The 134,777-nt window shown below is 58.9% G+C and overlaps 8 protein-coding genes and 1 non-coding gene across 29 annotated transcripts in view; 7 read left to right on the top strand and 2 right to left on the bottom strand.

Moving 5' to 3' along the window:
• LOC123807279 (Grid2 interacting protein) overlaps positions 1-13,135 on the bottom strand; it is a 27,479-nt gene extending 14,344 nt beyond the window's left edge. Inside the window, exons 1-3 of one of the 3 annotated variants that reach the window (XM_045820965.1) lie at positions 12,722-13,135; positions 8,071-8,225; positions 207-455 (exon numbers count right to left, since the gene is read on the bottom strand). In XM_045820965.1, the coding sequence (XP_045676921.1) occupies positions 207-455; positions 8,071-8,225; positions 12,722-13,135 (818 nt within the window). Of the gene's footprint in view, positions 1-206; positions 456-2,340; positions 2,462-6,966; positions 6,981-8,070; positions 8,226-12,721 lie in introns of those variants that run through there. The other 2 variants (XM_045820982.1, XM_045820975.1) reach the window with 2 other exon arrangements.
• Positions 13,136-27,312: 14,177 nt separating this feature from the next.
• On the top strand, positions 27,313-37,119 carry ZDHHC4 (zinc finger DHHC-type palmitoyltransferase 4). Of its 5 annotated transcripts, none has more exons than XM_045821226.1 (8): positions 27,313-27,373; positions 27,820-27,968; positions 28,592-28,715; positions 29,686-29,759; positions 30,253-30,431; positions 32,193-32,318; positions 33,649-33,893; positions 36,743-37,119. In XM_045821226.1, the coding sequence occupies exons 2-8, from the start codon at positions 27,907-27,909 to the stop codon at positions 37,040-37,042; spliced, it is 1,110 nt and encodes a 369-aa protein (XP_045677182.1). In that variant the 5' UTR covers positions 27,313-27,373; positions 27,820-27,906; the 3' UTR covers positions 37,043-37,119. The 5 variants fall into 5 exon arrangements, with proteins under 5 accessions (XP_045677182.1, XP_045677173.1, XP_045677190.1 ...); XM_045821217.1 differs by having other exon boundaries at positions 27,820-28,013; XM_045821234.1 differs by lacking the exon at positions 27,313-27,373 and having other exon boundaries at positions 27,852-27,987.
• A 1,305-nt stretch (positions 37,120-38,424) lies between these two features.
• On the top strand, positions 38,425-48,869 carry INTS15 (integrator complex subunit 15). 5 transcript variants are annotated; one of them, XM_045821196.1, is made up of 6 exons: positions 38,425-38,857; positions 39,431-39,595; positions 42,072-42,237; positions 43,972-44,496; positions 45,459-45,498; positions 48,065-48,869. In XM_045821196.1, exons 1-6 carry the CDS (start codon positions 38,696-38,698, stop codon positions 48,264-48,266), a joined length of 1,260 nt encoding a protein of 419 aa, XP_045677152.1. In that variant the 5' UTR covers positions 38,425-38,695; the 3' UTR covers positions 48,267-48,869. The 5 variants fall into 5 exon arrangements, with proteins under 5 accessions (XP_045677152.1, XP_045677138.1, XP_045677144.1 ...); XM_045821182.1 differs by having other exon boundaries at positions 39,374-39,595; XM_045821188.1 differs by having other exon boundaries at positions 38,425-38,887.
• A 9,014-nt stretch (positions 48,870-57,883) lies between these two features.
• Positions 57,884-63,039, top strand: ZNF853 (zinc finger protein 853). 2 transcript variants are annotated; one of them, XM_045821142.1, is made up of 3 exons: positions 57,884-58,462; positions 59,292-59,409; positions 60,774-63,039. In XM_045821142.1, the coding sequence occupies exons 1-3, from the start codon at positions 58,451-58,453 to the stop codon at positions 62,639-62,641; spliced, it is 1,998 nt and encodes a 665-aa protein (XP_045677098.1). In that variant the 5' UTR covers positions 57,884-58,450; the 3' UTR covers positions 62,642-63,039. The 2 variants fall into 2 exon arrangements, with proteins under 2 accessions (XP_045677098.1, XP_045677108.1); XM_045821152.1 differs by having other exon boundaries at positions 59,287-59,409.
• Positions 63,040-69,989: 6,950 nt separating this feature from the next.
• ZNF316 (zinc finger protein 316) lies at positions 69,990-83,218 on the top strand. Its single transcript, XM_045820993.1, has 6 exons — positions 69,990-70,118; positions 73,284-73,696; positions 73,937-74,058; positions 74,871-74,997; positions 75,462-75,575; positions 77,968-83,218. Exons 2-6 carry the CDS (start codon positions 73,312-73,314, stop codon positions 80,286-80,288), a joined length of 3,069 nt encoding a protein of 1,022 aa, XP_045676949.1. The 5' UTR covers positions 69,990-70,118; positions 73,284-73,311; the 3' UTR covers positions 80,289-83,218.
• Positions 83,219-94,554: 11,336 nt separating this feature from the next.
• On the bottom strand, positions 94,555-104,371 carry ZNF12 (zinc finger protein 12). Of its 5 annotated transcripts, none has more exons than XM_045821123.1 (6): positions 104,238-104,371; positions 103,279-103,409; positions 102,215-102,279; positions 99,357-99,483; positions 99,007-99,099; positions 94,555-98,261 (listed from the first exon to the last, which is right to left on the bottom strand). In XM_045821123.1, exons 3-6 carry the CDS (start codon positions 102,227-102,229, stop codon positions 96,415-96,417), a joined length of 2,082 nt encoding a protein of 693 aa, XP_045677079.1. In that variant the 5' UTR covers positions 102,230-102,279; positions 103,279-103,409; positions 104,238-104,371; the 3' UTR covers positions 94,555-96,414. The 5 variants fall into 5 exon arrangements, with proteins under 5 accessions (XP_045677079.1, XP_045677086.1, XP_045677053.1 ...); XM_045821130.1 differs by lacking the exon at positions 104,238-104,371 and adding an exon at positions 103,726-103,772; XM_045821097.1 differs by lacking the exon at positions 104,238-104,371 and adding an exon at positions 103,647-103,760.
• On the top strand, positions 103,821-117,201 carry RBAK (RB associated KRAB zinc finger). Of its 6 annotated transcripts, none has more exons than XM_045821076.1 (6): positions 103,821-103,928; positions 104,809-104,939; positions 105,916-105,975; positions 111,693-111,819; positions 112,074-112,169; positions 114,582-117,201. In XM_045821076.1, exons 3-6 carry the CDS (start codon positions 105,961-105,963, stop codon positions 116,495-116,497), a joined length of 2,154 nt encoding a protein of 717 aa, XP_045677032.1. In that variant the 5' UTR covers positions 103,821-103,928; positions 104,809-104,939; positions 105,916-105,960; the 3' UTR covers positions 116,498-117,201. The 6 variants fall into 6 exon arrangements, with proteins under 6 accessions (XP_045677032.1, XP_045677023.1, XP_045676997.1 ...); XM_045821067.1 differs by lacking the exon at positions 103,821-103,928 and adding an exon at positions 104,442-104,492; XM_045821041.1 differs by lacking the exon at positions 103,821-103,928 and adding an exon at positions 104,458-104,571.
• LOC123813274 lies at positions 107,796-107,984 on the top strand. Its single transcript, XR_006784711.1, has one exon. It is a non-coding gene; the product is annotated as a U2 spliceosomal RNA (small nuclear RNA).
• Positions 117,202-129,888: 12,687 nt separating the features above from the next.
• On the top strand, positions 129,889-130,857 carry LOC123807867 (olfactory receptor 10AC1-like). The gene has a single exon (XM_045821945.1). The coding sequence runs from the start codon at positions 129,889-129,891 to the stop codon at positions 130,855-130,857; it is 969 nt and encodes a 322-aa protein (XP_045677901.1).
• The last annotated feature ends 3,920 nt before the right edge of the window (positions 130,858-134,777 follow it).

The raw sequence follows: 134,777 nt of genomic DNA, 5'->3' as shown, positions 1-134,777 counted from the left end.
AGCATGCCCTGCCCTCGGGAGAAGGGGCTGGGAGACACAGGGGACTATGTTCCCCTTAACGTCCCCCACCCGTTCACCCACCCACGCCAGGTGTCCATGCCTCGCCTCCCCCCCCTCCCCCCCCCCCCCGCGCCCTCTGTCCAGTCTGCGTGGTGAGCTCATCCAGGAGCAGGAAGTGTCTGCAGCCCATGCGCCGGCCCCGGTACCTGCGCGCGCCCCCCGGGCCAGCGTGGCAGCCCAGCAGCGAGGGGGTCTTGCGCGGAGGTGGTTCGTCCGGGCGGCGCGGGGCGGCGCTGGCGCGCGTGGACACCAGGAGGCGCTGCGGCCGCTCCTCGCTGCGGCTCCGGCGCAGCCGCTGGGCGCTCTGCGCCCGCCGGGCGCGGCACAGCTTGCCCAGCAGACCCTGCGACACCACCTCGTCGAAGCGCGCCCGATGCTTCTTGGGGATGAAGATCCTGCCGGGGAGGCCAGCTGAGTAAGGGCGCGCCCTCAGACCGTGCCCCGGTCACCGCAAACCGCGGCCCAAAGGCACCTCCTGGCGGGTTCCACCCTCGGCTCTCCCGCCTCGACTCAGGGTGGCTGGGGACTCAGCAGCCCGCACCCTCGCCTCCCCCCGGGTGTCCGACCTTGCTCTCTGGCTCTGCGACCTGGGCCAGCCAGGCACTGGGCTTCAGAGCTGAGGGCACTGGGGCTCCTGCTCTCAGAGACGCCTTCAGGAAGTGGTGAGAAGCAGCGGGGAGGCTCTCATGGCCCCCCGTGTGGGGGCCCACACCCCGAATGTTTCCTTGGTGACCATGGGTCTCCTCTGCGACCTAGAAGCTCTCTGAGGGCTGGGTCTGTAGCTCAGCTTGGAGCCACGGCGACCAGCCAGGCTCGGCCCATGGGAGGGACTCAGTGACTGAATAAACAGGGGTCCACTGTGGTCCAGCCGCACACCTGAGTGATGGTAGCACTTAACACCCAGGGGGACTCCTCTGTCCACAGCAGAGGGCTCTGAGGGCCCATAGCTTTCCAGAGTCAACGCGGCTGGCCCTTGGCCCAGCCCTGGGGTCTCGGCACAGTGGCAAAGCTCTGTCACCAGCCCCTGGAGGTCTGGTTGTTAGCACCCCCACCCCCCGCCGGCTGCATTCCACGCTCCCTTCCCTGTTTTTTGGGTACCAGGGGCCAGTACCAAGGGAAGAGTGGGGAGGGGGTGGGGGGGATTGGTGGTCTTGCAGCCAACTGAAATGCAACCCCTCGGGGGGTGGCCCGTGGCCCCCACTCAGTTCCCTAGACCTCTGTGAGCAGGATTAATGAGGCCAGGTGGGCAGGACAGCTGCCTGCTGGCAGGGCAGGGGCGCATCAGGACCCCCCCACCAGCCCCGCCACACACCACGAGTGGGCTCTGCTCCTGGATGTCCCCGGAGACCAGGGGGACAACATGAGGGGCCGACTCAACGCTGCCAGGCGCATCCTTGCCTGAGCCGCTCATGCCTGCCACCCACAGCAACTCCCCGGAACCCGGAGCCTCGGCCCCGTGCCCCAGATGGCCACTCAAGGTCTCTGGAGCCTGACACCTCCATCTGCCCGCCCTGCACATTGCCCACACCCCCCTGCACCCACCACATGCCTCTCGCACAGACAAAGGAGAGATGACAGGGCGGAAACTGTCCACCTCACACTTCGGGCTCCGGCCCCAGACTCCAGAAGGCGTCAGCCTGGGGCCAGCCTGGGCAGGGGCCAGGCGACCATCCCAGCTCTGCCCTCCAGCAGCAGCTAGAAAAGACCCTGCTGCACCAGGACCAGGGAGAGTCACCGAGAGCACAGGTGGGGGGAGGCTGGGGGGCCGGTTCCCTGACTGGTGTCCGTGGGGCTGAGCTACACAAGGAGATGAGCTGCGTTCAGGGTCAGTTCTGCTCTCTCTGCCCCGGGCGCGGGGGGCTGGGGGCGGGGAGGGGGTCAAGTCTAATCCATCTCCAGGTTCCTTCCGGAGCCGCCCTAGGCTCCTCTCTCTCCATGACAGGCCCTGACTTTGATCTCTGCCCAGTTCCCTGGACCAGCCCAGGCGCAGGAAGGAACGAGGGCATTGCAATCCCAGCCGTTAGTCCCCTGCCCCCATCCCGACCCCAAGGGCGGCGCGCGGCTCCCGGGCGCCCAACGCGGGGAACTCGCTCCTTGTACCGTCCCCGTTTACGTCCGCCCTCCCCTGCCTGCGGACCCCAGCCAGGCACGGCGGGTGCCCACAAGGGCAGGAAAGCCCTTCAGTGTCTCAGCCCCACCCCCTCTCAGTCCGGCCGGAGTCGGGTCCGCGGAGCCCAGGGCGCACGGTTCCCGGGGGCCGGGGCGCAGTCGGGGAGCTACCGAAAGTGCCGGGAGAAGCCCTGGTCCTTCCCCATCTGGAGCGGGCGACAGCGGCGCGGCAGTTGCAGACGGCAGGGGGTAGCCTAGCCCGGGAGCTGAGCGAGGGCGCCGCGACTCCTCGAGCCTCTGCCGGGCCAGCGCTCACGGCCCCTCCCGGGCCAGCACGGCCCGCGGCCGGGCGCCCGCCCCTCCCCAGTAGCCCCGCCCCGCCCCGCCCCTCGGGGGGGGGGATCCTTCAGCTAGCTCGGAGGTATCTGGGGCGGCTGGAGGCTGTCAAGCTCCCTCTCCTCGGGCCCCTTCATTAGACCCTCCCGGGCGCGTCACCTCCGGTCTCCGGCCGGCCGGGCGCCCGGGTCCCTCGCATAGCGGCGAGTCCCCAGCACCCGCTGCAGGGAGAATGGACCCGACAGTTCGCAGGAAGTCCCGACCGTCTCTTGCAGAGCACGGGAAGGCTTTCTTGGGGGGGCGGCGGCCGCTGCGCTGGGCCTGGGGGGCTCCGCAGGAGTTGGGGTCAGCAAGAGGAAGCCCCCTCTACCTATCCAGGGCACGCTCCCACCGCGAAGAGGCTAGCGAGGGGGGCCCTGAATGCCACTATCAGCCGCAGAGACCGCACTCTGAGACCGCGGGGAGCCATGGGGGTGTCTAAGGATTTACGGGGAGGTGGAGTGACCCCAGAGGTTTTGCTACACCAGGGGAGGGGTGATGCAGGGTGTTGGGGGGGACACGTTTCTAGATTCTAAAGACAGAGGAAGGAGAGTGAGTGGGGCCCTGGTGAGTGAGTGGAAGCGAGCTGGGGCGGCTCCCGGGTGAGTGGGAGGGGCGAGTAGAGGCCCCCCTGAGCTGGGAGGGGAGAGGAGAGGGGGGGACAGTACGGGGAGGAGAGAGACCTCAGGAAAGGGTCTGGGTCGTTCCTCCGGCTCTGGGCCTGCCGCTCCCCAGCCCTTAGAGCAGGAGCAGCCCCTGGGGACCCCCCCCCCGCGGCATTGTCCTTTCTCACTGGTCCCAGTGAGTCGTGACTGCAGGCCAGGAAGGGCTCGGAGCTGCGGGGGAGCCGGCCGGGGGCCTCCGGGGGGACATCAGCACCGGGCTCTCTCCTCACCAGGAGGCGGTCACCACCCAGACAGGCTGGGACTTTGGAGGCAGGGGACCGCCGCCTCAGTCATTGTGGGGAACAACTCCCCCCACAAAAGGTCCTGCCCCCAGGCTCCTGCTGCCTGCCATGGCTGGGGGGGGGCGGCGGCAGGGGGGGAGGGATGACACTGCAGACCTGACCTTTGATCTCTGGCGCTCTGTCCAGGCCCTACTACGTAGCACACCTCATCCCCACATTCCTGACCCACAGTGACCCCTCAGACTGCATGTCTCCCCTGCAGCAGCAGCAGCAGGAGGAGGCCGGAGCCGTGTCCCCCCCTCCCCCAAGCCCGGTGCTCAGCCCTGCCAGGGCGGGACGTGTCTGAAAACCCTCTCCGTGAGCCCAGCTCCCTGACACCCACGGGGCGCCGGCGTCCCCTCCCGACGGAGCCGTTTCTGGGGGATCTGCTCCAGCTGCGGTGGCCCGGCATCCAGAACCAGGCCTGCGTGGGAGGGCTGTCTGAACCGTGCTGTGGGCCGAGCAGACGCTGGCACCCAGCAAACACTCCTGCTGGAAGCCAGACCCAGCCGGCCGGGCACATGCTGCCTCGGGCCAGGGAAGGCGCCGCAGGAGCCCAGCAGCGGGCACGTCGGGGCAGGGGACTCCATTGGGGCAGCACGGGGTGGCGGGGGGTCGGGCAACAGCGGACCTTCCCGGAAGCACCTACCCCAGCCAGAGTGCACCCCCAGGGACAGATGACTCGAGGGCCGTAGCTCTCAACCAGGGGTGATTTTGCTCCCCAGGGGACTTGTGGCACTGTCGGGAGACAGTTTTGGTTGTCACAAAATGACACCTGGAAGGGGACTACGCTGCTGGCGCTTGCGAGTGGAGGGCAGGGATGCTGCTAACCACGTACAGAATGGCCCCCCCGTGACAGAGAACTATTGGGCTCAGAGCGTCAGCAGTGCCCCGGCTGAGAGGCCACCGCAGGGAGGAGGAGACCGTCCCCAGGGAAGGCCACCCTGAGGGAGCATACAGGCATGCCCGCACCCCCGGCCACACGGCCCCCCAGAATTCTCCCAGAAGCTCTGTGTTGCCGCGTCCCCGGCACCTGCCAGAGCAGAGGAGGGAGAAGGCGGCGCAGCTGTTCCCTCGCACCTCACCCCCGGGGGCTCAGCCCGTCCCGTTTCTGCTCGGGCGGCAAACACTCAATGCCACGTGCCGGCAGTTTTCAGCCTTTTTCATCTCACGGTGCACACGCACCAAACACGGAAACTCCGTGGCACACCAGAAAACGATATTTTTGCCCATCTGGCAAAAAATAGGTATCAGTGTGATTAATTCACACTGGATGGTTATTGTTGTGTTGGCTGTTGTCATTTTTGTTTTATCGGACAGTCTGAAGGCAAAGGGGTCGGTGCCCCGGACTGACTAGCCAGGCGTTGCTTGCTTTAAAAATTCTTGCGGCGCGCCAATGGAAAATCGCTGCACTATGCATAAGACATACCGTAGAATTCTACACTTGAAACCTGCATGATTTTGTTAACCAATATCACCCCAATAAAATTAACAACATCTTTTCTGTTTGCAGGTGGCAGAGTTCGTTTATGTGACTTCCTACCACGAGCCCTGCCGGAGACAGGCAGGTATTACCAGCCCCTTTTCCAGACAAATCACAGAGGTCAGTGAACTGCTCAAGGTCACACAGCCAGGGAGCACCCTTGGGGTTCAAGCTAGGTCAGCCGGGATTCCAAACCCTCCACCACCTCCGCTGCCCCCCCCCCCCCAGCCTGCCCCTCCCTCTCTTTCCGTGTTTCTGGAAACACCAGCGGACCCCAAAGCAGGCTTAGCGCTCCTGCTCCCTCCTGACCACGTCACACTTTCCGCCGCCTGGCCTGTCCTAATTAGAACGCCATCACTTCATCAAACTGGGATCCCTGTGGGGGCAGACCCAAATTAGGATGCGAGCCACGGGAGTAGCGCTGTGGCACAGGAAGACCAGACCCTTTTCTGGCGTGGCCGGCACTGACCTGAACGTCCCCTCAGGGCGGCAGTGCCAGCCCGGAGAGCTTCCTGTCCTGAAGTTCAAGTGCCCTGTCTCTAGGTCACCACTAGCCATGTGAGGCTATTGAGCCCCTGAACTGTGGCTAGTGACTCTGGGAAGCTGACTTTAAAATGTTACCAAATATGCACTCAATTTAATTTTAAAGAGTGACATGTGGCTGGTGGCTCCTGAGCCTCACAGTCTCAGGGCTCCTTCTCCTTTGTCCCCAACTCTTCGGTTTTGACCCCTGGGACCAGCCAGCTCTTGGGGGGTCCAGCCTCTGGCCAGCACGAATGCCCACGCGTGTGCACACACATGCACACGGCTCCGGGACTACCTTTGGCTGCTCAGGCTCTCACTGGTGGGGGAGGAGGGTCCCCAGGGCCACACTGAAGCTCTTCACGGCCCCTCCATGGCCCTCCACTCAGGTAGGAGGACCCACAGCCGGGCACAGTCGGGCACCCTGCGTTGGGCACCCTTAGGCCTGTGCGGCACTGCCCTTACTTTGGTGCTCAGGGGTCCACCCCTGTGGCCAGGTGCCTGGCCCTGATGAACTGCCCCTTGGGGGCTGTCTTCCCACCTCCACAGGACATACTGCCAGACCCAGCGGTCACTGACTGAACCACAGACTGGCCCCAGCTGCCTCCTGCTGGGAGCCCGCCCTGATTGCCCCCCTCACCCCCCACCGCTCAGCCCTGGGCTGCCTCCGAGGGCACTCATCTCCCATCACCCCCCCCCCCCAGTCACAAGTAACGGTGACTCCCCCATGCCCCACTGAGCTCCCTTGGAAACGTGCTGCTGCGTGGGGATGGCTGCACCCCTGGGCCACCAGGGCCTGGGGATGGGATGGGGTGGGGGTGGGGGGCTGAAGCCACACTGCCAGGGCTGCCCAGCTGGGCACCGCCCCCTCCTCCAGCAGCCTCCCCAATTTTCCTGTCGCACTCGACACGCGCTGACAACACAGGCTGCTGTTTCATCCTCCCCGGCAGCGCCCCGGGGGTGCTGCGGGGGGCGGGCATCCCCACGTGGCCGGCCGGGGTTCCCCGTTTTTCCCAGGCTCTCAAATGCGAGCGCCCAAGGGGGCGCCTCCTTCACCCCGGCTTTTCCCGACGAGCTGCCGGTGGCTTGGGGGCGGGCAGCGGCTGGGAACGGCGGGCGTGAGGGCTGTCTGGGAGGCAGGCAGGCTGACCCGGCAGGCGGCAGGCGCGGCAGGGACCGGAGCTGGGGCAGCGCCCGAGGGAGAGGAGGGGAGCTGGGAGGGCCCCCGGCGGAGTCCGGCTGCTAGCGGTCTTGAGCCGCGGCGGCGGGGTGCCAACGTCCCAGGGGACAGCCCGACGCCCTCGCCCCTGGCCCAGCCCTGGTGGGGAGGGGCGGGATTCGGGGGCGGGGGCTGCCCACCCATCCGCTCCCCAGGGAGCCCTCAGCGCCGGCACCGCATCTCCACCGCACACTTGGCTCCAGGAATAACTTTTCCTGTCTCCTTTCCGGAATTCCCCAGCCCCTAACTCACCCCAGACAGCTCATGGTGGCCGCTTTCGGCGGCCTTCCGTGCTCCGCCGCCGCCGCCGCAGAGCCGAGAGGCTGCGCCCGCCCGGCCTTGGGGAGGGGGGGCGGCCAACCCGGTCCCTGACATTGGCCAGGCCCAGAGGGAGGGGCAGGCTGCGGGGTGAATGGCAGCGAGGGGAGGGGGCGGGCTGAGTCCGGGAAGGGGGAGGAGGAGGGCTGGGGAGCAGGGTGGGGAGAGAAAGCCCCACGGCATCGGGGCTGGGAACAGCCCTCAGGCCCGCGGGCCTGGTCACAGCTGGGCAGTGCAGGGCAGTGGCTTCTGGCAGGAAAGGCGGGGGCTGGGCTCACGGAGGGGACTCCGGGAGGGGGTCCGGGGACTCCCTGCTGCTTCCGGCCAGGACCCACCAGGAGATTTTTGTTTGTTTTTCTGAAGAATAAACTGAAAGGTTCCAAAGCTGAGCAGAAGACAGCAGGTGCCCAGCTGACCGTGTCCACATTCTCCTGCCTGCCACTCACTTGCTGTGTGACTTTGGGCCAGCCTCTTAACCTCTCTGAGCCGCAGTCTGCCTCGGTGAACTGGGAATAACAAGAGCACTGGGGGAGTCAGCCAGAGACAGTTCCTCTGGCGTCCTGGGGAGGACCCTGACAGGCTGCTGGCATTGCCCAAGGGCAAAGGGCGCCAATGGAGGAAGAGGGGTGGGAACCGCCTGGCGCAACCCTGGACTTCTCACTGCGCCCTGCTCTGTCTCCAGACAGAAGCAGGCCTGTCTTGGCGTCCTGTTGATTCCTGTGACCTGGGGTTTGGGACACAGCAGGGTGGGCTACGGCGTCAGATCAGGAGGTGGCCCCCTCGGTGCCCGTCCCAGGCCAGCCGTCGGCCGCCCTTTCCTTCTTAATCCAAGCGATGCCCCGACCCCCGGCAAAGCCAACAGGTGCCCTTCTCTGGGTCACCGCCCACCTTTGTTCTGGGGCTGCGGGGCTTGGGGGTCCAGTTCAGGAGCGGGCCACGCAGCGGCAGCAGTGCCTGGGATGGTGGGGGTTGGGGGGGACCGTGGGCACCCCTGAGTGCGACCCCCCCGCCTGCCCACCCCACCCCAGACAGAGGCACCTGAGGCTGTCCAGGAGCGGCCCCCGGGCCTCGCGGGGCAGGGCCAGGGACAGCGCCCGCACCAGCTCGTCCACCCGCTGCTCGGCCGCGAACTGCTTCAGGGCGGCGGACACCTGCTCCTTGGCCGCCAGCTGGTCCCCCAGGATGTCGTCCACCTGCAAGGGAGGGTCCTGTGAATGAGTGCCAGGGGCCCCTCGCCCCCCCTTCCTCCCTCAGTCTACCTCCGCAGGGCCACCGGCCTGCCCGAGGAGCCGCGTGCTGCCTGGGCCTGGCAGGGAGCTCTCTGCCCAAGTCACTCCACCGGGAGCCTCCACGCGGGCATGCCTGGGACCGACCTTGTTGCACAGAAGCAAACGGAGGCTGCTACAGGCACAGGAAACGGGCCCAAGGTCGTGGGGTCAAGACTCGGGCCCAGAGACAGCCCTTCTACCGAATGCCGTAAGGATCGAAGGAATCAATACGACAGCTCACACGCGTGCCAGGCGCTCGGTAATTGCCAGTTACTATTGTTACACCACTCTCCTCCCTTCCCCTACACTGTTTGCCTCGATGCCGCGGAGAACGTTCTGGCTCCGCCTACAAGCCCTGGGGTGCACGCCTATTGTGACTCCCTCGGTGCTGCCTCTGGACTTCTGTTTTCTTTGCCTCCGCGTACAAACCCGCTGATGCCCGTCTACTCAGAGGGATCTGTGCGGCCGGTGGAAACGGGCACGTAGACAGCCATTGGGGAGATATGTGTCGTTTCCTGGCTGTTCGGCCACAAAGGGAGGAAAACCCCAAATTAGGTGAAAGGCAAGACCCTGGCAGTTACGTTGTGGCTTTGGCCATTAGGATGCTCTTGTCCAGGGCTTCGGCTCCCGAAGGAATGGGGCAGAAATGTGGGGACAGCAGAGCTTGTTCAGGGCAGTGGCAGAGCCCATAGGACGCCCTGAGCAAACTCTTCCTGAAGGATGCTTTAGGGCCGCCGTGCTCTGAGTTGCCATCCTTTTCTTGGTGCTAAGCCTGGGTGTCCAGCGCTGATGCGGTGAACTGTCCCTCCCGCAATTGCTATCCTGCCTCAGCGGTCGGAGTCGACTTCCATTGCTCTGTAGCTGGGTTCACTGCATGCTCTGTAATTCTGGACAATGTTGGTTCCACAGTGAGCATTTCTTCATGTTTTAACATCTCGGAGGTGAGGATGTGTCTTACAGGGAACTGTCACTCCTGCACGCAGTTCCCATGTGAATTTGGTCGTAGGTGTTCCTATGGTTACAGCCACTGAGTTCTGTGCACCACTGGTAAGACATCTGTCCAAATGAGACTGAGCGTCCTCTTTCTGTAACCACTAAATTGAGCTACGAGACAGGGATGAGGATGGGTGTGTCGTGGGTTAATTGGCAGGGATTTTGCTTTCTCAGCAGAAAATGAAACAGCGGTGCATCTTGCAGTCAACGGTGTTTTAGATTTTGTGCGAGGTGGTACCACTTGGCCATGAGAAAGCTGCTGTCGGAGGTGCGAGGTTTCTTTTCGGGGCGATTAAAACGTTCTAAAATTGACGGTGGTGATAGCGGCCCAACTCATGACTTTACTAAAAACCACTGGCTCATACAGTTTTGGTGGGCCAGTTGTACGGTAAGTGAATTCTGTCTCCGTAAAGTGGTGTAATAGACGCGCCAAAGCGTGATAAACAGGCCAGTGAAAGAAGCAGGTTACCCAACGGAACACGCCGCCTTGCCTTTTCATGGTATGTGGTTGCACATGCGTTCGTGCAGTGGAAATATACACGGACACCCTGAGCGGACCCTGAAGCAGAGGCGGGAGGCTGGGAGGTGAGCGGGCACCTCTCTCTCAGGGGCGCGTGGGGGCAACTTCAGCCAGGACCAGGGCTGTCTGGCCCTCACTCTCCTTCCGTCCACCTCTGAGCTCGGATCAGACGCGGCGTCCTTCCCCTCCGCCCTCTGCCCTCCACTCGCAGGCGGATGAAGAGCCGAAACGCACTCTTCAGGGGCCTCCCTGACCACCGTGTCCGAGGGGCCGCCATCACTGTTCTTGTCTCCCCCTGTTTGTTTCTTCACTTTATTGGCCATGACCTGCAATAGCTTGTCTTGTGATGTGTCGGCTCCCTCCTCGTCTCTTTGCCCACACGAGTGTCGGCTGCACGAGCGCGGGCTCCCTGCCTGTCCTGTTCCTATCATGGTGCGAGATCGATAACCGCTAAAGGCACACACCTAAGCGTCTCTGCCGCCTCCTTCCCTTCGGCTCATATAAAGGTCCAGGTCTCTCCCAACCTATAAAGGACTGTTAATAAAGTCCTCCTCTCTGCACACCCTGGTCATCCTCGTACTCTTTTGGCCCAGTGCTGTCCCACCTGCTGCCCCTCCTGGTCAGCGTCCGCCCCACTGGCAGCTCCCCGACTGGGCTGTGGCCAAGGACCCCACCTGGCAACTCCCACATCGTGATTTCAGCCCAGAGCTTGCTCCTGGGTCTCGGGACTGCATATCCAGCTGCTTCCTACCTGGTGGCACACGGGGATTAAGAAATGCTTTTTTTTTTTTAATTACTTATTTATTTTTAGAGAGGGAAGGGAAGGAGATAGAGAGAGAGAGAGAGAGAAACATCAATGTGTGGTTGCTGGGGGTCATGGCCTGCAACCCAGGTATGTACCCTGACTGGGAATCGAACCTGCAACACTTTGGTTCGCAGCCCGAGCTTAATCCACTGAGCTACGCCAGCCAGGGCAGGAAGGCTTTCTAGAGGGGGCGACACCATGGAGGCAGGGGGTTCAAGGGCATCAGTCAGAGGCCATGTTCTGGCATGTCTGAGCCCTGGCACATGCACACCACAGGTCTGCGGAGGCTTCTGTCCCCTCCTCCAGTTATGGTGGTCCGAGACCCAGACCTGAGTTCTCACCCCTGCCCAGCCCCGAGCACAGAGCCTGGCACATGGAAGGCATCCGGTGGAAGTGCACGCCACCGAACCAAAGAGCTGTGAGGGGCCGGCCATTCTCACACGGCATTTCCTGCTGTCGCCCTGCCAACCTCAGTGTCCCTCAAGGTGAGCAGGGCAGGCTGCAGCCCCCCGAGGCCCCTCCCCGTGCACCCACCATGCTGGGAAACGGTGGTGGTTTTGAAATCAAAGTCAGCGGCAGCCTCGAGTCAAAGGAGAACGTGGCTGGCTGGAAAGAGGCTTTATGTAAGAAGGGGAAAAAAATAGTTCCTCCCTCCTGGGGCCTGTGCCACAGTGCGGTTTTGGTGTCAGCTATTATCCAGACACTCTCAACCTACATCTAAGCAGCAGACGCCATCACGGGACGCAGATGGGTTTTCTGTTTAATATCAGAGTCTTCAAGGAGGAAAAACTGGGGCAGGAATAGCGCCGGTGAGGATCCAGGAGCCAATCGTCGAAAACCAATGGGGGGGCGCCCCAGCAGTGGCCCTGGTCTTCCTGATTTGTTCTCAGCCTTTGGGGGTGCTCGGCGAGCCCGAACCAGAACCCACCCTTTCTGAGCCCCCTGGCTGGAAAGCGCACCGCAGCTGGCCCGGGCATCCAGCCGGGCTCCACCCTCTGCGGGTGGCCGCCCAGGCCCTGCTTTCTGGCATGTCTGCGTGAACGCCCTGCCCGTCTGGGGGCTCCGACCGTGCCCCTTTCTGAGTTTCCCGGGATTAGATGGAGTCCGGGACCGGCCTTCGGCGCCGCCGAAAGTCAACTGGGATCACAGCGGACATGACTAGTTGCTACCGTCTGAATGTTTGTGTCCCCGTCCCCAAATTCACCGATGGAAATCCTAACGCCCAATGGGATGGTATTAGGAAGCGGGGCCTTTGGGAAGTGGTTCGGTGCTGGGGGTGGGGCCTTCACGAGTGGGATCAGTGCCCTTCTGAAGACAGCCCGGGGAGCTCCCGAGCGCCTTCTGTCGCGGAAGGACACAGGCGGCAGTGTGCGACCCAGCAGACGGAACTCACTCCACCACTCTGGCGCCCTGGTCTCAGCCCGCCGTCTCCCAGAACGGTGAGAAACAGGTCCCTGGTGTTGGTGAGCCACCCGGTCCCTGGTATTTTGTTACAGCAGCCCACGGGGACTGACACGGGCAATAGAAACAATGATGAACTGCTACACACGTGGAGGGAAGTCGAAGACGTAATGTCGAGCACAGGAAGCCCAGCACGAAAGAGCATGCGTTGCACGACTCCGTTTATATGGCGTTCCCAGGCGCAAACCCATGTGTGATGATGCGAGCCAGAGGAGCGGCTGGCTCGTGATAGGGAGGGCGGAGAGACAAGGACAGAGGTGCGTGGGAACCTTCGGGGTGAAGACATCACTCTGTGGCTTGCATTCTGTTATCTGTGCATTCTCTTAGTCTATGTTTTTATCAGCATGGTGGTTGCAAGGGTGTGCTCACATAAAATGTATTGAGCTGTACGCATAAAACACTTTATTATATACCTGTATCAACTGTATACCTCAGTGAAAAAGGAAAGCAACGCCCACACATCGAAGTACAGCCCCTCGAAACGTGAGCGTCACTATGTTTTGTGGCAAATCTGTTCCTAGGAGAGTCCCCATCCCCACGTCGTGTGAGCCTCAAACTCCAGACTCACTCCAGGTCCTCGGAGAAGGGCCGGCGGAGCGCCGACGTGCCCCGCCCACACGAGCCAAGCCCCGCCCACCCTACCTTGCGGCTGAACTCCTGGGCCTTGCGCCTGCGTTCTCTGTGCACGGCGTCGGGGCGCTTGCGACCCCCCAGGCGCAGCAGCTCGCGGCCCAGCAGGAGGCCGCGGCCCGGGCGCGCAGGTCGCAGGGCTGTGGTCGGGGGCGCGGAGCCGGCTCCCGCGCCGGCGCCGTGGTCGGGGCCCGGGAGCACCCCGAGGCTGGGCGGCACGCGAGGGCAGTGCCGGGCCAGGCGCACCAGGCGCTCGCGGCTCAGGCCGCCCACGGCCAGCCCCTCCACCTCCAGGATCTGGTCTCCAGGCCGCAGTCCCCCAGCGTGCGCGCTGCTCCCTTCGGCCACTTCCAGGACGAAGCAGGGGCCGGAGCCGCCCAGGCGGAAGCCGAAGTCCTCGGGCCAGCCCTGGTTGGTGGTCGGCATGGCAGCGGTGGCCTTGCGTCTGGAGAGAGAGACAGCACAGGGGTGTCCTTGTGACCCTGTCCGCGGTGCTGCATGCGGCGGCTCAAAGGTCCGGGACCTCTCCTTTCGACCTCCAACTGCCTTGGGGTCTGAACTGCTGGGTCCAGCTGTGCCTGAAATGCACCAACTTCCGTGTGACAAAAGGACTTCCCAGTAACGAGTTCACACATTTCTACTGACTTTGGGAGTATTTGCCCTTTGAATTGTAAGACTCTCCATCGTTGGGGAAGCACAGTGTGGCTGAGTTGGGGTCTCTGGGCTTCTGGCTCTAGGACAGGCTCGGGGAGAGGAGGTGCCTCTGTCCTCCAAGAGAGGCCGACTGTGTGGACCATTGGGGTAGGCGGAGGCGCAGGCACAGCCTGGGGACCCGAGGATGACTGTCGTGGTTGGGACAGTGTCTGCGTGCGTGCGTGCGTTCCTTTGAGAGCAGGGATTCCTACAGGAGCCCACGGGAGGACCCTGACATCGCAGGCAGTTTGCGGTGGGCAGGCTTGTTTCCTGGGGGAGAGGGCCTAGTTCCCAGGACTTCCTGACGCTGGCTGTAAAGGGCCTCTGAGGGCTGGCTTTCGGAGGCCCTGCGCTCAGCCCTCCTCAGATGCCAGGGGACCCCTGTCCGGGGGAGCCATCCTCCCTTTGGTTCCATCTCCCAGGACGTCAGGGAAACACGGTGCAGGCTGCAGAGTTGGGGGCAGGGAGGAGACCCAGGGTCCCACAGTATCACGGACTAAAAGGAAATGCCCTTGAATGACATCCCGAGAACCGGGGTCACTGGGCCACCAGAGAGCACAGTGCGAGAGGTCCTCGCACTGGGTGGGGTGGAGGCAGTCACGCCCCACAGGCTCTGTCCTCCTCCGCCAGGCGGTGGTGCTGCCGTGGGGCCTCGTGGACATTTCCTCTGGTGCTTGGTGGCAGCGCCAGACCCCACGCACCACTGCACCCAGGAGGCACGGGGGCAACACCTGTCTTAGAGGAGCTCATACCACGAGAGAAGCGGTCAGCTCCTGCCCATTCCAGGAGGGGCTGGTTGGAAACTCTGAATTTGGGGCCAGGGCCAACACCCCGTCTCTGGGTGCACACCTGTTCTGGCCCACACACCTGCTGCAAGGCTGCGTGTCAGAGGCCAGAGCTGGCAACCCCTGGCACCTCCACCCCCGACCTGTGGTGCCGATGAGTGAAAGGGGCTCTGGCACTAAGACCCCCCCGCCCCGACTTTAACCATGTCAAGCCGTCCAGTGCTTCCCCAGCCCTGAAGGCTGGCCCACGCCCTCTCCCGCCCACCTAGAGCTCCTGATCTGGGCCACTCTCTTCCCCTCTCCCCTTCCCCTGGAAACAGGAATCCAAGCTCCTGACGGGGCTGATGGGCCATCTCAGCGCATAAGAGAGGGAGCTGTCTCGGGGCTCCCCACCCCGGAATATGGAGGGGAGTGCCACCACCCCCCACCAGGTTTGCTCACCTTCCTTCCTGGTGACCGCTGTGGCTGCAGTGGCAGAACGCCGTGCCTGCGGGACAGCCAGGGACACTTGCTTGTGCTGGCCCTCTGCTGCTCAGGGCCTTGGCTTCGGTTACTGATGCGCCTGAGGCGACAGCTGGAGTTTCTAAGGCAAAGTGATCCTCCGAGTAATCGGAGAAGGCCCCACTTACCAGGCAGACCAGCAGGGTGGCCGGACGGCTTGGCCAGGGCCCAGAGTGGCCAGCCAGCCCCTGGTGCGTGGTCCTGGGCGGGGAATGGAGACAGACTGGAGCAGAGCCCTGGGCCGGGGCCACCCTCGAGGTTGCAGTGTTCAGCAAGTGGATGGAGAGGATTCGGCTGGGTTGTTCTGGGGTGAGGGTTGTCACCAGGTCTAGGGATGGCAGAGGGGACTGATGAAATCCCATAGGGCATGGGGACTCGGCCACCACAGAGAGCACCACGACCGGAGCCCCACGGGCCAGGCTGCACTGGGGGGACACGGGGACGGCCAGACCAGAAAGAAAGATCTGGGTGGAGACATGAGGCGGACCTCAGTAATTTTGGAAATGGAGTCTGCAAAGCTAAAGGCAAAAGGAACCGCGCATGGTGCTGCACTCTAGTTGGTGAAGTTGTTTCCCACGGGGTACGGGTTGACCATTCTGAGGTCACACGGTACGTGCATGCTGGAATGGGGCAACGAAGCAAGGGGGTCACCGGAGCCATGTTCCTCTGTGTTGGAGTGCGAGGTTGCAGACAAGCCACGGTGGGGGCGGGGGAGCCGGCATGACCCACGTGGTGCTGGATTAGCTTGCGACAGCCGCAGAGGGGTACGTATGGAAATAGTTACAGATATACACACATACGCGGGGGAGCATCTGAGCGTGCGTTTGCTCGCTCTGTCGGCAGCGAGGGCCCGGAAGTAAGGACGCTGCAGCAGCGAACAGACAGCGCATGCGCCTGCACAGCCTGATTTCCACGTCCTTCCCCGGTGAAAGCTGGAGAAGCGGCTGACTCTAGGGCTTGAGCAGGAGCCTGGAGCCTCTGGTAGGGCCAGAGAGGAAGGAAGTGCTACACACACACACAGACAGACAGACACACACACACACACACACTGTCAAAGGGTGTGTGTCAAAGACACCTGAAAATGCTGCAACAACTAGATCAACAAAATACCATAGTATCAGATTATAACACAGTGTATAAAATAAATACCCACCAGTCCATACTGATATGAACAGACAATCTATTAAATGAATGAGGAAAAGAGACAAATCTCCTTGCAGAAGAATTCCAAATAATGTACATAGCTAGAGGAGGTGGAGCCTCACTCCCCGCCCTTACGTGTGGGTTGCACATGGTGACCTCCTTCCAAAGGGGACAGCACGAAGAGGGGGGTGAGTAACTTTACAGGGGACAAACCCGACAAACAGGACCTCTGTTGGGTAATCAAGGTCAACATCAACAGGGCTACACCAGGTTGGCGGCAGGCACCCTTGATTGGACGTGATGAGAATAGCACTTCGCTTCTGTTGTCTTCCTCCCAATAACCCAAGAACTGTCAAGGGCATCAAAAACAAGGACAGTCGGAGAAGCTGTCATAGGTTAAGGGAGCCTAAGCAGACCTAATGGCCAAATGCAGCGTGGGATCCTGCGTGGGGCCCTCGGACAGAGAAAGAACACTAGGTAACACACTGAGGAAACCCGAATTAGCCAATAATAATGGGTCGATGTTAGCTCCTTGGTGGTGACAAACGTACCCTAGTAATGTAAGATGTCAGCAGTAGGGGACACCGGGCGTGGGGCGAATGGGGGCTCTGCACCATCTCCATGACTTCTCTGCAAATCTAAAACTATTTCATAATGAAAGGTTTATTTTTAAATGCTCTTCTTAGGATGTGGGGGGTGGGGATCAGATAGACTAGAAGATATTCTTTTAAAAAAGATTTTATGTATTTATTTTTAGAGAGAGAGAGAAACATCAGTCAGGTCTCTCTCTCTCTCTCTCTCTCTCTCTCTCATGCAACCCAGGCATGTGCCCCGACTGGGAATCGAACAGGCAACCTCTTCAGTCTGCGAGATGACACCCAACCCACTGAGCCACACCAGTCCAGGCAAGATAGGTCACCATGAAGGAACTGGAAGTTTTCCAGGGTTTGCTTTATGCAGAGGTGTTCTCCGGGTTCCCGTGTGTGTGTGTGTGTGTGTGTGTGTGTGTGATAGATGTGTCCTTATGGGTCCTCCAGTCTCACATACGTTTTATGCTCTGCTAGGGAGCTTACAGTATATCCTCATGGTAAAAAAAATAACAGAGATAACCGTGGGTGAAGGAGAGTGTCCCGGAGCTTGGTGGGAGAGCGCCTGGCGTAAGGGAACCCGTCTCAGCGCACAGAGCCAAGCGCATAAGGGCTGGAGCAGTGCTGTCCCGCGGAGGAGGTTCCGGGGGTGGGTGGCTGCTGGGCCTGCCCTGTCGTCGTCTTGTGCCAACACACTGAAGCTGCCGCCCCGGATGGCAGATGTGAAGTTACCTGACACTTCGGGAGGGAGTGTGAACTGCTGTAACCGTTAGGGAATACCGGGGCCGTTTCTTAAAAAGCCAACAGGCACTTATCGCACGACCCCCCACGCCACACCTAGATATTTATTTGCCTGAGAGAAATGAGAAGACATCTGGGTCCACACAAAGACTCGGACCTGAGTGGGACAGCAGCACTATTACTGTAGCCCCAGACAGGAACAATCTACATACCCGTCTACTGGCGAATGGATAAACATCTGTTCAACGGACAACTGCTCAGTAATAAGAAGAAATGAACTATTGGTGCGTGCAACAGCATGGATGAAGCTCAGAAGCATTATGCTGAGTGAAGGAAGCCAGTAACAGGTGCTCCGTGATCCCATTTGTCTTCAGTGACATGCAGACACACCTGTAACGACAGAAAGCAGACCAGCCCTGGCTGGCGTAGCTCAGTGGATTGAGCGCGGGCTGCGAACCAAAGTGTCGCAGGTTCGATTCCCAGTCAGGGTACATGCCTGGGTTGCAGGTCATGACCCCCAGCAACAGCACATTGATGTTTCTCTCTCTCCCTTTTTCTCCCTCCCTTCCCTCTCTAAAATAAACAAACAAACAAATAAATAAATAAATAAATAAACATCTTTAAAAAAAAGAAAAGAAAGCAGACCAGCGCTCTCTGGGGCCGAGGCAGAGGGAAGGGGGGGGGGCACGCGAAAGCCTCCGGGGATGATGGGAGAGCTCTGTATTTTCAGTGTAGTGGTAATTTTACAACAGTGTGTGTGTCACAATTCATTGGCTTGCACACCTTAAGTGTATGCGGTTTGTTGTATATAAATTATTACCTCAATAGGGTAGATTTTTAAAAACATGTTATTTACTTATTTTTAGAGTGAGGGCAAAGGAGAGAGAAGGAAACATCAATGTGTGAATGCCTCTCACATACCCCCAACTGGGGACCCTTACCCACAACCCTGGCATGTGCCTCGACTGGGAATTGAACCCGTGACCCTTTGGTTCGCAGGCCGGCGCTCAATCCACTGAGCCACAGCAGCCAGGGCTATCCACTCATCTATTGAAGGACATTTTGGTTGCTTCCAGTTTTGGGGGGGGTGGTTATGAATAAATCTACCGTAAATGTCCCCATCTGGGTTTTTCTGTAGACGCAGTTTTCAGTCGGGTGGGTAGACATCTCGGAGCGCGATTGCCGTCCTGTGTGGGAACACGGCTCCAGCGCCGCCCAGCTGCCTCCGCAGGGTCCGATCGCGCTGCACACCCCGCCCCCCCCCAGCAACCGGTGAGAGCCGCTGTCGCTCCGTGTTCTTGCAGGCAGTTGGCGCGCTGAAGGTCATTGTGGGTTTTAGTCCTACTGGTATGTACTTGACGCTTTAATGTGCTTTTTTCCTAAGATTGAATGATGCTGAGCATCTTTTCGTTTGCTTAGCTGCCACTGGTGGGTCTTTGTTGAAGTATCTGTTCAGATACTTTGACCATTAAATATTTGGGGGAGGTCATCGTTGAGTTTTAATAGGGTTGTGTGTGTGTGTGTGTGTGTGTTTGTACTTCGGATACAAGTTCTTGATCTGACACATGATTTACAAATATTTTCTCCGAGGGGGTAACCTGTATTTTCACTTCCTAGCAGTGTTATTCACAAGGCAAAGGTTATTCATTTTAATAAGGATCCAGTTTATTAAATGTTGGGAGGAATTTGCTTGTGGGGTTGAATCTAGACACCCATCTCCAAAACCAAGATTGTGTAGATTTTTCTCCTCATTTTGTGCTCCCAGCAAGCTCCGGGAAACATCCAGCCCAACCGTGGTGCCTGGTCAAGAGTATGATGCGGCTGCACTGACCCTTCCACGAGAGGCTTTTTGCCTTTAAACAATTCACAGAAATAGCAATGTGCACACCATGAAATGGATCCAGCCTGTTACGGGATCTGTTGTTTCCCCCCAAGGTCATGTGTTGAATTCCTAACCCCCAGTACCTCAAAGTGGGATGTATTCTTTGAGATAAGGCCTCTGCAGAGGTGATGAAGCTAAAATGAGGTTGTGAGGGTGGGCCCGCATGCAGCGTGATTGGCATCCTCACAAAGAGAGGACATGGGACACAAGGAGACCCCAGGGACGTGTACCTGTAGGGGTTGGGCCACGTGAGGACACAGGGAGAAGGTGGCCGCCTGCAGGCCAAGGAGACAGAGAGAGGCTTCCGGAGAGACCGCCCTGCTGACACCCGGATCTCCAGCGTCCAGCCCCCAGGACTGTGAGAGAACACATTTACGTCGTGTAATACCAGTCTGTGCTACTTCGGTAGGGCAGCCCGGAACACGACGGCCCTGCCAAAGAGAAGTTGTGTCTGAGTGTGGCTGCGAGACTCTCCATGCAGGATGTGTGGAGCGCTGGGCGAGGGGCCCTGGCCAGGGGCAGCAGACGAGATCAGGCCGGAATTGATTGGGAAAACCCAGACACCAGCTTGACACGGGCCGGCATCCGCGTGGCGGAGCCAGGTCCCCGGCTGGGGGTGCGCAAGAGGCAGCCAGTCGCTGCATCTCTCACACATCGATGTTTCTCTCCCTCTCTTTCTCCGTCCCTTCCCCTCGCCCCAAAAGTAAATAAACAATATCTAAAAAAGATTGGCTGGTATTCTCTTCTCTCCCTGTCAAGTCTACTCGGACACACCCAGGCTCTTTTTCCAGTTCGGACTGGGAAGGGTCCAAAGTGGGGATCGCCATCCAGCATCCTGTCGTGAGCTCCGGCCCAAAGCCTCTGGGTGTGTCTGTCTTGTGCCCTGAAGGTCAAAGGCGGGGGTGTAGGTGACCACCTGCTGGGGGGATGGAGGGGCTGGCGCAGCTGATCATCCGTCCCCATGACCTGAGAGCTGCAGTTGGCCAATGACATAGGGCATTTTTCAGGGCAGGCTTGAGGATTGAGACGGGGCCTTCGCCAACACCGGTAGTGTATCAGTCAGGGTGACAAACGCTAGCTGCTGTAACAAATGACCTCCTCCAAGTTTCACTCCTCACCTGCGTCACGGTCTGGTGTGGGTGGGGTGGCTTCCCTGGGCTGGGGGAAGGGGTGCCTAGGCAGCTTTGTGCCGTCTGTAGCAGAGTTGTCCCGATGGCTTGCTGGTCCAGAGAAGCCATCAAAACCAGGTAGGCCGTCATTACCGAGCCAGGATGGGGGCTCCTCATGGCCCCAGGGATGTTGCATGGATTCCGTGGGACACTCGTTCCAGGCTACTCCCATTGGCTCCCCTGTTTGAGCCCCCTGGATAGACTACCAAACTCTCCCCCTCCTGCCTTCCACAGCGGCCGCGCTCTCCCCGGTTTCTCGGGTTAGGCTGACCATCCTCACGCGGCCTCCTTTGCCAGCTCCTCTTTTTCCGCGGGCCCCGTGGTGTTGCACAGCCTCTGCCCCTTCTCTCCTTACACCTTCTTGCTCCTCCTAAGGAACTGCATCTGTTCGGGGTGACCTTGCAGAATGTGCTACTCCAGCTTTGTGGCTAAAATTTCCTCCTCCTCCCTTTGAATATACATTTCCTTGAGCTTACACCAGGAGACGGCTGCCAGCAAGGAATCTTATTAATAGATTTGCCTTTCAGTCTGGGAAACGAAGGACAGCCACCGCAAGCTCCTGCCATGCCCCAGGCGTCCCACACTTTCAATGTGCACCTTCATTCATCCTGCGCTCACTCTCAATTTTGAGGGATATTTTTGACGTATTTCTCCAGATATTACAGCTTATTGCCTACCCAACATCCATGCTCCTTCCTAGTGTGACCCAGGTCTTCATCTGGAATCCACTTCTCCCCCGAGCAGCTTATGTGATTTTGGAGAAATTGATCTCCTTTGCAGCCTCAAGGGTTGGAAGGGCGGGGAGTCGGCTCATTTAACTCACCGGACGGCACATTCCATTTTCCCGGCCCCGTCATCGGTTGGTTCAGGGGTGACCCTATGACCCACGCCAGACACGGTGAGTCTCAGCACTTCTACTTGGAACGCCAGGATAAACCTCCCTGATCTCCCCTCATTCTAAGCGAATGTGGAAGCACAAAGCCTTAAGGGTGGCTGGCAGCCATGCAGCCATTCTGTCACCAGGAGGAAAAGCTGGTCTGGGGTTGGAGCTGATACTGGGGTGGCAGAGTGAGGGACAAAAAGAACACCTATGGGTGGTGATGCCACTGAGCCACTGATTCAGATCATTCCTGGAGCCGGCACTGTCTCTGGACATCCCAGTGGCAGAGGCCAAGAAACCTCTATTGTTATTTAATCCAGTTTGAGTTGGGCTTACTATTACTTGCGACATAGAGAACCCTGATACCCCAAGCCTCTCGTACCAGACACACTACCCACGTCATTCCTCTGTATCGGTCACACTGGTTCACTTTGAGGATCGCATGTGTGATATTAGTGGCCAATATTGACTGGATGTGCTTTACATGCATTAATTAGCTCATTCAATCCTCGCAACACCCCTTGAGGCGGATTCTTTCATCCTCGCTTTACAGATGAGGAAACCAGGACTCAGAAAGGTCAAGTAGCTGGCGTGAAGCCATGCCGCTAGATGCAATGGGTCCTGGGCTAGGACCAGGCAGCCTGCTTCCTGAGCTCCTACTCTTAACCCCTACGTGGCTTCCCATCCAACATTTTCTCTCTGCTTTTCTCCCTGGAACTATAGTCACTTCTGCTCTGCACAGAGCTCAGTGTCAGTCCCGATTGCTGGGCGTTGAGAGTGTTAATAATAAAGCTATGACTCCGGGCCACTAACCAAGTAGTGCCATTCATTTTGTCCCCGCAGCTCTGAGACAGCATTCACAGTGCGGTCCCTTGTCCTTCTCTAGCCTCGTTCTGTGTGACGTACAAATAGAACAGGCAGAGCACAAGCCGTTTACTTCGTATGGAGGGATAGACCGTCCTCCATCAGTCCGCCCGCACTCTCTGGCTTGTCTGCCTTTTCTCCAGGTGGTCAGGAGGCTCCTCTTTTCTGAAGACGTCTCAGAGGCCATCCTGAGACAGCTGAGCCCTGCCTCCACATCCAGGGCTGGATGCTCCTGTTGCTCGGCACCGCTAGCCAAGGGATGACCAGACTCCAGCCCCAAGACTAATTCTGCGTCCCCGTTAGGGCAGAAGACAGGAGTCTGTGATGAGAGGCATGAAGATGGTGGCTGGAAATAGGACCTCCAGATTTAGCAAATAAAAACAGAAGATACTCAGTTAAACTTGAATTTCAGATGAACAACAGGTAGCTTTTAAGTCTAGTACACCTATAGCTCATCTGGGAGATACCGCCGCTGAAGGTGAAGTGCAGCACTGGGGACCAGAGCAGCAGAGCATCTGGGGTGAGCAGAGCTGAACAGCACACCAGGGTAAGACCAGCTGAGCAGTGGTTGGCACAGGAGATTCTGCCCTGATAGGGTCCCCCTTTGACCCGGTAGCTGAGCACAGTTGCTTTAAAGGGCAGCAATCAAGGAAGCAAAGGCCCAGTGGGAAGTGTAGCTTGGCCACACCTATGTCATGCTCCACCCTGTGGCCCCACCTACTGGCCAGAGGAATTTTTGTCTTGGCGACTTCCAGGATATAGATTTTCCTCTGGGTATAATTCATCCTTCTTTCATTCATTCAACAAATTTTTATTGAGCATCTACTATGTTCGAGCCATTAAAATAGTTGCCACTGATATAACAATAAACAGAGACACATCTTTGCACTCCAACCAAAGTATTTATGTTGCTTTAAAGTTTTTTCTTGTATTCTCCGTTGTAAAATTGCTCTTGCCCAACAAATCGCTGGTTTAAAACAAGCACCGTGTGCAATTTGACTGCCGCGAGGGGAGACAGGAAGTCCTGTATCCCATTTCCGCAGTGTAGCTTCAGCATTCCCATGGGGACACGGGATCGTGGTGTAAAAGGTGGTTAATCCTGTCAACCGATCTCGGAGCAGGTAAAGAACTGATACCACGGGTCCAGTTTCAGGGGCCACCAGGAGCGCTTAGAAATACTCCAAAGAGGGATTCCTTGCTACATGTTTCACGGGGGGTGCCATCCTGTCCGGCAAACTTGAATGAAATGTTTGGTTTCAGACTGAATAGTGGTTTTTGTTTTATTTTGCTTGTGCTATTTGTAAAATACAAGTGTCGGGGTTCTTTCTTAGAGGTTTTGACGAACAGGGGGAAGCATTGAAATGCCAGAAGCCCATGAGTTTCAGGAACTGACCGACCGCCGAGAGAGTCATCCCGAGAAAACACTTCAACTGAAAACAATAAAAGCTGTGACTATGTTACCTGCAAAACTACCTATAATATTAAAAAATAGAAAATAAGACAAATGTCCAACAATACGATATTTATTAAGTTCATTATATTGTATCCCTGAATAATAGTGAAAACTATTTAGATAGAGGAAAAACACTGAGGACAAACTGAATAAAGGAAGGAAATTTCAAAACTTGTCTAGATTCTCTGATTACAGCGATGTAAACCTTTTCAATGAAAATTCACATTCTTCCTGTTTGCACAAATACACAATAATGAAGTAGTACTTCAGATAGTGAAATATAGTCTTTTCTCTTTGCTGTTATTTACATTGTATATCTCCGTAGAATGTAAAATGAGTTTAAAAAGAAAAATATGAGCTATAGGAAGAAGGGCCACGTGACTACATGTTTCTATTAGAATCAGGGTGTTTTTAGTTGCAAGGTACCGAAAATGTAACTTCCTATGGTTTAAAAAAATAGAGGGCACCCTGACCAGTGTGAGTCAGCTGGTTGGAGGTTGTCCTGCAAAGTGAAATGTCGCTGGTTCGATTCCCAGTCAGAGCACATCTCTGGGTTGCAGGTTCCATCCCAGGTTGGGGTGCACATGAGAGGCAACTGATGCACTTTTCTCTCTCTTTCTCCCTCCCTTCTCCTCTCTCTAAAAAATAAACAAAAATCTTTTTGAAAAATAAAAACATTAAAAGGGACTTTTGGTTCATCTAACTATGAAGTCCACAGGTGGGTGGGATTCAGGTACCGTGTGCTCAGGGCTCTGACTTCACTTCTCTGTGCCTCTCTTGCGTCTACCCTTCCCCATGTGTGGGCTTCCTCCTGAGGCTGGCTTTCCTCATCGTCCCAAGACAAAGAAGGTGAAACTACAGGCTCCTCTTTAATATCTTCGTTCAACATAGGGGGCAGGCGGCACCTCTATGGAATGAATGGGAATATTGGCTCCCTTCTAATTGGTTCGCTCCTATTCCAGATGCTGGCCTTGCGCTCCAGAGGTTTAGCTTTTGTTTGAGACCAACTAAAACGCACCCCTAGATCTGGCGGTAGTTCAGTCTTACCCAGAGTGCGTGTGGCTTACATGTTGGGTAGGAAACCTTACTGTCCACTGTACCTTGGTATGGGCGGAAGAGTGTCACAGAAAGCAGGAATATGAGCTGGCTGGAAGTTGCGAGTTTAATAGCTACATAGTGCCATGGCTCACACCTTAGATGTCTCCTTTCCCTTCTGAAATGATCTCAGCCACCACGGGAAGAAATTGCAGATAGATTGGAGATAAAAGAATAAATCAACTCAAAGGACACACTGGAGAATATATCTGTCCATATGAATGTCTTTGTGAGTGTAATGTTGGAGTAAAGAATACCTTGTTAAATAAGTACAAAAACAAACCACAAAAGAAAAAGCTAATATGAGTACTTCAGAACTTGCAACCTTGGTATGACAAAGACACTATAAACAAAGGTAATAGACAAGTGACATCAAGGAGAAAATACTTGGAATTTATATCAAAGAATTAATATCCAGAATGTGAGAGAATAATATTTTCTTCCTTTTATTTTTAAAGACTTTATTTACTTTTAGAGAGAGGGAAAGGGAGGGTGAGAAACGTCAATGTGTGGCTGCCTCTCGTGCACCCCCCACCAGGGATCCAGCCCACAATCCAGCCACATGCACTGACTAGGAATCGAACCTGCAACCCTTTGATTTGCACACCAGCACTCAATCCACTGAGCCACAGATCATTTCTTCCTTTTAGCAGTAACAACCTCCCAAGTGTTAGCTGAGCACATGGCAACACAGCCAGAGACTGCAGTTCCAAGCACCCCTTGGAGCCAGGCATGGCCACGTGACTAAGTCCTGGCCAGTGGGATCTGAGCAGGAAAGGCTAAGTGCCACATTTGAGTTTCTTTCCTAAAATGAATGAATCTTTCCTTCCTCCTTCACCATTTCTCCGGGGCTGGAAGGTGGGGAGGTAAAACCCTAGTCCCATAGCTCCCATAGCCGCACAATGTGCTCTGGGGTGCCACTACGAACTCGTAGGGGTGCTGTGGAATTCCTTAAATTTTGAGGAAACAAAGCAAAATTGCTGTCGAACACAAAATGCTAGCTTGAGTTGAGAAAGCGAGTGCCTCTAGAACATCTACGTGGAGCAGGAAATGAACGGTGGTTTCCAACCTGATTTTAAAGTTTGATCAGTTATGCAGTGTGCAAGGGACACCAGGATGTTAGGGTGTGACACTTGTGAACTTGCCTGAGGCTAATTATTTAATAGATGGGATTGTTAGATATTTATTTTAGCTAGGAGCTCTGCAAAAAATGTCTTAAGTCACTTAAGGGTACTGTGAAGAGAGAAAGTTGGAGAAGCTCTGCCTAGCGGTGGCATGACAAGACAGGAAGAGTCTGGGTTCTGTATGATCTCGTGGACCTCCTGGAGCAAAGCTGCCTGCCGCCCCTGGACTTCCCACCTGCTTCTGGACTATTGCATGTGAGAGAAATCAACTTATTTCCCACCAAAGCCACTGCATTTTCAGTCTGTGTGTTCTAACAGCACGGCAGACAGTGGGGTGTCCCGGGGAGGCCTCCCCAGATCCCACTGTGGAGGCACCTGCAGACAGTGCCTGTATACGCTGAGGGCTTCCCGAATCTCTTTTACGAGAACATAATATTGTATTACTTTCACAAAGTTAAAAAAGTTAAAGAAAGTCAACCCAGCGCAATATAACACAGGTGATCAAACCAAGACTTGGTTAGTCAGTCTCAAGTGAAACCAACCAGAAACATATGAATGGGGGTAAAAATAAAGTTCTGTGTATATAAGCAAAAAAAAAGATCTAACTCAAAAGACTTAATCTCCCGCCGCCGGCTGCCGGCCCGCCGCAGACGCAGGCCGATCTTTTCCTAGGCTGCCCGGCAACCGCGCTCTCGAGTTGGACCTTCCCGCGTCAGGCTGCCCCGCAGTCCCGAGGCCCCCAGTCGCGCAACTCGGGACGCCTTTGCAACAGCAGCTCAGAGCTGACCAGCAGGGTGAAGGGTGAGCTGGAGACACGGACGAATCCAGCTCACTCGGGATGTGATGAGCTCCATCCATGACCAGTCTTCCCTGATGTCATCGCATCTATTGTTTTTTTTTTCCCAATTCCCTGTCTACAAGTCCATGAAGGCCTTGCACACAATGTATCAGAAGGTGCCCAACTCGGTGAGTTTTTTTAAAAAAGAAAAAGCTACGGGGGCAGGCAGCAAAGCCAGCCAGGAAAAGATGAGTTTAAGGCCAGTGTTTGGAGATCAGACATTTCCCCTCAAAGGGAGGGCGGGCCTGGCTCGGTGAGACAGGTTTTCAGAGGTGCAAGAATAGACACCAGTCTATTCAGCGGCCGCAGAGGCGTTCAGGGCAGAGGAACACGCCACAGGGGCCTTCTCAGGGCTATGTTTGGAAGCAGCTCCTCTCCCCCCAGGTTCAACCATCATGAAACAGCTTTCCTTCTTATCCTCCAGATTTGTCGTCAGGCAATTGTCACTGCTCCCAGGGGCAGAATGTTCAGAGCTGTTCCGGGACAGCAGGAGCAAAGATCCCAACGGTGGGGAAAGCAAAATGTTCGGCGGAAGGCACAGCGGGTGCCTGCCCTGGACTGCCGGGGTCCCCGCTCGGCTCTACCGGGGCCGCCGCCCGCCGCCGGCTGCCGGCCCGCCGCAGACGCAGGCCGGTCTTTTCCTAGGCTGCCCGGCAACCGCGCTCTCGAGTTGGACCTTCCCGCGTCAGGCTGCCCCGCAGTCCCGAGGCCCCCAGTCGCGCAACTCGGGACGCCTTTGCAACAGCAGAACACTAAGCGCAGCTCCCACCCGGTCCCGGGATCCCACACTTCCGCCGGAAGCCGGCCCGGCCGAGAGCGCCGCGTGTGACGTCACGAACCCGACGGAAGTCGGGGGGCGCGCCCTGGAGGCGCCGGTGCGGCGCTCCGGCTTTGGGGTCGCCTTTAGAGGTAAGGCGTCCTCCGCCGGGCGCTCAGGTTCCCCAGCAGGCCAAGAATGTCCGTCCGTCTGTCTGTTCGTCTGACCGCCCCGCGCACTGGTGTGTGGGAGGCCGCAGCCTTCTTCAACCCCAAATAACCTCCCAGCCTCCTGAGCCCCGCCCCCCACTTCAGGTTTTGGCCCCCAGGAAAGGGGCCCACCTGCTCGGCCCACCTGCCGGGGTCCTAGGCTGGAAAGGGGCTTCGGAGAGACCCTTCTGTCGGTCCCCGGCGCCGACACCTGGCTCCCAGCTTATTTTTTCCCCAGTTAGCTTCTTCTCCAGAAGTCTTATAACCCCATTCGCCCTGCGGGGTCTCGCATCCCCCGAGTTTCAAATTCTCCTCCTCCGTGTATTCCTCCCCCGACTCCTATTTCGCGAGTCGTCTTACGTGAGTGCTGACTTGATCTGTCTTTGCAGCCAGACTCAGCCGCCTGGAGGAGCCATGTCTCCTGCAGCCTTGGGTGTCCCCTCCTGGTCCGGGCGCCTGCCTCTGCGCAAGAGGAGATGCCGTTGGAATTCCCCGTGAATGCTGGCAGGAGGAATGTCCGAGCCGCCCGCCGAAAACGGTCCGAAAAAGAGCCATATGTAGGCCGGGGACCCCGAACCACGTCGTGAGAATTGCTGCTGTTCGTTTCTTCTGTCTCACCCCGTGAACAGTTCCTAGTTCTGTCATCGTAATGGGAAGTCAGGCCCAGAGTCCTATTTGCTAAGGCCAAAAGTCAGCATCTCCAGTGTCTTAATACAGACCCCTGTTCTCACGTCCCTTCATAGACGGGATGCCTGTGCTGGGCCCTCCACCGCCTGTAGGGGGTGCTTGTTCCAATGGCGTTGCCCGCACATTCTTTAGGCTACGCTCTGTGTCAACATCTGTGTGGATTTTTGTATATGTTTAAGGAAGTAAGAGAATGATTTGTTGCTGGGGGAGGGAAGGTGGATGCCTTTTGCATATTTTCCCCGCCTTAGTTTGGAATTTGCAGATAGGAGATGCCCCAGAGCGGACCACACGGGTTTAATTAGGGGACTTGTGCAGGGGAGGGAGCTCAGGCCTGCCGGGGGCCTGGCGGAAGAGGCCGTGTGCGTACAGGCTGGCGCATTTTGTTTCGGGAACCATTTAGGGAGCTGAAGTCTGAAGACAGGAGCCATGGAATGAATCCCTCGGCGTAGTCACATTCTTTCTGTTCCTTTGTAGCCCTAGGATGGACTTCCTGGTTCTCTTCCTGTTCTACTTGGCTGCGGTGCTGGTTGGTGGCGCCACGATCTGCGTCTGCTCCAGAACCAGTTACCTGAGAGGCCTGGTCAGGGGAGGCACACAGGTAACAGTGCTGCTTGGAGACCCCCGGGGTTGTAAATGTCACCCGTTCAGAAGGCTCACCGGTGTTCCCGATGGGACAAGCAAGAGGCGCCTTTTTTATTCGTGTGCTCGCTCGCTCTTTCAATTGTGGCAATTGTCGTGTACTGCAAACTCTTAATGTGTTTTTTCCTTATTGTTTAAAGTAATCTTGTATTGATGCTTTGAGAAAAGGTAGCAATCTTTTTTTTTTCTTAATTAAAAATTTTGTTTATCTTTAAAGAGAGGGGAAGGGAGGGAAAAAGAGAGGGAGAGAAACATCAGTGTGTGGTTGCCTCTCACAACCCCCTTACTGGAGACCTGGAATCCAACCGGCCAGCACTCAATCCACTGAGCCACACCAGCCAGGGCAGAAGGTAGTGTTCCTAAGGTTGGCTCTTTTTCTCTGGATCTGATGCCTTTAATTGGGCGTGGATTTGAGCAGTGTCCTCTTGGAGGGGCAGTGATGGGTGAAACTGGGGCGTACAGGAGCAGAAAGCTGAGCATCGGGCTGCCCCCGCTCCTTCAGGAGTCAAAGGGAACAAAACTGGGGTGTACAGTCCTTGGGAAGGGCTTGGCTTGGGAGGGACCTGGCCTAATGGCCAGTGACCTGGAGGTGGACGCCGGAACGTAGGACGGAGCCCAGGGCAGGGAAAGGAGCGGCACTCACCTGAGCATCACCTGACCCAGCTGCTCTGCTCCGCTCCCGTGACTTGAAGACCCTGACGTGGCGCCTTCATGGAGGTCAGGGTGGAAGATGGAGGAGCTGACCTCAAAGGAAGGCCAGCTGAGGGGAGCTGTCCTCTTTACGCTCTTAAATCTCTTCTCTGCCCGTGTGCAGGGCACAGTATCACCAGTGTTGTCGGCTGGACAAGAAGCCTCTGATTCGGCCGGAGCCGGGGGGAGGGGGGAGAATGAAAAACGAAACTGAATGTTTCTCTTTTCCTTTGTTTTAGGTATTTTCCTATATAATTCCGGAATGCCTTCAGAGAGCGATGCTAAGTTTGGTCCATTACCTCTTTCACACACGGTATTTATATTTAAGTTTAAGTAATGTCTTCCTTTCTGTTTTGACTGGTAATTGGTGCTATTCCGCAGCCCCAGGAGGCTCCTGTGGTCTCCAGTGTGACACGGAGAGGAGCGCCACCAAGGACGGGGCGTCTGGGCTCAGAGCCTGCTCTCGCGGATGACCTGCCCTTTCTCTCCGGGCGTGGGGCACGTCTGCTTTCAAACAGAAGTGTTTGGAGAGTGGGAGAACACTGACACGCATTTCCATACAAAGAAGTATATTCAGATACAGAGATCTCAATTCCCAAGACAGCTGATAAAAATAATAGATAACATTTATTGAGAACTCACTATGTTTTAGGCACTATGCCGAATGTCTCACGTAGTTCCTCATGTAATTCTTACTGTTCTCGAAGCCCAGAGGAAGCGGGGGGCCCTCGGTTGACTTTCCCCGGGACAGCATGATCTCCTCTCGGGAGAGCCCCAGGAGCAAGCCGTGTGCCTTGTCTTTTCAGGAACTACATCTTCGTTGTCCTGCACCTCACCTTGCAAGGGATGGTTTATACCGAGTACACCTGCGAAGTGTTTGGCTACTGCCGAGACCTGGGCTTCTCCTTGTGCTACTTGCTTCTGCCCTACCTGCTGCTGACTGTAAACCTGGCGTTTTTCACCCTAAGTTCTGTGACCGACCCTGGTACGTTGAGGCTCTAGGCAGAACCAGCTCCGCTGTCAGTCTTACTGATGGTGCTGCAAACACGCAGTGCTCCCGCGAGGGACTTCACAACAGATTTGCTGCTTAGTATTTGCATAATCTTTCCATTTTCAGTGTGTTGTAATTTTATTTTTCCTTCCTTCTTTGACCCATGGGTCATTTAGAGCATTTGAAAGTTTTTCCTTGTAAATTTTTTAGTTACTTCTCTATTTTTATTTATTTTATTTTTTGTCCTCACCGGAGGACATGCTTCTTGATTTTTAGAGAGACGGGAAGGGAGAGAGAGACACAGCTGCCTCCTGTATGCACTCTGACCAGGGACTGTACCTGCAGTGTAGGCATGTGCCCTGCCTGGACTCGAACCCATGGCCTTTCAGTTTACAGGACGATGCTCTACCCAGCTGAGCCACACTGGCTAGGGCTAGTTTAATTTTTTATACTTCCACTTAATTGTATTTTACAGAGAGCTTATGTTCTGAAGGATAGTGTTTCTTTTTTTTTTTTTAAGATTTTATTTATTTATTTTAGACAGAGGGGAAGGGAGGGGGTAAAAGAGGGAGAGAAGCATCAATGTGTGGTTGCCTCTCGCACACCCCCCACAGGGGACCTGGCCCACAACCCGGGCACGTGCCCTGGCTGGGAATCGAACAGGCGATGCTTTGGTTCACAGGCCGGCGCTCAGTCCACTGAGCCACACCAGCCAGGTCTGAAGGATAGTATTTCTTTTGAAAATTTTATTGATATTTGCACTATGGCTGGGCATATAGTTTTTGTAAATGGCCCATGTTCTTGGATATAGAGAACCGTGTAAGTTCATTACATCAAGTTTATTATGTTCATGTCTTTTATAGTCATACTAATTTTTTGGTGAGAGGTATTATCTCATTCCGATAGTAAACTTGAGAGATTTCTTTTTGTACAATTTTGCTTCACATATTTTGAACCTACTGTTTGTGTATTTGTGTGTGTATATATTATTTCTTAGTACAATTCTTAGTATAATTTCTACATGTAATTCTTAGTAGATACATTAAGTTTAGAATTAGTATTATTTCTTCCCTTGAAACTTTTTTCAATATATAATGAGCCTCTGTCACTGGTAATTGCTTTCAAGTCTCTTTTGTCTAATATTAATATTATTCTATTGTCTTTCTTTTGATTGACATTTGCTTGTTTTTTCCCCCATTCTTGTAATTTTAACCTTTTCTGTCCTTGAAGTGTTAAATGTCCACCAACTGCTGAATATTGCAATAGAATGTGGTATGCCTGTTGAGGGGACTATCGTTCAGCAATAAGAAGGAATGAAGTCCTTATGTACCTGCTACAACACAGATGAACCTGGGAAACAGTGTGTCAGTGAAGAGCCAGACACCAGCGGCCGCACCGTGTGCTTCTGTCTGTGCAGAGTGTCCAGGAGAGCACATCCGTGCAGACAGACGTGTTGATCCGTGGCCGCCGGAGGTTGGGGCGTAGGGAGGAATGGGTGCTGACCGCTGCAGGGCTGCTTTTTCTGCGGCGGTGAAAGTTGTGATGAAACTGGCCGTGTTTACAACTCTGTGATGTACTAAAAACCACCGAATGGTGCGGTGTAAGTGGGCAAATTGGTTTTTTGAATTGCATTTCATTAAAGCTGTGAAAAACTATAAAATGAATTCAAACATTAAATATAGCAATGCTTCATTGTGCTGTGTCAGGACAGACTTCGTGAATATCCTGTATTACCTGTGTCCTTACTTTTTCCAGGTACCGTAACAAAAGCAAACGAGTTATTGCTTCTTCAAGTGTACGAGTTTGATGAGGTCATGTTTCCAAAGGATGCGCGGTGCCCTACGTGTGACTTACGGAAGCCAGCACGGTCCAAGCACTGCAGTAAGTGTGGCCCCGCGGCCGCGCTCCACCTTCCCGCAGCAGACTGCGAGTGGGCGTCGTCTGCAAGGGCCGTTTGACTGCCAGACGCGGGGCAGCCCCTGCTGGCAGAGGCCCGAGAGGGGCCTCTTTCAGATGGCGGGAGGTGAGGTCTTGTGTTCTTGCCTAGTGGGCAACTGTCCGTGCTGGGCGGGACAGCCCTTCCTCGGCCCCGTGGCTGAGCGTCCTGCCCAAGGGGTGTTTCCGCAGGACGTGGTGCTTGCAGACCCCCGTCGGGCAGAGCCTGTTCTGGGGAGTTACCACCGTGCTAGACTGGTGCCGTCCAACAAAAACACAGTTTGGGCCGCATACGTGGTTTAAATTTTCTAGTAGCTATACTATAAAAGTAAAAAGAAATAGGTGAAATTAATTTTATTCTCATAACTTATTCAGCCTAACATATCTAAAATACTATTTTGCCCTGGCTGGTGTGGCTCACTGGATTGAGTGCTGGCCTGTGGAGCTGAGGGTCGCTGGTGGATTCCCAGCCAGGGCACGTGCCTTGGTTGCAAGCCAGGTGCCCAGCAGGGGGCGCACAAGGGGCAGCCACACATTGGGGTTTCTCTCCCTCTCTTTCTCCCTTCTGCTCTCTGAAAATAAATGAATGAAATATTTTAAAATTCTATTTTAACATGTAGTTGTATTTTAGAAAGCATTTATGGGATAGTTTATAGTCTCATTTTTGTAGTAAGTTTTTGATGTAGGTTCAGAGAGGTTTCGGCACCTCTCATGCAGACACTAAATTTTCATCGGAAATTCGGGGTCTGCGGTTAGTCATCATAAAGTTCGCCGTTGGAGAAGCAGGCTCACTTACCCGAGCTGTCCCGAACAGTCTTGACAGTTCTTCATGAACGCAGCCAGCACCAACGTGTCGTTTTCTGTAACATCCACATGTGCGTTGACACAGCGGTTTATCAGAAGAACTGATTGGCCTTTGAAGCAGAAGCGTTTGTTTGAAACTGCCCAAGTTAAGTAAATTCACTAACTCCTTCCATCCCAGTGTTGTCCACATTGAACTCAGTAGGAGGACTGCACACACTGAAAAACCACTGTAAGTGTATGGACGTCAGCGAGCGTTCTCTCGAGTGTTTCTCGTGGCCGCACATCAAGTGCCCACCAGCCACAGCAGGCTGGGCTGGCGGCGGCTGTACGGACACTGCAGCCCCAGCAGCTGCCGTTTCCCCCGCTCCCACGGCCAGCAGCCCGTTCGTGGGACAGCCCGTAGGTGTGCGTGGTGTCACTGTCTGTCTCGTCAGGCACCAACTCGGGCGTGCGGCTTTCTGTTGCCGTGCAGGTGTGTGTGACCGGTGTGTGCACCGTTTCGACCACCACTGTGTGTGGGTGAACAACTGCATCGGGGCCTGGAACGCCAGGTACTTCCTCATCTACCTCCTGACGCTGACCGCGTCAGCGGCTGCCGTGGCCCTCGTGAGCACCACGTTGCTGGTCCGGGTGGTGGTGCTGTCCGGCTTGCACCTGGAGACTCGCATCGACGACCTTGGACACGCCCAGGTTATCGACATCTTCCTGCTTGTTCAGGTAACTGTGTTGTGGGCTGTAAGCTTCTGTCTTCTGGTTTCAGCCTTGGAAAAAACACGCCTCTTTTCCCATTAAAAACATGAAGCCATTCCTTTTTAAGAAATGGATATATAGGCCCTGGCTGGGTAGCTCAATGGGTGAGAGCATCGTCCCCATACGCCAAGGCTGTGGTTTTGCGCCCCTTCAGGCCCCACATAGGAGTCAGCCGGTGGATGTGGAAGTAAGCGGAGCAACAGTTGGTGTGTGTTTATTTCTTCCTCCCTCCTTCCCTCCCTTCCTCTCTCTCAAATCAATAAAAAAGTTGATATAAAATCTTTTAAAATTAGTAATTCACCTACCATGAAATTCACCCTTTTGAAGTATATGATTCATGGTGTTAGTACATGCCGAGTTGTGTAACCGTCACCACTGATTTCAGAATATTTTGCCACCCAGAAAGAAGCCCATACCATGCTGTCCCGTCATGGCAGCCACTACCCTGCTGTCCGTCTCTGTGGATTTCCCTCTTCTGCACCCTTTACATGAATGGCATCACACCATGTGTGGCCTTTGGGCTGGCTCCTTCCACGGAGCCTACTGTTCTTAAGGTTCACCCATGTTGCAGCGTGAATCAGTACTTCATTTCTGGTTACAGACGGAAAATATCCTGTTGTGTGGATATGCTACATTTTATTCCATTCATCAGTTGTGGGTGTTTTCACTTTTTTTTTTTCTTTTTTTAATAAAGCTGCTATGAACATTTGTGTACAGGTTTTCATGTGGGCATAGGTTCTCATTTCTCTTGAGTTACACTTATGAGTAGAATTGCAGGGTCATATGGTAACTCTATTTGTAATCATTTGAGGAACTGCCAGACTTTTCCAAAGCAGTTGCACCAGCAGTGTGCAAAGGGTCCCCCCAGCAGTGTGTAAAGGATCTAGTTTCTCCACGTCCTCGCCAGCTCTTGTTGCATTTTATTCTAGTCCTCCTAGCTGTTGCCTCCTTGAACCAGAGTTCACTTCATTGTTAAGCATCACATTTGGGTGTGTTTGTTTAGTTTAAAACAGTGCCCCCCCTTTTTAAGCTTCATGGGTGTTTAATAGTCTCGCTGCCTATTGTTATAGAGTGTCCCGTGTTCCAGGTTTGTCTCTTTCCTGTTGGTGCCACCTCATCTTTCTCTGCTTCCTGATACCAGTGAAAACTGGAAGTTAACTCTAGAGCTTTGGTTAGGTTCAGGTGAGGTTTTTCCTGGCGGAAATGCTTCCTCCGTAGAGAGGCGTGTTTCCTGTTGCATCCCGTCAGGCGGAGCCCGGGTCCGGGAAGCCCGGGCTGACCTGCTAAGGTGGTGGTCGCCAGCTGTCTGTGTTGGCGAAGTGCACTTTCCCCTGGCAATGGGCACACTGTGCGTATGGTTTCAGTTCTGTGTTTAGGACTTTGTTTTGGGTAGATTCTAAAAAATGTAAATACTGGGTCAAAGATCATCAATACTTACAAGTCTTTTCCCATTAACATCTATTGTCAGGTTGCTTTCAAAGCCCACTGCTGGGGCGGGAAGCACCGCCTCTAGTTTGATAGAGAAATATGGCATGCTCCTTTTATTTATTTTATTTTTTAAATTATTTTTATTTTTTAAAGATTTTATTTATTTTTAGAGAGAGGGGAAGAGAGGGAGAAAGGAGAGAAACATCAGTGTGTGGTTGCCTCTTGTGCGCCCCCTACTGGGCACCTGGCCATCATCCCAGGCGTGTGCCAAGGCTGGAGTGCCCTTTTTAAAAATTGTATTTCTCCTGGCTGATGTGGCTCGATGAATTGAGCTCCTGCTTGAAAACCAAAGGGTCCCTAGTTCAGTTTCCAATATAGGGCACATGGCTGGGCTGCCGGCCAGGTCCCTGGTGGGCAGGGCATGAGAGGCAACCCCACACTGATGCTTTAGCTAACCTTATTGTGGTAATCATTTCGATACATGTGTATAGATGTATATAAATATACACACACACACATATATTCATTGTGTTTTTCATTGTTATGTGCCTTAGACTTTCACAACGTTATGTCCATTTATATTTCAAAACTGGGAAGAAAATTTAAAACATCTTGAAAATGAAGTGAAAACTACACACCCCTCCCTCGCAACACTTCACTGCCCAGAGGCAACCACGCTTGCAGCCTGGTGTGTGCACATCGGGCTTTCCTCCTCTGTGTGTGTGTGTTGCCCTGCGTGTCCGGAGAGCCGTTCTGGTGTTTGCACGGGTGGGGCCGCACTGCGCTGCGCTGTGCTGGAACCTCTCGTGCTCTCCACACTGGGCAGCGTGTCGCCAACTACTATCCGAACTAGCACCTAGACATTGGACTCGTTTGAATGGCTCCTTGTTATCCCACAGTTAGACTGTCCCGGGGTTGACCCTCTTCATGGACGGACATTTAACTTGTGTATTTGGGGAGGCAGGGCTGTTAAAACCAGTGCCACTGTACAGTGAATACCCCTGTACCTGTATCTCTGTGGTCGCTTCGTTTGGAAAGAGAGTGATCTCTTCTGTCTGTCTGGACTTTATTTTGCTGAATTAAGATCTGCATTTATTTCTCCGTTTCTTTTATGAGTAGCTGACTGCACAGCACCCTTCTCCTGCAGTGCGCACACTTTGTTGGCCCCATAGTGAACTCCGTATACACTGGGGCACCTTCCCGGGCTGTCTGTCGGTCAGTGCCGTGTGTGGGTCTGACTGTGCTCAGTGGGTCGGATGTGCACGCAGGCGGGTGAGCGGGGCAGGCAGCTGTGACGGTTTGGCGGACAAGCCCGGGGCTGGCGGGTGCCGATCCTGACTTATCTCGGAGCCCTGCTGCCTGACGTGCTGCCTCTTCTCTGTCCCCAGGACCTGTTCCTGACCTTCCCGAGGATTGTCTTCCTGCTGGGCTTTGTCGTGATGCTGAGCTTCCTCTTGGGAGGCTTTCTGTGCTTTGCTCTGTACCTGGCCGCCACCAACCAGACTACCAACGAGTGGTACAGAGGCGACCGGGCCTGGTACCAGCGTTGCTCCCAAGTGGCGGGGGCCCCGTCAGCAGAGCCCCAGGTCTACCGGAACATTCACTCCCACGGGCTTTGGAGCAACCTTGGAGAGATCTTTCTGCCTGCTGCTGCTGCTGCTGCACATTATGAGAAAAAGAGAACATGAGACTGGGAAGAGTGTCACTGCCTTCTAAATACAGTGGACATTTATTTATGCATATGGATTCTTTCCAAGCATTGGCATTTCTGTTTTCTGATCTATGTTTATAAATCGGCTTTCAGTGGTTAAGGGAGGGAAGTGAAAAGTAGGGTTTACTAAGTCCCTAACAGAAATCTCCCATGCTCACCCTCCGTTCACTCAGCCCGCCGGAGTGGAGCTTCTCTGAAGTCCTGGCGACTTCTCAGAGGTCCCCGCTGACCTTGGTCTCCCACTCTGGGCTCAGCTCTCGGACAAAAGGGGCCTAGTGACTGTGTCGCCTGGTGTGTCCCCTGGTCTCAGCGACTTGGAGTTGTGCCTAGCTGTGCCTTCTTGATGCCCTTCCCATATCTCCCAGGGAAAGGCCTTGCGTTTTTGTTTTTTGATATACTTTCCCCCACTTCCTTAACCATACCAGGCCTGCTCTGGGGTCTGCACAGGCATTTTACACAAGGCACATTTCTGTGATGGTGGGCTCTGGCCTGTCCTCCAGTGACCTCTTGTGGCCATATTCAGATCTTTTCAGGCCTTTAAAAAAAATCCATTTATTTTTAAAGAGGGGAGGGGGGGGAATAAAAAGAGGGAAACATCAATGTGTGGTTGCCTCTCCTGCACCCCCAACTGGGGATCTAGCCTGCAACCTAGGCATGTGCCCTGACTGGGAATCGAACCTGTGACCCTTTGGTTCGTGGGCCAGCACTGAATCCCCTGATGCACTGCAGCCAGGGCTCTCTGGCCTGTTTTTAAAATTTCAGACTAAGCCTAGTTAATTGGGCGCAGAGAGATGAGTGCTGGAAAAGAGATTCCTAGAAAGTGCTGAGGGTCTTTAGGGTGGAAGAGCCTTTCGGAGCAGGGCACCTACAATTCCGTGGCTCTCCCGGGCCTCTGTGAAGGGGCTGGGGTATAGGAACTCTGGGGACAGGGCCGGGAGTCGGGCAGGGAGGCGTCCTGTGTCATGGCAGCCCCTTGAGGTCAGACGAGATACCACCTTTAAGATGAGCTGCTTAGGCCCGAGCCCGCCACCACTGCATACTCACAGGTGGAAAAGTACAGGGTGATCCCACCTGTAGGCGAGGAACTCGGGAGAGGGGAGGGGTGGGGAGGGGCGGGGTCGGGGAGCGCAGGCCCAATGAGCGCACACTGGTGCTGTGGTTCCCTGGCGGAGCGGCTCCGCCGGCGGAGCGAAGGCGGGCTCGTGGGGCGGGGGCGGGGGCGGGGCTTGCCTGTGGGCGTCGCGTTGCCCTTCCGCGCCCGCGGACTGAGCCGCCAGGGGGCGACCTCCCGAGAGCGGGCGCTCGCCAAGGACCGTGCTTGACCCCTGCGGGCCGCCGTCGCCGCGCTTGCTTCCCCCCCCGCCGTTCGGCTCCGCGGCCTCGGGCTCCCGCGGCTCTCCGTGGCGCCTCAGTCGCACACCTGGGTTTCCCTCTGGCCGGCGGCGGAGATGGCCCCCTGAGCAGGCCCGAGCGGGGAGCGGCGGGCGGGCGGGCGCCGCGGCCCAGGCCGGGCTCGGCGGGCGGGGCCCGGGTCGCGGCCTCTTTGTCTCCAGGGCGGCGGGCGCGTCCGCTGGGCTCGGGGCGGAAGTCCGGCCGCGCCGCCGGTGCCCCGGGCCGCAGCGGCCGCACCATGAGCGACATCCGCCACTCGCTGCTGCGCCGCGACGCGCTGAGCGCCGCCAAGGAAGTGCTGTACCACCTGGACATCTACTTCAGCAGCCAGCTGCAGAGCGCGCCGCTGCCCATCGTGGACAAGGGCCCGGTGGAGCTGCTGGAAGAGTTCGTGTACCAGGTGCCCAAGGAGCGCGGCGCGCAGCCCAAGGTGCGGCGCGCAGAGCGGCCGGCGGGCGACCGCGGCCGGAGCAGCACACCCCTGCTCCTTACCCCCGACCCGGTGACAGGTGCCGGCCAGACCGTAAACGCCCTTCCTATCCCGGCGCCGTTCTCACCCTTGGCCTTGCTCCTTCCGCTGCAGCTCAGACCTCTGGAGCCCCGAGCATTGCTCAGTTGTGCGGCCAGGCCAGTGACAGCCGTGCTCCCATGGTGTCAAAGGAAGAGACTTTAAAGGCCGGTTACGGACAGTCTCAAACCTCCGTCGGTCATTCTGGGTCCTCCTCACCCCCGGAATGATGCATAATGAAGTGTAATAACATTTCCTGGGATAACAGTAGAGAATTACTCCCTGGCAACCTGGGCTTTAGCGGGATGAAAAGTTCCCTGGGGAAAGCATATTTTCTGTTCTCTTCCTGTCTGAATTAACATGCATGTTAAAACTGAATTTCTCATCACTTCTGGATTTGTTTTATAGAGATTGAATTCACTTCAGGAGCTCCAACTTCTTGAAATCATGTGCAATTATTTCCAGGAGCAAACCAAGGACTCTGTCCGGCAGATTATGTTCTCATCCCTTTTCAGCCCCCAAGGGAACAAAGCTGACGACAGCCGGATGAGCTTGCTGGGGAAACTGGTGTCCATGGCTGTGGCTGTGTGTCGGGTCCCCGTGCTGGAGTGTGCGGCCTCCTGGCTCCAGGTACCTCCCTAGAAATGGCCTTTCCCCCCAGAGTCTCTTAGGGTCAGGAGTTTTCAAGTAATTGGGTTTCTTGAGAGGCCTTTGCCAGATGTTCTGTCCTTGATGTCCCCGTAGGCTGATACCCCAGACCTGTTTTTATACACAGGTAATGACCGTTCTTGAGAAAACAGTAGTTTGCAACAGTAAGTTCATTTTAAAAAGTTAAAAGAAAAGGCTCCATTTTTAGAACAGGTGAAGAATCTTTTTTTTTTTAGTGGAAGTGACTTTATTTATCCTTACTTGAGGACTATTTTTTTCCATTGTTTTTAGAGAAAGAGGAAGTTGGAGAGAGAGAGGGAGAGAAATGTTAATTGGTTGCTCCTCCATGCCCGGAGGGGACTGAACTCACAGTCCAGGCATGTGCCCTGGCCAGAAATTTAACTTTGACCTTTAGTCTAGGGGATGATGCTCCAAACGAGTGAGCGACACTGGCCAGGGTGAAAAGTCATTTTAATTAGTTGGAAATGATAGATAGGATTTTGAAAACAACTAGGCATGCAGCCTCAAATGTAGGATTTTTTTTAAGATTTTATTTATTTACTTATTTTTAAAGAGGGAAGGGAGGGAGAAAGAGAGAGAGAGAAACATCAATGTGTGGTTGCTGGGGGTCATGGCCTGCAACCCAGACATGTACCCTGTCTGGGAATTGAACCTGCAACACTTGGGTCCACGGCCCGCACTCAATCCACTGAGCTATGCCAGCCTGGGTAGGATTTTTTTTAAAAGATCATTCCATGTCAAGTTGTGGCAGGCTCTTTTGTTTTTTATACAGTCAGATCAGACAGCGGTGACCGGTTTGGTGTTTTTCCAGGGCGACGTTACCAGGTAGATGGCAGTCGTGACAGACAGGGACACAGATGCTTTCTAGTGTGTTTTTAACTGTCAGCGAAAGATGTATAGTGACAGTCGATAGTGTGTTAGATGGCGTTTTGGAAGATTGGTTTTGTTTTGCTTTTTTTTTTTTTCTCAAAGCCTTCAAAAGACTAATGAGCCACTTCGAGTAATTACTAACTGAACATTTTGATTACTACCCTTAGTTACGTTGACAGTTTCTGGAGTTCAGTTTCAGACTGTCCTTCTGAAGTTCTTGAAACCATTTGGCTGAGGGTTTTTTTTTTTTTCCAATTTATTTAAATGTTTTTCTTGTAATTTTATTTGTCCTTAATGTTTGGCTAGCAAAAAGACATTTTTTTCTTTATAGGACACAGGTAAATTTCAGTAGATTCCGCCTTAATTCTCACCAGTAGGGTTTCTGGGGCATCTGGATCGATCATGTGTGTTTAACCTCGAGATTGTATCACCCGTGTCCCTTGACGCGGCCCGGGGAAGCCAAGTTCAGCATCCAGTAGCCCATTGCCCATTTCCCCATCTCTCCCTCCTGACGCAGGGTGCCGGTGTCTCGGCACCAGGAGAGTGGATGTGAATGACGGGGCAGGGGCCGCCCCTCTGGGGCCAGGGGCCGCAGCTTCCTCCGGGGAAAGGCAGAGGTGGCCGACGTGGTGCTGTGGGCAGAGTGCAGCCTGATGGACACTGTGGCCTGCTGCGGCCTTCCCGCAGAGGCTGCGTTCAGGCCCTGGGTCTGTGGCGTCCCGAGGGGCTGTTGAGCGTGGCGGCAGTCACGGGTCAGCGTCGGAGGGAGGAGGGAGGAGGCCGGGGCTTGCTGCGGTGCGGCGCCTGAGAGCATCGGAAACCCGCCGGACGCAGGCGTGTCCAGCCCGTGGTGTCCAGCCCGTGGCCCACGGGCTGCACGCGGCCCCACACACGATTGAAAACTGACTTCAGACATCATGAGTTTTTTTGTGGTTTTGTTTTGCGATGTATTTAATGTGTGGCCCACAACAATTCTTATTCCAGTGTGGCCCAGAGATGCCCAAAGGTTGGGCATCCCTGCAGGAGGATACTAGACTGTGAAAGCAGTGGAGAGGGAACTGCTCTAAATCTCGTGATAGTTCACAGACTCCCCTAGAGCTCTTTAAGTCGTAGCAGCTGTTGGTTTTTACCACCGGAGTCTCAACTGCAGGGCTGCGGACGTTGTGAGAAAAGATCTTTCCTTAGTAAACTTCATAGCGAGGGTCGGCGGGCATCTCATGTGAAGGGCGAGATAGTAAATGTCCTGGGCTGTGTGGGTCACGTCGTGGCTGTCACAGCTGTCCAGCTCTGCCCCGATAGTGCGGTAACAGCCTCAGGCGACAGGCGAGCGGGTGAGCAGGGCGACTCAGTGAAACCACGTTCGAGAAAGCGGGTGGCGGGGTGGATCTGGCGCATGGACTTGAGTGTGCCGGCCCCTGCTCCAGCGGGAGCGGTGAGTGTCCTTCCCGCTCCTGGAGGGGGTCCTGGAGGGGTTCCGCTGCTGCTGGTGGGCTTCGCCAGGTGTGTGCAGCGGCTCCCCCGCTGGCCCATGCCCGCCACGGTGACCCGGACTGCGGCCTCTTTCCAGCGGACGCCCGTGGTCTACTGCGTGAGGCTGGCCCGGGCCCTCGTGGACGACTACTGCTGCCTGGTGCCGGGCTCCGTGCAGACGCTGAAGCAGATATTCAGCGCCAGCCCTCGCTTCTGCTGCCAGTTCATCACTTCCGTCACCGCGCTGTACGACCTGTCGTCAGGTAAACGCCGCACGCGCCGCTGCCGGTCAGGGGGCCCCAGCCGATCGCCAGGTGTATTTCCGCTGGCAGACATCCCGTGGCTGTCTCGCTGTTCGGGCCTTTTTCTCTCTGGAATGTGTGTTGTGTTTTAGGCTGACAGCTAAAGGGATGGGCCGCCCGGGCTTCTGGAACTCGCCGACAGGGCACCTCCTTAGCGATCCCCCGAGGCCTGGGGCAGTGGTCCGAGTGGCAGGAAGCCGGGGCCTGGGGTCCGGGAGGGACGCGGGGGTCTCCGTGGGCCTGGCTCACTTTTTTTATCCCTCGCATTTTATATCGAAAAATTTTAACCTCCGGGAAGGTTGCAAGAACATTATAACAAACACCCATGTAGCTCACCTAGATTCACCAATGCATAACATTTGACGTACATACCCTTTCTTTCCCTTCCTTTCTGTCCACACACTGACAAATATTTTTGTTTGTTTGTTTTTTAATATTTTATTTACTTATTTTTAGAGAGGGAAGGGAGGGAGAAAGAGAGAGAGAGAGAGAAACATCAATGTGCAGTTGCTGGGGGCCGTGGCCTGCAACCCAGGCATGTGCCCTGACTGGGAATCGAACCTGCGACCCTTTGGTTTGCAGCCCGCGCTTAGTCCACTGAGCTATGCCAGCCAGGGCTTGACAAATATTTTTTCCTGAACTTTTTAGTTTGTTGCCGATATCCAGTACTTAAGTACGTATTTCCTAAGAACAGGACCACTCCCTTACATCACTGTGACGGCGTCATCACGCCTAAGAAGTGAAATATCGAAAGAATATTACCTACTACCTCACGCACAGCCTACCTTCAGATTTCCCTGACTGTCTCCTACTGTCCTCCACAGCCCCCGCCACCCGCAGGGGTCAGGGGCATGCGGGGTCCAGGTCAGGGGTCGCCCAGCCTTGCGCGTGGGGACGACGCCCTGTCCGACTGAGCCACCGGCCTGGGCTGGGTTCCCCTTGTACTTGTAGCTTCTTTTCTTGCCGTTCGGCCCTCTAGTCATCTTGGGAGAGTGAGTGTGGACACAGTGTGAGCACTCAAGTGCCTGCCACGTTCACACGTGGGCTCCAGACTCTTGCGCCCACAGCAGTCTGCCACTGGGCTGGGGGGCAGGTGCGGGGGAGTGCTGGGGAAATTGCTCACGGTCACTGCCTCGGTCTCTCCGCGGCGTTCGAGGCTGAACGTGTCACCCTGTGAGGTGGTGAGCCCCAGGTGAACGTCAGCACCTGAATGCGTCGGTGTCGTTCTCTGTCTGGGCCGCGGACCGTGCCTGTTCCCGGGGTCTTGGTTGGACAGGGGTTCCAGGCGGGGCGGGGCCGGCCTGGTCCCCGGCAGCTGATGGGTCGCTGACTGCACCCCCTGGAGGGGACACCCAGCACAGGGGCGAAGCCCGTCACAAGGGAGGGGATGCAGCGTGGTGTAGTTTTAGGCGTAGGAAGTGTGGAGCTTTATTTAAAATGACACGTAGAATGGACTTTCTTCAAGGCCTAACAGAGGTCTAGGTAACTGTTGAGTTAAACATTCCGTGAGCCCTGCCTTGGCCAGCCCTGTCGCCCCTGTCCCCGGGGACGTGACACTGAGTGTGGCGAGAGCGCCAGCCCTCGCGGAGGGGACGTCCCAGGGAGGGGGATGGGGGGCCGGTGAGCAGAGGGGCAGGCGGTGAGTGCCGGGGACCCGGGGGCTGGGACCCCCGCCGACTCGGCGTGTCTTTGCAGACGACCTCATCCCGCCGCTGGACTTGCTGGAAATGATTGTCACTTGGATTTTCGAGGACTCGAGGTTGATTCTCATCACTTTCTTAAATACTCCGATCGCGGCCAACCTCCCCATAGGATTTCTGGAGCTCACCCCGCTCACCGGGTTGATCCGCTGGTGCGTGAAGGCGCCGCTGGCTTACAAGAGGAAGAAGAAGCCCTCCCTGGCCAACGGCCACGTCGCCCCCAAAGCCGCCCCGGACTCGGCGGGCACGGACAGGGACTCCCACCTCCTGTACTCCAAGCTGCACCTCAGCGTCCTGCAGGTGCTCATGGTGCTGCAGGTGCACCTCACCGAGAAGAACCTGTACGGGCGCCTGGGGCTGGTCCTGTTCGACCACATGGTCCCGCTGGTGGAGGACGTCAGCAGGCTGGCGGACGAACTGAACCCCCTCAACGCCTCCCAGGAGATCGAGCTCTCGCTGGACCGCCTCGCGCAGGCACTGCAGGTGGCCATGGCCTCCGGCGCGCTGCTGTGCACGAGAGGTGGGTGGCTTCCCGCCCGGGCCGTCCCGGGGCACCGGTGTCTGCCCCAGAGGAAGTGGGGGCTCCTGGGCAAACACCGTGTCCTGCCTGTGCTGGGGCTTTTCCTCCTGGCGAACCTGGGGGGAGGGGGGCACGCCGAGGCAGGGCCCTGGGACCGTGGGGTCTGTGTGTCTCCTGGCCGTGGTGCCCGGGACTGGGGACTGACAGATAATAGCTTAATATCTGCGCCCTCAGGGAATCGCTTCCTCTTTTTCTGCAGTCTTTTTTTATTGAGGCATAATTTACATGCGGTAAAATGCATACGTTTAAATGCATAAAACATTCCCGTCACCTGTTTTGAGGGTTCCTCAAGTCTCCTGCATTTTGGGCCTGAACTTGAAGGCTCCCAGGAGAATGAGCTCCTGCTAAGGACACACCATTGTGTTTGCATTTGCCCTTTGACGGTTGGCTCCCAGCAGCTGCCTGTGGCCCCGAGCCGGGGTCGCCGGGGTCGCTGGGGGTGGGTTTTCCAGCTTCCGGCAGATTGCTCATAGAGCTGCCCCTTCCCTAGATGATATATATATCATATATATATATCATATATATATATATCAATTTAAGTTTATTTAGTTTTAGAGGGGAAGGGAGAAGGGAAGGAGAGAGGAAGAGAAACATCAATGTGTGGTTGCCTCTCACGTGCCCCCTGCTGGAGACCTGCAGGCATGTGCCCTGAGTGGGAATCGAACCGAGACCCTCTGGTTCGCAGGCCCGTGCTCAGTCCACTGAGCTACTCCAGCCAGGGCCCTAAGTGATACATTCTTTCTGGGGCCTCGTTCGTGAAAGCACATGTTAAAGGAAAAGATAATACAGTGTTCAGTGTCAGGCGGTAGTACTCTGTCACCAGCACCCTTGAAGAGAGCGGCAGTGAACATCTACCCCGTTTTCCCAGGCTGTTCCCTAATGGTGTGTCCCCTTGATTGCAGATGACCTGAGGACCTTGTGCTCCAGGCTGCCCCACAACAAGTAGGTGCCTCTCGGGACTTCCGGTGGGGTGGGCGTGGAGGTGGGCGCACGGCAGGGCGGACCCCCTGCCCTGGCTCGCAGGGCCTAGAGACTCTGTGTATGTCTGTGGAGCCCCTCGAGGACCGGTGAGACGCGGGGGGGGGGCGACAGGACGGCGAAGCTCACGGGGAGGAAGGCCGGGTGCAGACTGAGTCAGAGAGGGGAGAGGCGGCTGCCTCGCTGGGGTCGAGGACAGGGCCGGGGTCAGCCCCGAGTGTCCCACTGCCTGTGCCCTTGTTTTCCCGTGGCGCCGGGGCGCGGTGTGGGCCACACCGTGAGGGGCGTGGCCCTCGGGAAATGCCACAGAGCCACAGCCCTAGGGCCCGGCGTGTCGCCCAGGCCGGCGCCTCAGCTCCGGGCAGCCCCGAGCAGGCTCTGAGCTCGGGCTGCCTGCGGCTTGCCGTGTCCCGGCACCGGCTCTGAGCCCCGGCCGACCCCCCTGTAACGTGGGGGCGCCGAGCCGCCTGCCCCGGGGTTTGTAGTGAGGATCACACAGGGAGGGAACCCTCGTGCCTTTCCTAGCCTTGCCCCCGGCCGGCGGGGCCCTCCACGAGTGGCGGTTGTGGTCCGGTCTGCGGGAAGCAGTGAGGGCGGCCGCGGGGAGCGGGAGCTGCGGTCCCGCTGCTCCTGGGAAGCAGCCCCGCCTCCCTCCTCCCTGTCCGGGGCCTCAGGCGGGCTCCTCACCCCCCACGGCCCCCTTTTCTCCACAAGACCCAGGAAATGCCAGTGCCTCCCTCTGCGGGGGGCCAGAGGACAGGGCCGGGGCGGGCTTTGCTTTCTGGCTGTGTCCGTCGTGTGGCTGCCTTTCCAGCCAGCCCGGAGACCTCCTGGAGCCTCCTGTGTCCCCGGCAGGGTGTGCGGCTCACACAGACACGGGGCCTGGATTTTACCTCGATGATTCCCCCCGCCACCGCCCCTTAGATGGCTTCCTTGTCCGCGTGTCGTGGTTGAGTTTCTCGCCCGGCTGTGGACGAGTCGCACGGAGGAGAACGGCCCGGGGGGCTTCAGGCCGCCCCGGAGGGCACAGCTCCCCTCGGCCTCGGGTCCCTGCCGCGGGCCCCGGACGTGGCCCTCGTGGGGCAGGCGGGGCGAGGGTCAGTCTGCAAGGAGCAGGCCCGCAGGGGTCAGGGCCCCCCTGAGGGCAACGCGGTCTGGGAGGGAGGCCATCACTGGGGCCGGCAGGATAGTGGCAGGAGCAAGGGAGTGACGGGTGGGTGATGGGCGAGAACAGGACCCGGCAGCTGGGAGCTGGCTGGTGACGAGAACCAGGCAGATGCTCCCAGGAGGGCAGGGGGCAGGGCCAGCAGGTGCGGGCTGGGGGCTGGGAGCCGGGAGCCGGAGGGAGGCAGGGCTGGGTGGGGGCCCTGTCCTGAAGCAGGGGACTGGCGGATTTTCCAGTTGGGCTGTGGACCGCAGGGCGGGGCTGAGCCTGGAGAGCTGGAGGTTAGGAGCTCTCCCCGCTGGCCAAGCCGGGCAGGGAGAGTGGGGTCGCAGGGAGAGTGGGGCCGGAAACCAGGAGACTGCGCGGGAAGCCCTTCTCTCCAGGAGTCTCAGAAGGGACGGCACGGGAGAGACAGAGTTCAGGAGGGGGGTTCCTGGAGGTGGAGGGTGCTGATGCCCCAGACCTGAGAGGGAGTGCAGGCCCGGGGAGGTGCTCTGCCCCTCGGGCTGGGGGGTCATGGAGGGGGGGAGGGAGTTGCGGTGGGAAGACAGGTTCGGAGACCCAGGTATGTCAGAAGTGGGGCTGGGTGTGGGTGGGAGGGGACGCCCCAAGGTCCGGGAGCCGGTCACCCTGCAGTGAAGGGGCCAGAGGACCTGAGGGTCTGAGGCTCCCCTGTGGCAGTGGAGGGGGGCGGGCCCCTGAAGGTGGGTCAGGCCGGGTCATCCAGGGCTCTGGTTTCGGGAAGCCAGCTTTTGGGTGGTTTTCCTAAGAATTCGTTTAGGACTGTCACTGAGAGTGACTCTGAGAAAACTGAGGCCTGCCTGCTTCCCTTGGGCCTCGGGCACAGCCCTCCTGTGTGTGGGCAGCTGAGGCCACAGCAGGTGCCGGCCTGCATGCGAGCCCTGGTGCTGGGGTGGCTGCTGGGGGCTGCAGCCCCCGGCCCCCCTGCAGTCCTGCTGGTGCCCCCCCCCCCCCCCCGCACCTGCGGTTTCCCCAGGTCTCTCCCTCTGCACTGTCTCCTTGCTGCCTGTCCTCGGTGGGGCCCTGGCTTTCCCCACGGCCGGCCCCTGCTCTCTGTTCTGCCCTGCCCAGTCTGCATCCTGTCGCCTCCTGCCCCTCCCCTGCCACAAGCCACCCCCGCCCTCTCTGCTGTCAGTCCCCCACCCGGAAACCTGGGGGTCTGTACCTGTGCCTGGTGCCTCTGTGGGTGCGTGGGAGGGCCGGCCGCACATGTCCGGGCCTTCCGTCCTGTCTGCCCCGGTACTGACGCCCAGCCCAGGGGACAGGCAGCCCGACACCGTGTGTCCAGCGACCGTCGTCCCCGGAAGGCGTGAGCTGACTCGACTGTCCTCCTTGTGTTCGCAGCCTGCTGCAGCTGGTGATCTCGGGCCCCGTGCAGCCGGCGCCCCGCGCGGCGCTGCCCCCCGGCTTCTACCCGCACGTGCACACGCCCCCGCTGGGCTACGGGGCCGTGCCCGCCCACCCCGCCGCCCACCCGGCGCTGCCCACGCACCCCGGGCACACCTTCCTCTCGGGCATGGCGTTCCCATTCCGGCCCATCCGCTAGGCCGGCCCCACCGCTGCCCAGGGCCACCGAGCCCCTGCGCCCGGGCCCCGGACGCCTCCCGGGGAGCGGCCGACCCGCCGAGGAGGACCTCCGGGCGGCGGCCGGGCGGCCCCTCCTCACCAGCAAGACCGTTGGGGCAGGAGTTCCGTGGCATCGCCGACCGGGTGCCGTCTCCTGGCCACCTTACGAAGTCCACGTTCGTAAGAGTCCAGGCTGGACCGACGGGGGGACAGGGCCCAGCCCTGTGCGGAGGCCACGGCCCCTTCCAGCGGAGCCCGTCCTGGGGGCCCGGCGCCGCGAGAGTCATTCTGGACGCACGCCCACTGAGCTTGCGCCGTCGGGGATGCGGGTGTGCAAAGCAGCGTTTGCACGTCCACGTGCCCGGCCCCCTTCCTTGTGGACAGGGCGTGTCCTGCCACGAACACGGGCCGCTCCGGGAGCCCCAGCGGCGCTGTGTGCCCTCGGGCCGCGCCCAGCATGTGGCTCCGTCTCGGGGAAGCCCGTGGGGACGCGCCCGCCCGCCCGCTGCCAAGGAAAGGGCGTCTGTTTCACTGGGATCGCTGCATTTCTCTTTCACGTGTTCAAATAAAACTTTTCTAAACAGTTGAGTAGATGTTGTGGACTGTGCTGTACGAGCCAACTTCGAGCTGCGGCAGCTTCCTCCCCAGGCCGCCCTGGTCGTGGTGGGGAGATGGGACACCCTCGCAGCCACTCCCCCGACGGGGCATCCTGCTGCCAGCCCCTCAGGGTGCTTCGGTTCCTTACCTCGGGTGCAGAACGCAGCCCCGGGGATCCTCCCCGCAGGGACCGCTGCCCGTCGGGAAGGAGGCGCTCTGAGTTCTCAGTGGTCGTCTCGGAGGGAGGGGAGGTCTCGGGGACAGTGGGCTCCCCCGGGCGGGACATGAGGAGTGAGAGGTGGGCTCAGCAGGTGGTGGGCATTAAAGGGCCCCTGTTCACTCACGCTGACCTGTTGCTGGCTGGAGGCCGTGATCGGGAAGATGGGACCTAACCGGACTGTGTGTGTGTGTGTGTGTGTGTGTGTGTGTGTGTGTGTGTGTCTGCTTGCTCTAGGTCTGGAGTTTGAGGTGCCCCCCAGGTCAGGGTGCAGGTGCACCGCAAGGCCCTGGACTGACCAGGACCTGGGGCCTGGTTCTGGCTCGGCGCCCAGCCAGGCTCCCGCGGCCACAGCCGGTGTGCAGGGAGGGGCAGGCCTGCAAGGGACACCTGTCCAGAGTCTCCTGTTAAATTACTTTTGGGGACCCTGAGCTGGACCTCACCGTCCCTGTGCGTGTTTACGCACAACAACACCCGCGCGTGGTGAGCTGCACCAGCACCGCCCGGCTGGGTCTCGGGGTTCGCCTCGGGGGCCAGGGGTGTCCGGAAAGGACGGGGCAGCAGCTGTCACGTCGCTTGGCCGGGAGAGAGGGCCTCTGAGCATGCGCTGCCTCCGGAGGCGGCCCCCGGCCCACGTTTCCTGGGGGGTCGGGAAAGGAAGGTGGAGCAGATAAAGCCACCGGGCACGGGCCCCCTTCGGTGGGGTTTCTGGGGGCACATGAGCGACGGAGTCGGCCCATTGCAAACGGCGCGCTCGCTCGGCGCTTTACATACGTGGGACGTGGACCCACGAGCGGCCCCGGCCGGGTGGCTCAGGAGCTTGGAGCCGCATCCTCCCAGCACCCCACGGCTGCAGGTTTGATCTCCCGCCGGGGCACACGCAAGAACCCACCACGGAATGCACAAATAAGTGGAACGAGAAATCGATGTTTCTCTCAAGTCAATAAATAAAAAAAAATTTTTTTAAGTTGATCCATGAGGAAACATTTGCAACATGTTAAAGTACATCTATACAGGATGTATAAAAACTACAGGTTGCCCCGGCTGGCGTAGCTCAGTGGATTGAGCGCGGGCTGCGAACCAAAGCATCACAGGTTCAATTCCCAGTGAGGGCACATGCCTGGGCTGTAGGCCACGGCCCCCAGCAACCGCACATTGATGTTTCTCTCTCTCTCTCTCTCTCCCCTCCCTTCCCTCTTTGGAAATAAATAAATAAAATCTTTAAAAAAAAAAACAAAAAAAAACTACAGGTTAATCACAACATTGCAATACCAAAATAGGTGAAGGGCATGAACAGAAAATTCAAAGAAGAGGAAATACAAATGGCCAGTAAGTATGAAACAGTTCTGAAACTGGGGGCCAGGGAAATGGAAATTAAAGCCAGACATCACCTTCCCGCCTGCCTGTCAGCCCAGGTGGACAGGAAGTGCAGAGGTGTGCGGGGACAGGGTGGCCGAGTGGCAGGGAGTCCCTCGGGCGCTCTGGGGCAAGGAGAAGGTGAACCGACAGTGACCCAGCAGCCCCAGAGACAGAGGGGCGTCCAGGCACCCCCAGCAGTGTCCCGCATTTACAATACAGGCCCTTGGAGACGGGGGGCGGGGGGACGGGCCCCAGGACCCCGGAACGACCCATGCAGTCACTGGGCCTTCTGCATGCGTGGGTTCCACACCTGCTGATTCAACTCCCCAAAGGTCGGAAATGACCCCGGATCCTCGCTGGGGAATTCTCGACTGGGGGGGCGGGGGGGGCCGGCAGCCAGCAGTAAAGGTCTCACTGAGAGACCTCACACATGTGCCGTGCGGTCGGTGGTTTTCAGTGCATTTGGAGCTGTGCAGCCGTCACCCCGTCTCCTGTAAAGCGTCCCATCATCACCCGAGGAAGAAACCCACACTCGTGGGCAGTCATCACCTCCCTCCTCCCAGCCGCCGGCAGCCGCTGGTCCCCTTCTCGTCCCTGTGGGTTTGCCGTTTCTGGCCATTTCATGGAAACACCGTCACGTGGCACCTGGTCTTCGGTGTCTGGATTCTTCCGCTGAGCGCCGTGTGCCATGCGCTGACGTGTTCACGGTCCCTCCGTGTCATGGCACATGTCAGAGCCTCACTGCTTTTCATGGCCAGATGAGGGTCCACCGTGTGGGCGGGCCCCCCTTCGTCGGTCCACCCATCAGTGGGTGGGCGTTTGAGCCTCTGCGGTGAACAAGGTGATGCCCCGATTCTCACGGAGAGACACGCACACACGCATCTACGTGGGAACGCTGTGCGCAGTGTTTTTTTAATACGGAGCACCCACGCCCCGGCTCGTGTGGCTCAGGGCACTGGGCACCAGCTTGCGAACCAGAAGGTCGCAGGTGTGAGTCCCGGTTGGGGCACGTGCTTGGGTTGCTGGCCATGTCCCCAGTTAGGGGCGTGGGAGAGACAACCGGTCCCTGTATCTCGCACGCACTGACGTTTCTCTCCCTCAATTTCTCCCTCCCTTCCCCTCTTTCTAAAAAAGAAAGAAAGAAAATCTTTATTTGAAAAATCACAGAAGCCCTGGGCTGGCGTAGCTCAGTGGATTGAGCGCGGGCTGCGAACCAAAGCATCGCAGGTTTGATTCCCAGTCAGGGCACATGCCTGGGTTGCAGGCCACAGCCCCCAGCAACCGCACACTGATGTTTCTCTCTCTCTCTCTCTTTCTCCCTCTCTTCCCTCTCTAAAAATAAATAAATAAATTCTTAAAAAAAAAAAAAGAAAAGAAAAATCACAGAAAATCCAGTAACAGCTTGCATAGCCATCAGTAGAGGACGGGCCAATCATGTGTTACAAACTCAGGTCCCTGGGGACCACACAGGTAAACGTCAATGGGTGAAGCTACCAGAGTTAGACACCAGGGGGCGCTGCGAGCTCTTGAACGGGAGAGTACCTGAAGCTGATCAATCAAGATGGATGTGCCAGGACCTCTGATGAGTGTGCAAGGGAAGGTGGATGTATCTATATATGCACACACACACATATTATAAAACACTGATATGAGAGGGAGAGAAGCATCAATTTGTTGTTTCATTTATTCACACACTCATTGGTCGATGCTGGTATGTGCATCGACCAATGTCTCTGTGCCCTGACCGGGGATCAAACCCACCACCTTGGTGTTACCAGGATGATGCTCTAACCAGCTGAGATACCCGGCCAGAGCAAAAACATATTTGTGCTATTTTCTTTTTTAAAGATTTTATTTTTATTTATTTGCAGAGAAAAGGGAAGGGAGGGAAAAAGAGAGGGAGAGAAACATCAATCAGTTGCCTCTCTCACACAACCTCAACGCCCCCTACTGGGGACCTGGCCCACAACCCAGGCATGTGCCCTGACTGGGAATCGAACCGGTGACCTTTCGATTCACAGACCGGCGCTCAATCCTCTGAGCCACACCAGCCAGGGCTACTATGTTATATTTTCTTAATTTCAAAAGATCACATATGGTGTTAGAAGTCAGGAGGGCGGTGGAGAACAGATAAGAACTGGAAGGGGTTTCTTTGGGGTCTGTGTCAATTCAGGCCGTGCACTGATGTGCACTTTCCCGCCCGGTGCCACACTTTATAAGAACACCTTCCCCTTGCTCGAGGCCACACCCTCAGGTAAAGCTCGCACGCTGCTTGGGCTGACCACAGCGTGTTCACTGGCCAGACTGGACCCGTAGGCTTCCCATCTGGGCCCCTCCCTGGAACCCTCCAGAAGTGCTGCTCGGGGAGAACGTGCGTGGCATTACGGAGAGTGTGACGTCGTGTGTGAAAGAGACAGACAGGACGCTGCCACAACGCTCCCGCAGATGCATGGGGGGGTGGTGGTATACACATGTGGGAAATGGTGCACGCCACCCCGAACACAGTGGGCGCCTCTGGGGACAGTGCTGGGGATGGGACGGCCACAGGAGACCTTGCCTGACCCGTATGGTTTGAAAGCCTCCGTTTTGGTTTTAAGTTTTTTAACTAAAAACCCAATCCATTCTGAGTCATAAGGAAAGACTACAAAGCCTTGAATTGCCCGTCTGCCGTAAGCTGGGGAAGGCCCCTCCTGCCACAGATACGAACCAGTACTGTCCGTGTTTTACTTTTTTAAATAAGGGTGGTGCACTCACGTGCCACTTGGCTAATTAAGTTATTTTTAAGTGCATTTTAGACCTTCTGTGCCGACAGGTTATGAGGCGCTCCCAGGTCAGGTGCTGGGGGTGCAGCCACCTGGAGGCAGCGAGGCTCCCGGAGGCACTTTTGCCCTGACAGCCTCAGGGACCTGGGGGCCCAAGAGGGGGCGGTCTACTCAGACACCAGCTCCCCATTTTGCTGGAGCCCCCCCGAGGGCTGTACCCTCAGGGAAAACAGGACGGGAGCAGGCTCCCCAGCCCTGCACAGAGCTCGGGGAAACAGAAGGAAAGACTTGTCCCCGAGAAGTAGTGACAGTCTGGTCCTTAGCCCAGGTGACCTGAGGGCACCTCCCGCTGTGAGCTCAGTTCCTGGGGGTCCCTAGACCTCCCATGCGGCCCTCCCTGGTGCCTGGCGGGGCCGATGCATGTCCTTGAGGAAAGGCGTTTGTCATGGGCCTCAAGGAGCCCACGAGCGGTCCTTCAGGGACCATGACCCGCGTCCAGTGAAGAACTCACCAGGTGCCCCGAGCGGGAACCAGCAGAAGCCGCCCATGGCGGGAACGGGCCCAGAACGTTCCAGGATTGTCCGTTCGGGCTGAGACACTCGCGCTTACTTTGTGGGAAGGAATAGGAGACAAGGGGGACAGTGTATCCCCAGGGAAAAGGAAAGCATGCCCTACCCGGCAGACTTGGAAATGAGCTGGATGGAGCTTCTAGGAATCAGCAGTAGAGTCGCCTGCCTAACTCAGCGGAGCTGGCGGAGGTGCACCACGGTCCCGCCCCTTTGGACAGAAACTTGGGGCTCCTCGCAGAGTGACCCCAGCACCGGCCCTGCCCCGCCCCGGGAACACACTTCCAGGGCCAGCGGCGGAGGCTTGTCATGGCAGCTTGTGTGTGGGAGCGAGAGACCCAACGCTTCCCACGAGCCCATCGGCAGGGGTTTTGGCCACATGGGAGGGTGGGAAAGTCCCGTTTAAGAAAGAAAAAAAAAGATTTGTATTAAGCTATGGAGTGGTCGCTAAGATGTATTAAGTAAAAAGAAAAAAGCAAGGCCCAGCAGTGTTTATGGGGTGATACCTTTTTCATTAAAAAAGAGATAGAGAGAAGCCCTGGCTGGCGTAGCTCAGTGGATTGAGCGCGGGCTGCAAACCAAAGTGTCGCAGGTTCGATTCCCAGTCAGGGCACATGCCTGGGTTGCAGGCCATGACCCCCAGCAACCACACATTGATGTTTCTCTCTCCCTCTCTCTTTCTCCCTCCCTTCCCTCTTTGGAAATAAATAAGTAAAATCTAAAAAAAAAGAGGGGGTGGGGGAAATATGCATAGAAATGAAGGAAGAATAAAGGAAAAACTAGTAAGATGGTGGCCTGGGGGGCGGGGAGCTGGGCGGTGCGCTGGGAGGGAAGCAAGGCAGCCCAGTGCGCCTGGCTCTGCAGCCCCGACTCGGGGACCGCGCGAACGTGGAGCAGCGTGACGTCCGACAGAGGCCCGGAGCGGACGGAAACGGATGCAGTGACCTCGGCGTCCGAACCACTAACAGAACTGCCCCGAAAAGGACCCTCCCGGCTGCTGCAGAGCGCCCTGTTTCCCCGACACCCCTGCCTTACCCATGGCACGAAGGAACCGATGGTTGACGTCGCCGAGAGTTTTCAAAACCGCCCCTGAAGCCGCGAGGCCATCTTGCCCATCCATCGCACTGGCCGTCGCTGGAGAAACCGTTGTCGCACGTTTCCGGAAGAACCGTTGGCCACCTCCGGCGGGCCAGCCGTCTCCTTCTCGATGGTGGACCTCGTTTGGGGCAACTGCTCCCCAGGCACCTGCTCGTGGAGCCCGGGCCCCTCCCTTGGGGGGGATTGTGATGGGTCCTCCCGCACCTCTGGTGAGAATCGGGGCCTGTGATGGGCTCGGGGTGTGACCCTGGCCAGCATGGGGGCCGGTCTGAGAAGACGCTCTCCAGGGAGTCCTCCTGTCGCCCCGAAGGGACCAGGCCCAGGGACACGTTCCGGAGGACGTGGCCGAGGAGGAGATGGCGCCTCTCCTCTGAAGCACCGAGCACCTCCCCGTGCTCCTGGGAAGCCGGCCCTCACCCAACCCTGCGCCCCCCATCACTGCGCTTCCTGTTAAATGAGAGAGTAGTGTTTTCCTCTCTGGTCCGCTTGCACTGGGTGTTTCTGAGACTTCGGACTAAGAGTCTCCTTGATCTGGCGGAGTGGTGGGGACACGGGCACTGTTATTCTTGGCTGGTGAGGATTTAAGATGGCACACGTTTGCCAGAGCAGTAGCTATCAAAATTATGCAGACACACACACACACACACACACAGGGGAGGGTGAAGGCGGGTTCCCGGGTGCTCGGATGGAGAAGAGCACGCAGGGTATGACTGTTACGGTGGCTCCATTGGCTCGAAGGAAGAGCTCTGGGTCTCGTGTGCTCGCAGCTGGAAACCTGCTTTGCACACACAGTATGGTTGGACCGGCCCGTCCACGGCTGGGGACGCCTCTCGCAGAGGAACTCTCGCAGATAAATTAGGTTTCAGGTGCAAGCACGTTAGCCGTAGGGAAACGCAAGAAACAGCTTCATCAGTCGGTACCTGGTTAAATAAATTAAGATGTATCTTTGCAATGGGAGCTGGGGGGAGCTTTTTTACAACGAGGTAAATACTTGCTCCACGGGGAAAGGCGCATCTTTCAGAGTGGGTGGCCCACAGACACTTCCCACGAAGGAAAGTCAGGTGACAGCATCATGAGCACCCAGTTCAGACAGGTGGCCAGGCTTCTCAGAAGAAACAGGAGTGGGCTCAGAAGTGAGGGGGTATTTTTGTTGCTGCCAATGCTGCCTAGAGCTATGGGACTGATTCGTGTCCGTGCCACCCCTCAAAAAAAAAAAGGGGGACCAAGAAGAGGAGCAAGGGCAACTGTAGTTGGAGTTGGGTGTCCGGGTGCAGGCAGGAGGCAGATCCTCGTGGGGGCCGGGGGGAACCGTGGGTGAGGGGAGACACCTCGCGCATCTGCACCCTGGAAAGATGAGCAACCAGGCCGGCGGAGGAGGCGGAGCCCGCGCAGGAGCCGGGAAGGGCGCTGACCAGGAGGGCGGGGAGCCAGGCGCGCTCTGGCACTCGGCGGCGCTAGAGGAGTGCCCAGCGCTGCCCAGAGGTGCGGTGAGATGAGGCGTTCAGTGACCTGGAGGTCAGTGGTGACATCAAAGGGGGCCGTCTGGCGGAGCGAGGGGCAGGGGCCAGGATGGAGAGGGGGAAGGAGGGGAGACGGATGGAGATACGGACTGAACCACGACGGCGCGTCTTTCCAGGAAGTTTGGCACAGAGGGCAGAAGGGGCGGGGGGGGCTTGCACGTTTCCAGGTCAGGGGCGTGGCGAGAATGAGCGGACGCAGACCGGAGGAAGCGAGGCGAGGGAGAGGGTCCAGACTCCGGGAGGGGCGGGTTCCCGGGATCCCGCGGGGCTGCGCTCTCCCATGAGGCAGGAGAGCTCTGCCCCCGGCCCACCCGGGGCGGAGAAGGTGCACGCCTGCCCCGTTCAGCGGGGAGGTGCTCACCTATCCTTGACCTCCCCGCTGGCACCTCGGTCTCCAAGCCTCGGGTTACCCGGCCGGAAGAGACCCCCGCCCCAGATGTTTCTGCACCTTCTTGGTGCTGCCTCCCGAGGCAGGTGTGCCCTCCGCCTCCAGCTTCTGCGCGGCTGGGAAGTCCCCGCGCCGTGGGCAAGCTCCTCGGCCAGGACCGGAGGGCAAGGCCGGAGCCCCAGTGCCTGGGGGGCCAGGGGGACTCAAAAGGTGGAACAGGGAGGCCACTCTGTGTGGGGAGGAGAGGGGCCTGTGGCCACGGGAGGGTTACCGTCCCCCACAGCCCAGTGGGGCAGCCTCACACTCCACCCCAGGAACGGCTGGCTCTCCATCGCCGCATCTCTGGGTTTTCTCAGGGAACCTGACCGTCCCGATTTCAGTGCGGTCCGCCTGCGGGCCTTACGGCGAACAGGCGAGATGAGAGACGGCCAGGCAGTGCCTCCAGAGGAGGCGAGCGGGACGCAGGCAGGAAGCGGCTCGGCGCCCTCTGGGAGGCTGGGCCGGGGGAGGGCAGAGGGAGGGGCCGCGGAGGGGGCCTGGCCGCCGGGTCCTGTGCGCCCTGGAAGCGAGCAGGGGTCCGGAGGGGGATGAGTTTAGCTCTCCAGGCAACCAGAGTGCCTCAGCCCACTGCCCGGCGGAAGAGCGTCCGTGGCGTGGAGGGGAAAGCCCCTTCCGAGCCCGCGGGGCCTGGGACGCGGCCTCCTCATTAACTCCGTGTCACCTATTGGACCGCAACTTGTGCGAGGGCCAGGGGCCCCCTGAGGCTGAGCGCCTCCGCGGAGACCCATGCGGCGACTGTCGGGTCGCCAAGCCCTGCGCGCAGACGCGCGCGCCTGGGGATGCGTCAGAGCGCGCTGCTCTCTCCGCTGCGCAGGGTCCCCGCCTCGCGTCCCACGCCACGGGGGGAGCGGCCGGCTGGGAAGGGTTAAGCCCACCGAGCTCGCGGCTGCCTAGAGCGGCGGCGGCGGTGGCGGCGGCGGCGGCGGGGGCCGTGGCGCGCCCCCGTGGGCGGCGGGCGGGGGACAGGATGCGGATGCTGGGGGTACTTCCTGTGCCGGCCCCCGCTGCCCCCACCCCGGCCGGGCCGCTGCCCGCACGGACGCAGACCAGCTGGACGCACACTCGGGCGGGCGGGCGAGTGAACGGGGACCCCCGCGCGGCCACGTCGCCCGCCCCCCGCCCGAGGCCCACGGGATCTGGACACCTGTGGCCGCTGGCGGAGTCCAGCCGGACCCAGACTGCCCTGAGCTGAGCCTCCTGAGCCGAGACAGGAGTCTCCTGGCCCCTGCCAAGCTCAACCTGGGTCAGGCCACCTGGTCCGCTCTGGAGCCCATGGCGCGCACCAGGGTCGCCGCCCCCCAGCGCTGAGCCCAGCGCTGGATGGGGCTCCCTCTCCACCCCAGGGAGCCGACACCAACTTCTGCTCTTGAACTCAGCTCTGTCCCTTCTTCTGGCCCAGGGCGACCTCAACAGCCCTGACAGCTGCCCCGCCCTCCGGAGTGCCCGGAAAGGTGCCCGGGGTGGGGTCCAGCGCCGCCCCAGCTCTTTCTGGATGGAGGTGCCACAGGAAGGAGCTGGCTGAGGGCTCTGGCCTTCCCCTTCCAGCCCCTGCCGCTCACACCTGCCCTGGTGCAGGGGCTGCGGTGAGAAGCAGGAAATGCTGTACCAGGTGAGACCCAGTGGGTGGGTGGGAGAGCTGGGTGAGGCCAGGGTGCTTCTCCTAAGAGGTTTCCGACTGGGTTCCAAACGGCCTGAGGGCCCTGGAGTCACCCTGGTAGGAGGGGAGGGAGGACTGGAGGTGGGGACAGCTCTGCAGGCCCCAGGGTGGACACGGAGAGGTGAGGGTCCTGCCACGCCTCAGAGGCCCTGGGCCCAGGGCCAGGCCGGCTGCTGGCCAGTCCCATGGGTTGTAGTGCTTTGGAAGCCTGCTTTCCCACGGAGCTGAGCTGGCACCAGGACACATGGGGCCTGGAACCCCTGGCTGGCCGGCGGCCTGGGAAGGCTGGGCGAACCCCCAGCCGTGGGAGGCAGGGGACCAGAGCGGGCACGGACTGGTCAGCGCTTTGAGTGGGCGGGGGGACACAGGATGGACAAGTTTCTCTTCTGCAGACCTTGCAGATGGCCCTCTGGGACCTCAGCTCCCGTCCTCGTGCGGGGTCTGGTTTCCCACAGTCCTCTGGGTGAGGAGCAGCTGCGGGCTGCCCCCGGGCACTGGCTGCGTCAGGACGGGCCGCCCCTGTGTCAGGGAATGGGCCCGGGAGCCGAGTCCCCCCCCCCCCCCCGCCCCCGGCTGCTCGCGCTCCTTCCTTTCCCAGCCGTGGACCGCGCCAGCCTGCTTTCCAAAAGGGGCGGCGCTGCTTGTTGGGTGGGGGGGGTGGCTCGAGGCAGCGTTGAGGGTTCTCTGGCCGCCCGTACCTTGGCCCGGGGGCTGCCGCTCACAGCACCGCTGCCCATCCGAACAGCTTCCTTCCTTCCTTCCTTCCTTCCTCTCAGCGCAGCCGGCTCCCCGGGACCTTGGCTTGACCGCCGGCATGGCGCTGGGGCCGGCGACTAAGACCTTTGTGCTGGAGCTGCGGTGTGTTGCGGATGGGGGCCCAGGGCCCCCCACCCTCTCAGGTGAGGGGCTCGGGGGTGCTCTGACCTCCTCAACCAGGAGCTAGACCTCAGGCCCCTGGCGAGGATGCTTTGACACGGCCCCAGGCCCGCCGTGGTGCAGAAAGGGGACCGGAGGGCGGCGAGCGGCTTACTGTCTGGAAGTGCCCGCTCCCGGTCGTTAGGAAGAGTTTTGTAAAAGGAAATTATTTCCATGTAGCTGTCCCTTCCTTAAATCAATATATTCCTGGAAGAGTGACCAGAAGGCAACATTTGATACATCAGATTTCCGCTTCCCATTGCGAAACTGAAAATGGGGTGCCGTGGGGAGCACAGATGCTGACATTGGACTCGGGGGTGGAGAGAGCCTCTTAGAACTTGTGCTAACCCAGCCGTGATGCTCCGAGGGCGAGACAGCCGGTGGGTGCCGTGCGGCATCACCCTCTCCGGTTCTCAGCGTCCCCGAGAAGGCTCTGTCCCCTTTTGCAGATGGAGACACTCAGGTCCCCAGAGGTTAGGGGACTGGCCAGTCGCCACGTTTGTGCGGGGCTGTGAGTCGGCCTCTCCACTCCGAAACAACGGTGTGCAACACGGCCCGTCTTTAGGCTGTTGCAGACGGGGCTAGGTGTGTCCTTGGCATTGCCAAACTGTTCGTTACTTTGCAAACTCAGTCCTGCCCCACAGGGAGGGGGGCTCTTCAAGCGTCCACCAGGTTCTAGGGGACGTGCCCAGGCCCTGCCTGCTTCGCTCAGGAAGTGCCAGGCTGTGTACGGTCAAGCTGGTTCACAGGCGAGGAGGGCGCTGAGCCCGCAGGGGCCGGGCAGCTGCTCCCTGGGAAGGGACTCCTCACGGGAGACCTCGTGTTCTCCCCGCAACCCTGGTGGCTTGTAGAAACTGCTTGTGGTAACACTTCCGGGCGGCTCTCCAGAAATTCCCTCTTATGTGCGGACACAGCGTGTCTCACTGATTTGAGGTGTGAGCCTGACTGAGGTCAGGCTGCAGCACGTGCTTGTGCCTCGGCACGGCCGGTTCACGGATTCCCACTGGATGGTGACGAGGCACAAGGGACTTTTGTCGGGGAGCCCATGCTGGTGTCACACCCATGCCTGTGCAGCAGACGGCCCACAGAGGGGGCCAGGGAGCTGGGGGCCAGAGCGATGTGACCAGCAGTCTTTTGGGTGCATTTCCAAGCAACCCCACACCTCTGGGCATTTCGGTTTCTGCCATGCTGCCATGTCACTGGATCCAGTGCTTTCGGGTCCCCGCCGAGAGCTCCGTCGTGCACCCTAGAGTGGCTGTGCATAGCCTAGATTGGCGGGGGGGGTCCTGACGGTGTGGACGGAGGGCTGCCTGCAGATCCTTCTCGCTTGGCTTCCTGCCATTTCCAGGTGGCAGTGGTGGGAGTGAGAGTCAGGAGGAAGACGAGGCTCGGGAGAGGAGAAGCAACCCCACACAGCCAGCAGTCTCTGCCCGGAAGGGGGCCAGTGAGGTCGCCGAGGAAGCCCAGCCAAGACGGCCACAAAGCTGGCCATCAGGCCGTCGGCCAGAACCGCAGCAGCAACAAGACGGACAAGAACAGCTGCCGCAGCGACGGCGGAGACGACGGGAAAAACGCCGACCCCGGAGACGTCAGCAACTGCAGCCACAACTGCCGCGGAGGCAACGAGTGCGAGAGGAGCGAGTGCAAGAGCGACGGCTGTCGTGGCAACAGCAGGAGCAGCCACAGTGGCAGCAGCAGGATGGGCAACAGCTGCTGCCTCAGCGACAGCAGGAACCACAGGAAGGACCCCGATCTGTGCACCGTGAGCCACGGAAGCTGACGCAACAGCAGGGAGAGTTACAAGCACAGCAAGTGCACGAGCAACAGCAGGAACTGTTAGAACGGCAGGCACAGTTGCAGCAGCAGCAGCAGCAGGAGCAGGAGCAAGAACAGTTCCAGCAGCAGCAGCAGCTGTTGCAGCAGCAGCAGTTTCTACAGCAACACCAGTTCCAGCAGCAGCTGTTGCAGCAGCAGCAGCAGGAACAGTTCCAGCAGCAGTTTTTACAGCAACAACAGTTCCAGCAGCAGCTGTTGCAGCAGCAGCAGCTGCAGCCTCGTCCACTGGGGCCGGGGGAGGAGGAAGAGGTCGAGCTGGAGCTCATGCCAGTGGACCTGGGGTCGGAGCAGGAACTGGAGCAGCAGCGGCAGGAGCTAGAGCGGCAGCAGGAGCTAGAGCGGCAGCAAGAACTAGAGCGGCAGCAAGAGCTGGAGCGACAACAGGAACAGCTGCAGCTGCAGATCAAACTGCAGGAGCAGCTGCAGCAGCTGGAGAAGCAGCTGGAACAGCAGCAGCAGCAGCTGGAGCATCTGGAGCAGCTGCAGCTGCTGCAACTGCAGCAGCAGCAGCAGCAGCAACAACAGCAACAACAGCAGCAACAGCAGCAGCAGCAGCAGCAGCAGGAGGTGCGGCTGGAGCTGACCCCAGTGGAGCTAGGGGCCCAGCAGCAGGAGGTGCAGCTGGAGCTGACACCCGTGCAACCAGAGCTGCAGCTGGAGCTCGTGCCTGCCGTGGGGGCGGGTGGGGCTTCAGGGCCGGGGGCTCCAGCCGCTGTCATGGTGGCCCCCCCGGGCTACGTGGTGCTGCAGGAGCTCATGGTGCTGCCGGCTGTACCCCCGCCGGCGGTGGTACCCATCTCGGGCCCTGCGGGCAGTGCGGCTCTGGCGCCAGCCAGGCAGCGGCGACGGCGGCGCGCCCGGGACCGGCCGACCATCTGCGGCGAGTGTGGCAAGGGCTTCAGCCGCAGCACCGACCTGATACGGCACCAGTCCACACACACGGGCGAGCGGCCGCACCGCTGCAGCGAGTGTGGCAAGGGCTTCTCGCAGCACTCGAACCTGGTGACGCACCAGCGCATCCACACCGGCGAGAAGCCCTACGCCTGCTCCTACTGCTCCAAGCGCTTCAGCGAGAGCTCCGCGCTCGTGCAGCACCAGCGCACGCACACGGGCGAGCGGCCCTACGCCTGCGGGGACTGCGGCAAGCGCTTCAGCGTCTCGTCCAACCTGCTGCGCCACAGGCGCACGCACTCGGGCGAGCGGCCCTACGTCTGCGAGGACTGCGGCGAGCGCTTCCGCCACAAGGTCCAGATCCGCCGCCACGAGCGCCAGCTGCACGGAGCCGGCCGCTCCCGGGGCCTGGGTCTGCTCCGCAACACGCGCTCGGCCACCGGTGGGCCTCCGCGCACTGAGCAGGCCGCAGGGGACAAGGCTCCATGACCAGGAGGGGGGGCCGGCTCCTCTGATTTGGGAGGCACTTCACCTTGCCTGCGGGTACCATCTTGACCCTGCTCTGACCTTTTCCGACATCTCGCTGGAAAAAGGCTTCCGTCTGTCCTTCGGGATCGCCCTCGGGAACACTCGCGAGAGGAAAGTGGGTGTGGCCGAGACCGCGCGGACGTCGCACATTAGCACAAACAGCACCCGCTACACTTTGGAGATCCGGCACCGATTGGTGAGGAGACCGCCCCACAGCGCCTCCCCTGGGAGGCCTGGGCTTGCCAGAAATGAGAGGCACCGGACAAAACTTCCAGGGACAGATGGGACAGTTGGTGACATTGGACCCGATCGAACTCTATCCAGGGGATCAAATACACCTGGTAAAACGCACACAAAAAGGATTTGATCCTGGTGAGACTTATTTCAAGGGAATATGGGGGGGAAGGCAACTCGTCTGCACTACGTGGAGAACCGCCCGAGGCGTTCGATCGCCCTCAGTTGCAGTTGCTCTGAAAACACGTTCTCGAGCAGAAATGCATCAGGGTGGACATAATCCTGATTTGAATGTTTGCATTCATGAACACAGGGTCAGGGTGTCCGCTGGGGCAATGTGCAAATGCCAGGAAGTCCTGCTCTGCTCTGGGCAGAAGGTAGAACCTTCCCCGCAGGGCCACCGGAGTCCTGATGAGCGGGGGACGCAGGCCGTGGGCCTCCGTGCTGTTCCCCTGTCCAGAGTGGCCCCCTCGTGTCCTCTTGCATAGAAGCCTGTGGCTGAAGCAGAGGGCATTCTGGGAGTGCTGTCCAAGGTCCAAAGGAATGATTCCCCTCCCCCCCGGACCCCCACCACCTGAAAGAACCCTGGGGTACCCCCCTGTTCCTGCAACCCACCAGCTCTAGGCTGGGTTCTGGCTTTGAGACCCAGGGCAGGGTCCTCCTGGGCCGGGCCATGCAGGGGCCTGGCCTGAGCAGACTCTGCCGCATTGCCTGGGTCAGAGGGAGGACATCAGGGATGAGGATTGGAGACATTGGGGATGCTCTTTGCATTCACAAGGTCATCTGGGGGCCACAGATGCCCGCGGGAAGGCAGGCCGGCGGAGGAGGCTGCCCACCACTCACCGCAGCCCCCCCACGCACTTCCAGCCCCTGATCGCCGGCTTGTGGCTGCTGAGGCCCCGCCCCCTCTTGCCTCCCTGCTTCTCCTTTGCTAGCACAGCCTGCTACACTCCACAGACGTGTTGGTAAGTGAGAAACAAAAGAATAAGAAGTACACTCACATGAAGAAACATGTTGTCCCGTGTCCACCTCTGAGTTCTGTGGGGCTTCATTTGTGTGGGACCGTTCTCCTGGGCGCTCTGGACGCGGGGACTTAGTCTGCAGGTGCGGACCCCGTGCTCCTCCCGCAGACCCTTGCGTTTGGCCCGAGACCCTTGGCGGGGGGTGGACTCATTCATGGAAACCCCCACGGGAGAGATGGGGACCAGCGGGTAGACGCCCGAGGAGGCGGTTTGGGCATCTCCTGAGGACAAGCTCTGAAGCAATCTCGTCCCGTTAATAAATTTCCCACGTCACTGCTCCATGCCCATGAACCGTCAGGGGAGGCGTCTGAAAGTGTGGCCACGACATGGAGCTCACTGGCGCATCCGTCATCTGTCTAGTATCCGCTCTGCCCTCTGTGGTGGGTGCTGGGGGGCGGGGCGAGGGGCATGCCAGCCCACCAGTCATCGTCACGAAGCCCCCATTCTGTGTGTCAGCCGTGCTGTGGCTCACCGGCAGGGACCCAGGGGCGTGGGAGGCACGAGGCCTCTCTATTGGAGGCACCCGGTCTCTGCGCAGACCACACGCAGGTGTGCGCAGCCTTCAGGGGCTGGCCTGCCGGCTGGACAGAACTCCCTCCCACTGGACCCTCGGCTGCCTCCTCCTATAGGAAGCCCTCCTGGGCTCCCCCTGGGCTCTCGCACGAGGGTGGGGGATGTGGCTAGCAAGGAGCTTGGCGCAGAAGGGTGATAACTGATGTCCCCACCGAGCCCCCGCGTGCCCGGCATGGGGAGAGAGGAGAAGTACTGTCATTAAAGAGATCCGGGGCTAGACCTTAGTTTAAATGGCCTTAAAAAGCCACTTTATCCAGGAGCTAGTGCAGTTGGGGGAAAGAGACCTCAGAGTGGAAGGACGGGGCAGGGGGCTTTCCAGCCGAATAGCGGGGTGTGTGCATGGGGTGGGGGAGCCGCGGGCGGAGAGGGCGTCCTGGTCCGGGGGGGTTCTGGTTCAACAGCCCTGGCAGCATTCTTGCTGAAGGCAGGCCGGGGTGATCGGTTACCCCCCGGGGGGTGCCGGGGTGAGGGCTCTGGTCAGAGGTGGAAGGCAATCAGATATCCAGGGCGGAGATTCTGGCTGAACCGACTCGGCGGGATTCTTGCCGGAGGCAGGCGATGCCCGGACAGACGGGGAGGCCCCAGCGTGGGGCCCTGATGGAGATGAGGCTCCGAGCAGACGCCTGGCCCAGTCGGGAGTCTGTCCCCCGCCTCCCCCCCGCCCCCCCCGCGCCTCCTCTGCCTGCAGTCCGCACCCTGACCGCCTCGGTTCCCGCTGCCCCATCGCAGGGCCTGGGCTTGCCCTTCCGACCCTGTTGGGTGGACTCTCCTGTCACCTCTGTCTGCCTCTGCTTTCTGCCCTCTGGCAACCCCAGCCGTGCCCGCCTGCAGCCAAGCGACCACTCCCGCCCAGCCCGCCCCGCTGGCTGGGAGCTGGGGCGGGCGCAGGGCCTGCAGGAGAGGGCTGGGCAGGGAGGGGCTCTCTCCAGAAGGGCCATCGATGATGGGCAGCGGCCTTCCCAGTGATGTCAGGTTCACAGAACTGGGGTGAGGTCAGGCTCCCCCCAAACAACACTCCCACGTCCGCAGCCTAACTCTGTCCCCTTGTGCTATATGGCCTGAATGTTGGTGTCCCCTCAAATTCTTACATTGCAATCTGAACCCCCAACGGGAAGGTGTTAGTAGGTGGGGCCTTTGGAAGGTGACAAGGTCCTGAGGGTGGGGCCCCCAGGAACGGGATTAGTGCCCTTGCACAAGACGCCCCAGAGAGCTCCCTCACCCCTTCCACCACGTGAGGACCCAGCAAGAAGGTGCCGGCTCTGGCCCAGGAAGAGAGCTTTCGCCAGACACCGAATCTGCCTGCACCTCGGGCTCGGGCTCCCAGACTCCAGGACAGCGAGAAATCAACGTTGGCTGTTTGAGCCGCCCAGGCCGGTGTCTGCGTCCCAGCAGCCTGAACAGAGTGACATGTTGTCACTTTGAAGCCTTGTTACTCTGCACCTGGGGCATCTGAACAGCCTTCCGAGAGCTCCTTGCCACTCACCTGGACCCCGGGCAGCCTGGTAGATCGTGAGCTGACCCTGCCTGCTGCCTTTCCGGGGGCTGCTCAGGCCCCGCCCCCTCAGGCTTGCCCCACATGCCCCGCCCCCAGGCTCCCGCTCAGGCCACGCCTCCCCGGATGCACCACGTGCCAATCTCCGGCTGTCTTTTGGACTGGCTGAAACGGCCCCTCTGCCATGCAGGTGTAGGGACCTCCTCACCTCTGCTGCCCTCGGCCCCCCGGCGCGGGGCTCTCAGTCCATACCTCACCATTGGGACTTGCCCTCCTCCGCGCCCTTTGTCCCTCACCTGTGCCCCCAGCCCAGCCCAGGTGCCACTGTGCAGGAGGGACCCAGGCTGAGGCTAGCCCTGTGGCTGGGAGGGGCTGCTGCTTGTTCTGGCTGCTTCCTTCCCGTTGGGGGTACACAGGCCCGGGCAGGCCCTGTTCCCGGGGATACTCTGCCAACCACCTCTCTCCTCTCTCCTTCGGGCTCGAGAACCTCTGTGTGGGGGGTGGCCCAGCCCCATACAGGCCGGCCCGCTCCCTCCCCCCCAGGGCCCCCCCACCCCGGGCTGGCAGAGCCTCAGGTGGGCCTGGCTCCCTTCCTTCCGTGCTCCCGTGTTTCCGGCCCGCCGGCTGCCCCCGGAAGAGTCGGGTGGTGGGCAGGCTGCAGCGTCTAGCCCCCAGCCAGCCCATCATGTCGAAAACCGGCAGTGGAGCCCCATCCCGATTCCCAGTCACGCACGATTTGAATAATCCAGCCCCCGCTTATGTCTGTCACTGCTGTCAGGGGCTCCCACCGCTACCGGCAGGGCCAGCACTGAGTTCTGAGAGCCCCGCGGTCACCGGTTCGGATGGCCTGAACTGCTGTCTCCCTGAGGGGGTCTGGGCACCCCCCTAGCCGAGTCTGGGCTCAGGGGTGTGGTCCCACAGGCTGCCCCGGGAACTCGGTGAGCCCTGCAGGCCGCCTTGGTTTGGCTCCTGCTGGGCCCCACCCTGCTGACGTCTCTCCGCCCAGAGCCCTGGGACCCCCGTTGCCTCTCACGGCTCAGCCCCAAGCCCTTCTGCCCTGGTGGGCTCCCCCAGCCTCTGCGGCGACTCTCAGGGTCCGGCGAGCCCCAGGGCCCACGCGGCAGCAGCGGGGCCCGGGCTCCCCAGAGAACCTCTGCGTGAGCAAGGGCCGACGCTCACGGGGTGTGCGGCACGTGGGCCGGGTGTGGTTGTGTGAACACACACTCGGATCGAGGGCTCCCACGGAGAGGAAGGAAAAGCAGGGTGCGCCGGGGAGCCTCAAAGGGAGCGAGGGTGCCGCTGAGCAGCCGACTGCCCGGCAGGGAGGGGCGTCCGGAGGGCTGATGGCGTCTGAGGCCACGAGCAACCCAAGCAGCGGGGCCCCCCGGGGCTTTCCAGAACATCGCTGCGAGACGGAGGAAAGGGGGCGAGGAAGCCCAGGCTGGGCCCTGGCTCTCCTGCCCTCCGGCACCTCTGTGGCGGGTAAGGGGCCCGCCTGCCAGGGGCCTGCCCTGAGGCCATGCCCAGGGCCCAGCCTACAGGTGCCCGGGACGGCCAGCCCTGACCCCTGGCAGCTCCGGGCTTAGGTGGCCGGAAGGGTCAAGACCGGGTGACTTCAGGTCAGGAGAGCCTCAGCACCCCATTGGGACAGCCTAGCTCTGCCCTGAGTAGGTGCAAAGGTGATGCGGGGTCAGGGGAGGGTCGTCTGCAGAAGGCCAGCCCCTCCCAGGCTGCTGGCGAGGTCTGTGCGCGAGCGTCCAGCCGGGTCCGGTGGAGCTCAGCCCTGAAGGGCACAGGGGCGGGTGGGGTCCAAGAGTGAGGAATTTTATCTTTTTAAATTATTATTTAGAAGATTTTATTTATTTCTTTTTAGAGAGGGAAGGGAGGGAGAAAGAGAGAGAGAGAGAAACATCCATGTGCGGTTGCTGGGGGCCGTGGCCTGCAACCCAGGCATGTGCCCTGACTGGGAATCGAACCTGCGACACTTTGGTTCTCAGCCCGCGCTCAATCCACTGAGCTATGCCAGTCAGGGCAGGAATTTTATCTTTTGACTCTAAAATAAACACAGACACGAAGGCTCCTATCAGGTGGCTCAGGGTCTTCCTCACAGAATAGTGGGCGGTCCACCTGAGCACCCTTGCTGCTGACATCCCAGGTGCGGGGCAGGGGAGGGAGGCGTCCGACAGACCTCGGACACGCCGGACAGGGTGGCCTGTGGGTCCTTCGTGTGGCTGCACCGCTCAGTGTGTCCTGGCTGGGACAAGCTTTGGAGACTCTGCCCGTTACAGGGCAGGGGGAAGGGTAGGTCCCTGGGGGCCCTGAGGGAAGACCCTCAGCGGGGGAGTATACAGGGGCCCGGGCAGCAGCCTCTGGGCCCAGCCCGCGGGGGACGGCTCCAGGCTGAGGGGGCAGAGTCAGGTGGGGGCCGGACCTCACTGAGGGCAGGCCTGTTGAGTGGGGAGACCTCGAACATCGGTCTTGGCTCAGGTGCCAGGTGGGGACAGGCCAAGGGACCTGAGGTGCTGGGGAGGTGCGGGGTCCCGGCCGGACAAGGCGGAGCAGGGTTCCGAGGCAGGAAAGGAGCCGCTGGTTCTGTGTCATCTGCCCTCCCCCGTTCGTTCTTTACCTGGTGGCGGCTGCACCCCGAGCTTCCTGGCCCTCCACATGGTGCGTGGGCTCGGCTTGGGGGCAGTGCTGGCGGGGCTCTCTCTCCGCTCCCTCACAGTCCCAGCCCACGGGCGACCCCAGCCCCACTCCTCCAGCTGCCCGGGCCCGACAGCACCCTTCCCTGCCCTGGGAGCTTCAGGCCCAGGTGCCAGTCCCGGGCAGCCGTTCCTGTTGCTCCGAGCGGCCTGGCCTACCCCGCCTCGTTGGTCAGCCTGCGCTCAGTCCTCTCCCTGCAGCCGCCTGGGGTGAAGTGGGGGAGGGTCTGAGCCAGGGCCCCGGGGTTCCGCAGCCCAGAGTCCCGCAGGACCAGATGGGGCGTGGGGGGAGGCCACGCAGAAGTGGGCCCCTGTGGGAAGGAGTGGGGCCACACCAGTCCTGACTGGGGCTGAAAGGCGCCCCGTCCCCTGGGGGTCCCAACCAGCCCTCAGCTGCGTCCCTGGGGTGGGTGCAGACAGGTTTTGGAGAGGGCGGTGGGTGGCCAGCGGGAGTGCACCACCCTGACCTTATCATAAGGTGCCTGTGTGCACCTGTCGCTTCTGCCTGCGTCTGCTCGGAGAACCCCAGCTATTGTGGTCCAGGGGTCTCTTCACCACCCGAGGCCCTTATTGCATTTACTCAGCTGCCCCTGCCCCTGAGTAATCGTCCTCATCCATTCTGGGTAACCAACTGCACCCCCACCCGAGTTCACCCTTCCTCGGCCCTACATGCCCTGGTGTCCCAGGAGCCGGCAGGTGAGCTGTGGGCCCCGATGCACCCTCCTGAATCCCGATTGTCCCGCACCAGCGAGGGATCGACCCCGCCCACGACCAGGTCTAGGCCTCACAACCGCGGCGGGGAGACACGCCTCCACTCGACCCCCATCGGGGTCACCACCTCCCGCCCCTGTCATGGGTCCTTGGGAGGGTCCCGAGGCAAGGGCGGGCCTAGCGCGGGTCTGGCATTCAGGAGGGCTCCCGAGTCATGCCTGGGTGAGTTTGGGGAGGGGGGACGCTCCAAGCCGCGGAACCTCTCGTGGGGGCTCCAGGGTCAGGGCGAAGTCTCGGCAGTGGGGTCGGGGTCTCGGGTCCGGGCCGGGGTCTCAGGGGTGGGCAGGGGTCTCGAGATGGGGTTCTGGAGCCTTCAGGGGTACGATCGCGGGGCGGGGGGGTGGCGCCGGGGTCCCCGGGGTGGGGGCGCGGGTGCACTTGAGCGCCGGCTCCAGGCCTGAGCGTGCCGTCGCACGCGGGGAGATTCCTCTCGCTCCCGAACGCCCCCTCCAGGAGCCGCGCTGGACCCCGCGTGACCGGAAGTGCCCCCCCATGGGCACGGGCGGGGCGGGGCCCGCGGCGGTACTTCCGGTGCCCACGCGCCGCCGCCGCGCAGCTCCGGGGCCGTCACTTTGTGTAGCGCGGGGCGCAGGCCCTGCCCGGCCCCGGCGTCCGGCGGCGGCTCGGCCGGCCCACAGCGCGCGGTGAGTGTGTGGCGGGGCCGGCGGGCGGCGGCGCGCGCGGCAGGTGCGGCGGGGGCGCGGGCGTGGGGTCGGGGCCGGGCCGCCCCTCGACGCCGGCCCGGGAGGCGGCGGGGAGGCCGCGGCGCGCGGCGGAGCCCTGGGCCCGGGCCTGCGCCTGGTCGGGCCGGAGCGGCGCACTGGCCAGGCCTCCGGCGGCCGCGCCCATGCCCGCCGCGGCCTGCGACCCTCGCCGGGGCCTGCGCGGTGGGGCGGGCTCCGCCCCCAGGGCCTGTCCAGGAAGGCAGCGCGGAGCAGGTGGGATGGGGCGGGGGCCAGCCACGACTCCTCGGGAGGTGCTCGCCGCCGTCTGGGGCGGGGGTCGGTCGGTGGCCGGCCCCAGGGACACACCCATCCAGGAGGGGCTGACACCGCCAGGGCTTCTGTGGGAGGCGAGCCCCTTGAAAAGGTGCAGGAGCTTGGCCAGACCCTGGTGAGCTTGCTTAGTGCCGTTGGGAGCCTTGCTGGGGCCTCCCTCCCTCGTCTGCAAATGGACGCCTGAGCGGGCCGCTGTGCTGTCTGTCACTGCAGGCACTGGAGTTGGATGGGGTCTGGGCTGCCCCATGTGGCTGCAGAGGTGGGAGAGTGGCTGGCCTTCCGCGCAGGAACCGGTGCGGGCGGGGAAGGGGAAGTGTGCTCGCAGCAGGACCAGCCCCCTAGCCGCGCCTGTGTCGGGAGACCTTGGTACTTGGTTGAGTCAACAAGTGTTGGCCCGTCTGGGGAGCCGCCGGGGAGGTGCGAGGGCTGGCACGGTCGGTAGGTGCGCTTGCACCTGGAGAGCCGGGGAGCCCAGGTCGGTGGTCAGACGGTGAGGACCCTGGAGGTGAGAGAAGGAAGGCTTCCCGGAGGAGCTGGAAACCTGGAAGGCCTTGAATCACAGGGGTGCGGTGAGCGAGGCCGCACAGAGGGGAGGAATCCATCCGCACCGACCCACGCCCCCCCTACCGCGAGAGTTCTCTTCTCCCGGATCAGTGTCTCCTGATCCACTTTTCTGGAACATTTCCAGCCGGTTTTCAACTCTGCCCCTTCCTTCCATCCTCGGGGTCCTCCCTTCTCCCCATGGAAGGTGTCTTGCCGGCAGCGCTGCAGCCTCTGGTGCAGGGCTCCAGCGGAGATAAGGGCCTGGGGTGACCCGGAGTGCCTGCTGGCGGCACTGCGCCCCTGCCCCGCTGTGGCTGCCAGCCTGGGACTGGATGTCGGGGAGGACGCAGAGTGAGTTCCTGGTGGGCTGACGGAGAGGACGGAAGGGCCTGCAGGTCTGGGGAGCGCGCCCCGTGCGCACCCGGGGAGGCAAAGCGAACACAGTGCTAGAGTGACCGAGGCCCGTTTTTAGAAGTGCTCTGTTCTGCATTCCGGGTCGTCCGGGGGTGTCTGGCTGTGCTGGACCCTCGTCCCACGCAGGGCGACTGCCAGCCTCCGTAGCTGCTGGGTCCTTCCCTTCGCCCGGCACCGGCAGGTGCACTCGCTGGGAGAAGGGACTTTGGGCCAGACCTCTCTGGAGGCAGACTCGCTCAGTGCCTCCCAGCGTGGGACCCCCAACAGCGGCCAGCGGGGGCCCGGAGTTTGTCAGCGGGGCCAGGAGGCTGCGTTTTTAAATGCCACGCTCACCCCACTGACTGCGGGATCTGGGGTCATTTCTTCACCAAGGAGCTGAGCGCGCCTTCTGGGCTGGCCTGAGGGGATCCAGAGATGAGCAGGGGGAGCTCCCACCTTCTTAGGGTTGACTGTGTGCCTGGGGGCCTGGCGGGGAGCAGGCCGCCGCTAACGTATGAACAGCACAGGTGCCGTGAGGGCCGCGGCCCACCCACGCACTGGGTGCGCCTGGGCCTGCAGGAGGGAGGGGGGTGGGCTGCCTCTGGAGGGTGGGTGAGGAAGAGGGAAAGGGAGTCCCAGGAGGGGGAGGTGCCACGCGTCCAGGCCCTGAGCACGGGGTCGGTTGATTCCAAAGCTGTGGCTTTTGCTGTCGAGGTGGGTCCCTGGGCCCTGCTGGAGGTGTCTCTGCCGTGCTGGGCGTGGCTTCTGTGCTCGGCCTGAATTTGCCGCCTGAGGTCAGGGTGAGCAGAGCCCTCTGAGCCGGAGGTAGGTGGCAGCTGGGAAACCTCTGCTGGCATTCTCCTCGCCCCGAGAGCTGGGCAGGGCAGGGCTGCGTGCTCCCAGAGGAGGCTGGGGCGGCGCCTTCACCCGCCAGAGAGCTGTGGAGACCGAAGAGGCGGCTCTGGGAGAGGCTGGGGCTGGGGGGCACCCTCAGAGGCTGAGTCCTTCACCTGGGACCTCGAGCTGGGGCTGGAGCCAGCAGGGGGGCCCGGGGGTCAGGGCAGAGGCGGCTTCCGGGTGCTAGTGAGCCCCAGCCCCTGGGCCTGGGCCTGGGCCCGGGCCTTGGACTCCGGAGGAGCACCCTGGCCATTTAAGTGTGGGTTCGGAGTGGCGGCCGGGAGCCGTCCGGGAAGTGCTTGCGCACGGCCTTGTCTGTGCGGAGGCGAACGGTTGTGCAGTCCAAGCTGGCCCCTGAGCAGCTCTGCGGGGCGCCCCGTGACGGGACCTGTCCTCAGGACCTGGGCGTCTTCACTGGTGCCCCCGGCCTGTGTCGGGGGGTCGGCGGCAGGTGCTGCCCGCTGGCAGAGCTGGGCCAGCGGTGCCCGGCCCCGCTGCCCTGTGCGGCCTGCCGTCTCAGGGCCCTTCCTGTGTCCGCGCCCTCACCCTTCACCCCGGGACTGCGGGCGGCCGTGTCTGTAGTGGGTGTGGCTCACGCCAGGGAGGAACCCGCTGAGATCGGAGATGCTGATGGAGCAGGTGCTGGGTGATGGGCATGTTTGCGGGTCCACTCCCGAGAAGCAGCCTTGCACACTGACTCTCTCCTGCCCTCGGGGCTTTACTGGGGCCGAGGGAGGGTTCACAGCTGAGGGAGAGGTGGCCCCCGGGGCCAGACACCTCCCTTCCCCTGCACCCACAGCCCCTGGCCATGCCGCCGCCTGGCTGCATCTCCCTGGCTGCGTCTCCTGAGTGCCCGGGCTGAGCCACTGGGCTTTGACAGTTCAGCTCTCAGGGCTGCTGGTCTCCGAGCTAGAAGAGACCTCCCACGGCCGGTGAGCACGCCAGGGCGGCTCATCCCGCGGCCCATCTGTGTTTCAGGCCAGGCTGAGGCTGACTTCCCGCGGAGATGGCGGCCCTCCACACGGCTCCGGACTCCCCGGCCGCCCACCTGGAGAGGGCGGAGGACGGGTCGGAATGTGATCCTGAGGAGGAGGAGGAGGAGGAGGAGGAGGAGGAGGAGGAAGAGAAGGGGGAAGAGGTGGAGATGCCGGAGGACGAGGAGGAGCTGGTGGTGGAAGAAGAGGAAGAGGAGGAGGTGGTGGAGGCCCTGGAGGCCGACGGGCGGTGGGCCGGGCAGGGGGACCAGGTGGACCAGGTGGAGGTGGAGTTGCAGGAGGACGAGGACGTGGAGGAGGAGGAGGTGGCGGCGGAAGAGCGGAGCCCGGCGTCGGGGACCCAGGAACGCCTTGGCCGTGGTGGTGACGCCAAGGCCCCGGCTCTTCAGGCAAAAGGTAAGGAGGAGCCGGCCACTGGGGAAGGAGGGTAGGTGGGGGCTCGGGTGGGCAGGCCGGGGGGGCTCTTTGGCCTGATGGGCTGGGGCTGGGGCTGGGGCTGGGGCTGGGGCTGGAGCTGGGGCTGGGACGCCAGGGCCAGGCTTTGACGTGCGGACTCGCCGGGAGCTCCTGAGCCTGCTTGCTGGGTGGGCGGAGGCGGCCGGGGCGGCCAGGCCCCTAAGAGACTCCCCCCCCCAGCCCTGCAGGCCTCCCGGCCTCCGGCCATGCTTGGGCAGGAAGACCTGGAGGATGAGGACGAGGAGGAGGAGGAGGACGACGAGGAGGAGGAGGAGGGTGGTTTCCTCACAGCTGGGTCTCAGGTGAGCCGCCTTCTCCTTTGGAGCGCAGTTAGCCGGGCAGGGGTGCCCGGGGGCTTGCCCGCTGCTGCCCTGGAGACCGCTGTGGGCCGCACTGTGGGCCTCGGGCCGAGCAGCCCGGGCTGTGAGCTGGGATGTGGCTGCGGAAAGTGCCGGGCGTCTGCAGCCCCAAGGCCGTGGGCTGTGGTTCCTCTCTCCTGGGGCCCAGCCTGGTTCCCAGGTCATCGGAATGTCCTGCCCCTGTCCGCCGCCGCCCACTCACCGGCGCAGTGCGGCTCCTTCAGAGGCCTGGCTCTTCCCCGGGGCCAGGCCGTGCCCCTTCCCCGGGGTGCTGTCCCTTGTCCAGGCTCTGCGTTCCTGCGGAGACTGTCAGGTTGGACACCAGTGCCCACACTCAGCTCAGCGGGCGCCGCTTGCCCCCCCCTCCCCCGCCCCGGGCGTGGGCCCTTAGACATGACTGCTGGCTTGAGCCAGCCGGTGACGCGGGCGGGACGAGGCGGCTGTGTGGATCCTGGCTCTGCCCCACGTGAGCCTGGTGCGCCCCCCCCCCAGCCTGGCTTCCTGCTCTCCGGACGGGCATGGACCCTGCCCCGGAGGGCCGTGGCCAGGCCTGGAAGCCCCCAGTGCTGGTGGGCGGCGGTGGGCCCGCCGGTGACGGCGTCGGGCTGTGGCCCCGTGGGCACCGAGTCTCGGGGCCTTGGCCTGGCCTGTCCAGGTCACCCTCCGTTGTTGCCTTTGCGGGCCCTGCCCCGCCCCCCCCCCCGCGCCCCACCTGGGGCCGTTCAGAGCTGCGACCCGGGCGCTCTGCTTCCCAGGGGCTGGTGGCCTTCGAGGACGTGGCGGTGTACTTCTCCCTGGAGGAGTGGGGGCGGCTGGACGCCGGCCAGCGGGACCTCTACGAGGAAGTCATGCGGGAGAACTACGGGATCCTGGTGTCCCTGGGTGAGCAGGGCCCTCGGGTCCCCACGCCCGGCTGCCTGAGAGGGCCACATCTGCAGCCACGGGGTCTTGGGGGCGGGGGCCCACCCCCCAGGGAGCCCCGGACCACCCCCCAGGGAGCCCCGGACCACCCCGCTGCCGGGCGGGAGCTGCCCCGGGGGCCCCGGTGCGGCCCGGCTGTGCCGCGAGCCAGGTGGACGTGCTCTGCAGAGCTGCCAACCCAGCCCTGGCCTCTCAGACACCCCCAGAGGCCTCGAGGGGCGAAGGAGAGAGGAGGGGGCGCCCTGCAGAAGGTGTGGGGGTGGGGGGCTCTCAGGGCAGGGCTATGGAGAAGGGGATGTGGAATTTTCCCGAGTGCGCAGGGAAGTGGGAGGGCCGGTCCGGGAAGGGGCGGAGGAGAGAGGAGAGAGGAGCTGGCGGGGGCCTGTGGGCGCAGCCGCACTGCCCTCTGGCTCTCTCCGCGGCAGGGTACCCCATCCCCAAGCCAGACCTGATCTCCCGGCTGGAACACGGGCAGGAGCCTTGGGTGCCCGACAGCCCCCGGCCTGAGGAGGGCGACATCGTCACCGGTGTCTACACAGGTGAGCACGAGACAGCCTCTCCCGGGCTCCTGCCCACACAGCTCCCGCGAGCCCCGCCCGACTGTGGCCGGCACTGCTGGCCTGGGCCGTGGGGCGGGCTTCGTGGGGATGGGGTGGCCGCTGTGGGCTGGCTCCTCCTGTCCCAGCCTGCAGACAGCCGCGGGCAGGGAGGTCATTTGAGCACCTAGAGGTCCCTTTCGGGACTTTAGAAGTGAGTCCTTGTCCTTGCCTTGGAGTCTCTGAGTGTTTTTGGGAGTGGGGCCCGCTGTGAGGTTGCCAGCCCCGAGGGGTGAGCCCCAGGTGCCGGCCGTGCTGAGGCCACTCCTCTGGTCTCTCCACCCACTCGGCCACAGCGGGTGCCTCTGAGCCTCCCCTCCCCTCCCGGAAGGCCCGGAGACGGGCCTCCGGCCTGGGCGGGCAGCTCTGGAGCTCCGGGAGAGGGTGTTTTGGAGAGGCTCCTCCGGGCAGCACTCAGGGCAGCCGTCTCCGGGGGCCTGGGGCCGGGCTCTGGCTCTCTCCCTCCGTCTGTCCGAGCCTCACTTCACCCCCCTGGACAATAAAGAGTTTGAACTAAATCTGGAGTTTCCAACCTGAGGACGTCGGACTGGCGACACTGCGGAGGTGTCCGGTTGGGGGGTCGTGAGGCGCCCTCGGAGTTCCAGCAGGTTCAGCGGAGGCCTGCACACAGTAGGTGTGCTGGGCTTTGGGGGGGTGAATGTCACGCCAGTCACGTGCCTGGACAGACTCGTCGGTCCGAGGTGTGTTTAAAGTCAAACAAACAAACAAACAGGAACACGCGGGCGGCGCTCCCCGTGTGCGTGCGTGCTCCGGAGCGTCTCCCCACATCCCCTCGGTGGCCCTGACGGCCCCGGGGAACACCTCGCTCGTGAGGGAGTTGACCTTTCAGGGGGTGATCGCCTGACTTGCCCCCGGTGGGTCGGCCTCAGGCCCCCTTTGCACTGCGCTGCGGGGTGGGCTCTCCGCCCCAGTGCCCGTGGTCCAGGGCCCTCTCGGAACCCTTCCTGGGCTTCAGGGTCACGGGGCTCAGGGCTCCGACCAGCGAGACCCATCTCGGCTGCCTCCCGGAGGAGACTGGGAGGTCGGTGGCCTCTCTCAGAGGATCTGAGAGGGACGTGTGTCCTGATTATGGGCACATCTCGGAAAAGCCGCCTGCACGTGAAGGGGCCACACGCTGGCACTGGCCAGTCCCTCGTCACGGGGCCTGGATGTGCCCGGTCCTCCACGGTCCTTGGCGGGTCTTGGTGCCTCAGTGTGTCCGTGAACCTGGCTGGGGACCTGGAATGCTCCCCCACCCCCGACCCCGGCCATCTGCAGAGCCTGAGGCGGGTAGGATCAGGGTGTCAGAGAAGTCACCTGTCTGCGGGGGTCACCCTGCAGGGGTTGTCCATCTGGGGTCCTCCCTGAGAGACGCTGCACCCGGTCTGCTGAACAGTCTGTCCCCTCCCCCACCTTCGTGTCTGTGCCGCCGAGCCGGCGAGGGTTGCTGCTGCGCCCGGCAGAGCTGCTGTGTGGCCAGCGTGTAGCCTTGCAGAGCACGAGTGTATTCTCCGCTCGTGCTTCTGGACAAGGTGGGCCCCTCTGAGGTCTGGGCTCTGGCCAGACTCTCCCCTGCAGGTGGGCCACGGAAATGACGCGCGTCCACCACCATGGGCACAGGGCGTGAGGCGCACACGGGGAAGCACGCAGGTGCTTTGGAATCCTCCCCCAACTGCCCCCCCGCCCCCCCGCGGGCCAGGTGTCTGTTCCCTGTGGGACTCTGCGCCCGCTGCATAAACACCAGTTCCCTCCGGTGGGGGGGGGGGTCACGGTGGCAGGGGGACCAGCAACCCCCTTTTACGAACGCGGAAGCCCTGCAGACCTGGCCCCGTGTCCACGCTCTGCGCTGAAGGGAGAGGGCGCAGTGCAGCCTGGAGAAGGGGGGATGGGGCAGCAGGAACCTGGGGGGTCCTTGTCCTTGTGGGGCGGGAAGTGGCGAGCGGCAAGCAGCTCCCCTGCAGCCTGAGCCAGCTGGGGACCATTGTGCACACGCACAGCCGTGCAGACAAGGCCGGGCTGGGGCGCGGCCCAGCAGGGGAGCCTGGGCGGCGTCCGGGCAGATGCTGGAGCCTCTTGGGGTGGGTGCGGAGAGCCCCCGGTCTCCTCGGCCCAGGGCAGCCTTTCCTGGCTCTGCTCTGGGCGCAGGAGGGAGACGCCGGGTGCTGGCCAGCCTGAGGCGGGTGGAGAAGAGCCCGGAGGGAGGGATGCTGAGCAGAGCCGGCGGCGGCGGCGGCTGCCCCTGAAGAAGCGGAGGTTTCCAGGGGCCGGAGCCCGCGGGGGCTCCCGGCGCAGCCTCTTCTCACCTCTCTCTTCCGGCTTCCGTTGCCGCCTTCAGGTGCCTGGTTCTGGACCGACGACATAGAGGACCACGAGGAGGAAGACGACGAGGACTTCCTGGCAGAGGTGGCCGAGGACGAGAACGAGCCGCCGGGGTTGTGGTCAGCGGCCTATGGTGTGGGGGACGTGCCCGGGACGTGGGGCCCCGATGACTCGGATTCCGCGCAGACTCCGGAGGGCTGGGGGCTCGACCCAGGCGGCCTGGGGGCGCTGGCCGAGGGTCCGGAGGCGAAGCCCTTCCTGCCGGGCGGTGAGGCGGACGGGGGCCTGCTGGCGCCGTGGGCGTTCCCGGCGGAAGCGGCCGCCCAGGTGGGGCGCCCGGAGACCACCTGCGAGGTGTGCGGCAAGGTGTTCCCGCACCGGTCCCGGCTGGCGAAGCACCAGCGCTACCACGCGGCCGTCAAGCCCTTCGGCTGCGACGAGTGCGGCAAGGGCTTCGTGTACCGCTCGCACCTGGCCATCCACCAGCGCACGCACACCGGCGAGAAGCCCTTCCCGTGCCCGGACTGCGGCAAGCGCTTCGTCTACAAATCTCACTTGGTGACGCACAGGCGCATCCACACCGGCGAGCGACCCTACCGCTGCGCCTTCTGCGGCGCGGGCTTCGGGCGCCGCTCCTACTTGGTCACGCACCAGCGCACGCACACGGGCGAGCGGCCCTACCCGTGCCCGCACTGCGGCCGCAGCTTCAGCCAGAGCTCGGCGCTCGCGCGGCACCAGGCCGTGCACACGGCCGACCGGCCGCACTGCTGCCCGGACTGTGGCCAGGCCTTCCGCCTCCGCGCGGACTTCCAGCGCCACCGGCGCGGTGGGGGCTGCTCCGAGCCCAGCAGCGACGGCCCTCGCCAAGAGCCCTGCGAGACGGTGCTCGCGGCGCAGCCCGAGGAAGCTGAGGCCGGGCCGGAGCTGCCTGAAGCCAGCGAGGTGGATGGAGAGGCCGAGGCCCAGGCGAGAGAGGAGGTTGCAGCTGCAGCAGAGGCGCCCACCCCTCGGAGCAAAGAGGACCCGGAACGCGACAGGAGGTTTCTGGAACTCGGCAATGGCCTAGGCGACAGCGAAGGTCCCTCCTCGCACCCGCTCGGCTTCCACTTTTCTGTTCACCCCAAGTCTTGGCTGCATCCGGACGGCTTCCAGATCCTAAGCCTCCCGGGCTTCGGGGAGCAGCTGCCGGCCGATGGGCGGCCTCTGCCAGGACCCCTGGGGGGCCGGCTTTCTCTGGTGGAGGGCGCGGGACTGGCCTGCGACCCTTTCCGCAGCGGTGGTGGGCCTGGGGGCGGCGGCGGCGGGCTGCGTGCGTTCGGGCCGGCCGTTGGGGGACTGCTGGCCGAGCCGGCGCCCGCCACACTGGCCGAAGAGGAGAGCCCATGGATCTGCTCCGACTGCGGCAAGACGTTCGGGCGCCGTGCCGCCTTGGCCAAACACCAGCGCTATCATGCGGGCGAGCGGCCGCACCGCTGCGCAGACTGCGGCAAGAGCTTCGTGTACGGCTCGCACCTGGCGCGCCACCGGCGCACGCACACGGGCGAGCGGCCCTTCCCCTGCCCAGAGTGTGGCGCGCGCTTCGCTCGAGGCTCACACCTGGCGGCGCACGTGCGTGGCCACACCGGTGAGAAGCCCTTTGTGTGCGGCGTGTGCGGCGCAGGTTTCAGCCGGCGTGCGCACCTGACGGCGCACGGGCGCGCGCACACCGGCGAGCGGCCCTATGCGTGTGGCGAGTGTGGCCGCCGCTTCGGGCAGAGCGCGGCGCTGACGCGGCACCAGTGGGCTCACGCCGAGGAGAAGCCCCATCGCTGCCCTGACTGCGGCAAGGGCTTCGGCCACAGCTCGGACTTTAAGCGGCATCGGCGCACACACACGGGCGAGAAGCCCTTCCGCTGCTCCGACTGTGGCCGCGGCTTTGCGCAGCGTTCCAACCTGGCCAAGCACCGGCGTGGCCACACGGGCGAACGGCCCTTCCCGTGCCCCGAGTGCGGGAAGCGCTTTTCGCAGCGCTCGGTGCTGGTCACGCACCAGCGCACGCACACGGGCGAGCGGCCCTACGCCTGCGCCAACTGCGGCCGCCGCTTCTCGCAGAGCTCGCACTTGCTCACCCACATGAAGACGCACCGCGGCGCGGCCGGCGCGCCCGGCACCGCAGCCGCGGCCCCCGCGCCTAAGACCGAGGCGCCTGCCAAGGGGCCGCCCAGCACCAGCACGGGCACCGGGCTGGGGGAGCACGGCAGCACCCTGCTGGAGTTCGCGGGCGGAACGAGCTTCGGCTCGGACCCCGCGACCGTGTTCGCGGGGCCCTCGGGCGCCTATGAGGAGAGCGTCCTGTGAGTGCCCGAGGCCAGTGGAACCACAGCCCGCTGGGCCACCGGCCCCTCCCCAGGGCTGCTCGGGTGCCAGCCCCTTGCTCCTCTGGCCTCTCGGGGCTGAGGGCCCCAGTCCCGGTGCGGTGCCTTCCCTCAGCCCCTGGCCGCGGGCTTCCCTGTGCCCCCTGGGATTGGCGCCGCCCAGCTTGTCGGGGGCGGAGAGGAGAGCTGGGCGGACGTGGCGAGGCAGGGGCCACCCACCCCGACAAAGACTTCCACGTCCCTGGTCGGTGCTGTGAAACCAAGCGGTAGGGGTGTCAGGCCACTGTATTTATTTTATTGGGGTTCTGACTTGGGGGGCCCCCGGGACAGTCTATAAACCAGGGGTCTTACAGTGAGGGAGGAGAAGCCCTTTCGCCAAGGGGAAGGCAGGGTGGTGGAGGGCCCGGCGCCGGCTTCTCCGTAGGTTTGCTGCGGACTTCCTCCATACCTCAGTGGGACGCTTGGGGGTCCTCTGGTCAGCTGAGCACCTCCGGGGAGTTCTACAGACCGTGCACTTGGGGGAACAGGGGCGGCCCTTGAGGCCCCAAAGGACGGTGGTCGTCCCTAACCTGGGGCAGAAATGCAGCTGGGGGAGCTTTGGTTTGGACTGGGGACTGTGAGTGTGTATTTCCATCTTTCGTGTGGCCTGAAGAATGGGGTGGAGGATCAAAAGCCAGGAAGCAACCCTGTGGCCTGGGGGCAGGGCGGGCGGGGCACGGGGTTTGCAAGTCCCGAAGGAATCTTATCTTAAGCCTTATTCTCCTGAGTCACCCACTGTCCTCACCCCATGCGAGCACTCAGCCGGGCCAGGTGCTTGCCGCGCCGGCCACTGTAGTCTCAGCCTCTCCTCAGAGTCCTTTGGTGCTCACCCTCGCACAGGAGGGGACACACTCAGAGACCCTCGGGGGCCTGGGCCCCAGCCTTCGCCCCGGGCCGCCATCTCTCCCGGAGCTGTCGGACACGTGCCGGCCTGCCCTCCCGAGCCCAACGCTCACTTAGATTTGATAGCCACATGCACGGCGACCGAGTCTGGTGGCGGGATCCTTGCTCCCGTGTCACAATCAGGGCCCTGTGACATCTGCGGGTCACTTTAACACTGCCTCTGCCTGCCATTCTGCCCTTGACGTGGGCAGCCTGCACAGCGGTGGTCCATCTGTGCAGCCTGGTCCTGAACCCTTGGCTCAATGACCAACCAACCTCCCAACTATGCAAGGCCCACACCTGGCCCGCACCCCACCTCCTGGGCTGGGCCACTGGAAACCATGGGGCAGGGCACAGCTTGTGTGAGGCGGCACCCCCCGGCCCCCATTCTTAAGACCTAACACCTCTGTGGCCGGTGTGCGTGGGGCCAGCAAACAGATTTTGAGCATCTGCGTTCCCTTTAGACCTAGTTCCCTCTGTTTTAGTGTAGACGTGGCCTTTGGGGGCCGAGGGCCAGCAGCCGGCTGCTGGGGGCTGGGAGTCGGGGGTGCAGGAGGCGGTGGTGTGAGTGCGCCTGGGAGGTGGGGGAGTGAGGCGGGGTGGTAAAGAGGGCAGGGGTCCTGGTCCCTGGTCTCCTCTCCCTGTGGGACAGGAGCCTCAGAAAGGGTCGGGGCGAGGTGGGCTGGCCCCAAATGGCCGGGGGCCTGGCTCCGGGCTGGCCCTCCAGGCACAGCCCTCAAACGCACCCCTTCGGCGCCCCTGCGGGCCCGGCTGCCTCTGTCCCGCTCTGAGCAGTGGGCAGGAGGACCTAGCTTTAATAAAGACTGGAGAAACCAGCGGTCTGCCTGGGTCGCGTGTTGTCGCTGCCCCTCGCTGCCCTCAGGGAGCTCTCCGAGGCGTCCGGCCCCTCTGGGTTCTACAAACACTGTTTTTTAGGGGGTTCTCTTAGGGAACTAGTACTGGTCCGTGAGGGGTCGGCCTGGGGCCAGCTTTGAGCCTGCCTTCCGGGTCTGCGGGAGGCCTGGAGCACCCCCACACTGCCACAAGCTCCCAACACACCCTCGGCCGTACGGGGACAGCACTGTGACCAGAGGGCTGTCGGCCAGCCCTCCCGTGGTCCCCTTCCTGGTGGTCCAGAGCCGTGCCTGAGTCACAGACCCCTCCTCGGAGGAGGCCCCCCTGCCACGGGCTTCCTCCCGGCCCGCCTGCTCTGGGCCAGGGCGGGGCCTGCACACCCACCTTTGAACTCCATCACTGACTTCTCAGCACACGGTGTCACCGCCCCCCTACCCCCCTGACCGGGCCTGACCCTCCCATCTTTCCCGGACGGATTTGAAACCCATGAACTGCAAAGTAAACTCTATTTCCGAGTGTCATTTGGAGGCATCAGAACAGAACCCAATAGTCCAGGTTTTTCTAAAAAAAAAAAAAAAGACAGGCTTTGAGCGAAGATGGATGTTAAGACCTAGTGCAAAAGGACAGCCCTGAGGATCTTAAAGTCTGCTCAGAAAAACAAAGCGGTTCCTGGCTAGAGTTCGCGGCTGTCCAGCCCGTTTTCCTTTCTCTAATCTCGGAGGGGAAACACCTCAAACCCGATGGTCAAGGAGAAAGAGGAACCAGCCTTCCCCGGGGTGGGGATTTCTGGAGTCCTGGTTCATTCCCCGAGCGTCAGTGTAGCGTCTCCCTTCGTTGCCAAGGGGGGAAGGACGCCTGCGAGATGTGACCAATGACGGGGGCGGGGTGGGGGGGTGCCGGGGGAGTCACGGGGCCCCCAGCGCCTGTCTCTGCCTCCGCCTGCGTTTGTTATTTTCCTGTTCTCGACTCACATTCCCAACCTCCTCCTGCCTCTCTCCTGACCCTTTCCTTCACTTAATCTCTCCAAACATTTCCTCCTAACTCTTTTTCCTGTCTCGAATTGGCTACATATGGAATAAAGTATTTTGAAATTTTTGGTTATATTTATTAAATAAAAAGCTTTATGATCCTTGTTCATTATTTAGCTTTTTTTCCTGATTACAAAATGCATGCCAGCTGTAAGAATTCCAGGCATAGGAAAATCTGTTAAGTACACTCTGCATCTCCTTACGAGTCTCAACACAAACACATGTCAGGCACCACGACCTCTGTGGGACAAGGGGGCACCCATTTCTTCTATGCATGTGGGAGTGTTTTAAAACCAGGGATATCTCCTTGGAACTCGCTTTATTCAACAGATAATAACATTTTTTTTTTAAGATTTTATTTTTAGACAGAAGGGAGAGAAACATCAATGTGTGGTTGCCTCTTGCACACCTCCAACTGGGGACCTGGCCTGCAACCCAGGCATGTGCCCTGACTGGGAATCGAACCAGCAACCCCCTGCTTCGCAGTCTGGCGCTCAGTCCACTGAGTAACACCAGCCAGTGCAAAATAAGGACCTTTTTTCCTACCTACAGAGCCACCTCGCTCATTTTAACTGCCCTACCCCCGCCTTTCATTCTGCGCATGCACCGTACCTTGCGTCACTGCTGCCAGTGGGGGTGGGGTTGCTCCCGCCTCTCACGGTTACCAACAGCGCCGCCCTGTGGGTCCTCGTACACACGTCTCCGTGCAGCTATGCGGACTTTTAATGTAGCCGTGTCCATTGTTGGGTGATGAGAGGGCAGGCACATTTAAGTTCTGGGATGTCATTTCACTGCCACCGACAAAGGCTAGCCGCGGTCCAACGGCACAGTGTCCGGGGTCGTGAGGAAGTGCCGCGGGCCCGTGGAAAACGACGCAGGACCGCGGCAAGCGCTCTCTTCTTTGCTCATTTTCCAGAGAGGCGGATGGCTTGCATTTCTCTGTTCCTTCTTAACGTGTGGACAGGTTACAGTGTTTAAAAAGCTCATGGCCTTTGCTGAGTATTTATGTCCCTGCAGCTATAAAGTACCGCCACCCAGTTCAAACGTTCTGGTGTGACAAGGTATCTCAGGTTTACCTTGAACATTTCCTACCCCAAACCCTAATCAGCCAGCTCTCCCAGCAGCCCTGATTCCGGTAGAGGGAAATAGTATTTAGAGACCACAGTTTGGGTGTTAGGGTGCTCAGTGCTATTGGGTTGATTTTCTTTTCCCCCTAAGGAAAAAAAATAGTGTTCCGTCTAGAATTCTACATCCAGCCAAGCTATTCTAGTTATGAGAACAGAGAATGACATTTTTAGACATGCAAGAACTCAGGAAATTTACCATCCACTAATCAGTTATTAGCAGGCAATCAGAAAATGCTTGCAGGCATATCGGAAGAGTCAACCAAGAAAGAAGGTTCGGCCCTGCCTGGTGTGGCTTGGCGGATTGAGTGCTGGCCTGCAGGCCAAAGGGGTCGCTGGTCCAATTTGATTCCCAGTCAGGGCACACGCCTGGGTTGTAAGGCAGATCCCCAGTAGGGGTGCGCGAGAGGCAACCACACTCTGATGTTTCTCTCCTCTTTCTCCTTTCCTCTAAGAATAAATAAATAAAATCTTGAAGGAGGAGAAGGATCATGAGGAGGAGGAGGAGGTGTGGGATGCAGGAGCCGGTGGAGCCCGTCCAGGAGAAGGCTGTCCAGGCTGGCAGCTGTATTTCATTCTGACTTGAACGAGAGGACGGGCGGGAAGTAGACCGGTGTAGAGCCATGTGCAGGGCAGTGGGAGGGCAGCTGGGAGGGTGCAAATACGACTGAGGACTTGGGCACGGAGGAGCAGAGCTGTGGTGAAAGGCGGGTCAGAAGGTAAACACTGACCTCAGCTTGGAACAGCCAAGGTGGGCACCTCCCACCACTGAGTGAAACCTCTTCAGGCACACATTGGGTCTGGGAGGAAGAACCCTCCCGGAGCTAGGGCGTGAATGTGGATGCCCTCCCCAGGTCCGATGGCCCAAGTGGCCACCCTGAGGCTCTGCACAGTTTTTGTGCTATAATATTTTAAAAGGTATGTATGTATTTATTTATTTGTTTGTTTGTTTGTTTTTAGGATTTCCATTTGAGATAAACATGTTCTTTTAAAAAAAGATTTTATTTATTTATTTTTAGAGAGGGAAGGAGAGAGAGAGAGAGAGAGAAACATCAATGTGCGGTTGCTGGGGGTCATGGCCTGCAACCCAGGCATGTACCCTGGCTGGGAATCGAACCTGCGACACCTTGGTTCTCAGCCCGTGCTCAATCCACTGAGCTATGCCAGCCAGGAAAAGGTCTTTAATTTTATCTTGGACCATTTTTAACCTACTTAAGTTTCTGCCATATTGTTCCAAGAACTTAATTTCTTTTTTTAAAAATATTTTATCTATTTATTTTCAGAAAGAGGGGAAGGGGAGGAGAAAGAGAGGGAGGAAAACATCCATGTGTGGTCCTGGCTGGTGGATTGAGTGGCCCTGGCTCAGTGGATTGAGTGCCAGCCTCCGAACCAAAGGGTCGCTGGTTCGATTCCCAGTCAGGACACAGCCCTGGTCTGCGGGCCGGGTCCCTGGGTGGGGATGAGGGAGAGGCAACCCATTCACTTCCAAACCTAGAGCCTAGGAGGCCTTGGCTTCTAACCACTCCTGTAATTTCGACATTTAAATTCTCTATGTACACGTGTCCTCTTTCACTGCCTTGTGATAGAACCCACAAATATATCGGAGGCAAACTTGCTATTTCACTCCGACTGACGTCATGTGTGTGACTACTTTGTCCCCCTTTCCCTCCGGAGCTGTCCTCTCTACATCCCTCCTCCCCCTCTTTGCTGGGTGTGCTTCTGCGCCCTGGCTGCGTCCCCCGCACCCTTGCAGATAGCAGGGCCCACGAGAAGGAAGGAAAAGGTCATTGTGTGAGGCCTCCTGGAAAGCTCTGTACAAGAAGCCCCTGCACCTAGACCTTTGCAGGAGAATCACGTGAGGATTCTTTTTCCTTTTCTCAAAACGGACGTGAAACTTACATAACGTGAAAATAACCATTTTTTGAAGGGCACAGTTGGGTGGCCTTTGGTACATGCACGGTACTCTGTGTTAGCATGGGACCTCTAGCTAGCCCAAAACATCGTCATCACCCAGGAAGGAAATCCGAAGCTTCGCTTATGTTTTACGAATCTGCTTTTGAAGGGGAGAATTTTGCATCCGGGGAAAACTGATCTCCGCGGATGCGTGATCTAGGGATTTAGCCCCAATTGTACTTGACAGTGGCCACGGGTTGAGCAAACATAATGCACGAAATATTTCATTCTCCACCCTGTGCCAGAGGCCCCGTTGTCGTTTGGTAAAGCGTTGAATACCCTGTGTCCCGGGCCCGTCCTCTGGCTCCTCCTGATGCTCCCGTTATTTCTCTGTGGTACAAATGTCGGGAGGATGCGCAGCCGTCTCTGGGAGCGTGTGGGAGGCACCCTTTCCACTGTTTTCGTTGGTGTGCGTTTGACCTGCTTCCAGTTTCCGTGCATTGCAGCTTCGACTTTGCTTCCCGCCTTTATTTCTTTATCAGTCCTGTTTTTAAAGATTGCTCGGCTGTGCTACACGGACTGAGCTTTCCATCTGTAATTTCCGAATCTCTCCCTTGCTTGGCGGCTGTGAAGAGGCCCCGCACCCCAGGGGCCCCTGAGAGGAGGGGCTGAGCCCGAGCAAGGGGACTTAGGGTGTGGAGGGGCGGGGTGATGTGGGGTGGGGGGGGCCCGGGAGGGTCCGCCCAGGCCCTGCCCTCGGGGTGGGCGGGGCCTCCCGCGGGGTCTGCGGCGGCGCAGGCCCCCGGACTGCGTTGCGCTCTGCGCGCCCGCGCGCGTCGCTGCTCCGCGGGGCGTCGTGGGGCGCACTGGTCCTCCCGGGCGCGGGCGCGCGTGGGCCGGCGCGGGGCCTGGACGTCGCGCGGCCTAAGTCTGCGGGGGCCGTGTCCGCACTGAACTGGGGACCCCCGAGCGAACGTGCAGAAAGGGCCGCCCTTCGTGGAGACGCCGCGCTGGCCGCAGGGTCTCCACCCTCACGACTGGCCGCCGAGGCGGCAGGTACGCGGCCCGGAAGACGGAGCGACAGGCCGCCCGGCCCCCCGCGCACTAGCGAGGTGAGGAGGGACCGGGTGTGCGCCCCGCCCGTGAGCTCCGCGCCCGGGGCCCGGCACTTCCTACCGCGCGGCGCTGGAGGTGGCGCCCGTTCCTACGGCCCCGCAAACCCACCTGAGGTGTGAGCGACCGAGGCTTTCCCGCGGCGGTTTGGACCCTGGGGCCCCTGAGAGTTTCCTCCGCTCCTGCGGCTCGTTCTGCACGGTCGCGCGGGTGGACCCTCCCCGCCCGCCCGCAGCGGGACCCCGCAGAGCTGCCGGCGCCGCCCCAGGGGCGCGCGCCCTGCGCCGTGCCAGCTGCCTCGATCCCCAGGCAGGGAAGCCGTCAGATCCTGGACTTGTATTTGTTGGGCTATTTTGGAGGATGGCTCTAATCTCACTACTGGGTGCAACTGGATTCAGATTGTCTCTTTCCCTTGTGACTTCGTCCCGGTAGGCGCTGCGTGTCTAGGGATTTGTGCGTTTCATCCTGATTATCCAGTTTGTTGCCGGGTTGTTTTTCATAGTTCTCTCTTCCATCCTTTTTATTTCAGACGAATCTATAGCAACGTGCTTTTTTCCATTTCTGATTTTAGTTCTTGGCGTCGTCTTTTTTTTTTTTTTTTTCTTTTCTTAGTCCATCTAGGTAAAAGTTTTCCAGTTTTTTTCACCTTAGGGGAAAAAAAGCTGTTGGTTTCATTTTCTCCGCCCCCCCCCCCCGGCCCCTTGTTCTGTTGGTATCTCGTCTAATCTTTGTGCTTTCCTTCCTTCTGGTCGGTTTGGGCTAAATTTGTTGTTCTTTGTCTAGCTCCGTGAGTTGTCAAGTTAGGTTATTGACCCGAGACCTGTCTTGTGATTTCCCGCAAACGCCGTGGCTGCAGCGGTGACCGCGGCCGGCCGGCTGCCGGGAATCCTCGGCCGTCACGCCCAGCAGCTGTGTGATTGACAGGACGTGTATGGCATCCATGAAAGACTCACGGGGTAGGGGTGCGGGAAACGGTATTGCTAGGGAGGCGGTGGAGGAGCCCGGAGCCCAGGAAACTCCGGGGATAAGTCCGGAGTTACTCCAGGGAGTGTTTCTGACTTCCCCCGCTGCTCGCGCAGCCCGAAGCCCCGCCCTCCCGGTATACCGCGCGCGACCTGTTCCACCTCTTGCCTCTCCAACTTTGCTCATGAGCTGGTGCCGCATTAGGGAAGACGTACTATTCAGAGAAGCCTCGCCTGACAGTGCAAAACAGAACTATCTTTTCTAGCCCTGGCTGCTGTGGGTCAGTGGATTGAATGCCGGCCTGCAAAAAGCAAAAGGTCGCCAGTTCGAGTCCCAGTCGCGGCCCATGCCTGGGTTGCAGGCCAGGTCCCCAGTTGGGAGCTTATGGGAGGCACCTGATGGATGTTTCTCTGGCACATCGATGTTTCTCTCCCTCTCTTTCTCCCTCACTTTCCCTCTCTCTAAAAAATCAATGAGTAAATTAAAAAAAAAAAAGAAGAAGAATTCCCACTTCACTCAGTGGCTGAGCCACGAGCAACTCACACTTACTTGATCAGCCCCTGTGTCACCTGGCAGCACCTGGTTGTTTGCCTGAGGCTTTTGTTCCCACCTGAAGGGTCTTTTCTGGCTTCTCCTGACCGTGTTGTGCCATAGATAGGAAATATGTCCATCTGTTAACACGGATCGATGCGTTTACTCAGAGAGCCTTTCCTGAGGACACGGGCCTGCATGGCGCTCTTGTCGATTCTGACTGATGGGGTAACACGGGGCCGCAAGGGTCTGTGCGCTGTGCTCTGAGCGAATTTCCAGGGAGTTATGATGCGTGCTGCTGGCCGGGGCCACCAACTGTAACTACTCAGAGGCAGCTGGAGACACAGTCAGGCCTGCTGGGAGCCTCGGGTGGAGTCGGGAGAGGGAAGCAGAGTTGCATGATGCACTCTGAAGTTCAGTGCTATCAGTGCTAGGTGGACACAGCTGATGCTTTCCAAAGTGTGTCAATGAAACGTGTGGGTAGGGATTACCTGTGGTGTTGGAGAAGATGGAGTTTAAGGGGCATGATGTGAAAAAGCGTGTGTGTGTGTGTGTGTGTGTGTGTGTGTGCACGTGCACACGTGAGAGACAGAGAGACAGAGAGACAGACAGGCTCGGGAGAGATGCATTTCCTGGGCGACAGCTGAGGTTTTAGTGGAACCAAAGCTGAAAAGCAGGCTGCTGAGTGAAGGACTCTGTATCAGACTTATAACTTGTGATTGGGAGTGAATATTAAAAAAAAAATATTTGCTGTGTTTTTTTGTAAAGGTATCTTGAACAACCGATATAAATCTTATTTTGTCCATTGGCATAGAGCATGGGCTCTGTCCGTATATACATACATTACCTGCTTTATCCCGCACCCAAGGCGTCCTGTGCTGGTCCTCCCGAACACTCATGTACCATCACTTCCTGCCACTCTCCTTCCTGGCCATAGCTTCTGCTGGGTTTGCCCCAATATCTGAGCTTCTGTACAATGCTTTCCCCTCAGTTCATTTCCTGTGTTTAGTCTCCCCTTCTTGTTTTAGGTCTAAAGGTCATATTTATTTAGTTATTTATTTCTAGAGAGGAAAGGGAGGGAGAAAGAGAGAGAAAAACATCAATGTGCGGTTGCTGGGGGCCGTGGCCTGCAACCCAGGCATGTGCCCTGACTGGGAATCAAACCTGCAATGCTTTGGTTTGCAGCTTGAGCTCAATCCACTGAGCTACACCAGCCAGGGCCTAATGGTCATATTTTTAAAATAGCAAATATACATCTGTTCATTGCTAGCTCTACCTTCCTTGTCCACTATAACAGGCATTTTCTTTTTCTTTTTTTTCTGATCCAAGGAGCTTGGGCCTGACAATTAAGAATCAGCAACATAATAAATTATACTAACATAGCAAATGTGTTAGCATTTTAAAAGTGTACTGGATTTTTTAAATTTCTAGAAGTCAGGAAGTTTGATGGTCAAATAGACAGGAACCAGGAAAACCAAGATAAACATTTGTGGTGAGCTTCACTCATCAAGAAACAAACACTAACCCTGACTGGTGTGGCTCAGTGGATTAAGTACCAGCCTGTGAATCAAAGTGTCACTGGTTTGATTCCCTTTCAGGGCCCCAGTGGGAGCATGCAGGAGGCAACCACACATTGATGTTTCTCTCCTTCTCTTCCTCCCTTCTTCTCTAAAAATAAATACATAAAATCTAAAAAGAAATACCAATTAAGAGAGATATAAAGTTTTCAGAAAAACATTTATTTACTCTGGGCACAAATCCTATTTCTGCAAAAAAAAAAAAAATCCTGTCAATATGACTCATGTGGGCTGTTTGAAAAATGTTTCAGCATTCATTACTAGTGATAAAAATCATTCAAGCAAGAACTGTGGCCCTGGCTGGCGTAGCTCAGTGGATTGAGCGTGGGCTGTGAACCAAAGTGTCGCAGGTTCGATTCCCAGCCAGGGTACATGCCTGGGTTGCAGGCCATGACCCCCATCAACTGCACATTGATGTTTCTCTTTCTCTCTCTCTTTCTCCCTCCCTTCCCTCTCTAAAAATAAATACATAAAATATTTTTTAAAGATTCTCAGGGAATTAACATATTTGTTTAAAAAGCCCTGGCTAGCATAGCTCAGTGGATTGAGCATGGGCTGTGAACCACAGTGTTGCAGGTTTGATTCCCAGTCAGGGTACGTGCCTGGGTTGCAGGCCATGACCCCCATCAACTGCACATTGATGTTTCTCTTTCTCTCTCTCTTTCTCCCTCCCTTCCCTCTCTAAAAAATAAATAAATAAAATCTTTTAAAAAAGAGAGAATGAACAACAATTAAAATTTTAAAAATATTTAAAAAAAAGGACTGTGATGAAATTAATGCAAGTGGGTAGTTGCTTCTCAAAAACAAGCAAGAAATCACTCATATCGGAAAGAAATCTGATGACTCTAACTAAGATGAGAAATCCCTAAGTCATAATGAGGACTTTACTGAGCAAAAGAAAATTCAAATGCTGGGACCATCATTTGAGGGTCATGGGTGTGAAGGCGTCTTTAATCCAGCAGCCATCCTTGCCCCGAGGAGGGCTCAGACAGAAGAGAAACCCTACGATTGTAAGGAACATGGGGACACTCCAGTGACAAGTCCACACTCGAAGTCCATCAGGAAATGCACACGAGGAAGAAGAACTTGGAAGCTCATGAGTGTGAGAAGTCAGCCCTCGTTAAACATCAAGAAGTGAACAGGGAGGAGAAAAACCATGCATCTAATGGAAAGGAGAATAATTTCAACCTCAGAAAACCCACCCTGGAGAGAAAACCTTGGAATGTAGTCACTATGAGGAATCTTTTAACCGGGAGTCCCACCTCACTCAATGTCAGAAAACACATGTAAGAGAGGAGCCGTGTGAAAGCAGTCAATGTGGGAAACCCTTCCAGAAATCACAGCCCACGGACCCTCAGAGCAGTCACCCAGGAGAGGAGCCCCGTGACCATGACAAAGCCCTGTGAAGGCAGCCCTAACTGATCAGCAGAGAACCAAGTCCTGATGGCTTTACGTGTCTGATGACTGTGAATCTTTTAGACATGCTCAGCCCTGGAAGTCCAGCCGAGACCTCCCACTGAGGGGAGCCCTATCGAGGTAGCGAGTGTGGGGAAGCCTCCTGTGCAAAGTCAAACTTGAGTCGTCATCAGAGAACACACAGTGGGGAGAAACCATATGAGCATACGGAGTGTGGGAAATCCTCCTGTGTGTCTTCCAACCCAACTACACAGCAGAGGGCACACACAGGGGAGACACCCTATGGATGTAACGAGTGTGGGAAATCCTTCTCTGGTAAGTCAGCCCTGTATGTCCACCAGGGGCAACATCCAGAAGAGAAACCGTGTAAATGTACTGAGTGTGGGAAATCCTGCTGCCCTGAGTCAGCCCTAGTCACGCACCACGTGTCTCATGCAGGGGGGAAACCCTATGAATGTTGTGAATGTGGGAGAACCTTCTGTGTGAGGTCAGATGTCACTGAAACATCAGAACACTCACACAGGTTTGAAATCCTGTACCCGTAACGAGTGTGGCAATCCCATCGCTATGAGTTGGGCGCTCACTGTGCATCAAAGGGCACACACAGGGGAGAAACGCTACGGATGCCATAAATGGGAGAGGGCCTACAAAGTGTTGGCCTTCACTCACCCTCAGAAGACTCACCCAGGGAGAAACCACGTGAGTGTCAAGAATGTGGGAAAGCCTGCCACATGAAACCAGCCCCAAGAATGCACCTGGGAGTTAACACTGCGGAGAAACTCTTTAAACGTAGTGAGTGTGAACAGCCACTCTGTGTGAAGTCGCGCCCGAATATTCCTCAGAGCGGCCACAAGGACAGAAGCCCCACGCTGGTCACAAGGGTGGGAAAGCCTCTTCTGTGAAGTCCAGCCTCACCGGTCATCAGGACACGTTCAGGAGAGAAACCCAATTAATGTAACAAATGTCCGAAGTCCTTTCGCCTTCAGTCAACCCTAACTGCACACTGGAGGACTCACAGAGGGGGGGAAACCCTGCAAACGTAACGAACGTGGGAAACCCTTCTGTCTGACGTCAGCAGTCGGTCAACACCAGAGACCACCCACAGGGCAGACGCCATATGCATGGAGTACATGTGGGAAGTCATTCCAAGTCAGCCTTGACCAAACATCAGAGAACTCACCTGGAACAGAAACCCTGTGAATGTAGTGAATGTTCTTTCTGTACGAAACCCCACCTCACTCTCCGTCAGAGAACCCCCCCAGGCGCAAACCCCTTCCAACGTAATGGATGTGGGAAGAGTTTTTGTGTGAAGTCCAACCTCACTGACCATCAGAGAACTCCCCCCAGGGAAGGAGCCCTACGAACATGAGAGAGGTGGGAAATCCTCCTGAATGAAGTCGACCCTCACAGTGCGCCCACGGACACAGGGGAGAAGCCCTGCACGTGTAAGAGACAGGGGAAGTCCTTCTGCAAAAACTCAGCTCTCGCTGAACGTCAGGGAACTCACACAGGACGGGTGCCCTGAGTTGCAACAGGTGTGGGAAATCCCGCAGGAAGTCAAACTGCGTTGCACCATGGAGAAACCTACGACTGTAGTAATGTGGACACTCCGTTCTGTGCAAATCGGTCTCGGCGACACCAGAAAACACACGTGGGGTGGAGGTGGGAGGGCTCCCCACGAATGCAACGACCGTTGGGAAACTTGGGTCGTGCCTGGCAAAACAGCAGAGAGGTGTACAGGGGGAGAGACCCCTGCGAATGTCCCGTGCTTTAGCACCGACCTATGGATCAAAGATGTGCTTCAGAGGCTCACAGGGAAACACAGAGGGTGCGACAAGAATATGAACACACCTAAAACTCACAGCTGACACATCAGGTGTTGATACTGCAGTGAAACCATATACATATTTTATATGCATGAACGCTTTCAAGGAAACAACTTTGTCTTAAAAGAAAGGAGGTCGCCAGTGGGTGCGAGATCCTATGCCAAGGAGGTGGTGTTGGTGTCGTGCCTGAGTATCCCCCTCAGCGTCTCAGCCACTGAAACTGGAACAAGTGCACCCGTACAGTGAGGGATGAGGTGCCTCACCTTAACCAGGTGGTCAAATGTGGCGTTACTAGCAGGGACACTGTGTGCCTCTTGACGATACCGATTTGGAAGTACTGAAGTTGCAGCGTGGACCTAACCAAGTGTTTAGTCTTACTCAATAGTTTGCAGCAGGGGTGTCAAACTCATTTTCACCGAGGGCCACATCAGCCTCACGGTTGCCTTCAGAGGGAAGAGTCCGACACTCCCAACGCGGCCGTCCGTCAGCTCTGAGACCGGCCATGACCGAGACATAAGTACACGGTGACAAACTGCGGGGCCGGGCTGGCCCCGAGCGGGCAGGCTCTCCGTCAGAGGAGGACGCTGTGGTCGGCCGCGGGGGCTTCCCAGACATCTTACTCGAGACGCACACTGTGGGTTTGAGCAGCCGTGGTAACTAATGCATGCGCGTGGGAAACCTTTGCAGCTGTCCCGACAGACGCGCCGTGACACACGGCTCCCGCACCAAACTCTACATCCTGCCGGACCTCTCCGTCCTGCCCCGTGGCACGCTGCAGTCGCCCCGAAGAGCGTGAGGAAGGCGTGAGCCACGACACAGGCGCCAGGGGTGGTGGAAATACATGAAAAACGTGGCTGCTCATCTCAGTGGCGAGGGGTGAGCTACTCAAATAACAGAGGCCATCGGGCTCCGAAGAGCAAACAAAAGCAGGTCCTTACCTTACACCGTATGTTGTCAACAGAGATTGTAGCAATGCTGCGTGAATGATACAAACGAACGGAAACAAATCTTGTCATGCTTTATAAAAAGGAAGATTGTATCAGGTTCCAGAGGTCCTCAGGTCAATGATGTAACAATTCAAGGACTCGGTACACACTTAATTGTTTCTAATGCTCGAACTACTTACATCAAAATTTGTGGAAAATAAATCTCCATATCAACACCTTGAAATAAATGATTTGCCTAAAGTCCACTTCTCAATTGTGTAGCTCCTATAAAAGTATAACTTTGTATCCTCAGTTATCTGTAACAGAGCAACCTATATCCACTTGCTTAAAAATAAATGTAGTCTTTCACCAGAGAAACGGTCCAGGGGTGACATGGCTACGCCACCGGGTGGCTCCGCGGTCTCAGCAGCAGCGCCCAGGCCCCAGGGCCCTCCGGCCTTCCTGCCGCGTCACGCTTCAGCGGCCCGTGTCGCTAGAAGACACCACCGGGCAGCACACCCCGACAAGAAGAGTCCGACGCCAGACTCCACACCACCCTTCAGGATCCCTTGAATCTCGGAGGAAACCTTTTCCAGGAATGACCTGTCAGATATCTCCTTTGTGTGTGTCTAGAGCTGGGTTCTGTGACCCCCTCCGTCTCTGGTGACGAGAGAGGCGTTTCCATTAACGGTCGAAAGTGATCAGGATTTATCCCCGTTACCTAAGGAGACACGGCCGCCCACACTCTGCCACCAGACAGCAAGGAGCAGGTGACGAGGGTGGCCACTCAACGCCAGCCACCAAACCACGGGAACGTGTCCGTCCACTCAGGACCCGGAGGGAGTACAGCACAACCTCTACAAGTGCTATTGTAGCTGACAAAAATACAGGTAACTGCTAAGTACATTGTATGGTGGTCTGCACACTTACATTTGTGTAGACATCCAAATAATAACGGGGGAGGGGGATTAGATACAAATTAGAAAAGGAAATAGATAGAAATGGGAATACTTTAAAACCGTATGGAGCCAACGAACACTTCAGTTGCTTCCCAGTGCTGGAGACGCCTGTCACGAGGCAAGATTAGCTGTGCAGCTTCTGCCCACTTTACACATGACTTCTGTGTCTTGCTGGCCCGGGCACCGTGGGCACTGTTATGAAAAACGCCGAGTTCTGCACGGAAGGATCAGTTCGTCACTGACGGTCGAATACATTCGTAAGTGCTGGGGAAGGGCACGAGGGGCACTCTTTGTGCCTCTGCCAGTGCGGTGGCAGCGTGTACCAGGCGCTGACGGAGTGGTGCCGTCTCGGAGCAGCAGTCTTGCTGTGTGTCTCACAGAGTGCTCCAGTGAGGACGCCCTGCCTTTCCGAACACGGCTGGGGACGGACCTACAATCCCGGTGACGTGCCACCCTAAGGAGCGGGCAAGAGGAGCCACACGTTCTCAGGAACACTCGGGTGAGTGCGACGCAGGTCAGGGCGGCTGTGCTGCTGCCCTGGGTGCTTCCCTGACTCCACAGCTTCTGGCTACACAGGGGGCACAGTCATTAACCACATGTGCTTTTCTGACAAAAAAACATTGTATCAAAAACGTAACTTCTAGTACTCGCAATTCCCAAAGGCGAGTGTTCTCCACATCCCTTAGAAAGGCACCCCCACTTTGGCACGAACTCCCTGATGTGGAACAGTCCAAGCCACACAAGCGCACGCACAGTCGGCGTGTCCGTGGACTTCACTCCTGAGCAGTGTGGTGGCCCAGCCGTCACGCAGCCCCGTGGCAGCTGTGGCCTCCGCCCTGTGGACCGTCAGATCGCCCGTCTGGCCCACGCGCAGAGGCTGGCCCACGCTCCCCCGGGAGCTTGGACCCCCCGGCGCCAGGAGAGCCGTGCGCAGCAAGCGCCTGAGCGGGCTCCCCGCCGGGACGCGGGGCCCGACCTCAGAGAAGCCGGCCCACCTCGAGCACGTTCACGCTTGCCCTCCGGTGGACGCGCTGGTGGCTGTTGAAGGCGGACTTGTGGTAGAACTTCTTCCCGCACTCGCCGCACTCGTAGGGCTTCTCGCCCGAGTGTGTCCTGTGGTGCACGGTGAGGTACGACATGCGGGAGAAGGCCTTCCCGCACTCGCCGCACTCGAAGGGCTTCTCACCCGAGTGGATGCGGTGGTGGATGGTGAGGTAGGACATCTGCGAGAAGAACTTCCCGCACACGCAGCACTCGTAGGCCTTCTCGCCCGTGTGCGTGCGCTGGTGCCTGTTCAGCGCCGAGTTCTGGCAGAAGGTCTTGCCGCACTCGGCGCACGCGTAGGGCTTCTCGCCCGAGTGGATGCGGTGGTGGATGGTGAGGTAGGACATCTGTGAGAAGAACTTGCCGCACACGCAGCACTCGTAGGGCTTCTCGCCCTTGTGGATCCTGCGGTGCCGGCAGAGCGCCGAGTTCTGGTAGAAGGTCTTGCCGCACTCGCCGCAGGCGTAGGGCTTGACGCCCGAGTGCGTGCGGTGGTGGATGGTGAGGTAGGAGAGCTGCGAGAACAGCTTCCCGCACTCGCTGCACTCGTAGGGCTTCTCGCCCGTGTGCACCCTGCGGTGCCGCATGAGCGCCGAGTTCAGGTAGAAGGTCTTGCCGCACTCGCCGCACGCGTAGGGCTTCTCGCCCGAGTGCGTGCGGTAGTGGACGGTGAGGTACGACAGGCGTGAGAAGAACTTCCCGCACTCGTTGCACTCGTAGGGCTTCTCGCCTGTGTGCGTGCGCTGGTGCGTGGTGAGGGTGGACTTGCGGCAGAAGCACTTGCCGCACTCGGCGCACTTGTAGAGCTTCACGCCCGTGTGGATCTTGTGGTGGTCGTTGAGCGCGGACTTCTGGGAGAAGGTCTTCCCGCAGTCGTGGCAGACGTAGGGCCGCTCCCCAGAGTGCGTGCGCTGGTGCTGGGTGAGGTGCGTCTTCTGGCAGAAGGCCTTGCCGCAGTAGCCGCACTCGTAGGGCTTCTCGCCCGAGTGCGTGCGCTGGTGCTGGATGAGGTGCAGCTTCTGGTAGAAGGTCTTGCCGCACTCGCTGCACTCGTAGGGCTTCTCGCCGGTGTGTGTGCGCTGGTGCACGGTGAGCGTGCCCTTCTGGCAGAAGGACTTCCCGCACTGGCTGCACTCGTAGGGCTTCTCCCCCGTGTGCGTGCGCTGGTGGATGATGAACTTGGACTTCTTACAGAAGGACTTCCCGCAGGCGCCGCACTCGTAGGGCTTCATGTCCACGTGGGACGCGGGGTGGGCGCGCAGGCCCGACACCTGGAGGAAGGCCATTCCCGGCCCGTCCCACTTGTAGGGCTTCTCCGCCATCGGGGCGGCGAACACCGCCTCCTCCGGGAAGGCTTTCTGGCATCCGACGTATTCGAAAGGCTTCTCCAAAGCACGCATGTTCTGGTAAATGCTCTCCCCATCTAGAGTATAGGCTTCCCCGTCCTGATTAAACCCATACGCCTTCGCCCCGGCGCGCACCTGCTCCAGCTTCACGTGCAGAGGCGACCCCCCGCACGCACTGCAGGCGCCGGGCCTCGTCCTGGCGTAGCTCCCGTCGCTGCTGATGTACGCGGGGGCGGGCTTCAGGGTCTTCCCGCACGAGTCGCACGTGCAGGGCACTTTCCTCGAAGGAGCAGGGCTCGTCTCCACACGCAAGGCCTTAGCAAGAAGGGCGACTCCTTCTTCAGCCGGGGTCTCGGCGGCAGCGGGGACGGTCTGCCTCCGACGTGTGTCTTCGCTTCCCTGGGCCGTCTCTGTCGCGTCAACTTTCCGGACGTCTAAGAGAGGGCAAAATTAACCAGATTTGGTCATCTCCCCACACAAGATACGGAGTGAGACACACACAAGCATTTCCCTGCGGCCCAGGTGCTGGCTCCACAGATGGAAAGAATTCCACGCATCCTCCCCCCCTCATTCTTTGGTCCGGAATCACACGCGTGCACACACACACACACGCACACCCACACACAGTCTCCTGTGGTGACGAGAGGGGAAGTGGACTGACAAGAACACGAGCACCCGTGATCTTTACTGCTCTGTTAGGCCCCGTTCAACCTGGACGTAGGAGGTGGAAGAGAAACCCAGAGCAGTGATCGGAAGACAGGACGCCCACTGAATGCCAGACGTGAGAGCACTTCCCACCAGTGGGGACGAGTGACAGCCAACAAGGACAGCTGGGGACAGGGAGGTCGTAAGACCGCTCCAAGGACGGACCTGCTCTGGAGGAGGACAAGCAGAGCTTTCCAGTGTCGCCTCCTGTCACCTGGGGGACGCGACAGCCCGAGGCACTGTCCCCTCGCACTCAGGGGTCTGTGGCAGCATTGTGGCCAGTCCCGGTCCTCCCAGACTAGTTGGCTCTGTCTCTGTAGACCCCACACAGCAGTGCCGAGCACACGGACACCCGCACCCCCGCGTGGCTGGGGCAGCAGCCCTGCAGTCGCTTCTGGAGGTCGGGGGCCACCACAATCCCTGGGAAAGCACCGCCAGTCACCGCCCGGCTCCTCGGCGCCCCCGCCGACGCACCTGGCCACCTCGGGGGCGGGAGCTCCCCTTCCACCCACGGCTCTTCCCCTTGCTCCAGCTTGACGATGACTTCCGGTTTGACGGCGTGGCACCCTGGGAACAGAAATAAAGGGACCGTGGGCCCGGCTGCTGGGCTTCCGAGCACTTCCGTCTCAGCCCAGTCTGCCCGACGGGCTGCACAGCCCCAGTGCACACCTGGGCCAGGTTGTGTCAAGCTGAGGACCACTCACCGGGGAGCAGACCAGAGTGGGCTGCCTGGGGCCCAGAGCACGTGACTCACAGCCAGCGAACGGGAGGGAAGTCCCCTTCACCCAGCAGCCCCGGGCGCCCGCCCCGCCCGCCCCGCTCACCCACGGAGACCAGGTGGCTGTAGTTCTCCAGCATCACGTCCCGGTAGGTGGTCTTCTGCTCGGGGTCCAGCTGCTGCCACTCCTCCTGGGTGAAGTCCACGGCCACGTCCCTGAACAACACTGGCCCCTGCAACGGCAGCGTGAAGGGAACCGGATGATGCACAGAAGGTGTCCGGGGACCGGGCTGGCCGAGCTCACAGGTGATGTCAACCACGGACATCGTATGCCCGTCGTGTCGCGGGTTGTGGGAGGAACCCCAGCTGTCAGACAGACACGGGAAGGGGCTCGTCCAGCTCACACTGGAAAGAACGTGCGGCCGAGCACGGTGAGCCAGGACAGCGCCGGCTGTGGGGGCGCAGGCTGGCAGGCGCAGGCCTGGGGGGCACTCGTGGGAGCACAGGGCACACTCCGCTCCTTTGCTCCCAGAACCCGGGCAGTGCTGGTTTTGCCCCTGCTCAGGCGCCTTCACCGGCCCCTCTAGTCCGCACCACCCCCAGCGAGGGGCCCTGGGCTCCATTCTCGCCCGCTACTCTGCCGTCCGCACCCACCGCTCTGATGGTGGCCCCATCTGGCCTCCTGGCTTTAACCACCATCGCAATATTGACGCCGCACAAATCCATACTGCCAGCCTGGACTCCTCTCTTATACTCCAGGCACACAGGTCCCAGGTCCCAAACTCAATGTGCCCGAAACTCAAATGCTGCTGCTCCTGTCCACTCCCGGTCCTCTGACGGCTCCCAGAAAGCGCCAGCCTGCAGTGCTCGCCACAGCGACAAGGGAGCCAGGCAGCATCCAGCCCCGTTTGGAGTGTTACTGCGCAGTCGGCCCTCGGCCGGTCTGCCCGGGGCCCCCCCACCGGAACCCTCGGTGCCCGCTTGTGTCTGTGCGCTGCGGCTGCTTGGAAACGGCGGTGCTGCGGGTGTTCCACATGACATTTGGTGACACGGCGACAGCTGGCCCAAGAGCACTTCCCGGCGTAAGGGGAGGGGAAACCGCACTATTTTTCTCCGGGCTGAAAACAAGCAGCTTCGAGAAAGTGGGGCTTCAGAAAACCTGGATAACCGATCGGGAGACCGAGACGAACCGCAGACATTCGGGGGTTTTAGGTCAGTTACAAACGGAACGGGAACAGCGCCTGACAGTGTGCTGTGAAGACCCCTCAGCAGACTGACCGTCCAGTGACGGCTCTGCGACCTCGGCAGCGGAACCCTCTAGATGTTTATGCACGAGCCAGAGCGTCGCACGTGGGAGGGAGAATGCTCTGTGACCGAGAGAAAGAGCAGCCCCCAGAGATGGTCAGTGACAAAGACCCAGGAGAGCGTGAGCCATGGGCTCTGCTGTCAGAGGTGTCACGGGCCGCACAGGGAACAGCGGGAGCTGCTGGGCCGAAGACCGCAGTCCCAGGACCCCCGAGCCAGCCACAGAGGCCTCCTCCACATCGGGAGGAAGAAAGACAGTCTCGGACACGCAAAGCTCCAGAGTCAGCAGCCAGCAGCCAGCAGCCAGCACGCCACCTGCGTGGCCGGTCCGAAGAAAGCGACTGCTGTGGCGCTCCCGAGCCAGGGAGGGGAAGACGACGAACAGACGGAAACAAAAGAATCACCGGACCAGCGAATTCCTCCTCCCACCCACCGCCAGCAAAGACATTTCAGAATCTCTGCAGCACAAAACCCACGTGGGAACAGCACTGGCGGCGTTCACGGCCGCCCCACTGCACCGCCCTCCCAGCAGGCCCTCGTCCGGAGGAAGCAAAGACTCTTCCTGGCACTGCAGCAGCCGGTCAGTGCCCTCACACCGTCCTCCGTCTGAGCACCTCGCCAGCCTCTGCTGCCACTGAGGTCCCGCTCCTCTCAGGGCCGTCACCGTCACAAACTGCCCCACCCACTGAGTGGCTGGGCCACTCGGAGCCAGGACAGCCACAGCCAGCCTGTGCTCGCCACACGGCAGAGCTTCCCGGGTACTGGCAGCTGGGGGGCGGGGGTCCCCTGAGCTCCCAGTTACTTCTGAGTCGCCTCCTCTAAGGAGAATGCAGGCTCCCTGAGGGAAAGAATTGCCTCTTAGGCTCACGTCCGAGGGAAGACCTGATCACAGAAGGCGACCAGGAGACTGCAGACGGGCAAGGCGGCAGCAGTGCCATTGCAGACCTCGGGGGCCCTTCCCCGGGTCAGGTTCAGGGCGGGGCAGGGACAGGGCCCCGCTGCAGGCTGCAGGACAAAACCCGAGTGGGAGATGCGGGACCTGTGCCAGAGTGTCCCCGCCCGGTCTGCTGTGCAGCCCCGCGACAGACGACCGGAGAGGCACTTGGGGACTGGTCTGAGGGGTGAGAGGGCCGCTGCTCCAGATGGTCCTCGTTTCACCGCCGGTCAGGCAGTGAAGACAGCATGTCTATGGGACAACGACGTTTCAGTCACTGGCAGTGATGTGCACTGAGCGTTCCTGGGCAGCACGCCCTTGGCTTACAGGGAGCGCCAGGCACCAGTGGGAGCGGTTCAGGGCTTGTCATTTAGGAAGGCTGGTCACCGTCCCAGTGGGAGTGTCCACAAGATCTTAAAGCCCATGACAGAACAGTGTTGTAGCTGGTCGGCGTGAGTCAAGTAATGGGTGGCATTTGCCGTTCTTGCTGCAAATATTAAGAGCACGAGGCACACGAGTCCTTTGGCTTTAAGCGCTCCGGAGGATCCTGCTGTCCACACGCATGAATGTGACAGAGACCGCCTGGCGCTGCTCTGTCTCCCCATGACGTGCCTGGGCACCTCCTCCATCTGGTCTACTTGCACGTTTTAGAGTTGGAGCTGTTCACCTCTGAAGGTCTGTTATAAAACAAACCAGGGAATATACACGTAACCAGAGAAACTCACCAGAGATTTACTCATCTTCTGCTGCTCTTGGAAAACCGTGGTGGACGGCGAAAGTGGAGCCAGACCTGGAGAAGGAAAACGCAGCAACGGAGTTACGTGATCTGGCCGGCCGAGGAAGTGCTCTTCCTGCATAAGAACTCAGCAAGAAAGACCCATCAAAGACGCCTAGGGGAGACTGTCCCTTTAAACCTACAGAAGACACTGGAAGGATGAAAAGGGGGGAGCATCCACTTGCACATCCTGAACTCCGACATGGTTACGTGGTGACTCAGTGGACGCATTTCTGACCAGAGAATGAACATCCAAGCCTACTGAAAGAATCCTCCATCATTACACATCAAATTAAACAACTCTTGTTATAGTTATCTTTCTTATTGTTTTAACAACTTAAGGTCACAAAACCTGCAGGATGCTCTTAGCGAAGGGACAGACTCAAGGACAGCTAAGTCTTTAACTTATGTGTATCAACTCGAGTGTGCTGCCCAAAGGATCCCTTACCAATAAGCGTTAACTTAACAGTAATAAAGTGGGGCCAACACCTGGCCTGGGAGTCTCGGTCCTGCCAACAATCCCACCTGCAGACAAGTCACCGCCCTTTCAGGCCCAGTCTCTGTCACTGAGGCAGCACCACGTCCCCCTTGCAGACTCAGCCTGCGCTGCCCTGCCCTGTGTGACTGACCGCACCGGGCAGAACCAGGGGGAGTCGGCGCACGCTCAGGTCAGAGGACAAAGGTCCTGATGGGCGTTCAGAGACCCGTCCGGGGCTGGGACACGGGGAGGACAAGAAGCGGAGGAAGGGGTGTCGGGTGTGCACAGAGGGGGACCCCCGCACGTCCGCAGCCCAGGCTGACACCCTAGTCGCCCAGGAGACCGAGAAGTCACAGGTCCCAGCAGAGCGCCCACTCCCGAGCAGCCGGCCCTGAGCCCCCGGCCCAGACAACGAGGACCTGCGGGAAGTGGCCAACGCTCCCTGTCGCACACTCGCGTGTCCTCGCCCGGGCGAGCCTGCTCACCGCGGCCGGGAAGACCCAGAACCGACCCGGGGCCGCAGACGCACGACCTACCCCGCGGGACTCGCTGATCTGCCCCAAGGCTCCCGAGGCTCCGGGACCCGGCTGCTCCTCCGGCGCCTCTCCCCCGGGGTCCTCGCCGCTGCGCCTCCCGAGGCCGCGTCCCCGAGGAGCCGGCTCTGGGCCTACGGGACAAACTCACTCAGGAGAACGTCCCTCCCGGGGCCTCACCGTCCCGCGCGCCTCAGCCGGGCCGCCGCGATGCAGCCCAGCCCGGACCGGACCCCGCCGCCCCCGCCGCCCAGCTCCTCGGGCCTGGCCCGCGGGCTCCGGGGTCGCCTCGGGGGTCCCCGCTCCAGAACCCTCCCGCCCGCGCGAACCCTGGCCCGCACAGCCCCGCGCCCGCTGGGTGGCGGCCCGACCGGACAGCGTCCAGCCCCGCAGACCCCGGGATCCTCGCCCAACGGAGGCCAGAGCCTGGGAACCACGGCCAGCGGTGACCTGGGCACGGACAGGAAGCGACAGCAGCGCGGCGGCAGTGCGCGTGCGCGAACACGCACGCAGCCCGAGGTGCACATGCGCACGAGGGCGCCGGAAGTCCCCCTGCCAGGACACACCGGGACAGCGGCACGAATACCAGGACTCTGTTTCCCATAAGTCCACGTGCCGTCGAGTTAGGGGACGTCTTAATAGTCATCCAGTTGGTAAGAGGTGCTGTGCGGGGAGAACTTGCCGCCCTGACCGGGACCCCAATTTCCCCATAAATTAAAGGGCCGTCTGTAATGTCGCCGCTGCAGCACGTGTCCCGGCGACTTAGTCCTTTCCTTACCTTAAGAGCTTAAGACTGAGAATCAGTGACGACACGCGACACTGATAAATAAGGAAAGGGTGTTACATGCACACTTACAGACGTGACATTTAATTGCAATGTTAGTAAAGAGAATTCTGCGATAACATCATTGAGCACTAGTCTGCAGTGCCTTCCTTCCCCTTGTTGGGAAAAAGAAACTCACCGCCAACACAGATATGTTTCCTCTCGCGCTTCACTTCACTCAGTTACTCACAGTAAGGAAAGGACTTTCGAGTTAGGGGTAACTCGACGGCACGTGGACTTATGGGAAACAGAGTCCTGGTATTCGTGCCGCTGTCCCGGTGTGTCCTGGCAGGGGGACTTCCGGCGCCCTCGTGCGCATGTGCACCTCGGGCTGCGTGCGTGTTCGCGCACGCGCACTGCCGCCGCGCTGCTGTCGCTTCCTGTCCGTGCCCAGGTCACCGCTGGCCGTGGTTCCCAGGCTCTGGCCTCCGTTGGGCGAGGATCCCGGGGTCTGCGGGGCTGGACGCTGTCCGGTCGGGCCGCCACCCAGCGGGCGCGGGGCTGTGCGGGCCAGGGTTCGCGCGGGCGGGAGGGTTCTGGAGCGGGGACCCCCGAGGCGACCCCGGAGCCCGCGGGCCAGGCCCGAGGAGCTGGGCGGCGGGGGCGGCGGGGTCCGGTCCGGGCTGGGCTGCATCGCGGCGGCCCGGCTGAGGCGCGCGGGACGGTGAGGCCCCGGGAGGGACGTTCTCCTGAGTGAGTTTGTCCCGTAGGCCCAGAGCCGGCTCCTCGGGGACGCGGCCTCGGGAGGAGCAGCGGCGAGGACCCCGGGGGAGAGGCGCCGGAGGAGCAGCCGGGTCCCGGAGCCTCGGGAGCCTTGGGGCAGATCAGCGAGTCCCGCGGGGTAGGTCGTGCGTCTGCGGCCCCGGGTCGGTTCTGGGTCTTCCCGGCCGCGGTGAGCAGGCTCGCCCGGGCGAGGACACGCGAGTGTGCGACAGGGAGCGTTGGCCACTTCCCGCAGGTCCTCGTTGTCTGGGCCGGGGCTCAGGGCCGGCTGCTCGGGAGTGGGCGCTCTGCTGGGACCTGTGACTTCTCGGTCTCCTGGGCGACTAGGGTGTCAGCCTGGGCTGCGGACGTGCGGGGTCCCCTCTGTGCACACCCGACACCCCTTCCTCCGCTTCTTGTCCTCCCCGTGTCCCAGTCCCGGACGGGTCTCTGAACGCCCATCAGGACCTTTGTCCTCTGACCTGAGTGTGCGCCGACTCCCCCTGGTTCTGCCCGGTGCGGTCAGTCACACAGGGCAGGGCAGCGCAGGCTGAGTCTGCAAGGGGGACGTGGTGCTGCCTCAGTGACAGAGACTGGGCCTGAAAGGGCGGTGACTTGTCTGCAGGTGGGATTGTTGGCAGGACCGAGACTCCCAGGCCAGGTGTTGGCCCCACTTTATTACTGTTTTCTTAGTAAGAGATTAAGTGCAGCACTAATCAAGTGTAGTAGGATAAACAAAACCATGCCTTGATGTACATCTGTCCCGTTTTTGAGAGCTCATATTCTATGTTCCCATGGACCCTTTGACTTTTAGGAGTTGAAAGGAGCAGTAAGGAATTGTGTAAGCTGTATAAAGGGACTTTTTCCCACCTTTTATTTAATGGAGACCAACTACTTGAAAAAGGAGTCAGTGTTTCTGTTCCCCAGCAACAGTAACCTAATGACCTCTGACTCTTTTGGCGCCCATGTGTGTTCTCCTCTGTCACTCTCTTCACCCCTTCTGAGTGTTCACGCAATGTCATTTTCTTGAACTTTGTTTAGTGGCTTTTACACAAGAGGTTCTTGCCTCAGCAGGCCTGGTTATTCGTGACTTTGGTTACTTGCTTCTCTCCTAGGTCCAGTGTGAACAAGCTCTACACTTTTCCAAGAGCAGCAGAAAGATGCGTGAATTCCAGGTGAGTTGTCTCTGTTGGCTTTGTAGTGTGGGTTAAGAGGTTTATAAGTATCCGTAAGTAGGAACACGGAAATGCATAAAAGACATGTAAAGTGCAGTTTAGTTTTTTAAAAATATATTTTATTTATTTATTTTCAGAGAGGGGAAGGGAGGGAGAAAGAGAGAGAGAAACATCCATGTGTGGTTGCCTCTTGAGTGTCCCCCGACTGGGAACCTGGCCTGCAACCCAGGCATGTGTCCTGGCTGGGAATTGCTCCTGCGGCCCTTTGGTTCCCAGGCTGGCACTCAATCACTGAGGCACACCCGCCAGGGCTAAAATGCAGTTTTGACAGTGTTAGATCAGCACCAAGAATCTGTCAACTTCACATGCACAGGTGGTATGGTACTTCAGGGCTATTGAAGTTGAGCTGCAAATATGACCAATGTCCTTGACTGTCGTAGAAAAAGGAAAATGCCATCCATTATGTGATGTATATAGAATAAGAAGAGAAACCATTTTTGTTACTTGTGGCTTGTAAAGGTGTCCCAGGACTTGGAAAGTTTTCTTTGGTAAAGTTGACATAATGTGGGTAGCTTTTGTAATAACCACCCAGGAAGTCATTGCACTGTGGGCTTATACTCACTTTCGTTAGCAGAGGGCCTCCTGCCCAAGGACAACTTGGCGCTCGTGAGTTTTCCAGGCACCAAAATATCGCGATGCAAATAGACACGTTTCCATTTTTACTGTTTAATCTAGGGATCAAACTGAAGCCATGAGGCAGCGACCAGTTCGTCCTTCAGATACTCCTGTTAGCCTGTGTATTTGGTTGCCAGCCAACAGGACAGAAAAGCGTTCTCCAGGAAAGGTGCCCTCACTTCCCATTCCCACCTGCGTTCTCAGGGTCTTGGTTTTGTCCTTATCACTTCCCTGCGTCCGGTGGTAGAGATCAGCAGTGACCTAAGTGCAGTCAAATCCAGTGGACACTTTTCGGTCCTTTCCTCTCATGGCCATTCATCTGCCTTGGACATCGGTTACTTCCAAACTGATAATTTTTTCCTTTTCTTGGCCTTTAAAAAAATTTACCCATATTTCTATCTATATCTTTGAACAATAAGGAGTTTCAAACGGTGGGTGGGGATAACTTACCATACCATTCTCTCTGATATAACATCTGGCGTTCAAAGTTTCAGTTTTCTGAATGTTGGTTTTTTGGTTTTGCTTTTTTTTTTTGGTTGGTTCTTTTCCAAGCACTAACCGAGCCCGACCCTGCGTAGCTCCCTGGCTCAGACGAGGTCAGGCGTGCTCAGTGAGGCTCGGCTGTGGACGGGTTCCTTCTTTGCGGTCAGGACACTAGCAGAGCCCGTTCATTGCCGCTGGCGGATGGGTCTTCCAAGTCTTGAGCAGTAACACCCCCTTTGTGATTCATGTGATTTCCTTGCAGTTTTTTTTTGTTGTTGTTGTTTTTTTTTTGAAGAAACTGGGTTGCTTATCCTCAGTCCCACAGAGTCTGGATTGTGTTGATTGCATTGCCATTTAGTTTACTTTTACTTTTTTTTTTCTCATTGTTTGCACACCTTGTGAAATTGACAGTGGGAGCTGCACATTGACCCAGATGTAGGTTCAGCCCTTCTGGCAAGACCGTTGTCCGCAAGCTCCGCCTTCTTTCTCCTGGAGGCCCGTGTCACCTCCTTGCCTTCGCACGGTGATGTTAGCACCTGCCGGTCCGTGTTCGTGGCCGTGACCCACTAATTCACTAGGGGAGGCCAGGTGGTGATGTGCTTCTTTACCGCTTCTTCCTCATTTACTAGCTGGAATTCTCTTCTAAAGAAAAAAATCTCTCAGTCGTTTCTCGGCCTTTTGGCTAAGATCAAGTGTAGTGTCTCTCTTCTCATCAGTCTGATATCTGACAGGTCCTCTGTCTGAGGACAGCTCACTAGGTGGGTGTTTTGGAGCAGGGGGACGGAACAGGCACTTACTCGGCCCACTCCGCGGGTGTGGCGCGTCATGAATCACACATCTGCCCTGCTCCGTGAGATGGGCAACTGTGTCCAGATCTTTGAAACCCTCTCCGCAGCCAGCGGTGCCTGTGGGCATTCGAGCAGCTTGTGGGCGGTCCCGACAGCAGGGCCGGGCCGGAAGTCACGCAGCCAGGCTCTGGAGGCCCTGGGGCGGGTCAGCATACAAGGCGGGCCTTCCACCGGCCGTGCGCTCCGCCGCCGGGAGTCCGCTGACGGGTGCGCAGCCCCTGGGGATGGTCCCGGCCAGGGTTTGTCTTCCTTCGTTTCAATTAGTTGAGTATTTTTTATGATTCCACTTTGTATCACTTGTTGGGTTGTTACCTGTCACACTGGTCTGTTACTTTGGTGGTTGCTTTGGGGTTTAGAGTATGCGACTTGATCTCCAGGTAATACACCATTTCACGTGGAGCAGAAGCAGCTCACGGTTGCCTTCCCTTTGTCCGCCCTTGGTCTGCACCCTGCCGTGGCCTTTCCCTGGTGCAGGCGGTGTCCATCCCAGGACACGCTGTGGTTTTAATTAAACAGTTACCTGTTCAAGAGACCTAAGTAGCCCTGGCCGGGCAGCTCAGCTGGTTAGAGCTCGTCCCCTGTACCCCGAAGTTGCAGGTTCATCCCGGTCAGGGCACAGACAGGAATCGACCGTGAGTGAACGGACCAACAACTGGGTGTTTGGGTGTTTCTCTGCCTCTCCCCTCCCCTCCCCTCCCCCCCTCAAATCAGTCTTAAGAGGTGTAAGTGATAAGAGAAAACACATACCGGTAGTAACCATTTCTGGTGCTTTTCTCTTTATCACTGGTGCTGAGCAGTTCGATTGTGATATGTCTTGATGTTGGTCTTTTCATGTTTCTGTGCTCGGGGGTCATTCAGCTCTTGGATCTGTGCGATTATGGTTTCATCAACTCTGGGAAAAACTTGACAATTACTTTAAATACCCGCCCCCACCCCTCCCCATTGAGTGACTTCTTCTACCTGTGTATTATACTGTGTGAAATTGTCCCAACGCTCAGGGATGCTCTTCCTTTTCTTTTAATTCCTTTTCCTCTGTGCGTTTCATTTTACCTGGCTTCTGTTGCTCTGTCCTCACGGTCCGTGATCTGTTTTCTGGCCGTGCTGTTCATCTGGTCCAGTGTGATTTTCCTCTAAAGAAGATAGTGTAGTTTTTACCTGTAGAAGTTCAGTGTGACTCACTTAAAATACCTTCTCCGTCTCTGCTCCTTTTTTTCAGCGTCTGGAACACAGTTGTAAACTGTTTCACCTTCTCTGCTAACCGTGTCCGTGCTAAGCCCATTTCAGTTGGTTGATGACTCTCTTGAGGGGTTGTACGTTCCTACGTCTTCCCCCAGTTCCTCAGCTCCCTCTGTCTTCGACTCCGTCTCAGTTCCCCCTCCCGGCTCCATGGCTGGGGGCTCCCGGCAGCAGCTGTGGGGCTGGTCCTGCCTGTCCCCTGTCTCTCCGGGGAGCGCTGGGTGTGTCCCCGGGAAGTCACATCCTGACTTCGGAACCGAGAGGACTGAAGCATGAATATCTACACGCGTGCGAGCATGTGTGTGTGTGTGTGTGTGTGTGTGAATTTAACAAGTCTACTTATGTGCTTGTGTGTGACTGAGATACATATGTGCATATGTTGGTTGCATGTGTATATCACACATACTATGCACGTTAGTGTAAGAGTTTGTGTGTAAATATGTACACACATTCATGTTAGTGGAGTATCAGTCATTCCTATTTTCTTGAAGATTTTCTTCTTTAAATGCAGTATGCATTTTGCATATTGCCATAGGCTTTTCAGCATCTTGGAGATACAAGCTTTTGCTTCTTGGCTGTATTCTAATGTCATATCATATTAGTAGGTTGGCAAATAGCAAACTCTTCTGTTTCCTTGGTGTAAGTCCCACTTAGCTGTTACCTGGGATCTCTCCAGTCTGGTATTGGATTCATGTTGGGTGTTTGTGTTGACATACGTGATGGGGGTGTGGAATCTTACTCACTGAGTAAGCCCTCCCACTCCTTGCCTTCTGGACTCACTTCAGGCAGAAGGCCGTTGCCTCCGCCCGGTGATTCGATAGCTCCCTCGCCTTGGCCGCGGAACAGCCTGCGCGTCCTGCTCTGCTCCGTCGGCTGGGGGCCCGCCGCGGGCCTGTGTCGGTGCGTGTCACCGGGCGTACATGCTGGTTTGGCTGGGTGAGAGTTCCAGGTTGCCAGTCCCTCTCCTTTCAAAAGCGGTGGTCCCCATGAGAAACCGTGTCGGTGACCGAGGGTCTGGTGTGTTTTTCTTCTCTGTGACTTTTTTGGGTTTTTTTCTATCCTTTTGAATATCGTATCAGGAGGTTGCTGGGTCTCTGTGTTTTTTTTCCCGTGTTCTCCTTTGCGTGTTACATGCCCCTGGTGCTGGAGGGCCGACATGAGCCTTCCACTCTGGCACCGTGTTCGCCTCTGCCGTTTGTACTTCCTGCGGTTCCTCCTCCGCGGTCTGTGCTCCGGAAAGGGTCAGGTCTGCTGGATCTGGCTTTCTTAATACAACCTCATAATCCAGTCTTTAGTTCTGAAGTATGCTCTGGTGGCTGTTTCTGAGCAGAGTGGTCACATTTTATGGAGGCAATATCCTGCTTCATATATTTAAAAAATATCAATTAATACAAAAAAAGTAAGTTTCTTTTATGGATTTGATTTTATTGTTGCTGGGGTTGTTCATCTTGATGCATATCTTTTATTTCTGCCGTTGTCCTCAGCTGACGATTCTTGGCTTTTTGACTCCCATTTCCGGGAGAAGTTGCTGGAGACGCAGTGAGCGCACTGCTGGGGTGGCCCCGTGTGCCCCTCCCCCTGACGGAGGCGCTGGCTGCAGAAGGGGACGGCAGGGGTGTATGTAATTGGATTGCGGTCACTTCCTTTTCCCCCATTTTTTTATTGTGGAAAAGTATGCCTGACGCCGACTTTGCTGTCTCAAACACCCTTGAATGCTGCTGCTCAGCGGCTTTAAGTACACTCGTGTCCGGCGGCCGTCCCCGCCAGCGTGTCCAGAAAGCATCTCAGGCAGCAGAGCGGAGACCCTGCCCCTGTGCATTTCTTCCCCGCCCCCCCCCCCCCGGCCGCCCGGTTGCCCTCCCCAGGTCCAGGGCTGCGACTCCTCTAAGTGCCTCGTGCAGACGGAACCGTACGGCGTGTGTCTCCTTGCAGCCGGCTTATTTCACTCAGCACCACGTCCTCCAGTTCACCCGTGTGTGGCATCTGTCGAAATTTCCTTTTTTTAAGGCAGAATGCGTTCCACTGTGAGCGTGTGCCGCCTTTCTCCGACTCGTTCACCCGCCCGCGGGCACCTGGCCCTAGGCACCAGCACCGGGCGGGGAAGGGCAGGCCCCAGCGGAGGCGGCCGAAGATCGCGACCGGCGATAAACAGCTTGTGCGTTTACCTGGCGTCTGCTCACTGGGGCCCAGCCTCTGGAGGGCAGGAATGAAGCCACACTCATCTGGGGTCCCAACTCAGGTGCTTCCGTCGTGAAACCGGAAAATGGTTTCTTCGTGGTCTGAGGGTTTTGTTAGTTTATCTTATTTTTTGACAGAGGGAGAAGTCAAAGCCCACGCGTTCCTGTACGATTAATTTTCCTTCTGCAGCTTGTAGTGTGAAAGGTGACTGGGCTGACTTCACCCCTGAGCTCAGTAAGCTCCTGTCCCCGGACGCCCTGTCCCCGTCCCCCAGTCCCGACCACGCTGCCGTTGCAGGAGCCAGTGTCGTTCAGGGACGTGGCCGTGGACTTCACCCAGGAGGAGTGGCAGCAGCTGGACCCCGTGGAGAAGACCACCTACCGGGACGTGATGCTGGAGAACTACAGCCACCTGGTCTCCGTGGGTGAGCGGGCGGGCGCCCGGGGCTGTGCTCCGCGGGGGCTTCTCGACTTGGAGGAAACGAGGGATAAGCCCGTGGGATCCCTTGTGGGTACCGGGTGGTGTTTGCATCTCTGCTTCTCCGCCAAAGTCCTGGTGTTGGTAAGGTCCTCGTGGCGATAAAGTGTTGCTAAGGCGCAGCCTCCGAGCAGCCCCTCCCGCGCGGAGACTCGGGAGCCAAGCGGCTGGCCCGAGCCCGGCTCCGTTTCCCACGCACAGGGTACGACAGCACCAAGCCCCGTGTGATCGTCAGGCTGGAGCAGGGGGAGGAGCCGTGGGTGGCAGAAGGTGACTTCCCGTGCCAGAGCTGTCCAGGTAAGTTAGTGGGATGTCGCAGTTTTAGAAACGGTCCTCAGCCCTCTGGGCGAGACCCCCAGTACCCGTGTGCCTCGGGGCTCCGAGTCCCGGCCGCACTCGCTGTCCAGCACGTGGCCGCAGCCTCCCCGTGGTCTCCCGCCACCTGCGGGGACGGTCCGTCTCACAGTCCCTGCCCTGGCCGTGCATGCGCAGTGACCAGCCTCCGCGTTTTCACGGAACTCCTTTGTTTCCAGGCACTCGAAAGGCCGGCAGGAAATGTTCTCTCTGTTTTCCATCTTCCTTCCTTCCTTGCTGAGAAATGCCCCAGGCTCCTTTTCTGCCCCCAGTTCCTGTCCCTGCCCTGGGCACTCAGATGCCGACAGCTCGTCCCCTCCCAAAGGTGTGAGGCCGTCCCCGCCTCGCCGCCCCGTGCGCGTGTGCTCCGCAGGGCGGTGCCGGCCTCCGCCCTCCGGCTGCGTGCGTCCTCCGTCCTCCGTTTGTCTGGTGTCTCGACACCGGCTGCACCTCCCTCTGGTCCCCGAAGGCAGAATGTCTGTCTGTGCTGTCTCGAGTCACAGCAGATGTCTTGGACGAGTCTGTCTCATCGGGGGTCCGGTTCATTCTCTGGCCTTCCGCAGGGTGCTGCCCCTGGGACCTGCTGTCCACTTCTTCACGTCGCTGTGGGCCCCTTGAAAGGGACCGTCTGGTCTCAGCCTTTAGGGCCTCATTTGCATGCCTGCTGCTGATGCACCTCGATACCCGCCACCTCTAACCTGCGGTCCAGGGGACTGTGTTCCCTGACGGGTGCCTGCGCCCTTCTTCCCTTCTCCGATCAGCAGTTCTGGGCCCGTCCCTCCATCCACTGCAGGGACAGGTTGCGAGGACAGGAACTTGAGCGCAGACTCATGGCCGGGGCAGGAGCCCAGGCCCCCGGAGCAGCGGGCGTCTGTGGGGGCTAGTCTGGCGCTGGTTGGAACGTGCACTGTGGGTCCAGGTTCTGAAAAGTCTCACTGGTGAGGTCTGTCTGCTTGCGGGGTTTTCTGTTGGTACTTGGGGCTTTGGGGGCTCGGGGGTGTAGATTTTGGAGCACAGAATGGTCAGCGTTGCACTGAGCGTGGATGAGAGCAGGTAGTGATAATGAGAGATGAGAGAATCGAGAAATCTGTCCTCTTGCTGGAGAAAAGTTAGTGTTTTAGGGCCACCTGTGGTGTCCTGATATTTAGGGTCTTACACCAAATGAAGTCCGGGCGTGTGGGACTCTTGCTTGTATTCAGAGTTCAGTGACAGTGTCGTGTCAGACGTGGGGCCGGTCTGCGGACATTTAAGTCAGAAAGCTGGAAGGAAGTGAGTGACGAAGCAGGACGAGCCTCTGCCTTGTCAGAGCGTCCTAAGCAGACGGCATGGGCTAATTGGGCCAGTCTGTGCCCAGCCCGGGGCCCCAGGCACCGTGGCCCACAGTCCAGGTGAGTGAGACTGCATCACAGCTCAGTCACTGGCCCAGTGTCCCCCGGCGTGTCACGTGTTGGAGTCGGAATTCAGCCCCGCCCCCCTCTCCCCCCAGCTACTGTGCTGGGCTGTGCGAGCAAGTCCAGGGAGCGTGGAATGAGACTGTGGGTCCCTCAGAGAGTGGGGAGCCACGCGGCCAGGGCAAGGGGTGAGCTCCTTGGAGAGCTTCCCTGCCGTCTGGCCCTGCGTCTTGGGGACGCAGGCTCCCTGGACACTCTCCTCCCCGGGAGCATGGTCAGGGCTGGGCAGGCGGGGCCCTGGTCGTAGGGCTCTCTCTGCGTGCGAGGGAAAAGGGGGCTGTTGGAGTGTTTATTTGGATTTCTGTGCAGAACAGAGTGGCCACGACTTTGGGAGGATTTATACTAGTGAAGAAGTTACTATGGTGATCTTGTTATGAAGTGATCTGATTCCATTTAATATAAGCTGTAATCTCTTTTTCCCAAATGCAATTCAAACTTGAACGTTCCCTTTGAATATCCATCTGGTGCTTCTTGTTCTTCTCCCACGGACCCCGTCCGCTCGGGGTCCTCCGATCCCCGCCCGCATCTGGCACTCGTCCCAGGACTTTGTCCTCTGCTCTTCCTTTCTTGTGTTCGTTTGACCTTTTCTGCCAGAGCCTTCCACGTGTTTGTAAAGTAACACAGGCACTCGTGTTCAGTGTGAACCTATTCCCCCTTTGTCCACTAATGCTGAGTCCGGTCCCGCTCTCATCCCGCCCCCGTGCCCCCCGCCCCACCGCTGTGTACGTGTGTGTGTGTGTCTGTCTGACATGACCCTCAAGGGGGAAAGAAGGCTCTGCATTCCTTGTCTGTGAGGCTGGCATGGACGCCAGAGTCCGCCCCACAGCAGGGCCCTCAGAACCGCTCCCGTGTGTAGCCAGTGTGTTCAGACTCACGCGGTTCATTTCCCCTCATTCCTTTTCAGAGGGAAGCTGGAAAGCCGACGACGTGTTAGACAGAACCCGAGAAAGTGAGGACGACCATTCGGGGCGAGCAGCTTGTGTCAGTGGCAGGACCATGACCGGAGAGGGAGAGAGCGTGTTCGACACAACTTGCAGCGCAGAGGCAAGCCCTGCGCCTGCCGGCGCGTCCCGCGACTGCGTCTCCTGCGGAAAAGCTGCCGAGCCGAGGGCGGAGCTAATCACTAGCGACGGGAGCTACGCCAGACAGAGCCGGGGCGGGTGCGGCGGATGCGGGGAGACGTGCCGTGGGGAGCAAGCCCGGGCGTCTCATCCAAACGGGGGGGGCTGTCCTCAAAGTGAAGAAAGTGCTCTTCGGAAAACGGACATTTCAGAGAAACCCTTCGACTATAACGAGTGCATGGACGCCTTGGACAGAGACGCTGTTTTCATGGCCCGTGCGGGCGCTTACGTCGGGGAGAAGCCCTACGCGTGGGGCGACGCCGGGCCAGACTTCCTCCCGCTGTCCGGTTTCAGCGCCTACCAGAGGCCCCAGGTGGAACTGAAGCCCTTCGAGTGCAGCGAGTGCGGGAAGTCCTTCTGTAAGAAGTCCAAGTTCATCATCCATCAGAGGGCCCACACCGGGGAGAAGCCCTACGAGTGCACCGTGTGCGGGAAGTCCTTCAGCCAGAAGGGCACGCTCACCGTGCACCGGAGGTCGCACCTGCAGGAGAAGCCCTACAAGTGCAGCGAGTGCGGCAAGACCTTCTGCCAGAAGCTGCACCTCACCCAGCACCTGAGGACGCACTCGGGCGAGAAGCCCTACGAGTGCGGCGAGTGCGGGAAGACCTTCTGCCAGAAGACGCACCTCACCCTGCACCAGAGGAACCACTCGGGGGAGCGGCCCTACCCCTGCGGCGAGTGTGGGAAGTCCTTCTCCCGCAGGTCGGCCCTCAGCGACCACCAGAGGACGCACACGGGGGAGAAGCTGTATCAGTGTGACGAGTGTGGGAAGTCCTACTACCGCAAGTCCACCCTCATCACGCACCAGCGCACGCACACGGGCGAGAAGCCCTACCAGTGCAGCGAGTGCGGGAAGTTCTTCTCGCGGGTGTCGTACCTCACCATCCACTACCGAAGCCATCTGGAGGAGAAGCCCTACGAGTGCCACGAGTGCGGCAAGACCTTCAACCTGAACTCGGCCTTCATCCGCCACCGCAAAGTGCACACGGAGGAGAAGGCCCGCGAGTGCAGCGAGTGCGGGGAGTCCCCGCTGTTCGGCTGCCTGGCCGCCCGCCGCGCGAGCCCCGCAGGGGAGGACCCCTGTGCCTGCGGCGAGTGCGGGAAGCCCTTCCTTGGGGGCTCGGCCCTGGACGGGCACCCGCCGCTGCCGGGAGGAGAGAAGGCCTACGAGTGCAACGTGTGTGGGAAGCCGTTCTCGGATGTGTCGTACTACACCGCGCACTACCGAAGCCACTCGGAGGAGAAGCCCTACGGCTGCCCCGAGTGCGGGAAGACCTTCTCCCACAACTCCTCCCTCTTCCGGCACCAGAGGGTGCACACGGGCGAGAAGCCCTACGAGTGCTACGAGTGCGGCAAGTTCTTCTCCCAGAAGTCGTACCTCACCATCCACCACCGCATCCACTCGGGCGAGAAGCCCTACGCGTGCAGCAAGTGCGGGAAGGTCTTCTCCCGCATGTCCAACCTCACCGTGCACTACAGGAGCCACTCGGGCGAGAAGCCCTACGAGTGCAACGAGTGCGGGAAGGTCTTCTCTCAGAAGTCGTACCTCACCGTGCACCACAGGACTCACTCGGGCGAGAAGCCCTACGCGTGCGGCGAGTGCGGGAAGAAGTTCCACCACCGATCGGCCTTCAACAGCCACCAGCGCATCCACCGGAGGGCAGACGCGAGCGTGCTCCAGGCCGGCGGCCTCCTGTGAAGTCCGGTCCCGTCTCGGAAAACCCCCTGGACGCGACACTTTGGAGTCAGACATCATGACAGAGAGTCCGTGCTTCTCAGTGGGGAGGACGTTCAGGCGCTGGGTTTATTTTGATCTGAATGTTCACAGAGAAGAGTCCCCACGGAGACAGCAAGAAGCAACGCCTTCACCAACACACTACAACTCATCGGACATTAGATAATTTATACGGGAGTAAACTTTATAAATATTTAATATTTATTTTGGATTCAGATTGTATTCACATATCAGGGAATCATACCAAGGCGAAGTCTGTCGAAGTAATAACTGTGAGAAAATATTTTGTCTTGGACACTGTCAGACCAGAAGCCATATCTGTGGTGTAAAATCACGTGTTTATAAGGAAGCTGTCAGCAGCTACCACCTCGGAGTAAACCTCTGTTGTATTAAATGAAGTTTCCAGGTCGTCAGGACCAGGTAATGAAGCCGGCAGCACCGATACCCCGGAGGAAGTTTCCGCCACGTTTTACAGATGCAATCTAGCAATATTTCTATGCAATTCTACCCTGGGGCGGAGTCGTGTGTGAGGAGGCAGTGGTCTTATTTGCATGACGAGATGGCAGAGCGTTGATGAGATGTTTGGGGGGTACAAAATAACTAAATGCATAGTTTTCTATTCTTTAGAGGTATTTATAAATGAGTTTCTAATAAATGCCTCATTAATAGCGATGTTTGTATTTTTCAACTACATTTGAGCAAAAAAATATATTTTAAAACAGACTATTTTCATGAACTGTGGACAGTGTGGAACTAAGTCTGTGTCAGCGATACGGGCAGCTGTCCTGCTCCCGCTCTGCGGGCTGCGCCCGCCCTGAGGCCACTCTCGGGGTCAGCCCCTGAGTTTGGTTGGGCAGCGTGCCAGGACCAGGTGATCCAGAAAGTGCTTTGCTGGATCTGTGCTTTTATTTCATGGGAATACAGGGGTGTCGTTTTGGGTGCTGCCCCTTATTTCCAGTATCTTGGAACAAATTAATACAAGTCTTGCAGACACTTTTGATCAACACGATGTCCTTTCTCCCCTTTCCTCGGCGGAAGGGTTTCGTGCCTGTCATTTCTTCACGTGACTTAGAGGGCAAGCCCCAGTTCGTCCAAACCAACCCTGATCATTCCGTTCCGAGTGCCAAGTACCTGTCACAGTGGCTCCCTGACCCCACCCGGGCTCCCAGTGATCAGTGTGTTCTACCCCAGGAGCGGGAGGCGTTTCAGTCATCAAAGACGTAGCACGTCACGAGAGGAAAGGGACGTAGTGGCGGGAAACTGATGTGGCGAAACCACCCCCTCCCGTGTTCTCCGCCCGCTGTGCAGAGACAAGAGCCTCTTTAATCGTGTGAAGCGTATCTTAAGCTACAATCAGCAGCATTCCTAGGAGTGGAGTATTGAAAGTTTTCTCCCAAGACCAAAAAAAAAAAAATAGACAAGGATGTCTGCTAGGACTAATTTTATATCATGTTGTGCAGATGGACCTCGCCAGGAAAGTGGAGGAAGAAACATCATCAAAAGACATAAGGTTTAGGATGAAGTAAAGTTTTCATTTGCAGATGGCATGGTTTGTGCATAGAAAATCCTGACTGTTATACAGGTAATTAGAATTAATGAGTCAATTTAGCAAGGTGTATGCATGTAAGTTCATTATGGAAAACTTGTGTTAATATATCAGCAGTGAACATAGAAAATGAAAAATTCAGAAGCAATGTCTCTTATAATAGCATCAAAAATCCTCAAGTGCCTCGGGAAAAACTTAACCGTATTTTCAAATTAAAAAAGAAACAATTATTAAACATGTTTAGTTTGTGGATTCCAGCACAATTCTTTAAAAGACGTCAGTTTTCCTCAAATTCGTATATTCAAGACAATATTAAGGTCCTTATGAACTTTAGCTCATTCTAAAACCAGCGTGAAAATTCAAACGGCTGGCAGTAGTCAAGGCCGTCTGCTAGGACAGGCAGGGGAAGGGGACTTGCATGTACACACGTCCAGGCCTGTTACGAAGTTACGGGGGTGGGACACCGGCGTGGAGGTGAACCAGGGCGGGCAGAGGGTGCGTCCAGAAACACCCATCCGTGACGCCTTCAGTTGGCGGTGAGGATGACAACGCAGTGTAACCTGGGAAACATGTTCTTTCCCATAAACGCTCTGTCCGTTATATTCCATGATTTAACAGAAGAGATGAAATGCAGATCTAAATATGACATGAAAAATAATAAAGCTATTAGAAGAAAACGTAGACTGTCGCCTTACAGTACACAAAGTTCTCTTGAGTCTCAAAAAGCACCGAACGATAAACTGAAACACATTCATTTCCGTTGACCAAGAAAGACACCATGAAGGAAGAGAGTAGGCAGGCCGCAGGGCGGAGAAGGACGTGCGGGTCACCCCATGCCTGGAGACCTGAGTGCAGGGGCGGGTGGTGAGCGTCTGGGCTGCGTGCCCGGGCGGCCTCTGTCACAGCCGCCCAGCTCTGCCGCTGCCGGGCGGGCCCCCTGTGCCCCGTGCAGGACGAGCGAGCAGGTGCGCGCGGCCGCGTCCCAGCAGAACCTCACCAACAGGGGGCAGTCTCGACTGACCACGGCTGCCGATCTCCTGATCGAAAGCAAAAAAAAAAGAGCACATCCACGAATCAACAAAATTAGAAAACGGTTCAAAGACGTGGACACCCACTTCACCAGAGAGGATATTCGGATGGCCCACAAGCACGAAAAGATAGGTTCATTTTATCAGTAATCAAGAAAAATGCAATTTTTTAAAGTGCCATGTGGTACTACCACCCACCCGCCGAGATGGTTAGAATGAAAAGCACTGAAAAGCATCAAGTTTCGGCAGGAAACGTGCTGCAGCCGGTGCCGCCCACAGGACCCCCTGGGGAAGCCAGGGGCACGCGCTTTCAGCCAGACCCAGCGGAGACGCTCGTCCGTCCGTGCCCAGCACAGGAGCGTGTCCTGGGATGTGCGTGTAAGACGCGGAGACCAGAGCCGTCCGCAGGCGCGCACGCAGCGGCGCGTTTCTGCCGAGAACACCGGAGCGAGGGGGCCGGGCCGGCGGTCACACCGCTCGACCTCGCAGACCGCAGACCGTGCCGAGCGGAGAGTCCAGGCCGAAGTGAACATCGTGCGTGATAAGAACACGCAGAACGTGTCTACGCGGTCAGAAGTCAGGATGGCGGTCAGCCTCGGCAGAGGCTGGGGAGGGGGGCCCACCGGTGCCGGTGACAGGCTGTTTGAAATCCGGGTGCCCAGTATGTGGGTGTGCTGTGCGCGCGAGGGGTGTGCGTCCCGCGTGTGTTACTCTTCCATAAAAAGTCGTTGAAATCACGAACGTCTGCCGTTTTGTTGCTCAGCGCTCTTGCCGCCGTTTCCTGCGTGGGTACGGGCCTGCTGCGGAACAGAGTTCGGCGGTAGAGTTTGCGTAATTCCGTGCAGGAAATACCCTAGTAGTTCTACTACTAGACTTCTTGAAACTACTGAGATTTCCTGCCCTGCGACGGGAAAGCTTGATTCCTGTAACGTGTATTTTAAGTGAAACACCTGAAATCCCCGCGCCGTTACGGATTTGGTCGCCCCACCCTTTGCGTGTGTGAGTGGGTCTGAACTGCCTCTTCAATAAAACTGACGTGTGCGAACGTTTCGCATTTTCTCGAGTTCACGTGTCTGAGTTCCGGGGGCCACGTTCCCCTGTCGCAGAGGTGACCTTTCTTTGAGGCACATAAGTACGACGGTGAGTTTGATCTCATGGAAAAGCATATTTAAGAGTTTCCAGGTGATCTTCGAGGCACAGGTGACAGCGCAACCGGAGCGACGGGGCCCGTTAACTGAGACTTCGCGCCGGAACCAATGAAGCCCTTCACGGGGCGTGGGCTCGGCCGCGGGGACGGCGCGGACTGAGCGCGCTGGGCCGTGTCCACCTTCTCGTGCTCCACCGCGCGGGGAAGTGTGCGCGGGTCGCCTGGGCCGGCGGACGTGGGGACCCGAGCGTGAGGTGCCCCACTCCATCCCCACAGTTGCCACTGCTCGGCGTGGGGCCCGTGAACTTTCCACACCGCCCTCTCAAGCCTGTGGGGTCCGAAGACAGGGCCAGGCGCCCTGACGCCCGCGGACGGAAGCTCGCGCACTGTTCCTGTTCCATCCCGAGTCGTGCCCGGGGGCCCGCCCGGCGTCCGTCCGGCCCGGGCCTTGGCAGAGGGAGCCGAACAGGGGGGCGCCGGCGGGGCTGCGCAACCCCGCCCCCGGGGACCCCCACGCGCAGGGCTTCGGATGCCCGCGGCTCCACCCCGGCTGGGGGCGGGTCTCCGGGGACTCGCTCCACAAACAGGCGGCTCCGGCTTGGGGGCGCAGCCTGCAGTGGCGGGGACAGGTCCAGGGGGCGGTGGGTCCTGACTCCGGGGCTGCGGTTGGAGGGTGGGGGCGTGGCTGTGCCCTGGAATGAGGGGGCGGGGGGAGCGGTGGTGGGCGTGGTTACGGTGGGCGTGGTTACGGTGGGCGTGGCTCGGAGTGGGCGTGGCCTGAGCGCGAGCCTGCGTCCCGAGCTCCAGGGGCAGCTCCCCCCGCAAGCAACTGTATCCAACAGTCCCGGAGGAGCCCGAGGCCGGCGACGGCGCTGTGGCAGGCGAAGTGTGACTGAGGCCTGAGCGTGAGGGCCGGGCCCCTGGGGCGACGGGCCCAGAACGCGGGAGGCGGCGGAGGGGTCGAGGACGGGGTGGGCAGGTTGGCAGGCGGTGTCGGGGCAAAGCGCGGGGCCTCCGACCGCCCACCTGTCCCCTCCGCCCCCTTCCCCAGCCCCGCCTGGCCATGTGGTGTCCACTGGTGCTGCTGCTGCTGCTGCTCTCTGTCACCCCCGTCCCCACCGCCACTGCCGCTCCCATCCCGAATGCCAAAACCGTGGACAGCCAGCTGAGCCTCCTGCAAGGTGGCGACCGCCTCGAACTGCGGGTCGAGTGGGGAAGGGAGGACGAAGACAGGAAGGAGGGACAGGGCCAGGCAGCGAGGGAGACCCGGGGAGGGGCAGATGGAGACGGAGATCACAGGGAGAGGCCCACGGGGCCGAGAGGGGCAGGCGCAGGGGAGAGCGGGCCGGGCCGGGGGCAGGGTCGAGGGCAGAACTCCGATAAGAAGCGGGCATGATATGGGGGTGCGGGCTGGTTGGGGCCTGGGGGTCAGTGGGTGGAGGGCCAAGAGGGAGAGAAAGGGACACAGGGAAGGCCATCCGACCCTCAGCCCACCCCCTGCGCGCCCCCGGGACCTGCTGCGGATCACGGGGGCCGCCCCTCTGCCCCGCGGGCTCCAGCGCCTCTGCAGGGGCCCCGGCTGGGGGGCAGCGCCCCTCCTGGCCGGCAGCGGGAGCGCCTCCTGGAGCCCATCTTGTTCTTCCCCAGGCGCCCCGGCTGGAGAGCACGAAAAGCTGTGGGTGGCCAGAAACGCGGCCCCAAAGTGCAGCTCTCCTCTGAGGCCGTGAGGTGGCGGCGCAGCGGGGCACCCGGGAGTCGGGGACTGCGTCTCCGTGAGGAGCGTCCGCCCTCCGCGACAGGCTCCTCAAGGGGGCCCGCGAGCTGGGGGCCCCGGGGCGTCCCCTGCCCCACACAGCCCACCTCCCAGACCCACTCCGGTCCCTTCCCAGGCTCAGCCTCAGCCACGGTGGCTGGAGGTGCGCATCAGGGGCACTGGCAGGGGACAGACTTGTGTCCTCTCCAGCCTCCACCCCCAGCTGCACTTAGAAATAAAGTCCTTTCTTGCAGCCAGCTTGCCGCTTCCTTCCGAGACCTGCTCCCAACTGGAGAACGATTTGTCTGCTTTCGCCTAGTGCCGCTTCGAAGCTCCCCAGGCAGGCAGGTGCGCGCAATGCTTCCCCCAGAGCGCGGCTCACACCGAGCTCTCCAAAGAGGTTTCGTGGTGGAGAATTAGACCTGCGCGTAGTGGGTCCGCCATGAGCTGTCTGGAGGGACGCCCTCCCGAGGCGCCAGCCCCCCTTGAAATGCATGCTTAAGAGCAGTCATCACAAGAGGTCGTGAGGAAGGTCACCGAGCCAAAGCTTCCTGTCCAGGAGAAGCTGGTCTGCTCTCCTGGAGCTTGTTGTAACGACCTGAGAAAACGCCCCCCTCGTAGGGTCGTGCTCTGCCCTGGAGTGAGTCATTAGCAATGCGGGGCGGGGGGTGGGGGGGCACTCTTCGCTCTTCGGATCCACGGGATGGTGAGGTTTCCCTCTCTCCACGGATATTCCTGCGTGGGTGCCGTCTTTTGGGAGCTGAAGTCACCAGCAGGGAACAGAACTCTTCAAACTCCGTCTGAGCCCCGCCCCCTGAGCCCCACCGCCCTGAGCCCCGCCCCCTGAGCCCGCTGGTGCACAGCGACTTTTAGGTCACTGGCGTGCAGCCCTTCGGCGCAGTGGTGGCGTCAGCTACCTCTGTTGTGTTACTTTCCACCGAAGTGTTACAGTTTGCTACGCATGGCTCTCCTTCGACCACATCTGGGATGCGTGGTGCCCACTCATCTGAGAGGGAGGTGCTGGGGATCCGATTTCCCAAAAGGTTTTTCTCCACTGGGGGGTAAACTGGGGTCTGGAAAAATCCTATGCCACGTGCCCCCTTGTCTCCCATGGTTCACGTTTCCGGAAAGTGACTGTCGCATCCTTTGACCCCAGACACAAAAGGGAAGCTGATACAAGGTGCTAACAAACAAACCTTCCTTCGGGGAAGAAGGGAGGCTGCAGCGGGGCGAGGGGCTGAGGGGGATTTCTGGGGTTCTGGTGACGTTCTGTGTTTTTTTTTGCTTTGTGACATTTCATCCAGCTGTACCATTATTTTTGTGCACTTTTCTGTAAGTCTGCTATATGTCATTTTTTAAAGATTTTAAAATTTATTTTGAGAGGGAAGGGAGGGAGAAAGAGAGGGAAAGGAAACATCAATGTGTGGTTGCTTCTCACACCGCCCCCCCTCACTGTGGGCCTGGCCGGAAACCCAGGCATCGAACCAGCGACCCTTTGGTTCACAGGCTGGTACTCAATCCACTGAGCCACACCAGTTGAGGCTATATGTCATTTTTAATGTTTATTTCTTTAAATGATGTCTAGCATGTAAAAATAAAACTGGATTCCTACCCACATCATACAGGATAAATTGCATATGGATTAAACATTTAATGGGTAATAAAAATCAAACCACAAACATCTAAGAAGAAAACATAGGCAAGTATATTTTGATTTAAAGTATAGTCTTTCAAGGATGATGCACGACCTGGAAGCTACGAAAGCAAACATAAGTCTGACCACACGGGTATAAGAAAAAATTTTTCTCTGGGGCAAAAACCACTACAAACACCAGAGGGCAAATATCAAAGCAAGAAATTAAAAACAAGTGATAACCAATAAGAAATAGAGCTCAAGACACATAGAAAAAAAATGAGAACATGAATAATCAGTGCCAAAAGCACAAATATCTCTTAAAACTCTGAAAAGGTCAGTGTTACTCACAGAGAAGTACAAATTGAAGTCACACTGAGATGCCGCATTTCTGCTGAATCACTGATGTCCAAACAGGCTCTTCTCGCTGGCGAAGGTATGTGCAGTGAGACAGGTCCCCCCATGCACTCCAGATGGAAGCACAAGGCGCTGTGGTAGCTGTGGAGAGCAACATGTCAGTGACGAGTAACACACCAACATTTAAAAATGTGCAGACCCTTCGACCTACTAATTGCACACACACCAAATCACACGGGGACAGAGATGTTTATTGCAGAATTGAGAGTAGAAACCATCTCCATGTCCTTGAGCAGAGACTTTTTAAAAAAAATTTTCAGCTTGGAGGAAAACAGATTAGGGTTTTGTTTTGTTGTGTTGTTTTGTTTTTGTTTTTTAGAGAAGGGAAGGGAGAGAGAAAGAGAGGGAAACATCAATGCATGGTTGCCTCTTCCACACCCCCTACTGGGGACCTGGGCCATAACCCAGGCATGTGTCCTGACCGGGAATGGAACCAGCGACCCTTCGATTCGCAGACCGGTACTCAACCATTGAGCCACATCAGCCAGGGCTCAACAGACACTTTTAAATCAGTGATGGCACCGACACGTGATGGCACAGCATGCACCGTGATGAAGAAGGGAGATGCTCGTCCCTGTGCTGCGGCAGGGCGGGACAGGCGGGGCCCGCACCGCAGAGTCTGAAGCAGAGGCACACTGCCCGCTTAACAGCTGCATGACCCGGGGCAAGTCTGCCCCACTGCGAGCCTCTGCGGTGATAATAGCACCTACACAAAAGGGTTGTGGGGATTGAAGGGATCAATATATTCTGTCACCAAAGAACAGTGTCTGCTAGATAGTAAAGACGACATAAATGTTTGTTAAATAAACTAGAATAGGCCAGTATAGAATGATTTACACTGATGATTTGAGGCTGCTGCTAGTATTTTGCCCACTAAAATAGCTCATGGTGCCCTTGCTGGCGTAGCTCAGTGGATTGAGCTCGGGCTGTGAACCAAAGTGTCGCAGGTTCGATTTCCAGTCAGGGCACATGCCTGGCTTGCATGCCAAAACCCCCAGCAACCACACATTGATGTTTCTCTTTCTCTCTCTCTTTCTCCCTCCCTTCCCTCTCTAAAAATAAATAAATTAAATCTTTTAAAAAATGAAAATAACCTAAATATCCACCAACAGTAAATTCAGTAAATAAATATGGTATATCTATGCAATAGAACATTATTCAGCCATCGAAAAGAATGAAGCAAATCTATATGTGCAGATATAGTGTAATCTCAAGACACATTAAGCAAAAGCTCATAGCCCAGACGCACAGATGCTGTCCCGTCTGTACCTAGACTATCTCTAAGGGGGTGCGGACCCGAGAGGAGCTGCTGCCTCTGGGTGAGTGAGGAGCAGGGTTCTTGGGCAGACTACACTCCTCCACCCTTTTAATTGTGAACCAGGTGCTTCACATTTTTAAAAATAAATGAATACTTGAAATAGACAGGTAAAGAATGAATGCGTACAGTAGTGCATGGAGAATGAATATAATTCAATGTCAGGAGGCAATAGCAGGATACAAAGCCATATACTCTGCAATGCTGTCATTTTCTCCGCAAACGGGCAACAAGATCCCAAGAAGTCTTGTGTGTCGGGTTTTGTTCAGCACTTTTCAGTGTTTTCCAGCGATGATGGTGGTGGTGGTGGTGAAGGTGGTGATGGTGGTGGTGGTGGTGATGGTGGTGGTGATAATGGTGGTGGAGGTGGTGGTGGTGATGGTGATAGTGGTGGTGGTGGTAGTGATGGTGGTGGTGATGGTGGTGGTGGTGGTGATGGTGATGGTGGTGGTGGTGGTAGTGATGGTGGTGGTGATGATGGTGGTGGTGGTGATGGTGATGGTGGTGGTGGTGGTAGTGATGGTGGTGGTGATGATGGTGGTGGTGGTGATGATGAGAATGTCTACCCCCATCAACTACACCAGTCAGTCTATCCTGCGGTGTCCAGTGTTCTGGTCACCCCTTGGGTCAAACCTTGGGGACATGTGGAGAAAGCAGTAACTTTCCTCTCCCCAGGGAGCTGCCTCCCAACTTGCTGTGGGTGCTCACTGCCCTGGGCTCAAGTTTACCCCAAGCTCTTGCTGCAAACAATCTCTTCACCTCTACAGGGAGTTGGCCTCCTGGCCCCTTGGCCCCGAAGTTTCAGCATCTCCCAGGAGACCCCCGTTCAGGTGTCCCAAGGCCTCCCCCATCTCATCCCATCAGCGCCCAGCCTTCTGAGACCACGTGCTCCTCAGGGACCGCAGGTGGGGGAGGAGATCATTAACGAGGCCCCGGGGCTTTGGACCAAGGCAGACCCTTAAGTGGGCCCTGGGAAACTTATTAGGTAACCTCCCCGCTGAGGGCCCCGGGCCCTGAAGTGGGAGACCATGGGAGAAGAGGGGGGACGGCGTGGCGGAGTCGGTCTGCTCTCCGTTCTCTATAAAACGCTTCTACACTCTCCTCTCCCACCTGATTACTTTTGCCCGCAGAGGAGCTGACAGTCAGTGTGGGCCTTGAAGTGCGCGTAGACCTCCAGGTGCGGAAGGGGCCGTCTGCTGTGGGGACACGGGTGTGTGTGCAAGGTCAGGGAGAGCAGGGTGACGTGGCACCTCAGGTGGCCGTGTGGCCCTGGGGCGAATGGCAGGTGCGGCGGAGACGGTGAGGGTGGGGCCGGACAGGCACAGGCACAGCGTGTCGGCAGGGGGGTGGCTGGAGCCCGCACCCCTTCCAACCGCAACTCAGGGCCCCTCGTCCTCGCCCGCATTGGCTCTGTCCGGGTCTCGGGGCTTAGGGCTAGGACGGTGGGCAGTGGGCCCGGTGAACTGAGGAGCTAAGGAGGGAGTTGGGGCCGGAACTCGGGTCTGGCGGTCCTGAGTCCGGATGCCGCCTTTAAAGAACTTTCATATTCTGCTCTTTCTCCTCCAGGGACGCCACGGAAGGTGGCTCCTGCGGGGTCCGGTGCCAGGTCCTGAGCCCGGGGGTCCCTGATTCAGCAGCAGAGACCCGTGTTCGTCCCAGAGAGGGAATTCTGTGAGGAGGGAGCTTTAGGTCCAGGAGCCTGGGGCGCACGGGAGATTCTCTGTGTCTCCGTCTCTCTGTCTCTCTGAGGCATCGGAGACCCAAAGACAGAGGCGACTTGGGCAACATCACAGGCAGGACTAGGAACCAACCCTCCTGACGCAGCCCCCAGACTCCCCTGTTATCTGACGCCACCTAGAGCCCCACGACGAGGCAGGACGCGCCCCACAATGCACCGCACCCCCCGTCCCCCCAGTGCAAGTGGGCACTTTGCGCTGACACGCTGGTTTAACCGTAAGGAGCTGTTCTGCTCTGCACCCTGGTCACAGGTCCTTCTAAGACGCCGAGATCGGCGTCAGCCATGTCACACCTCGTCTGACGTCTCCCCCTGCCTGAGTCAGGGTTCTAAATGAAGCCCACGTCTCCCAGGTTCTCTGTGGGCTTTGGGAAACACCGAAGGATCTCTTGAAAAGAAATGGTCCGCTTTGGGGATAAACACGCAACCACAAACACAACTTTTGGTTGAACCGTAAAACACCAGAGCCGGAAGAAACCAGCCCTGGCAAAGACCCTGTGGCCCGACTCTGCTCTCTGACGGGCGAGGAGAGGGGCTCCGGTCCGTGCGCCCTGACCAGGGCTCCGTCACGCGGTCGGTGGCCGGGGGTGGCTGCGTGGCCACGACGCAGCGGCTGTGGGTCCAGGCTCTCTCAAAGTGACCTCGTGCCCTGCCAGCCTCCCGCAAGGAGAGGAACCGTCGGTTAAACACCAGCCTGGTCAGACAGTGTGATGGGCATCGGTGGGCGTCATTATGTCACGTAGGAAAGGCTTCGAAGCTGTGCTCCCACCGAGCCGGCTGCACTTGGATGGCCAGGTGCAGAGATGTAGACAACTCCCGTAGGTTTGGGGGCACAGGGCGCTGACCCTGAGGCTGGCTGACTACGTGCACCCCACCTGAGATGAATGGTCGGTGCTGAGGGGCGCATTAGGGGAGGAGCCAACGGAGGTTAGGGGCAGCGGGCCTTCGTAAAGGGTGAGCCCTCTCACTCTGGGGTCCCAGGGCCGGAAAACCGGGACACCACGGGGACACTTAGAGGAGGTGTACATCTGGGGGGAAATGAGGACTGAGTGACGAATTCCTTCGCTTACAGTAGCTCAGCAAACAACAAAGGGGACCCACACCTTTGTTTCCAGGGGACTGAGTTTAGTGGCGTTGCCACGACAACCATGGAAGGACGGGAGGTCACCAAACCTGCCCGGGGCACGGGAGTGTGCTCCCGGAATGCAGCCCGTGAGTTCAGCCTTGGAGGAGGAACGGAACTTTCCCAGCTTCCCCAGGTGACGTGGGGACGCTGGGGCGGGGGGGTCTCAGGAAATGGGGACAGGGTGTGGTGGGGCCCCCACCCCCACTCCCACTCCCACTCAGGCTGCGGTGCAAACGCTGCAGGAGACGAAGCGGGAAGTCAGGCGTGAAGGGCTGAGGGGCCGTGGCTGCTGCGCTTAGGACTCTGGGCTTTGCCCTAGAGGTTGAGGAGGGGCCGTGCAGCTCAGACCTGGTGCCCTGGTGTCCGTCGCTCAGAGGCACCCTTCCAGTCGGTGCCATGAAAAGTGACCGAAAGGAGCGGCTGGAGGCGGGGCACCCGGTGGAATCTGGGGTAACTCGATGCAGAAAAGAGAGAACAGAACAGTCGTGAGGGGAAAGAGGACCCGCTGCAAGTGCGGGGTGTTTCCGCGGCGGTGGCGCCCGTGGCGCCTGAGGGCGGGTGCAGAACTTCAAGTTCACCTGCAGGGGCGTCCTGGTCCCCACGTGGCCCTGACCAGCTCCGTCCACAGGGGCCGGGGGAGCTGGGATTGGAATAACGTGTCCAGTGGGGGACAGGCAGAATCGGAAGTGATGGTGGGACACGTGGGGGGAAACCTCGGGGTCTGCAGCCAGGGGGAGGACGGGTGTTCAGATTTAGGGTCTGTCCTCGGAGCTTCAGCCGCGGGGGTCGTTTTGTGTGAGGGGCCAGGAAGGCTGCCTGTCATCGTAACACGGAGCAGGGCGGGCCGTCTCCCCTGGTCGTTTCCCTGTGACTGAGTCGGAGAGGAACGACAGGCCCGGGAGGCGTCTGTCCCGAGTCCAGCAAAGGGGAGGAGGTGGAGGATAGAAGTAAACCAGGAGGCAAGGTCCAGAGCAGGAGGAGGGGAGCACACCGGGTCTATTAGCAAAGAGCCCGGAGGTGCCCGCCCCCCCGCCGCCCTAGTCCCCCCAGGAGTGGCTGTGCAGGGAGAGGTGGGGGCGCGGGTGGGGCTCTGTGCCTGGAGCCTCTCCGGCGCTCAGGCTCCTCCATCGCTGTGGCCGTCTGCAGGAGTGACCGGCCCCACCGCTCAGAGCCGGCCCACGCAGGAAGGAGGCTGTCGGGAGGAAATCGGGGTCCCTCCCGCCGCTTTCTCATCTCATCGCTGTGGGCTGGGACGCAGACCACCTGGCTCCGTAGGTACAGGTGAAGTGGGGTTTAGAGCACGGGAAGGCACTGGAGGGGGGCGGACAGGTGTACTGAAGACCCCTGAGCCCCGGGAGGCGTGCAGGGCCGGGGGGGGGGGGCAGAGGGAGAGCAAACAGCTGCTCTGCACGCCTGAACCCCTGGTGGGCGGCGGCTGTGGGAGGTGAGGGCGGACAGTACTGCATTTCAGAGAAGACCCTGAGTCCCTGGGAGGGGGCAGAGGGTGTGAGGGGCAAGGGGTGGCCCCTGGAAGGCTGGGCAGAGGGTTCCGAGCCCAGGAGAGGCCGAGGACGCACACTTCCCGGGAGGGTGGGTCACCCTGACCGTCCCCCCCCTCCCCCCAACGGCGCTCGTGCCCTCCCCCAGGGGCCGACATGAGCCATAGCTCGAACTGGACAGCCCCGCAGGAGTTCGTCATCCTTGGCTTCTCCGGGTGGCCCCAGTGGCTCCGGGTGCTGCTCTTTGCCCTCCTCCTGCCACTCTACCTGGCGACCCTGGCGGGAAACCTGGTAATCCTGGGCCTGGCGGTGGTGGACGCCGCCCTGCACACGCCCATGTACTTCTTCCTGGGGGCCCTGTCTGCCGTGGAGGCGGCTTACACGCTGGTGCTCACTCCGCGCATGCTGGCTGGCTTCCTCCTGCCTCCTGGCGGCCAGGCGGTGGCCCCCTCTACCTGTGCCGCCCAGATGGGCCTCTTTGTGGCGCTGGGTGGCTCCGAGTGCCTGCTGCTGGCTGCCATGGCCCTGGACCGCTACCTGGCCATCTGCCGCCCCCTCTACTACCCTCAGCTCATGACCCCGGGGCTCTGCTGGCGCCTTTTGGTTTCCTGCTGTGCTGGAGGCTCCGTCCTGGCCGCGGGCCTCACCACGGCCATCTTCCAGCTGTCCTTCTGCAGCGGCATGGTCAACCACGTCTTCTGCGACCTGCCAGCCGTGCTGGTATTGGCCTGCGGGAGCCGCGACCTTCAGGAGCACGTCCTGCTGGCAGCCTGCCTGCTGCTGCTGGTGCTGCCCCTGGCCCTGATCCTGCTCTCCTACACCCGGGTGCTGGTGGTCATTCTGGGCGTGGGCGGGGCCGCCGGCCGCCGGAAAGCCTTCAACACAGTGGCGTCGCATCTCACTGTGGCCGTGCTGCACTACGGCTGCGCCACGGTCATGTACGCCCGGCCCCTGCGCAGCCGCAACCTGGAGGAGGACAAGCTGGCGTCCCTCATCTACATCAACCTCACACCACTGCTGTACCCGGCCATCTACACGCTGCGCAACCGGGACGTGCAGGGCGCGCTGCAGCGCGTGCTCAGCCCCGGGACGCGGGGGACCGCCCACCAGGCTGGGGTCGCCTAATGCTGGACGCCAGGGGGCGTCTGTTCTGAATCTCCCTCACTGATTGACGGAGACCTCGCCGTCCCAGAGCCACCGATGGCTCCGCATGCCGCCGGGACAGAACCTGGAAAGCGTTTGTGGACCTTTGGAACTGGATGGGCCCGGCTCGGGGAGGGCCTCTGTGCAATGTAGGATGGTTAGCAGCATCGCTGTCTCTGCCCACTAGGTGGCAGTAGCACACACCACTCCCATGCTGGGACCGGCAAAAATGTCATCAGACATTATTGCCCAGTGTCCTCTGGGGGGCGGAATCACCGCCGGTTAGGAACCTCTGCTCCAAACTCGAGCCACAAAGTATCTTTTGAAGAGAAATGAGTGCTAATGCACAAGGAGTTTATAAGAGACAAAAACTTGAACACAATCCAAATGCTCATGGCCGTGATAGAGGCAAACAACGCACCGCATAGTCATGCGGCGGAATAAGACACGGCAACGAGAAAGACCGGCCTGCTGTTACCGGCCGAAAATAAGCGCAACAGAGACTCAATACGGAGCACAAGAGGATGGAGAGTGCATGCCGTACGCTTCCGCTGAAACACAGGCCAACATCAGCCCTGGCTGGTGCGCCTCACTGGATGGAGCGCCAGCCTGGGAACCGAAAGGTACGCAGTTGGATTCCCAGTCCGGGCACACGCCTGGGTTGCGGGCCAGGTCCCCAGTAGGGGGCGCCCGAGAAGCAACCACATATTGATGTTTCTCCCCTCTTTCTCCCTCCCTTCCCTTCTCTCTAAAAATAAAATAAAATTTAAAAAGCGAACATCATACTCATCTCAGCGGGTGTCCTGAGGGTGGTTCCCTGGGGAAGGACTGGACTGCAGGGGGCGCAGGGAGATTCCTTGCGCACTGGAAATGTTCTGTGTCTCGATTTGGGTGGCGCTTACACGGGTTTAGAGGTGTGCAAAACTTGTCCCCCCCCCCCCCCGCACCCTTGACTTTGGACTTCCCAGTCTCCAGAACCATGAGAAATGAATTTCTGTTCTTTTGTAAGCTGCTCAGTCTGGTATTTTGATACGGCAGCCCGAACAGGCTAAGACAGTACCTTTCCTTCCTCCTCTCAGTGACCGTCGTCACACGAAAAATATAATTTAAACACCTGCTCTCCATCCCACTCACCTAACCCCCCACCACCCACCCCACCCCACACAGTTAGATTGCAAGCTCTATAAAGCCAGATCTCGAACCCTATTCTTATATGTCAAGATCAATGACCTTGGCAGTTCTTACTAAATAGCTGACAGAGGAACACACCACGGACAAGCTCTGGGTGGTTTAGGGGCCACAGGGCCGGGGCACAGCTCAAGTCCTGCCAAGGGGAAGGATCTAGGAGATTGCATCCTCCCTTGGTCCCCTGGTCTGTCCCTCGGGGCATCAGAGCCAGCTGTGAGAGCCCGCCTTCCCAATGCACAGAGCCTCGGCAGCAACAGGGGGGTAGCCTGGCATAACAACCGTGCTTAGAAAACTTGAGAGCCCTGACTGTACCCCAAGGCCAGGGTCCCGGATTCCAGGGGAGGGAGCTGTTCTGAGAAATACACCCTGAAGGGTCCCTTCAGGAACGCAGTCTTGGAGGCAGACTCAGGGCTGGCAGATGCTGCCCCCCCCCCCGACCTGTTGGTGGGAGCAACCGCGCCCGTAAAGGCTGACTTGGAGCGGGTGGGGGAAGGGGGGCGTGTATCTGGGCAGGCAACACTGTGCACCCTGGGTGCCCGGGAAGTGTCATGACAGGTGGCCTCCGACCATCTCTCCAGGCCGTCTCCATCCTCACCTCCTGCTGCTTCCTGAAGCTCTTGTGACCACGCGCTAGACACCCCCACCTCCTCCCCAAATCTGCTCCTCAGGACAGGCTTAGGGATGCCGGGCCCTCTGTGGTGCAGCGGCCCACCCGCTAACTGGTTCCGGTGCACTTCCTGAGTCCTTGCGGGCCTGAGGGGTCCACCGGCAACACAGTATCGGGGCTGAACGCCTCGGAGTAACCGCCACCACCCACGAGGCCTTGTGTAAGTGACTAGCCGGCAGGGGGCCCCCTCGGGCGAGCAGTCTGGATACTTGCCCAAAGGCAGCTGTGGTTGTTTTGGAGTGAGAGGTTGTTTACCTTTTCAGCTAAAGTGGGGTAGGGGCTCAGCCTCCCGGCCCTGGGTCCTGGTGTGCTTTTAAAGGGCCATGCGTTTGGGTCTTTAGAAATATCGCTAAAGGCTGCACTTCTGCGGCTCAGAGCCAGCGCAAGGTGAGCATGAAACCGTCCCAACAGCCAGTCCACCCCATTCTCCTCCCTCCCTCCCGCTGCTCACAGCCTCGTTTGTTTTTGTCTTCCACTTGTTTCTTTGTTTTTTTTCTTTATTTTGGGGGTCTCTTCTTTTTTCCTTTTCTGTATTTTTATTTTTTCTTTTTTTATTTTTCTTATGTACCAAACCTTTTCAAGTGTTTTGTGTATTGAGATGCACAAAGTTTCAGTTCAGTTTCTTTTTTCTTTATTCAGCGATAGCGGACACAGGACGTTATATCAGGATTAGGCGTACAAGGTCATGACCCCACATTTGCATACATTGGAAAGTGATCGCCACAGGAAGTCTCGTTATCTGTCACCTCACAGTCCCAACTTGCTTTCCCTGTGAAAAGAACTTTTAAGGCCCTCTCTCTCAGCACCTTTCAAATATACAATTCAGTTCGGAGTTTCTGTATCAAACTGGACTACCCCGCACCGACTTGGCCTTATGGATTGCCACCAGAAAGATCTGTGGCGGACCTCCCTGGGGGCTGGACTTGCAGGTGGCCCCTTGCCTCTCCAGGGTGTCCCCATTGCCCACTCCAGCATGGGGGTCGCCCTCTGCTGCGCAATGTCGGTGGGACCCCTGCGGTGGCCCCCCAGACCCGGCGACAGCAGAGGTCCAGCCAGCACTTTGTCACGTGGGTGCACCAGGCGCTGGGCAGCGCCCAGGCTGCTCCACGGGCTCTTGACAGGTGGCCCGGCACCAGGCACTCGGGCTGTTTGCATCGGAACATTAGCTTGTGCTACCATGCGCCAGGGGTGCGGCCCAGAACGTCCCCCTCATCAGGGGACGAGGTGGGTCACAGTGCGCAGCACCGGAGAGCCGGCTCCACAGGCGCACTAGCGTTTGCCAGGAACCACGTGTTCCCGGCAATGGCGCCCCCTACCGTCCGGTTAGACTCAGCGTCCCCGTGCCGCCCCGTCTCCCTGTTCTCCCTCTCGGGGCAATGCCTGGCATTTTCACCCGCTAACATACTTGGGCAGGGTTGCCGCTCCTGTATCCCAGCTATTAACTAACGCAGCGGGACCTCATGAAAATCGTGGCCAATTCTCCCAACAGTCGGCAGCTGGGGCGGCGCTGGCGGTGGGGAAGCGCACCTGAACTCGAACACCCTGTGGAGTGACGGGCACGCATTCGCCCTGCCGGGAGAGCAATGCTCCGAGGTCCAGGAGGACTCGGGTGCTTCTGTGGGAGCTGGCGCTTTGTGGTGGGCAGGCGGCCCGCAGGTGGTGCGACTCCCAGACAGCGCCGTCCACCTGGCGGAGCCCGTCAGCCAGCCGTTTGCAGCTAAAATGCTTCCCCTGAGGCCAGTTGCGGGCGGGGGGTCCCTTCCACTCTGTGTGTGAGGCCAGTTGTCAAGACTTGGTGAAATTAACGCAGGTGCTGCCGGGGTGCGGGAGGGGGAGCTGGTTCACCAGCAGACCGCAAGGGAAGCTGGGGCAGAGGGGTTTCTCACTCACAGGCTGGAGGAGATGCACAGCACGTCCACACGGGCCACTTGGGAAGGGCAAGGCAGAGTACAGACCTCAAAAGGTAGGCTGGGGGGCTTGTGGGGAGCACAAGCCTTTGCTAGGGCCCCTGGGTGGAGCGCTTCGGGGTTCCCTGGCTAGAGCCACA

This window comes from Phyllostomus hastatus, unplaced genomic scaffold, assembly GCF_019186645.2.
Source record: "Phyllostomus hastatus isolate PE091 unplaced genomic scaffold, TTU_PhHast_1.1 phas_contig_150, whole genome shotgun sequence".
NCBI lineage: Eukaryota > Metazoa > Chordata > Mammalia > Chiroptera > Phyllostomidae > Phyllostomus > Phyllostomus hastatus.
This window is presented reverse-complemented; position numbering and strand designations above follow the sequence as displayed.

What these genes read in the sequence shown, in the direction of transcription:
- ZNF12 (XM_045821123.1), bottom strand. An exon ending in CAGCCACCTGGTCTCCGTGG is followed by an intron (nt 99,100 to 99,356) that starts GTGAGCGGGGCG and finishes TTCTGTTCCCAG; the next exon opens with GGTGCCACGCCGTCAAACCG. An exon ending in CCCGCCCCCGAGGTGGCCAG is followed by an intron (nt 98,262 to 99,006) that starts GTGCGTCGGCGG and finishes GCCCTCTCTTAG; the next exon opens with ACGTCCGGAAAGTTGACGCG.
- LOC123807867 (XM_045821945.1), top strand. Translation starts at nt 129,889, where the DNA reads ATGAGCCATAGCTCGAACTGGACAGCCCCGCAGGAGTTCGTCATCCTT.
- ZNF853 (XM_045821142.1), top strand. An exon ending in AGGGCCCCCCACCCTCTCAG is followed by an intron (nt 59,410 to 60,773) that starts GTGAGGGGCTCG and finishes TGCCATTTCCAG; the next exon opens with GTGGCAGTGGTGGGAGTGAG.
- INTS15 (XM_045821176.1), top strand. Translation starts at nt 38,696, where the DNA reads ATGAGCGACATCCGCCACTCGCTGCTGCGCCGCGACGCGCTGAGCGCC. An exon ending in AGCGCGGCGCGCAGCCCAAG is followed by an intron (nt 38,888 to 39,373) that starts GTGCGGCGCGCA and finishes TTTGTTTTATAG; the next exon opens with AGATTGAATTCACTTCAGGA. An exon ending in CGCGCTGCTGTGCACGAGAG is followed by an intron (nt 44,497 to 45,458) that starts GTGGGTGGCTTC and finishes CCTTGATTGCAG; the next exon opens with ATGACCTGAGGACCTTGTGC.
- ZNF316 (XM_045820993.1), top strand. Translation starts at nt 73,312, where the DNA reads ATGGCGGCCCTCCACACGGCTCCGGACTCCCCGGCCGCCCACCTGGAG. An exon ending in CCCGGCTCTTCAGGCAAAAG is followed by an intron (nt 73,697 to 73,936) that starts GTAAGGAGGAGC and finishes TCCCCCCCCCAG; the next exon opens with CCCTGCAGGCCTCCCGGCCT. An exon ending in CGGGATCCTGGTGTCCCTGG is followed by an intron (nt 74,998 to 75,461) that starts GTGAGCAGGGCC and finishes TCTCCGCGGCAG; the next exon opens with GGTACCCCATCCCCAAGCCA.
- ZDHHC4 (XM_045821217.1), top strand. Translation starts at nt 27,907, where the DNA reads ATGCCGTTGGAATTCCCCGTGAATGCTGGCAGGAGGAATGTCCGAGCC. An exon ending in CGGGGACCCCGAACCACGTC is followed by an intron (nt 28,014 to 28,591) that starts GTGAGAATTGCT and finishes GTTCCTTTGTAG; the next exon opens with CCCTAGGATGGACTTCCTGG. An exon ending in AGCACGGTCCAAGCACTGCA is followed by an intron (nt 32,319 to 33,648) that starts GTAAGTGTGGCC and finishes GTTGCCGTGCAG; the next exon opens with GTGTGTGTGACCGGTGTGTG.
- RBAK (XM_045821076.1), top strand. An exon ending in CAGCCACCTGGTCTCCGTGG is followed by an intron (nt 111,820 to 112,073) that starts GTGAGCGGGCGG and finishes TCCCACGCACAG; the next exon opens with GGTACGACAGCACCAAGCCC. An exon ending in CCCGTGCCAGAGCTGTCCAG is followed by an intron (nt 112,170 to 114,581) that starts GTAAGTTAGTGG and finishes ATTCCTTTTCAG; the next exon opens with AGGGAAGCTGGAAAGCCGAC.